The 107,951-nt window shown below is 39.3% G+C and overlaps 8 protein-coding genes, 1 long non-coding RNA gene and 3 pseudogenes across 17 annotated transcripts; 4 read left to right on the top strand and 8 right to left on the bottom strand.

The window, feature by feature from the left end:
- Window positions 1–22,191: 22,191 nt before the first annotated feature.
- Window positions 22,192–28,148, bottom strand: LOC126584906 (putative pentatricopeptide repeat-containing protein At5g59200, chloroplastic; annotated as a pseudogene).
- Window positions 28,149–28,978: 830 nt separating this feature from the next.
- LOC126587123 (uncharacterized) lies at window positions 28,979–31,203 on the bottom strand. 2 transcript variants are annotated; one of them, XM_050252097.1, is made up of 6 exons: window positions 31,117–31,203; window positions 30,523–30,581; window positions 30,255–30,423; window positions 29,981–30,079; window positions 29,720–29,871; window positions 28,979–29,606 (listed from the first exon to the last, which is right to left on the bottom strand). In XM_050252097.1, the coding sequence occupies exons 2-6, from the start codon at window positions 30,537–30,539 to the stop codon at window positions 29,219–29,221; spliced, it is 825 nt and encodes a 274-aa protein (XP_050108054.1). In that variant the 5' UTR covers window positions 30,540–30,581; window positions 31,117–31,203; the 3' UTR covers window positions 28,979–29,218. The 2 variants fall into 2 exon arrangements, with proteins under 2 accessions (XP_050108054.1, XP_050108055.1); XM_050252098.1 differs by lacking the exon at window positions 31,117–31,203 and adding an exon at window positions 30,827–30,979.
- A 472-nt stretch (window positions 31,204–31,675) lies between these two features.
- LOC126584367 (uncharacterized) lies at window positions 31,676–55,071 on the top strand (annotated as a pseudogene).
- Window positions 50,768–51,305, top strand: LOC126585232 (uncharacterized; annotated as a pseudogene).
- Window positions 55,072–55,148: 77 nt separating the features above from the next.
- Window positions 55,149–62,015, bottom strand: LOC126585233 (uncharacterized). Of its 2 annotated transcripts, XR_007610379.1 has the most exons (3): window positions 61,864–61,979; window positions 57,777–59,324; window positions 55,149–56,491 (listed from the first exon to the last, which is right to left on the bottom strand). It is a non-coding gene; the product is annotated as an uncharacterized LOC126585233 (long non-coding RNA). The 2 variants fall into 2 exon arrangements; XR_007610378.1 differs by having other exon boundaries at window positions 57,777–62,015.
- A 3,183-nt stretch (window positions 62,016–65,198) lies between these two features.
- On the bottom strand, window positions 65,199–65,599 carry LOC126584366 (olee1-like protein). The gene has a single exon (XM_050248770.1). It carries the CDS (start codon window positions 65,529–65,531, stop codon window positions 65,199–65,201), a length of 333 nt encoding a protein of 110 aa, XP_050104727.1. The 5' UTR covers window positions 65,532–65,599.
- Window positions 65,600–79,320: 13,721 nt separating this feature from the next.
- LOC126586933 (uncharacterized) lies at window positions 79,321–82,625 on the top strand. 3 transcript variants are annotated; one of them, XM_050251890.1, is made up of 14 exons: window positions 79,321–79,514; window positions 79,718–79,834; window positions 80,096–80,170; window positions 80,265–80,366; window positions 80,501–80,581; window positions 80,678–80,796; window positions 80,894–80,995; window positions 81,100–81,216; window positions 81,408–81,476; window positions 81,583–81,649; window positions 81,814–81,867; window positions 81,950–82,039; window positions 82,151–82,234; window positions 82,348–82,625. In XM_050251890.1, exons 1-14 carry the CDS (start codon window positions 79,488–79,490, stop codon window positions 82,459–82,461), a joined length of 1,218 nt encoding a protein of 405 aa, XP_050107847.1. In that variant the 5' UTR covers window positions 79,321–79,487; the 3' UTR covers window positions 82,462–82,625. The 3 variants fall into 3 exon arrangements, with proteins under 3 accessions (XP_050107847.1, XP_050107849.1, XP_050107848.1); XM_050251892.1 differs by having other exon boundaries at window positions 79,323–79,514; window positions 80,114–80,170; XM_050251891.1 differs by having other exon boundaries at window positions 79,323–79,514; window positions 80,111–80,170.
- Window positions 82,475–85,824, bottom strand: LOC126586934 (uncharacterized hydrolase YNR064C). 3 transcript variants are annotated; one of them, XM_050251893.1, is made up of 13 exons: window positions 85,522–85,802; window positions 85,372–85,426; window positions 85,139–85,194; window positions 84,941–85,041; window positions 84,729–84,798; window positions 84,492–84,561; window positions 84,295–84,351; window positions 84,134–84,201; window positions 83,968–84,048; window positions 83,658–83,735; window positions 83,402–83,557; window positions 82,921–83,073; window positions 82,475–82,764 (listed from the first exon to the last, which is right to left on the bottom strand). In XM_050251893.1, exons 1-13 carry the CDS (start codon window positions 85,678–85,680, stop codon window positions 82,678–82,680), a joined length of 1,191 nt encoding a protein of 396 aa, XP_050107850.1. In that variant the 5' UTR covers window positions 85,681–85,802; the 3' UTR covers window positions 82,475–82,677. The 3 variants fall into 3 exon arrangements, with proteins under 3 accessions (XP_050107850.1, XP_050107853.1, XP_050107854.1); XM_050251896.1 differs by lacking the exon at window positions 82,475–82,764 and having other exon boundaries at window positions 82,927–83,095; window positions 85,522–85,824; XM_050251897.1 differs by lacking the exons at window positions 82,475–82,764; window positions 82,921–83,073 and adding an exon at window positions 83,114–83,214 and having other exon boundaries at window positions 85,522–85,823.
- A 1,718-nt stretch (window positions 85,825–87,542) lies between these two features.
- On the top strand, window positions 87,543–90,917 carry LOC126586935 (uncharacterized). Its single transcript, XM_050251898.1, has 9 exons — window positions 87,543–87,709; window positions 87,936–88,008; window positions 88,098–88,177; window positions 88,564–88,666; window positions 88,778–88,934; window positions 89,130–89,258; window positions 89,507–89,593; window positions 90,228–90,272; window positions 90,570–90,917. The coding sequence occupies exons 1-9, from the start codon at window positions 87,595–87,597 to the stop codon at window positions 90,768–90,770; spliced, it is 990 nt and encodes a 329-aa protein (XP_050107855.1). The 5' UTR covers window positions 87,543–87,594; the 3' UTR covers window positions 90,771–90,917.
- On the bottom strand, window positions 90,821–92,366 carry LOC126586936 (ubiquitin-like-conjugating enzyme ATG10). The gene is made up of 5 exons (XM_050251899.1): window positions 92,154–92,366; window positions 91,985–92,053; window positions 91,688–91,787; window positions 91,467–91,564; window positions 90,821–91,195 (listed from the first exon to the last, which is right to left on the bottom strand). The coding sequence occupies exons 1-5, from the start codon at window positions 92,349–92,351 to the stop codon at window positions 91,184–91,186; spliced, it is 477 nt and encodes a 158-aa protein (XP_050107856.1). The 5' UTR covers window positions 92,352–92,366; the 3' UTR covers window positions 90,821–91,183.
- A 1,506-nt stretch (window positions 92,367–93,872) lies between these two features.
- Window positions 93,873–96,529, bottom strand: LOC126585831 (rhodanese-like domain-containing protein 4A, chloroplastic). The gene is made up of 4 exons (XM_050250387.1): window positions 95,749–96,529; window positions 95,248–95,350; window positions 94,453–94,695; window positions 93,873–94,207 (listed from the first exon to the last, which is right to left on the bottom strand). Exons 1-4 carry the CDS (start codon window positions 96,447–96,449, stop codon window positions 94,160–94,162), a joined length of 1,095 nt encoding a protein of 364 aa, XP_050106344.1. The 5' UTR covers window positions 96,450–96,529; the 3' UTR covers window positions 93,873–94,159.
- Window positions 96,530–97,904: 1,375 nt separating this feature from the next.
- LOC126585830 (FRIGIDA-like protein 3) lies at window positions 97,905–102,118 on the bottom strand. Of its 3 annotated transcripts, none has more exons than XM_050250383.1 (5): window positions 101,933–102,117; window positions 101,587–101,672; window positions 99,468–100,525; window positions 98,758–98,927; window positions 97,905–98,539 (listed from the first exon to the last, which is right to left on the bottom strand). In XM_050250383.1, the coding sequence occupies exons 3-5, from the start codon at window positions 100,513–100,515 to the stop codon at window positions 98,117–98,119; spliced, it is 1,641 nt and encodes a 546-aa protein (XP_050106340.1). In that variant the 5' UTR covers window positions 100,516–100,525; window positions 101,587–101,672; window positions 101,933–102,117; the 3' UTR covers window positions 97,905–98,116. The 3 variants fall into 3 exon arrangements, with proteins under 3 accessions (XP_050106340.1, XP_050106341.1, XP_050106343.1); XM_050250384.1 differs by having other exon boundaries at window positions 101,587–101,665; XM_050250386.1 differs by lacking the exon at window positions 101,587–101,672 and having other exon boundaries at window positions 101,933–102,118.
- Window positions 102,119–107,951: the final 5,833 nt, after the last annotated feature.

Raw genomic sequence — 107,951 nt, 5'->3', positions numbered from 1 at the left:
CTGGAAGCAGATCAATAACAAAATCCACCTCTCTATCTGGCGGCAATCCAGGCAAATCCTCAGGAAATACATCCGGAAAATATCTGACCACACGAACATCCTCCACATTACTAGGGGCATCATCATTCAACACTACATGAGCCAAATATCCTTGACAACCTTTCGACAACAATCTCTTTGCTTTCATGGTTGAAATAATACCATGCCTCACCTCGCTAAGCTCTCCTACAAATGTAACTTCAGGTAATCCAGGACAATGAAATGTGACTGTCTTCCCATAACAATCTATCTTGGCACGATTATAGTGCAACCAATCAGTGCCCAAAATCACATCAAAATCCATAATATCCAACAGCATAAGATTAGCCAGCATAATAATACCCTCTATTATCACTGGACATCCTGGATATACCCGATCCACAAAACATCTATCCCCTCTAGGCATAGAAAATTCTAAATTATATCCTAGAGGTGTAGGATGAGGTTGTGTCACTTAAACAAATGTATGAGAAATAACAGAATGTGTAGCACCATAATCAATCAACATTCTAGCAAAATGACCAAGAATATTTAACGTACCCATGATTAAATCTGGATTATTCTGGGCATCTTGCAGTGACATGTTATGGATACGCCCCTGACTTTACTGTCGTCAACTGCGACCTCTGTTGGCATGAATACCAAGTCCTTGCCTCTGTTGACCTGACTGTCTCGAAGATCCTGCACTACTAGCAGCAATCTCTCCCTGCTGAGGCTGTCCCTCTTCGTACCACTGAGATCCACCTGCTGAATGTGGCTGATAAGACATAGATCCTCCCTGGTACTGAGGATACCCTCTATGATACTGAGGATCCTGAGGATCCTGAGAGTACTGTTACTGGCCTGATGTGTAGGGAGTGGCGTCGCCCTGATAGTGGTAAGCACCTCCTCTTCCAGTCTGAGTGTAACCACCAGATCCTAAAGCGTGCTGGGTAGGTGCAGGTGGTGGGAAGGAAGGCTACTGGTGTTTCTACTGACTCTGAGGGCATTAAGCAGCCCTATGACCCATTTGTCCATAAGTAAAACATCCATTGTTGCCCCTCCTACACTCCCCAAAATGCCGATAATTACACCTACGACATAAAGGAGCACCGGATCCACCTGAGCCACCAAAATCTCTCTGTCTCTGGAACCTCAAACCTCCAGTGAATCTACCACATCTCCTCTGCATATTAGTACTCAATCCCCTGCTAGAAAAGCTGGAACTGCCACCACTCCTCTTAAAGTTCTGAGTCTTGTTGGGTCCTTGAAATGCTTGCCCTTTTCCTTTATCATCTCGTCTCTGGCCCCCATTTTTTCATTCCTCGTCCTCACTTTCACTAGGTATGTTCTCTGAGGCCTCAATCGTAAGTAGAATCTCATAAAACTCCTGGTAAGAGGCATAGTGAGTTGATGTCGCTATGGAACACCATTTTTTCTTAGTACCCAAATTGAAACGGCGAAACATCTCTACCGAATTAGCATCAACTTTCGGATCATATCTCAACAGATCAGTAAACATTCGGTAATACTCATTAGTAGACATCTTCCCATGCCTTAGATGAGTAAACTCCTATTTCTTAAGATCAATATACGCAGGAGGAATGAACCTTTTCCGAAACCATTCCTTAAACACCCACTAGTCGACAATCTCTTCTAGGGTTATCTCGTAAGACTCCTATCTCCACCAGGATGCAGGCTGTTCTCCCAAAAACCAGGTAGTCATCTCGACCCACCTATCAGGAGAAAGATTCCTCTGACTCTGCATCACCTAGAATGTCTTCTCCACATGATTCAGCCATTTTTCTGCCCCCTCATAACCTTAATTACCCATGAAATGAGTCAAATTCAGATTATGAACTGTCTCAAGAGGTGTCATCTAGGGAGTACAGAATGTTGTCTAAATGGCAGAAACTATAGCTTCCCCTAATTGAGCAATATCAGGGAAACTAGATTCAGCTGGTTGATGGGGCTCTCTACGAGGCAGCATAGTTCTGACATAAGACATCACAAGGATTAGAACATTCAAGAATTATACAGGATCGCTAAACATGGCTCTGATACCAAACTGACACACCCCGACTGAGGTCAAGGCATAATGGCCGTCACGTGAGGGTGACGTAGCCATGTGCATAGTGTGGAAGCGATAAAGATAGCAACTATACGAATAATTAAAAACCAGATTACTAGAATGCACTACTAAATGAAAGTGATATGAGTTAGTTACAACAGTGAGCCCTTCTAATCAGAGCATAAAGTCTAGGTACAGTCCAGTAGGATAAGTACTAGTTATACAGTACCAGGAATGTCCTACTATTATTCAAATAGGTCAGAACTGCCGACAATTACGAGCCACCAACATCAAGCTTACTTAAAACCTGAAGGGGCGCAAAACAGAAAACGTGAGTGGGCAAAAACAAATATTTTACAAATTCAGTTCATTTATCAATATACTAACCCCTCGCTGTAAAACATGTATAATTTTCCCAGAATCAAGATATAAGCATATACATATACATATATATATATATATATATATCTGAAATCATATCAATTCAGTTCATGTTTCACATAATCATATTCATAGGTATATATGCCATGCCAAGATATAATAGAGTAAACAATTCAGGTAAGAACAATTTCATAGAAACGTGATATGTTAGCCGGAACTCCGGTGGTAGTCTGTACCACTGAATTCATAGCTCAAACTCAATCTAGCCGAAGTCCCTACTATGACCTATACGGCAATATACTATACATAAGTCGGAACCACTGAAAAGGGTATGTACGACAAGATTGGGTGAAATATAATTATGCTTAATTCTATTCTCTCATAATAGTCGGGCGATAAATCGCTAGTCACCTATGAGTTGGAACCATAATAAGGTCTGTACGACAAGATTGTGCACTTAAGTTGGATCCAATATGAGCATATAGTGCGGGAGGTAATGTAAATAAACATGCATGTACTTCATATCTTTGGCCTAATTCACAAGCACCCTAGGTGCAGCTTTATGAGCTCAACATTACTTAATCACATATCATATCACATCATCGATGATTCACACAACCAAACATAACTTACCTGAACTCACCTGTGCCTCCACAGCACCATATCTATATATATATATATATATATGCAACCATGCAATGCATATTCAAAATATAGAAGCATTTGGCATATTATTTCAAAGCATACTTTCCTTAAAAATGCATTTATGGGAAATATATCAAGTATATAAATATATACTGAAAACAAAAGCCCACTCATTGATATGTCGAAGGGTCGTAGCCCCTGAGTCGCCCATGGATACGCTCGTCCTCGGGATAAGCCTCACTTATATGCGGATTAACTATAAAAACGTTATTTTTAAAGCACATAGGCAATACTAGCTAATAACTTCTCATACATTGCTCAAAAATAGGTATATGAATATACCACAGTGATCTACACAACCTCAGGATCATCCCCATATTTTTAGAAATATTTTTGGACCTCTCACGCGCCGCCACGCGCCAGCAAGGGCACGGCAAAATGTGCCCCCATGCGCGGCCCAAACCAGACGGATTCTCTAACCACCGTTAGGGAATATTCCGTTAAACCTAACATATTCCGTTACATTTGACTGACGGCGTCGGCATATTCTGTCCAAACTGATGGAATATGCCGTCATCTTCTCCGGCGAGTCGTCGGTCGCCGGAAAACTGGGTAAAACTTTAAAACTCTTGTTCTCCCTCATTTGTTCACCAAAACTTATGAAATTTAAACCAAAATGAATCTAAGGACAAGTAGAAACATAATATAAGAATTTGGGTCCTTGAAATTCACTAGAACACATCGGAAATTACCTCGGCTTTCCGGCCAACTTTAAAACGTGTCGATCTCCACTTTTCAACGTCCAAAATCCTTAAACATTATCCCTAGCCTCCTAGGGACCTCACAAAGCTTCCTATAAGCTTCAAATTCCATAAAAATAAGCCATAAGTTTTTGCATGAACAATACCTCATTCGGGGTTAGGGTTTTCACGTGAAAACGAAGCTGTCCGTACCTGCAAAATGGTATGGATGTGTTCGTTTGAGCTTCAAGAACACAATGGTGCCATTTTCCACTTCGATCCGTCATGTTTGCAAAGGTTTTGGTGTTGTCCGTACACAAAGCCAAGAGAGAGAGAGAGAGTGAAACTGAGAGAGAAGAGAGAGCACGGGGGAGTGAGAGATAGAGAAAGGTATGGATGTGTGTGGTCCAAACATGCACACCGATCACAAACCAATAATTCCCTTACTTCCGATTGGGTCCAACAACTTAGGGAAAAATAATAAATGGGTCCAAATCCAACTTTAATCACACAATACACTTTAACATCCAAGGGTAAAATTGTCATCGAAAATAATCTTCCGTGAAGGGCTGTGACAGAACCCTAGGGCTTAACTTTATTTTTAAAACCGCTTTCTTTTCCTTTCCTTCGATATTTCCTAGTTTCTAATATTTTTAATTACATTCCTTTATAATATTTTAGGTCACAAAATCAACCGTCTCTAAACTTTATTTTTTAAGTAATTAATTAAGATTTGGTATTTACATAAATTATTCATTCAATCTCTGTGGAAAAGGACCTTGCTAGAGCCAACTATGCTACGATTATCTTGTACTCTTACAAGTATTTTGAAGTGTTTTTATCCCTACTTTTGCAAGTGGTAAAAATCCTATCAATTATAAATAAACAATATTAATATCAAACAAGTAAAACAGTAATCGAGGCTTGTGTACCCCAATGTTCATGAAATAGAATTTCGTCCCAACTTAGTGCTTGTAGTTCGATGGATGTCTACTTCACTAGGATTCAACAATAAAACCAGGATTCCAACACTGAAATACTTACATTATGTTTGGATGAAGAAATTTAAGATTACTAAGGAATTTTAAAATGACGGGATTTTATTTTCTAGAATTTGTGAATTTTCTTGTTTGGTTAACCTAAAAGAATAATGGAATTGAATATGGGATTTGTTATTTTTAAATTCTCTGTAAACACGAAAATTTTGTATCGAATGAAACGAAAGCATGTGTACAAAGTAGATTTGTATTGATTAATTTGTAGGGTTACGATCTTTATTTACAATTTTCCTCTGATTCAGTCTTCAAATTTGATGTACATGCGTAGGTTGTTGATCCAAGGGTCACGATGACTTGATCTCGGATGAACGATTGAACGGTTGCTTCAAGTTTTGAGCTTGAAACGATGTGTAGATAGTCTTCACCTCAGGTTTACAGCTGTGACAAAGGTAGTGTTGATGTAGAATTTTGTTGATTCAAGGGTCTTGGCGACTTGATCTTGAATCGAACGTTGTTACAAGTTTTGAGCTTGCAACAAAGTCTTGAAAGAATCAGCACAAGAGCTTGTTGATTCTTCAAAGGAATGCTTCCGCTTTGGTCGAAAGAAAGCTTTGGCTTTGGTTGTGCATTCTTTGAAGAGAGCTTTGATAGCGTATTAGTCTTCAAAGATTTGGAAAAGGTTCTCCTTTTGTGAGAATTTTGGCCCTTCAATGTAGAAATTGGCGACCTTTATGCTTGTCTGATGACCTTGTATTTATAGACTTCTTAAAGCTTTCCTTTGGATGGATTTGGCTTTGATTTGTGTCTTGATTCGTCCATGGGAGAATTAGGCATGTTTTGTGTCTTAATTTCAGCCACTTTCCCTTGCTTGGCCGAATTATAGGGCTTTCTTGCCTATTTTGTGAGCAATCTTTAATTCTTGCTTGTTTGGTGAAGATGTTTTAGCTTTCTTTTCGGTTTTGAGACCACTTTGGGCCCTTGCCGATTTTAAGGGACATCTTCTCCCTTATGCCAAATTTTGGGAAGTTTTTGTACTTCCTTTGCTTGATTTGTGCCACATGTCATTGATGAGTCGTCCACTTGTGATGAGTTATATGCCATGTGAAGCTTTATGATGCATCATTTGTACGCAACGAAATTTACATGTCTACACTCTAAATCATAGAAATTGGGAAATGACACCTATTTACATGGAATTTAAACTAGTGAATTGGAGGTCCCAAATTTTAAGTTTTTTTTTTTTTCACACAGAAATTCTAAATTTCTATGTTTATGAATCCAAACAAATGAATTGGTGCATGTCAATTTATAAATTTTGATTTTTATCCAACATCTAAATTTTTTTCCCTTGTCCAAACATAGTGTTAGTTTTTGGCGAATGTCTTTGTGGTTGTCTTAGAATGATAAGATTGTATGAATGAGATTTTTCTGTGTCTGGAATGAGATGCACATGCATGTATTTAAATTTTGCATATACCTATTCGCAACAAGCATAAGTTTGGGAAGTGACTGTTCGTTCAACATGGATGTACAACTTCATCTTTTTCTCAGCATTTCTCAATGTTCTCAGACTTCATCCGAAACGATGAGTCTTTTGAGGATAAAAAGATGAATTTGATAAATTAAAAAATTAATTATTGAATTTAATTATTAGAGCTCGAGCCCAAAGGCCTAAGACTTATCTTTTGATAATTAAATATATATATATATATATATATATATCTCTCTCTAAACTACTGTTGTATGCATAATTTACTGAATAATTATAGAGGACATAGAAGGGGGTGGTCGATGGCATAGAGAGAGAGAAGAGAGATGTGTAATTATGAGGTGTGTATTATTCCACCCCCATTGTGCCTTTATTTAGAGTAGTAGGGAAGTAAATTCCTTACCTTAATAGGATTCCAACTCTAATAGGATAATATATAGTTTAAGAGTTGTGGTGGAATCTTACAAAGATATCTTAGATATGTTTGGATTTACACAATCACATTCCTAATCCAATAAGACTGTAACACTCCCCCCTTAAATGTGTAAATAATCAACGAAAATGGCGAATAAGATCTTCAGCGATGAACTAAGTACAGTTGATGAAGTCGTCGACATAATGAGAAAATGCGAGTCTCAAATCAACGGAATAATGCATAAAAGGTTAAACTCACAAAACCTCGCTATGGTAAAACCCAAGGTGGGAGAAAAATCCATAGACTAAAGAGAAAAGTGAGAAGTTGCATTAAGTCAAAACTATACGTCTTCTGGATGCTAGTAGAAGAGATCACATGGTATCACCAGCCCATGATGGGTGCCTCGTCAACACCTAGTTAGGTAGCAAAAATCTAATGGGTAAAGTGCTCTTAATCGTAGGGAAAAGACTACATTAAGATCGAGTGGGTATACTTCTAGATACTTCCACTGAGTTTGACAAAACTTCTAAATGAGAACTATAAGCATTGCATATGAATAGTTAGGTATACCAATTTCTGAGACAAGCTCCTAGAAGGTTGACTTCGGCAATGACGTCGTTTAGATGTTGGCAAGGTTGTCTGGGATCGGCTTGTATGACTTCAATCTCCTGATGCATTGCTGATGAAATGTAGACACAATATGTCTTGGCATTGACTTCGTTGATGTATCATGTCTTGGTCGGGTGAATACATGTGGCATAGTCTTCATGGATCATCGTCGAGACTCAATGATGGATGAAAATAACAAGTACTTCGAATAATCAACAAGAGCTCCTAACCATGCCTCACATGTGGCATAGTGAAGTAAGGTGAGTCTTGGAACAATTTAAAATTTCACAACTAAGGTCCACGATATTGTGATATCCCTAACGGTAAAGACATAACATTTGGGGATGTGCCTTGTGTGAATTTGATAAGTAACCAGCATTAGCAAAACAAACAAGGCAATCATCATTTTGAGGATCAAGGGGGTGGGATCCGTTTGGGATGCATCGAGATTAGCCTAAATCTGTAGTACCCTTCAGGGTAGCGGAAAAACATTTTTAATACCAATTCGGTGGCTGTGTATAAGCGTGATGCTGCATCTTTACTAATAGATCAACAACAAATGAGATGTCCTTTCTAGTACAATGAGTGAAGTACAACAAGTACAAAGTTGAACTCAAATATGGAACTTTGAATTCCATAACCTTTTCAAGGGTCTTATTTGCATATGGTGTATGGAAGTTCATACGTCTACTAAAAGGTAACACTTTTGAGGTATAGTTCGACTGGTTGACCAAAGTACCATCAGAATAACACTTGAACTTCAGGTTAAGGCATAAATGAGTTTTTTCTAAAATCTTTCATCTCAAATTCCATCTACAGATGAGAGGCAATTTTCTCAAACTCTTCCAAAATCTTAGTGAGATTCATGTCAACGACACAAACTATAACTCTAGCAATTCAGAATAAGACTTCATAGTTTTACAAGCAAGGGTATAATTCCATATCCCTAATTGATCAAATAATCACTTAAATGGTATACCACATCCGCCGGATTGCTTGTAAGTGAACGCCTCAAATAAGTTGAGAGATTCTGTGGTTAGGAACTATTTGAATCAGTCCATGTAATTCTTCGGAAACTTACATGTAAATCTCCGTATCATTATCCCCACGAAGAAACACTAACAACATTCATAATGCTAAAATCAATCATAGGGCGTTTGAGAGAAACCTTGCACCGTAAGGCATGCATTATATTGCACTATTTCATTTATCTCATTACGCTTTCTTTCCCACTAGTAACACAACATGGTTACCTTGGGTAATGTAGCAACTACAGGTCCAAAACACACTTTGGTAAAGAATTAAACCTGGATTGTAATTTCGGTTGTCCAATCAGTTCTACGTTGTCACTAATCATCGGAACACGATTTGATGTTATCGTTTTTCATTTATATCGGTTACTACCATATAAGTGAAAACATCATGATGATAATCTCATTCCAATTCCATTATCTCATCCAAACTAGTATATAGGAACTTCAAGTCTCGGGAGTAAACCAGATTAATCTCATAAGATGGAAATGGATGGGACAGTGATCAAGTATGGATTCATGTTAGGTTATGATCTTCCTATTCTAGGGAAGTGAATCCTATGTACCGAGTGATCTGTCGTGCTTCAGGTCGAGATAGATTGATTGGCTAGTCACGGGGGTACCGTGTCGTCCAACATGAACGACTAAACCTTCATTCAGGGGCAGCACACCCATGGATGTTGACTCGACGTCGGTTAAGTACGTTTATCCCTGCAAGCATATTTCCAGCTGGTATATGATCTCGTCAATTTAGCTAGATCAGAGGAATACGTCTGGAGCACCATTCTGAAAGCTAGAATACATAATACTTGCTTATCACACTTGTGCAATATGGGGATCAAGATGAGACATAATGGGCAATGTCTATGGAAATTCGTGTTGTTTTACAGGAACATTGACGTTCTTATGTCCCCCTAACGGCGGGAAAACTTTCTCATTGAAGTGACAATCTGCAAATGAGCGGTAAAGAAATCGCTTGCAAGGGCTCTAAAGCGCTAGTGCGAAGGAGAATCGTAATCGACAAAGATTCACAACCTTCTGTGAGGACCCGTAATGGTACGTTGTGGTGGCGCAACTTGGCACAGAAATGCACACCTAAAAACTGAAAGCTTGGTGCGTTTACCAAGGTCTGAAAGTTCAATTAAATTGCGCTTTATGATCACTCTGCAAGGCTGTTTTAGGGTGAACATGGAAATTTGATGTCCACTTATAAATCCAAAAGGAATGTAATACTTTATCGAAAACCTTTGATATAAACTATTCGGCATTATCCAGTCTTCCAAACTTTATGAGATAACTAGGTAGTGATCCCTTAAAATTAGCCAAGAGGTTTAGCAGCAATGTGTGTGGACAAACATGTGATCATTTTGTTAAAACATTAACAAAAACCTTAAGTTTTTATATGGTTCGTATTTGGTTGGATTAGTCCACATATATTCCCTTGAATCCACTGTGAAAAAGAGGGTCGTTTAGGGTCTTTGCAAAGGATGATATAGAAAATCAAATTCTCTAATGAGTCGGCTTGGCAAAGTGTGCTTGTAAGCACGAGATTCTTACTTCAGGTAAAGAGATGCATTGTGGAATCATAGTCGACCTAAGTGTCCGAATGGTCAAGCCAAAGTAAGTAAACTGCTCGAATCACCTGGCTCTAGGCCGACTACATATGGCGCATCCAGGTGGGAAGCAGCCCATTGGCCCCAAAGTATAGCTTCATGCTTTGTATTTTGGAAGTACTGCAAAGATATTCCACTCTATTTTCCATCAGTGGTTTCATTCATAATCATTGTCTTCTCGAATATCTTTAAGACTTAACAACGTTCTTCCGAAATAGAGAGAATATAAGGTCTTTATAATGGTAATTTGGTATCTTTCATACAACGAGGGGCGTGCCAATGCTCTTAATCAGGTGAGAGATACCTAAAGTTATTGCTAGAGATGTGATTTAGGTATAAAGTGAATGTGTGTAGCATTGCATTCATCTAGATAACTAACTTTCCCATATTCGTACCTAATCACATGTTTGATTGAATTCAGTCATATGTATACAAGAAACATGATTCAATTAACTCATATTCAAGGACAATATCAATAATATTATCCATAACTAAAACAAACACCAAACTTGAATTCAAGAACATAGAAAAATGTTCACAAAGTAAACCAAAGTTACTAAGGGTATTCGGCCAACAAGGTCACTCATGTCAAAATGCTGCTCTTCCAACGATGTTTGGTGGAGCAAAATTAGTCTCACATATTGACTACGAGAATGGCACTCCTCAATGACATTGGTAAAGGCATGATCATGTGCATAACCAATCATCTCTTCCATTAAAATGGAAGTAGATTATCCAAGGTTGAGGTTCGGGAATATTATCTCTATTCTTGAAGTTTTAGGTCTTAGGTGCCAAGAATCATGCTCTGGGCATGATGACACACCTTGGTAGGCCTTAATTTTACCATATATTGTAAAAATAAACTCAAACTTGGATTATGAGAGAGATAGGCCCAGACTTGGGTTTGAAAAGTTTCCAGCCGAAGTTGGAAAGGTATGTTCGATATGCCTTTATTGAAGCAGATCATACATTGCAGATCATACATTTTGGTGGGCCCCAGCCAAAATTGGGTATCACTATTCCTTAAACTCCAACCAAAGCTGAGTCTATACCATTCTCTCACATTTGTGGTAGTAATCAGATCAAAAAATTGTGTAAATTTTTGCTCTCTCTATACTGTTGCTCCAGGAGCGAATTAGAAACATAAGAAGATGAGAAAAGTATTCTCCAGTCAAAATTTGATCAGATTTATAAACTTCAGAATAGTATTTATTCAGGGACGTATTCATGGTGTGCTTCAAGCAATATCTTTCATATTAGACGGTCCATAGAATCGAGCCAAAGAGCCATGGAATCCTCGTTAGGGAAGTACTTCCGTTTGTAATCCTTCAGGCGTAAGTTTTTTAGTGAAGATCACAGCGGAGGCTTATTCAACTCTTCCATGCCATTGTTGGCTTCAATAGTTTCTCGCTTCTCGATAGTCAAGTGAAGACTCACGTCTTGTACCCACATAAAGTGGTTTTTGTTAGAAACATCCAAATCAGTGAAATCAAACTTGTGACGATTCGACAATCCACTGAATAGAGGGAACAAGATTGTGATTGGTGCTATGGGAAATAAAATATCTATAAGCATCAAAGTTAAAACATTTCAAGTTCTAAGACATGGTGTACATGAAAAATGTCGGGTTTTCATGGGTGTATTGTTTTATGAAAACTTTGGGTTTCAAAGGCACTAAATTTGAAACTACAGGTTCAGTTTAGTTATAAACATTTAGTTCATAAAAATGAGGTTCCTGGAAGAACGCAGAATACAAGGTACTCATTTAAGTGCAGTGGATTTGTGTTATTTCAGGAACTTAAGTGTAAGGGCTTCGGGACTACGAATGGATGTCAACGGTTCAAAGAAGAAAAATAAATTATTGAACCATTAATGGCCAAAAGTGGGCTTTAGGTCGATAATTTTGGATTTCTTATTAGATTAATGGATTGTTGGTCACTTTTAATTAATTCAATATATCATAACCATTCGGGATCGATCGTGGAAGCAAAATATTACAAAATTTCAAGCCATATTTTGGGCTACAAAGTTACAGGCCATGCAAAAGAAAGCCCCTAAAAATTTGGTTAATGGTGTGAAATTGGGCACAAAAAATAATATGGGTGTTGGTTGAAAAAAAAAGAGCCAAAAATGGGTTTGGACCAAGAACAAAAGGCAGCCCAACAAAATATTGTTAGCTGCTATCCAGAATAGGGCCCTGTAGCAAAAGTTGTAGACTTAGGCTTGGGGCAGGCTGCACAGGGCAGCTCATGCAAGCAGGTAAGCTACTGTTGCAGCGGGGAAGTAGGCATAGGGGAAAAGATGGGCCCAGCAGCACAGAAGGCTCAGGAGGTAGGCCAAAATGCAGGAACAGAGCCAGTAGCACAAGGGCTATTGGTTAGCAGGCCGAGGCTCGGGACAAGCCCAGCATATGCTAGCTTTCGTTTGCGTGGTCTGGAGTGCAAGAAACCCAGCAAAAAATTGTTGGTATGCAAGCTTGGAGAGGGTTGTAGGCCTAGCAAGTCAAACCTAGGCTGAGGCCTGGTCCACGCATGCAATAAAGTCCAAACGGCAGCTACCTCACAGTGACGTCAGAATAACATTGTTCCAGCATCCAAGCCTTCGGGCTGTAAGCTTGGCTTGGCATTAGGTCGAGGTGGCTCCGAGCCGTAAATTTCCCAATTGATTTTTTTTTTTTCGAAATTCCTAGGGTTTGACATACCCTAATTGCTTCTAATTTCTTTCGATTTATTGACTCATAAATTTCACATAGCAAATTGCATAATGCATGAACGTGTGTGTGTGTATATATATATATATCAACAAGTATATAGAACATATACAATATATATCAGAAGGTAAATGTAAATGTAGAGGGTTCGTGCATAATAGAGAATGTTTTCATGTCTCATGGTCTTTTCAAATATCTTCCTTTATTTCAAAAAACAACTAAGCCTTTGAATTTGTAGAAGATTCTTCTTGGAAAGTCGAAATTGCATCTTCAATGTGCATTGTATCCAAGGTCCTAAAAGACGTTAGGCGCTAGTATGGCGACGGCTGGGGCCTAGCTCCTAGGCTGCTAAAAAAAGCCTAGGCGGGGGCCTAGGCGGATTTAAGTAAATTTATTATATATCTTTAGTATTTTAGTGAATTTGATGGTATAAGATGAAAGTTCATATGATAATTAGTATGTATTACTTTATAAATACTTTTTAAAGATTATTAATTATATAGTGAACTTAAAAGAAAAGTAAATGTGTAATATGTTGTGGCTTGTAGTTTGTAGAAAATGAGGTAGGGCGCACTACACTAAAAAGGGAGGTGGTGCACGCCACACCAATATTCAATGTATGTTAGGCCATCTCCAACCGAAGGCTAGGCCAAAGGGCTTATGGGCCCCACCGGTCCAAAACCACCAAATCAAGCCAACCAACTAGCCTCGGGCTGGCTTAAATTTTGAACTCTAACAGCTATTTTGCGTCAGTATAACGCCAGCTACCAACGACTAACTGATGCCATGTTACCGTTGGATTTGATTTTTTTTTTTTTTTTTTTGGGACAAAAGTTTTTTCCTATAACTACCTAAGCCATTAAACAACATTAAAAAAAAAATAAACAACATTAAACAACATAATCTCCACCCTAGTACTAGTTAGGAGAGTTATTCAAACTTAAACAACATGAAACTTAAACAACCATATGTATAATATGTATCATCCATCGAATCAGCTGGGGAGGCATAGGCCATCATTCATAGTGTAATAGTAACCTTTTAATGAGGTGAAAAACCAGGACGGCCTACTCTGTCCAGCTTTTGTCGAAAATATAGATTGACATGTTAGACATCATGAAGTAAACACTTGAAAACATGACGCCTCATCGGGAATCGACGTCAGAAATCCTCTTCGGTATACATCGAGTTGGGGTTAAAGTAGTTGTTCATCAGAGTCTCATGTACCATCTCTCTATTTCATAGTTTGTAAAAGCGACCAGCAATAGAGTCATCCCATTAAGGTTGTTCTTTAGTTGCCTCACACATTATGACCCCAACCATTGCTGTCATATATGTTGTGTTGCGCCATGCTTCATCTTCTGTATCGGACTCCTTATCTTCTCGTCTTATCTGTGCCTATTTATCTTCCAATTCGGAATTGGATGAGGACTCCCAGTTCGAATGCGAAGAGGATCCAAAGTTGGAATTCATTTCCAAACTTCAATTAAAAGATATTGGAAAGGGCAAAGATAAAGGTGTGTGAATTATACCCCAATATCCACCCTATTTATGGACATTTTAAGCTGAAGATAAGAAGGGCCACGTAGATAAGAATCCGATCTAAAATTTGCACAATCAATTACATCTCAACACGTGGCACTAAAAATTTTATCCGAAAAGTTATTGAGATTACATATCAACAAGAAATCTGGAGAGTTACTCATATATCGACACGAGGCACTCGAAATCCTATCAAAAAAATTATTGAGAATACATATCGACAAGAAATCTAGAGAGTTACTCACATATCGACATGTGGCACTAGAAATCCGATTCAAAAAATATTAAGATTACATATCGACAAGAAATCTGAAGAGTTACTCACTTTAGTGACACGTGTCACTCGAAATTCTATTCGAAAAATTATTGAGATTACATCTCAAAAAATTATTAAGGTAGTTTAATTTAAGTAACCATATTAATTCAATTAAAATAATACATTATGTTTGGCCTTGTAAACATAAAAAATTTGTATCGAATCAAACGGGAACACGTGTACAAAATGGATTTGTATTGATGAATTTATAGGGTTATAATCTCTATTTACAACTTTCCTTTGATTCAGTCTTCAAATTTGATGTAGATGCATAGGTTGTTGATCCAAGGGTCACGATGACTTATTCTCAGTCGAACAATTGGTTCAAGTTTTGAGCTTCAAACAATGCGTGGATAGTCTTCACCTCAAGTTTAGGGGTGCGGCAAATGGAGTGTTGATGTAGAATTTTGTTGATTGAAGGATCTTGGCGACTTAATCTTGAATCGAACGTCGTTACAAGTTTTGAGCTTTCAACAAAGTCTTGAAGGAATCGACATAGGTGCTTGTTGATTCTTCAAGGGAATCTTTAGGCTTCGGTCTAAAGAAAGCTTCGGCTTTGGTTGTACGTTCATCGAAGAAAGCTTTGGCAACAGATTAGTCTTTAAAGATATGGCAAAGGTTCTCCTTTTGTGAGAATTTCGGCCTTCAATGTAGAAATTGTTGACCTTTATGCTTGTCATGGGACCTTGTATTTATAAAATTCTCAAAGCCATGTCTTTGGATGGATTTGGCCTTGATTTGTGCGGATCTGTCGAAAAACATTGTCCATGTTGAGAAGATGTTGATGTAAAACACCTCATCATTAGGCAGGTCATCTGATATTTTCCAATCAGCTAGGATTGGATGATCGACAAGAAAGTCTGATAGTGTTTATCCCTTGACGGCTTTATCTGGGACGAAGATGATCTCATACTGATTGAGAAGCAACACCCATTTAGCTAGTCACCCTGTCAAAATTGGTTTAGATATGATGTATTTGATCGAGTCAACTTTATCAACTAAGTGGATGGTGTAAGCATGCATGTAGTGTTTTAGCTTTTGGATGGTAAAGACTAAGGCAAGGCATATTTTCTCGATTGATGAGTAGTTAAGCTCGGCACTAGTGAGAGTTCTACTTAGGTAATAGAGTGTTCTTTCCTTTTGGTCTTCATTTTCTTACGCCAAGAGTGCTCCAATAGAACCCTCATGTGCGGCAGTGTATAGGATGAGTAGTTTTCCATGCACATGTGCTTCTAAGACATGTGGGTTTGCCAAGTATCGTTTTATGCTCTCGAATGCATTGCGGCAATTGTCATCCCATATGAATGGATCATCATTCTTCATGAGTCGACTGAAGGGTTGACAGCGTCCAGCAAGGTTAGAGATAAAACGCTTAATGAAGGCTAGTCGTCCTTGTAGACTTTTCAGGTCGTGTAGATTCCTTGGCTCGGGCATGCTTTGAATGGCCTTAATCTTCGATTGGTCTACTTCAAAACCACGGTGCTTGACAATGAAGCTGAGAAACTTCCCAGAGGTGACGCCAAATGCACACTTCAATGGGTTCATCTTGAGGTTGTAGTGTCATAGTTTGTCAAACATCATTTGTAAATCCTTTAAGTGATTAGATCTTTTCTTGGTCTTGACAACTACTTCGTCTACGTAACATTCTACGTTTTTGTGTAGCATGTCATTGAAGATCTTCTGCATTGCACGTTGATATGTAGCTGTAGCGTTCTTTAAGCCAAAGCGCATTATCTTGTAGCAATAGATACCTTTTAGAGTGCAGAAGGCTGTTAGTTCCTTATCTTCGGGAGGCATGCGGATTTGATTGTATCCAGATAAGCCGTCCATGAATGATAGTGTCTCGTGGCCAGTGGTTGTGACCACCATGATTTCAATGATTGGCAAGGGAAAGTCATCATTCGAGCAAACATCGTTGAAGCCGCAGAAATCTACCCAAACACGTATTTGTCCAGATTTCTTAAGGATAATGACGATGTTGGAGATCCATTTAGGGTATTGCACCTCTCAAATGAAACCTGCTTCGATTAGCTTGTCGATCTCTGCCTCAATTTGTGGGAAGAACTCAGATCGATATCGTTTTTAAGTTTGCTTTATCAATTGTGTTCCAGGCTTGACTGCAAGACAATGCATGACGATGGTAGGGTCAAGGCCGGGCATTTATTTGTAATTCCAAGAAAAGATGTCTTTGTACTCTAATAGCAGTTGCTAGTACTCATCGATCTCGTCCGCACTTAGTAGTGCACTTACGAAGACTTTTCACTTGTGTCTAAGTTGAGCTTTTTGAGTTCATTGACCATGGCTTGCCCCTCATCCTCGAGTTCTGCTGGCGTAGCAGTGACATCCTCTTCGGGGATTTCGTCTTCTTTGTCTTCTTGGATCATGATATGCAAGATGTCTTGGACCTCTTATTTAGTGTTGTCATTTTAAGCTTGTTGTCGTGAAGATTGGCCAGTGTAGACGATGGTGCGCTTCTTTACCTTAAGTTGTCCTATTGTGTCAACTTCCAAGGTTGCTTGCTCTTCATCCTTGAAGAAATTGAGCTTCGAACGTCATCTTTTTTTTACTAAACTGTCGAGCTTTTTTTCCTTTGGCATTGTTTTCCTCTTCTTAGAAGGTTTATTGGTTTCTTCAAGTTCTTCCAAGGCCGACCGTTGTAGAGGAGAACTAGCCATGTTGCTTTGTTTCTTGGGTTTTGACAACCTTTCAAAAATAGAGCTTTAGGGTGTTGGTGTGTTAAGCCTTTTGAAGAGGGAAGTTCGGTCTTGGCCACCAATGCAATCAAGTGCCGAAATTCTAAGTTTGGAACGATTTAGCCTGTCAAAAACTGACTTTTAAGGGGTGTGTTTAGGCTCATTTTGATTTTGTTTAACGCTCACACTGATGTGTTGAGCGCTAACGGTTTTTGTTTTGCTTGAAATCTTCACGGGTGTATTTGGCGTGAAGTCAAGTTCAGCTTTGTTGTTGTCAACTTTGTAACCATGCTCCTTCAACTTCTTTTAAGTCTTAGTGAGGTTACGTTTTTTGTCGTTGATGGTGTTTGCATTCTTCTTTCCAAGGCTTGAAGAGGAAGCGAAATAGTACCCAGCCTTTTACATGAGTTTGTAGGCGTTTGGGTTGGAACCTTCTTCAGTCCTCTTAGTTGGAAAAGAGCTTGGTTCCTCCCCATTTGGTAGGGGTTTTATAAAGGCTTGTGGTGGTTTTGAAACCTTAGTGTCGCCTAGCTGTGTCAGAGGTAAAACTGCATTTGTCTTGGGCAGCTTTACATCGTCCTTGTGCAGCTGTGTGTCAGCTTTGCTTGTTCCAGTTTCGAATGCCCATTCTTTCTTCTCGACATTAGGATGTATCGGAAGACGGGTGTGTTTGGTCCTTTTGAGGGGCATCACACTCCATTTGATTGTTATAGGCTTAAGAGGCTTATCATCATCTTTACTTGAAGATGGCACGACTTCCCATTCTTGCTTCTTGGGCACGGCTTGCCACTCCTGCTTTTTAGGTGCAGTTTTGCATGTAGATTTGATCTTTTTTTTGGAAGAGCTTCAAGCACTATGTCGTCATCCATGTAGAACTTAGTGTCCGCAAAGTGTGATTCAGCTTCGGTGAAGGGCTTGGTGTCGCCTTGTATCACATTTACTCTTTCTCGGTAGAACTTTAAACATTAATGAAGGGTGGATGACACTACTCCATTCTTGTGGATCCAAGGCCTTCCTAAGAGTAAGATGTAGGAAGTTCTTGCATCAATCACGTGGAATAATGTGCTTGATTAGAGTTCACCAATAGTCATCTTTGTCGAATCATGCCCATCGCTTTTTGTCCTCATTGGTTAAAATCTTGGTTTAGGAGGCGACTTCGGGATAGTTCATCCACCTTGATGCCGATTGTGGTCATTGTTGACTTTGGCATGATGTTTATGGCTGACCCACCATCCACAAGCATGAGGTTGACTTCATGCTCCCTTAAGTACCCAGAGACGAAGATATGACAGTTATGAGGCTTTGATCCCAGTAGTAAGTCTTCATCAGTAAAGTTGATTACGTCATAGACGGCACAACATGTGGCATACTCATGTGGCCGAAGTTTCAAGCCTTCATCATTGCTTTCTTGAACTTCGTGGTCGTCGGAACTCGCCAAGATTGCTACTAGTGTTTTTCGCATCTCCTTGGGCAATAGTAATGTTTCCTCGATGCTAAAGTGTGCCGGTAGGCTTTCTTTGGGCGTGAAGGTCTTATCTTCCTCGATGTGGATTGCTTTACCTTTTAAAGGCTCTTCTATCTCCACTTCAACCATGTGACAGGCAGCAATAGTGTACTGTTGGAAGAATTCCTTTAGGAGGTACTCGTGCAAGAAGACGGGAATGCACGGCTCTTGCTCCATAGGTTCCCTTACTTACGTTGGCTTAGCAACTTTTACGCTCCTTTTGGGCTTCCTATTGTTACGACGGTGCTTTCTCCCTTGTTCCACCTTTGGCTTTATGGCTTGTGGTTTTGGCTTCCTTGTCTTTTTATAGGTCACCAATGTCCATCATTCTTCATCATCAATAGGTGCATTTTGGTTGTTTGCCCTAGTGATGGTTGTGCAGAAGGTGTTGTGTAGCTTAAACATGGACGGGAATGATCAAGCGTCACTTGAAGAGGCATGAGATCAAATGATCCAAACACAATCGTGGTAGTGTGTGTTGCGGCCATGTCTTCCAGGTCAAGTTCAATTTGTCCTTGTTGTGCTAGCTTCATGATGAGCTTCTTGAGGATGAAGCACTTGCCAATAGGATGACTCACGATACGATGGTACTTACAGTACCTAGGATCATTAACGCGATTCATTTCTTTGGGGTGCTTGCATTCAGGTAACTCAATTACCTTATTCTCCAATAAATCATCTAGCATTGTAGCCACGCTAGAGTCAGGAAAAGGGTACGTCTTCTGCTCAATTTCCCTCAAGGTGTTTTTGTACCTGTCTTGGGTGCTAGAAGGCTCATTTCTCTTCATCTCCTTCGTTTTATTCTTGGAGGAAATCTTGACGGGCGCGTTGAAGGTCTTGATGGGGGTAGTATAGACGACAAAAGCTTCATTGGCGTGCTTCTTCCCAGTTTTGTATACCTTTGGGGTGAACACCTTATCTTTTTTTAAGTCGGTGATCAGATATTTCTTCCCATAATTTGCAATACTTGGCAACACCTTATCTTTTTTGAAGTCAGTGATCAGATCTTTCTTCCAAGGTGATCATAGGCTTATGCCTCAGGTGCTGCTCATTCGGCAAGTGTGATGTAGGAATGGAAGGCACGACAGAGAGAGCTCTTGCATTGCTTCGAGTTATGAAGCCTAAAGTGCCACCATTTGCAGCAATGAAGGTCCTTATTCTTCGCGTTGGTAACGGGAACAGCTTGATCATTCCTTGATGCCATTTGTGCTTCTTATGGATTTGAAGACAGAGATGAAAAGTAGAGATGTCCCACCGGGCGTGCCAAATTTGTAAACACAAAAATTCTATATCGAATGAAACGTGAACACGTGTACAAAGTAGATTTGTATTAATGAATTTGTAGGGTTACAATCTCTGTTTACAATTTTCCTCTAATTCAGTCTTCAAATTTGATGTACATACGTAGGTTGTTGATCCAAGGGTTGCGATGACTTGATCTCGGACGAACGATTAAACGATTACTTCAAGTTTTGAGCTTGAAACAATGTGTGGATAGTCTTCACCTTAAGTTTAAGGTTGCGGCAAAGGGAGTGTTGATGTAAAGTTTCGTTAATTCAAGGGTCTTGGAAACTTGATCTTGAATAGAACGTCGTTATAAGTTTTGAGTTTGCAACAAAGTCTTGAAGGAATCGGCACAAGTGCTTGTTGATTTTTCAATGGAATGCTTCGGCTTTGGTCTAAAGAAAGCTTCGGCTTTGGTTGTACATTCTTCGAATAGAGCTTTGGCAACATATTAGTCTTCAAAGATTTGGTAGAGGTTTTCCTTTTGTGAACATTTCGACCCTTCAATGTAGAAATTGTCGAACTTTATGCTTGTCTTGGGACCTTGTATTTATAGACTTCACAAAGCCATGCCTTTGGATGGATTTGACCTTGATTTGTGTCTTGATTCGTCCATGGGAAAATTTAGGCATGTTTTATATTTTAATTTCAGCCATTTTCCCTTGCTTGGCCGAAATCTATAGGGTTTGTTGCCTATTTTGTGAACAATCTTCAATTCTTGCTTCTTTTTTGTGAAGATGCTTTAGCTTTCTTTCCAGTTTTAGGAGCAATTTGGACCCCTTGCCGATTTTAAGGAGATTTCTTCCCCTTTGCTGCATTTTAGGAATGATTTTATGCTTCATTTGCTTAATTTGTGTCACATATCATTAATGACTTGTCCATTTGTGATGAGTCATATGTCATGTGGAGCTTTGTGATGCATCATTTGTATGCAACGAAATTTACATGTCTACGGGCCTATGGTCCTTTGGCCCCCTTGGTTGGACGATTTTTTTTGTCACATGGCTATATTTGGCCTATGGCCCTTTGGCCCCCTCAGTTGGAAATGGTAAGAAATATGGCCTGACACTATTCATTAAAGTATTAATTTCTTAGAGGGCTATAGAGCTAAAGAGAGCCCTCTAGCCCTCTTTTGGTTGAAGATGACCTTACCTGTCCCAGTTGCAATTGATTAGAAGTAATTTGAAAAAAAAATAAAACAAAAAGGTAGAGTGGTCATGTCTATCACGGGAATGGGAAGAGAGAGAAACTCATTTCTCTTTTCTTCTTCCTTTCGTCTTCTCAAATGGAATTTGAAACTTTGAAACACAGAACCAGAACAAGAATGCAGCTCTCCGCAACAAAGAAAAATTCTGAAACGCCCAGACCGCCTAGGTCATCGAGTCACTCGCCTAGGCCGCCTCTACGCCCGTCTAATCTCTTTGCCAATTTTCTCCCAATTATGGGCTAATCGCAACGGCTGGCCACTGTGTAGCGCCTAGGCCGATTTTTAGAACATTGGTTGTGTCACGTTCAACAAAGAGAAATTAAATTGAATCAACAACATGTAGATTATTTCAATAAATTAATCATAAAATGAATGATTAAAACGTAATATTCCCCTGATTGAAGATCAAACTCTTTTTAGCGCAGCGTCAAGAGCATGCTGATAACGTGTTATGGGCATAGTTTATTGAATAATTATAGAGAACATAGAGGGGGTGGTTGGCGGCATAGAGAGAGAAGAGAAAGATGTGTAATTGTGAGGTGTGTTATTCCACCCATTGTGTCTTTATTTATAGTAGTAAGGAATTTAAATTCTTTACTCTAATAGGATTACGACTCTAATATGATCATATATAGTCTAAGAGATATGGTAGAATCATGTAAGGATATCCTAGATATGTTAGGATTTACACAATCACATCATTATGACTGCAACAACTACATATTAATAGAACTTTTGTTGTCAACCAAAACACCATAATTTTACCATTTTAACCTTCTAATTAAAACTAAACATAAATAAAAGTTATGGGCAATTTAGTAATTATAAGAACACAAATTTTACTATTTTTTTTTAGCATCACTTACATGAGATTTTAACATCTTTAATATTTATAAAAATAAAATAAAATAAAATCTCCCCACGCACACCAATTGTGTGGGTCATATGCTAGTATTAATTATCACACCCCAAAACTCATACTCAAGGTTTGGGCTTCCAATCACTTAGTAATAAGGACAAAGTATTATAACGTGTGAGAAAGGTTTCAACTTGACCAATGTAGGACAAATGAGTTACAAGGAGATTTCCACTAAAAAATTCCAACACTACTAGCTGTCGGTGCCACGTGGTGGTTGTCGATGCAAATTTCCGCCGTTTTCAGTCTTGACGAAAATGCACCTGCAAAACAATCAACACCTTTGATCAAATACCCAAACCTCATACGCCTACAAGATGTTTTTTTTGGGCGCCGGGGGGGGGGGGTTAGGCCAATGGATCTCCAATGCCTAAGTCAGTTTCTCTTAGAGAGTAAAGTGTTTAGAGCTTTTTTAGGGTAGCAAAAGCCTCTGAAATTTGGTAGAATATGAGCCATTTATAGGTAAGATGACCGACCATAATGTTAGGATTTTACCCTACACATGGTGGCATCCTATTGGCCAATGTTTATGGAGAAATATTCTCAAGATATTAAATAGGAAATAATATCTTGAGATAATGGAGTAATTATCCCTAATTGATTTAAATATGGATTACTTACTTGATTTTAGTCATTCTTCAATTGGGAATGTATTAAAAATAGAATTTGAGTAATTAATCATTATTTTTAATGCTTTGACTTTTCCTTGTCAAGGGCAAGTGAGCTGTGGGCAGTCGTATTCAGCTGTTGAGATCTTTAGGGGTGTGAGCTGCGCGTGGGAATATTTTAGGAGCCTGCCCATTTAATGAGGGCAATCTTGTCTTTCTTGAGTAAAAGTTCACATGTCATTGATAGGAGCATATTTATGCAACTTAGTTAGCTTGTTTCTTGGCATTTACTTAGTTTAATTCTAGTTATTTTAGTACTTTAAGCTATTTTCGTGTGTTTGTAGGTTCAAATAACAAAGTTAGCAACAAAGTGCTATTTGGAGCATTTTTGGGCCAAGATTGGATAGTGCAAGCATGGAGACATGAGGATGGATGTTTTTGAAGATTTGAAGGCTAGAAATCAGCATGTGTGTGTGCAAATGTGTTGACCTACAACTACAAACATCCATACATGACACCCATTATATCCACTCATTACCAAACATCCATCTACTGCACCCATTACATCCATTCATTACCAAACATCCATCCACTACATCCACTCATTACCAAACATTCATCCACTACACCCATTACATCCACTCATTACCAAACACTCACCCACTACACCCATTACATCCACTCATTACCAAACATTCATCCACTACACCTATTACATCCACTCATTACCAAACACTCACCCACTACACCCATTACATCCACTCATTACCAAACATTCACCCACTACACCCATTACATCCACTCATTACCACAACATACACCACTACCACCTTAATTAGATGGTGGTCCTCTCCCTAGCCTATAAATACATTCACCCTTCACCATAACGAAGGAGGAGATCCATCCAAAGACACATTCACACGGACAATTTTGGGAGAAGGAAGGAAGACACATTCTGCCGCAAGGCAGAGTCTTTTCTTCTTAACCATTCTACACATTCCCACAACAAAAACACAATTCCATGCACCTTCATTTCCCTTTCCTTGCCGTGACCTCCATCCAACCTAAACACATTCAGCCATTCCCTTCCATATATTCATACGCATCCATCAAACCACACCTTGTGCCGCAACAAAGAGAAGAAGAATGACCATTGGACGTGCTTGCCATTCAAGTTGGATTGTTGGAGCGTTTTTAGGTGTTTTCATTCTTTTGTTTTCAATGTCTAAATTTGTTTATCTTTGCTTTTTGAGTATGAGGAACTAAACCCCCCCTTAGCTAGGGGGAATTCGAAACCATGTTCATGCTTGCAATATGATTTGATTACTTTCAGTTGTGATTCATAAGTTAGAATTCAATTTACTTATCCATTTGAATTAAAACTGATTTGTGTATGTTGGTTGAGAGTGCACGCTTAATTTTCATGCATAAATCTGATGCTAGGATATAAGGGAGTTTCACCTAATCGTTATGAACTTATATTCACAAGTAGTGAAGGTTGCTCGTCACAACCGTGTTAAGTAAATTCTTGGCATAAGTTTCATGCAATTCATAGTTACAAGTGTCTCGTCAATGCTTATAATTTTCATAGAACTTAATGATTCTTGCTTGTATCTCTATTATGCATTTCATGTAGGGAACCTGTGAGGAATGCTTTGAGTTGTTGTATGCAATCATCCAATTCAATGAAATTAGGAAAATCTTAGGGTTAATTAGTACAATTCACAGTTAATCTGAGGCGTTGAGAATTCGTAGTTTATTGAAAAGCAACTGGAAATCGTTTTGTTTGCAAGTGTGTCATGTGTGGAGAAGAGCCTCCTAGCTAGCCTTCCATTCATTCAATTTACTCAAATTCGTGCAGATTTGATTAGTTCTTTAATTTACTTGTTTTGTTTTCAAATTCATCAAAACCAATACCCCCTTTACCTTGTTGGGTCATATTAGTTAGAAACTGATTTAGTTTGTGCTTTTAAGTATTTTGAACCAAGTTGAAACCAAAATTCGTCCAAAAGTGTGTTTAGAGTCCAAATCTGCCCAGTTTGTGTTTTTAGGCAGATTTGAGTGTTTTTAGCTTGTTTTGAGTTCTTTGAGTTTGTTTTGAATTCTTTGAGTTTGTTTTGAATTCTTTGAGTCTAGTTTAATGTTTTTAACTTTGTTTATATGTTTTTAAGTCAGTCTAGAGGTTATTAGCAAGCCCTCTTAATCCCCGGTCCAGAACGATCCCTACTTACATTCTTTACTACAATTGATACAAGAGAGTTTAATTTGTGTGTTAAATTAAATTTTCGCATCAGTCATCCCTAGAATTTTTTGAATTATTTAAGGCTCCATAATGGTACTACCATCTAATGATTTAAAAACATGTCATAATAGGATCTACCTATATCTAGTAATTATCGATACTTGTCATTTTTTTATAAATAAAACGGAATAAGGTAAAGTAAGATAATGATTACCAGTAGAAGTAACGTGGCAATTAGTTGATCCAGAATAGAGGCGGCGTGGGGTATGCAAATTTATATAGCGTTGTACGACACATATTTTATATTCAATTAGTTGATGAAGCCATTGTTGGTGGGGAGTTTTTTTTTTGGTGGGGGGGGGGGGGGGGGCGCAAACTAAAGAGAGGAATTTGGCTCTTTAAGACAGTTTAGGAATTCCTTCTTTATTTATTTCGTGTTTATGTTCAAAACTGTTTATATTATTATTTATTTTGTAAAGATCATCTTTATAAAAAATTAATTAAAATTAAAATCATTTAGTCAATTAACTGTATCAAATTGATTTACGGTTCATAATGTATTTTCCGAATATGTCCATCTTCTTATGTATAGGTTTGATGACTAAATGATATCATATTTCAAGGATTTCTTTAGAGATGATTTTTGTGGAGTAATTTCCAATATTAAGGGTCCAATCATAAGTGCGAAATTCCAGGAATCGGTTACAAAGTGAATTGAAGAGGAACTCTATTTCCAGCTCTGTTTCTGGCTTTTCATTAGGGCTGCTGTGGGTTATGTAGGTTTGATTAGGTCTGCTGGGAATGTGGATGGAAAGAAAAGTAGGTTTTGTGCTGAGAAGGCCATGGTGTGTAAAAAAACCAAAGCCTGATGTGTGTAATGGCCTAGCTTTGAATGAAATTTTACGTGGTAAAATAATAAGTAGATTAACAAAACTGTAAGATTTAGTGATTTACACAATTCAACTAAACTGCAAGAAAGGGAGATTCGGACCTGGGTGCAAACTGCAAACGAGGGAGATTCATAATTGACCTTTCATACGTTATTGTTGTATTTTCTTGTTATCGGAGATTCGGAGAGTTCATATAGTAAAATAAAATAATTGTAAATCAGGGTAAAGAAACAATATATATACTTGCTGTTAGCATTAAGTTTTCTTTTTCACCAATAAACAGCACAAGAACAAACCCCACGCTCAAAATGGTGGAACCTATTGCGATCCCTAACGACAATCTCTCTGTTGGTGATCTTAGCTATCAATTTGATCATTGAGTGGCAGTCACTGCAAACCCCTAAGTTATTTACAATCCTCAAAGTCGTACCTTGTTTTGTAGCAATTAGCCCGAAGCATATGGCAAGCCTCTCACTATGTATCGACAGAGCCAATTCCTTTTGCGTATCTTCATATCATGCAAAACCGCCTCTGTTGCGGGCAAGTATCCTTCCGATTTCAGTTCATGGATTAGCTCCATTAACTTTTTGTAGATTTCCTCTTTCTTCGGGTGTCTGAGGTCTCCCAAGAGTAACTCATGGATCTCATTGTTTACTTCAATCAAGCTACAACCAGGCTCCTTTGGGGTTCCACTTTCCTTCATCTCTGCTCTCACTTGTGCAGTCTCTTTCCACCTCCCTGATGAAGCATATGCATTTGATAGCAGTACGTAAGTTCCCGAATCTACGTTACCACAATTCACCAAGATTTCGCCTACCCTTTCTCCTAATTCGAGGTTCCCATGGATTTTACAAGCACTTTTCATTCTTGCAATGAAATTGTAAGCTTCTTCAAGCTGACCTGAGCGACCTAGAAGATCAATCATGCATCCGTAGTGTTCTATCTGTGGTTGAATTCCGTGAATACTAGTCATGGAATGAAATATCTCAAAACCCAAATCCGACAAACCTCCATGGCTACGTGCATTCAATACTTTTAACAAAAGTAATGCTATTTGGCCTTGGTCCTTGTTTTATCATTGTCTGGAACATTTGGATAGCCTCAATGCTCTTCCCATGCATAGCAAGCCCCTCAATCATGGAATTATAACTACTCACATCTCTCTCTTTCATCTTACCAAACACTGCCAGTGCCTCATCAATATCACCACACCTCGAACACATATTAATCAGAGCACCGCCTACAATGTAATTGAATTCGATGTCATACTTATCTATGTAAGAGTGAACCCATCTTCCGAGCTCCAATGCTCCCAAATACGAACAAGCAGATAAAACACAAACAACAGTAACTTCATTAGGCCTCACATTATTCCTCTGCATCTCCCTAAACACCTCCAAAGCCCTATTCATCTCCCCATTCCTAACCAACCCATCAATCATCGCAGTTCAACAAACCGTATCCTTACTCCTAGCCCGGTTAAAAACCCCAATCGCCTCCTCAATCAACCCATAATCAGCAAAAGAAGTGATCATCACTGTTGACGCAACGACATCCCTGTCAGGCATTTCATCGAACACCCTCCGTGCATGCTCAAATTCACCACACTTTCCATAAAGATCCAGAAGCTTCATCCTCACTGAGCGATTCGATGACAACCCAAGCTTCAAAACCTGCGCATGGATTCCTCTCCCCTCCTCCAACGCCAACCCAAAGCCACAAGCTTTCAACACAGAAGTTACCGCGTAGTTATCCGGTGAAACAGACTCGTTATCCATTCGACAGTAAACCCGAATCGCATCGAGGTAAAACCCAGTCGACACGAACCCGTCAATGAGAGCAGTGTAGAGGTAGACATTTGGGGTTTGAATTTGTTGGAAAATCTTGGTGGCGTAGTCGATTGAGTTGAGGTTGGAGCAGAGGCGAAGAAGCTCGAAGACGACGAATGGGTCTTGGACTTGGAAATATCTTATGATTTTTGCGTGGATTGGCGGAACCTGATGAAATTGTTTGCATTTTTGTATTAGAGAGATTGTTTCTCTCCGGTTGTGGGAATCCCTGGGTTTTGGATTTGAATTTCGCGGGAATGCTGAGTTCAATGTAACCGTTGTCGTTGAGCAACTCATATTTTTGGCGGTTCATTCACCAAGTAACCAAACGCGCCGAGGTCCAACGCACTACTCTTTCATGTTGTCGAGGGACTTTTCAGTTCCTTACTTACCTATAGTCAATACACCAAATATTATAATATAAGTGATTAAAGAAAAAAAATTTAAGTATACAACTACTTGTATTATGATATTTAGTGTAATGGACGTCTTTTCGGCATACTACAAAAATTTCTCCATGTTGTTAATATGTTAAACATTGTAGGGTAGTATCTGATATTTTTCTTATTTGTAAGTTATTATGTCAGGTTCGAGTGTGCTTCACGTGACCTTAGATTCGAATTTGATGGATGACGAATTTAATACTAAATTATTATGTCAGGTTATGGTGTGCTTTTTTTTTAAATACTTTCATTAAAAACATGTTTCAAATTCATATTAGAACTCCAACGCTTTTTATTTCTTTAGAAAACGCTTCTATAGCCCCCAACACATTCTTAACTATTTAACCAGACGCTTTCATGAATGCCTTTAGTTGTAACATTTCCAAATCCATCCAAAACACAATTAGACCAAAGTTAAATTATAACATATGAATTGGTTGTACATGCAGTAGAATTTCGTAGTCGACAACAATTTCTCAATGAGAGTTGACAATAAACACACCCCTATCCCCAACCTAATTTTTTAACCAATAAATTCTCATCACCTCTGAAAGAATTAGAAGTACCCAGCCTATATCAAAACCACATAAGAAGGTGAAACCTATTTGTCTATATTTGCTTTGAGTAAAGCTATATGTTTAACATTTGGTAACCGCTTCTGAGCATGTGATTAGTAAATATGATCAAGTAATTTTAGTTCTTAATCTTTGTGATACGTGTAGATAATAATGCAATTTGTCACGTATAGCCTACTTAAGATTTTGGTAAGCAAATGCTAAGCAAAGAACACAAAAATGCAATCCACTTCCATTAGAAGTTATCAATCCTGATAACTAAATCACCAATCTAATTCTGCAACAATACTACAAATGAGATTAGTACGAGAAAGAATTCCTGGAATACATGAACTCCTGCAACCGCGGTTTAAAAACGAATTCAAGTCCTAGCTATGCACACGACAAGATGTTCATATGCTACCGCAGAAAATCTGAGCAACGAGCATATATGCGTTGAAATTGCAGGTTCAGGAAAACCAATTCCCGGTAGGGTTGCTCAGCCAGATGATCAACGGGAACTGAGAAAACGCGATACCTAGCAACAGATAATGATGCATGTTTGCATCATAACTGTTGATCTCAGCATACAAAGTTATCTTAATTGTCTTTGCCAAGAAGATGCCTGAGCACATGGATGTCCATATGATAATCAAGTAGTAAGCATAGCTTAGCGTGATTCGCCCTAGAACCGCCACACACAACCCTGTGAAAGTGTACCCAGTATATGCTATCATGTCTAACAAAGGTGCCTCTCCACCCCCAAGCGAAGACAACGATGCCTTGAGCAACATCACTTGGAGTAGCCAACCCACCATTCCCTTCACAAACTGCCAATTTATAGCCTCTGGGCTGAATCTGGCATGGGATAAGAACAGGAAATGTCGAAGCATATATCATGACATTTATTGGGAAAATTAAAACTACTTACGCTGCTTAAATATCAGGTTTTGAGGATGCTATAGACTTACTTCCCAGAAAGGCCTAGTGAGATCCCAGCGAGAACCAAGTACGTTGCAAATGTCATGAATGGAATGTACAGGTCTGGGGCATGTATGTCAGTAATTGGAGGGTTATACGAAAGCCTGCCTCCAACTGGCTCTGTCATCCTCGTCCAGTGCCCCTAAACAAAATGAGATACAGAAAATTAAGAAAATTAGAAGTTTTAACAGATTTGTTTATGAGTAGCTAATAGGGGTCATTGGCAGCCTTAAGTTCAAATTTCTACATACCCTGTGCAGAAATGGAAACAGAATTATCTTCAGTTTGTTTCGGACGTAGTGGGAGTTCACTTGGAAGTAGTATTGAGGATCTGAGAAGTACTTGCTTATCTGCACATTTTGGACAAAACAGTAAAGAAGCAAAATAACATTCACAGAAAAAAATCATTGTCATTTTCCACAGAACATTCATTTTGTATGTGTATCGCAGGCACGACTTCAACACCACCAGCTGTCGTAATGTGCATTACCCAAAATTTAGCAGAGACTAAACTGAGATTCTTACATTGCTTTGAACGTACTGAGAACTTGAACCACAAATTTTCTTTCCATACGCGCCCAATCCCCCTCGAATGAGTCCTGACCCTGCTCCATAAAATCCATTCCCAAATTGAATTGGTGGATTAAGCCCTGGCCTGGAAACTCCGTACTGGAACCCCATATTCTCATCCATGCTGCACAAGAAAATCTCAATGAAGCAATAGAAAACTCCAATTGAGATAACAAAAGATTTATAGTTTATGAGAGAATTTATGAAAATTATAGATCAAAACCTTATGGAAGCCGGCATTTCGGTTTCTTGTAACTTGAGCAACAATCAAAACCCTTTCAACTAGCAGAAGAGAAAATTCTCATTAAATCTCTCAGTAATGCTCTTGAACCAAACTAGAAAGTTTATAGAGAAGACAATGTGATAGTTACATATGTTCTTTTTGACAAAATCGCTATTCTAAACTACTTTGATAGGAGATTCCAACGTGATGCAAGAGCGTGAGCAAACTGCCATGGCCGACTGGCCTCTTCAAGCTACATATGTAATTATTAGAAAACAATGACTTAGGTTTTCTTTCTGGTTACCTGACAACTGGCCTCATGTAGTCATGTATGATGCAAGAGGGTGACAATTGCTTCAGCGGAAAAAAGTCTTTTAAAATTGAAACTAATAAAATCTTATTTACGATCAACAATGTCACAAAAAATATTTAATTCTCAATATTCATTCTAAGTTCCTGACAATGGTTTTGGTATCTGACAAACATTGTTTTAATGGAGAAATCCCAGCAGAGCAGACAACAATTCATGGAACGGATTCAAGTTATTTCCCTAATGGATCACAAATTAGAGAGAGAGAGAGAGAGAGAGAGTACCTGTCACCTGAGCCTAATGAAATAGACAGAGAAACATGGTGGAACAATTTTGTGATGGCGTTGCATTGAAAACAGGAGAGATCAATGGCTCTATGAGACAGTTAGCGCAGTGTCAGACCACACTTGGCCAAAATTTTACTAATTCATTCCGACGTGTCGTTTTTAGAAAATCGTTGTTTTTTTCGTGGTTTTTTTTATATCGTTTTATCAATGCTTCACAGTTTATTGAATTTTAAGATTTGTGATATGAAGATCCTCAAAAAAAGACTTGTAACATGAAGAGCGTATTCAATTAGAATTTTAAAATATTTTAATTCTTTTAATAAATTTCATCAAATTTTACAAATTTATAAATCTATTAAAATTCCTGAATGAAAATTCTCAGGTATGAATTTTTATTTGACAAAAAAATATAAATATTTGTTTTTCTAATATAAAAATAGAACAATTAATATTTAAATATAATTTTGTACTACAAAAAAATTTAAATATAATTTTTCTTGATGGAAAATATAAATTTTTAAAATTTAATTGTCAGAAGCTTTTAGCAGGAAAAATAAAAGAAGAAAGCGGGAAATTTGTTCACAGCAAGAAAAGGTCCGTTTGTGATGTAGTCAAAACAAACAGATTAACGGCAGAAGTCGCTGCAATTAAGAGAAAAAGAAAGGAGGTCCGATCTCATTGCATTTGGCATTTGGAGTTTGAATTCCACTGACCATCTCTCTTCGTCTTCTTCTGCTGCTTCTCTCAAATTCTAGGGCGTAAGAAAATTTGCTGTTGGATCTCAAACTTGAGCAAGTAAGCTGCTTTTCGATCGATTTCGCATTTCAATCGAATCAGATAAATGTTGCGGTTACGAGCATTCCGGCCGACGAATGAGAAGATCGTCAAGATTCAGTTGCATCCCACGCATCCATGGCTGGTCACCGCCGACGCCTCCTATCACGTCTCCGTTTGGAATTGGGAACACCGTCAGGTACCCCTCTCTCTTTCTTGTCTCTTCAATTTATACACTTCGTGTTCGTGATTCGACTGTGATGGATTCGAATTAGGTGATTTACGAGCTCAAAGCTGGCGGCGTCGATCAGAGGCGTTTGGTTGGCGCCAAGTTGGAGAAGCTCGCGGAGGGGGAATCAGGTATTTAATCCTGAAATTTGGATTTAGTTGCTGCGAGGCTCGTGAAAGTCGATTGGAATTGTGTTCAATTTTGTGCTGCTTCTGAAATTCTGAGACCTAATTGGAAAAATCTAGCTTAGAGAAGCTAAATGCTTTTGCAGAAGTACATTGAATAACTGAAGACTGCCAATTTCGCTAACATTTCATTTGTAAAACTAGATATGCGATTTCGGACAGAGTTAACTCTATTAGTTCTTGCATTTACTCAGCAGAACCATATCCATCATTGATTGCCTTATGGTGTAAGATAAGGTAATGTACTGTTCAACTTAAGCATCAACGTCGAACTCAGTTTATCCAGTTGGGATTCTATAATTTCTGGTCGGGAAATCTCAGAGGTGTTATAATTAGCTGCTCTTAAATCAATGACTGGCACAATTAAACTTAAGATCAATGCACAGATTTTTATGTGAGTTTGAAAGTTGTCGTCTTTCAATTGTTTTGTTTCATATCTTTAGCTCGAACCCTGGCAAAATATGATATTTGGACAACAAGAGAGCTAGTTTGTCTCAGTAGTTGTTTAAGATTTCTAAACTTCCACTGTTAAACCAGAGAATCTCACACACACACACACACACACACACATACATACATACATACATACATACATATATATATATATATATATATATATATCTTTAATTGTTGTGTTTGCTTTTGGTTGATAGAGTCTAAAGGGAAGCCCACAGAAGCCATTCGTGGAGGGAGGTAATAGACCACTGCAATTGTATTATTGTCCATTTCTCTTTATTGAAACCTAGACACACACTGAGGGCATATGCTTCCTTTAAAGTGTTAAGCAGGTAAACTTCTTTGATGATGACGTGCGCTATTGGCAAGTTTGGTGTAACCGCTCTACAGCTGCTGAGGCTCCAACAGCTGTCAGTAATGTTGCATCAGCTTTTAGTTCTCCTGCCCATCAACTAAAGGAAGACATTTTCTTGTCATTTGTTGTGAAAACAAAGCCATATTTTTGGACTTGGTAACAATGCGAGGCCGTGATGTACCGAAATCGGAGCTTGACAATAAATCACTGCTCTGGTAAGTCATTACTATTTTTCTGTATGTTTATGTATATTTTTCATACATTTGAAGAAGTGGCATTCATAATACCTTAACACTGATTCTCTTATTTTTTTTCGTAATAAGATTAACAAACTTCGAGTTTTGTTTTTGTTTTTGACATATTTTGTGCTCTGTTTCTTGTTTCCCTCTATGGATCTTGCAGTATGGAATTCCTTTCTAGATCCGCTGTTGCGGATGTTCCTCTTGTTGCTTTTGGTGGATCAGATGGTGTTATTAGAGTACTTTCAATGATGACATGGAAGGTTTGCGTTTTTCCAAATTTTCTAACATGCTGGCTATAACTATCCCTCGCTTTGAGTGATATACTTGCTTCCTGCAGCTTGTAAGAAGATACACAGGAGGTCATAAAGGATCCATAGCTTGTTTGATGACATTTGTGGCTTCTTCTGGCGAGGTAGATTTTTACTTCTAAAAGATGAAATCAAATTGCTTTATTGCATGTGTTTATGCTATCTTTCTTTGTGAACTTTTTTTATTATTATTTATTTACTATTTTAGTTTGTGTCTGAGTGTTCAAATACCATAGGTGGCTTGATGTATTACATTGATTGTGCCTCTGGAGCTTCATAAAATGTTATTATCTCCTTATTCTTCAAGTTCATTCATTTAACACTTTGGTGAAAGTAATTTTTCCATTCACTCTGCAGCATGATGCAGGTTGTAAAAAAATCTAGGAATTACAATATTGAGATGCTGGGTTGTTATGAGTGCTCATCAGTATCAACGTACTGGATGCATGTGTTTAAATGCTTCTTGTTTCTATATCTAAACTTTATTGCAGGCACTTCTGGTTTCTGGGGGTAGTGATGGTTTGCTCGTAGTTTGGAGTGCAGATCATGGTCAAGATTCACAAGAACTCATACCGAAACTAAGTTTAAAGGCAATTATCTCTTTTTTCTTGTCATATTTCTCTTATTTTTCTTTGACAACTATTAGGTTAGATTACTGATGCATTATTTTTTCCATATTATGGTTGTGGTATGAAAATTATATGCAGATTTGAAACCTAGGCTGATCGATGTTGTCATATATTTTTAAAATTTATAAGGAAATGTGACACCCTGTTTGCTGAAACGGGTTTAAGATGTCCAATATTTTGAGGTAATGTAAACTTCACCAGTGGTTGGTGTTGGCCTGGTCAAATTGGATTGTGAGATTTCTTTGTTTTATTGAATCAAACTGTAGATTTCAATTGGGCATCTTTGTTGAGGAATTTTAAAGATATTCCTTTTGGTGCAATTCTTCTTGGTGGTATATCATTGTATTTCGTCCATTTTTATGAATAGAATGTGTTTCCTATACAACAACAACAACAACAACAAAGCCTTTTCCCACTAAGTGGGGTCGGCTATATGAATCCTAGAACGCCATTGCGCTCGGTTTTGTGTCATGTCCTCCGTTAGATCCAAGTACTCTAAGCCTTTTCTTAGAGTCTCTTCCAAAGTTTTCCTAGGTCTTCCTCTACCCCTTCGGCCCTGAACCTCTGTCCGTAGTCACATCTTCGAACCGGAGCGTCAGTCGGCCTTCTTTGCACATGTCCAAATCACCGAAACCGATTTCTCTCATCTTTCCTTCAATTTCGGCTACTCCTACTTTACCTCGGATATCCTCATTCTCAATCTTATCCTTTCTCGTGTGCCCACACATCCCACGAAGCATCCTCATCTCTGCTACACCCATTTTGTGTACGTGTTGATGTTTCACCGCCCAACATTCTGTGCCATACAACATCGCTGGCCTTATTGCCGTCTTATAAAATTTTCCCTTGAGCTTCAGTGGCCTACGACGGTCACACAACATGCTGGATGCACTCTTACACTTCATCCATCCAGCTCGTATTCTATGGTTGAGATCTCCATCTAATTCTCCGTTCTCTTGTAAGATAGATCCTAGGTAGCGAAAACGGTCGCTTTTTGTGATCTTCGCTAAATTGCTCCGGTCATTAGTGTGGATAAGTATATAAATGGATAGAGATAGGAAAGCAAACACAAGATGTACGTGGTTCACCCAGATTGGCTACGTCCACGGAATAGAAGAGTTCTCATTAATTGTGAAGGGTTTACACAAGTACATAGGTTCAAGCTCTCCTTTAGTGAGTACAAGTGAATGATTTAGTACAAATGACATTAGAGTACAAATGACATTAGGAAATATTGTGGGAGAATGATCTCGTAATCACGAAACTTCTAAGTATCGGAGTGTGGTATCATCTTGACTTGCCTTATCTGTCTCATAGGTAGATGTGGCAGCTTCTCTGGAAGTACTCTTCCTCCATCCAGGGGTGGTATCTTTAACTGGTGGAGATGCACAAGGTAATGTATCAATTTCACTTGAAGCTTACTTGTAGTTTCAGGCTTGGTCAAGCGCGATACAAACCATGTAGTAGGAGTCCCCCAAGTCGCCGAGCTAGGGGATTTGCTGAAAGAGGTGACAGACAAGGTAAGCAATCAGAGCTCCGGCTGATTGTTCACCTTCTCCCCATCTTGCAGCAGCATGAAGGATAAAGAGAAGAAAAATGAGAAGAGATGATATGGGATACTTTTGCTTTTGAAGAAGTAACTTTCCACAGGCTTATTCTTGAACTGAGCTGGAGGGTTTTCTGGTTTCCTCCAGAGTATAAGGCCGACTGAAGAATTTGAGGGTCAAAACAAGTCCATCAAATCTAGAGTACGTTCGGCCCTGCTGATATGGGATACTTTTGCTTTTGACAGAGTAATGGATGGATCGGCATGTGTGCTGTTACGCTTGTCTCCACATGCTTCCTTGTATCCTTCGCACTTGCCCTATCTGTTCCTCAAGCAGATGCGGTATCTTCCCTGGCAACATAAGATGTTGAAGATGAGTACTCGAGAGCAATACCAGGTAAGTAATCAGGTAAGGGGTTCCAGGCTGTCAGTTCCTGGCTGGAAGCTTGATTTCAAGTGCTGACTGATTGCTCTCTTTCTCCTTGTCTTGCAGGTAAAAACAAGGCCAAAGGAAAAGACAGGGAAAAAGCATGATATGGGATACTTAACCCTGATGATATGAGATATTCTTGCTCTAGTATAGCTTGTTTGCAAAGGTATTATCGGGGGGAAAGAAAGCTGAATATTTCGAAAGGCTTCGTTGGGAGTGCCCTCTCAGATATGAGGAAGGGTTGAGCATTTTTGCAGGTCTGCCTGTCCGTTGGGGATGGAGGTCGACATATATAGGAGTCTCCCTAACAACAAGTAGTAATGCTATTCCTTTACCCTGCTTGGTCATAGCACGGTAGTGGGAGCTGCCAGCTTCACATGTTTTAACTCTGTCAGAGCACTTTGAAAAAGTGGTATGTGGTATCTGGCTCTCGAGATTCGGAGAACGATGCTTCTTCGATTTTTTAGAAAGCAATCATGGTGGGGGTCTGGCTCTCGAGATTCGGGGAGCAGTGTCTCTTCGATTTTTGAGAAAGTAATCATGTTGGGAGTCTGGCTCTCGAGATTCGGAAGGCGGTGCCTCTTCGATTTTGGAGTAAGCAATCTTGTTGGGAGTGTTTTCTCGGATGTGAGTAAAGGTTGGGCATGTTTGCTAGTCTACCTTGCCACGAAGCACGGAGGTTGACACACAGGGACTTTCCAATTATCCAGCAGTGGTACTGTTCCTTTACCCTTGTGGGTAATAATATGGTAGCTAGACCTTCAAAATTTATGTGTCTAAACTTTGTTAGTGCTGTTTCTTTGCTATTCTTTTACCTTTCTTGGTCAGAGCGATGTAGTGGGAGCTGCAAGCTTCACGTGCTCAACTTTGGCAGAGACTTTGACAAAGTTATCTGTGGTACCCATGAGCTATTGTTGCGTGTGGGAAGTGGGTGATTGAACAGTAAGATTCATGTGCTTTCTACTTCACCAGAAGTCTTCGATAGAATGCCCATAATTTCCGCAAAGCTAAGTGTGCGTGTGACAGGTGCTGACAAGGCTAGAAAAGAAGGTGCCTCTTCGATTTCTGAGATCGGCCCTCGTGGTCTCTGAGCAGCCCAGCTTTTGAGAAAGCGAGCGCCTCTTCGATTGATTCGGAGAACGATGCCTCTTCGATTTTTGAGAAAGCAATCATGCTGGGGGTCTGGCTCTCGAGATTCGGGGAGCAGTGTCTCTTCGATTTTTGAGAAAGTAATCATGTTGGGAGTCTGGCTCTCGAGATTCGGAGGGCGGTGCCTCTTCGATTTTGGAGCAAGCAATCTTGTTGGGAGTGTTTTCTCGAATGTGAGTAAAGGTTGGGCATGTTTGCTAGTCTACCTTGCCACGAAGCACAGAGGTTGACACACAGGGACTTTCCAATTATCCAGCAATGGTACTGTTCCTTTACCCTCTCTTCGATTTTTGAGAAAGTAGTCATGTTGGGAGTCTGGCTCTCGAGATTCGGAGGACGGTGCCTCTTCGATTTTGGAGCAAGCAATCTTATTGGGAGTGTTTTCTCGAATGTGAGTAAAGGTTGGGCATGTTTGCTAGTCTACCTTGCCACGAGGCACAGAGGTTGACACACAGGGACTTTCCAATTATCCAACAGTGGTACTGTTCCTTTACCCTTGTGGGTAATAATATGGTAGCTAGACCTTCAAAATTTATGTCCTCAACTTTGTTAGTGCTGTTTCTTTGCTATTCTTTTACCCTTCTTGGTCAGAGCGATGTAGTGGGAGCTGCAAGCTTCACGTGCTCAACTTTGGCAGAGAACTTTGGCAAAGTTATCTGTGGTACCCATGAGCTATTGCTGCGTGTGGGAAGTGGGTGATTGGACAGTAAGATTCATGTGTTTTCTACTTCCCCAGAAGTCTTCGACAGAATACCCATAATTTCCGCAAAGTTGAGTGTGCGTGTGACAGGTGCTGACAAGGCTGGAAAAGTAGGTGCCTCTTCGATTTCTGAGATCGGCCTTCGTGGTCTCTGAGGAGCCCAGCTTTTGAGGAAGCGAGCGCCTCTTCGATTTCTGAGATCGGCTTTCGTGGTCTTTAAGCAGCCCAACTTTTGAGAAAGCAAACACCTCTTCGATTTATGAGATCAACCCTCGTGGTCTCTAAGCAGCCCAGCTTTTGAGAAAGCAAACGCCTCTTCGATTTCTGAGCAGGCGCCTCTTCGATGTCTGAAGCTCCGTCGAGTGCAGCTTTTTATAGGGGCTGGCATTAAGTTCCAAAGCACACTTGAATCTCCACCAGTAGAAGCTCCATTCTTGCACTTCTAAGATCTTGATTTGTCCGACCTCTTCTCTCTTCAATACCTTTGAAAATGTCTGGCCCCTCCGACCGTCGTTTTGACTTGAACCTTGTTGAAGAGGCAGCCCCGCCTTCTCCAGACAACATATGGCGCCCATCCTTCGTCTCCCCTACTGGTCCTCTTACCGTTGGGGATTCCGTGATGAAGAATGATATGACCGCTGCGGTGGTGGCCAGGAACCTTCTCACTCCCAAAGATAACAGACTACTTTCCAAACGGTCTGATGAGTTAACTGTTAAGGATTCACTGGCTCTCAGTGTTCAGTGTGCAGGTTCTGTGTCTAATATGGCCCAACGCCTATTTGCTCGAACCCGCCAAGTTGAATCATTGGCGGCCGAAGTGATGAGTCTCAAACAGGAGATTAGAGGGCTCAAGCATGAGAATAAACAGTTGCACCGGCTCGCACATGACTATGCTACAAACATGAAGAGGAAGCTTGACCAGATGAAGGAAACTGATGGTCAGGTTTTACTTGATCATCAGAGATTTGTGGGTTTGTTCCAAAGGCATTTATTGCCTTCGTCTTCTGGGGCTGTACCGCGTAATGAAGCTCCAAATGATCAACCTCTGATGCCTCCTCCTTCTAGGGTTCTGTCCAGTACTGAGGCTCCGAATGATCCCCCTCCGATGCCTTCTCTTTCTGGGGCTCTACCGACTGCTGAGACTTCTCCTAAGCAACCTTTGTGAAGGCTCCAACTTGTTTGTTTATTTTGACTCATGTATATGTACATATTTGTAGCTTATCGGGGATATCAATAAATAAGTTTTCCTTCATTTCAACGTATTGTGTTAAATACACCAAAGCCTTCTTCGCTAAGTTCTTTGAATTTTCTTTTGTTGAAGCTTGTATGTTGAAGCTTTTTGAGTGGAGCATGTAGGTTGGGGTAGTGTTCCCTTAATTTTTCGAGTGAGGAAAACTTCTCGGTTGGAGACTTGGAAAATCCAAGTCACTGAGTGGGATCGGCTATATGAATCTTAGAACGCCATTGTGCTCGGTCCTGTGTCATGTCCTTCGTTAGATCCAAGTACTCTAAGTCTTTTCTTAGAGTCTCTTCCAAAGTTTTCCTAGGTCTTCCTCTACCCCTTCGGCCCTGAACCTCTGTCCCATAGTCGCATCTTCTAATCGGAGCGTCAGTAGGCCTTCTTTGCACATGTCCAAACCACCGTAACCGATTTTCTCTCATCTTTCCTTCAATTTCGGCTACTCCTACTTTACCCCGGATATCCTCATTCCTAATCTTATCCTTTCTCGTGTGCCCACACATCCAACGAAGCATCCTCATCTCCGCTACACCCATTTTGTGTACGTGTTGATGCTTCACCGCCCAACATTCTGTGCCATACAGCATCGCCGGCCTTATTGCCGTCCTATAAAATTTTCCCTTGAGCTTCAGTGGCATACGGCGATCACACAACACGCCAGATGCACTCTTCCACTTCATCCATCCAGCTTGTATTCTATGGTTGAGATCTCCATCTAATTCTCCGTTCTTTTGCAAGATAGATCCTAGGTAACGAAAACGGTCGCTCTTTGGTATTTCTTGATCTCCGATCCTCACCCCTAACTCGTTTTGGCCTCCATCTGCACTGAACTTGCACTCCATATATTCTGTCTTTGATCGGCTTAGGCGAAGACCTTTAGATTCCAACACTTCTCTCCAAAGGTTAAGCTTTGCATTTACCCCTTCCTGAGTTTCATCTATCAACACTATATCGTCTGCGAAAAGCATACACCAAGGAATATCATCTTGAATATGTCCTGTTAACTCATCCATTACCAACGCAAAAAGGTAAGGACTTAAGGATGAGCCTTGATGTAATCCTACAGTTATGGGAAAGCTTTCGGTTTGTCCTTCATGAGTTCTTACGGCAGTCTTTGCTCCTTCATACATATCCTTTATAGTTTGGATATATGCTACTCGTACTCCTTTCTTCTCTAAGATCCTCCAAAGAATGTCTCTTGGGACCCTATCATACGCTTTTTCCAAATCTATAAAGACCATGTGTAAATCCTTTTTCCCATCTTTATATCTTTCCATCAATCTTCGTAAGAGATAGATTGCCTCCATGGTTGAGCGCCCTGGCATGAACCCGAATTGGTTGTCCGAAACCCGTGTCTCTTGCCTCAATCTATGCTCAATGACTCTCTCCCAGAGCTTCATTGTATGACTCATTAACTTAATACCCCTATAGTTCATGCAATTTTGTACGTCGCCCTTATTCTTGTAGATAGGCACCAAAGTGCTCGTTCGCCACTCATTTGGCATCTTCTTCGTTTTCAAAATCCTATTGAAAAGGTCAGTGAGCCATGTTATACCTGTCTCTCCCAAAACTTTCCACACTTCGATTGGTATATCGTCTGGGCCTATTGCTTTTCTATGCTTCATCTTCTTCAAAGCTACAACCACTTCTTCCTTCCGGATTCGACGATAAAAAGAGTAGTTTCTACACTCTTCTGAGTTACTCAACTCCCCTAAAGAAGCACTCCTTTCATGTCCTTCATTGAAAAGATTATGAAAATAACCTCTCCATCTGTCTTTAACCGCGTTCTCTGTAGCAAGAACCTTTCCATCCTCATCCTTGATGCACCTCACTTGGTTTAGGTCCCTTGTCTTCTTTTCCCTTGCTCTAGCTAGTTTATAGATATCCAACTCTCCTTCTTTGGTATCTAGTCGTTTATACATATCGTCGTAAGCCGCTAACTTAGCTTCTCTGACCGCTTTCTTCGCCTCTTGCTTCGCTTTTCTATACCTTTCACCATTTTCATCGGTCCTCTCCTTGTATAAGGCTTTACAACATTCCTTCTTAACCTTCACCTTTGTTTGTACCTCCTCATTCCACCACCAAGATTCCTTTTGGTGTGGGGCAAAGCCCTTGGACTCTCCTAATACCTCTTTTGCTACTTTTCGGATACAACTAGCCATGGAATCCCACATTTGGCTAGCTTCCCCCTCTCTATCCCACACACATTGGGTGATTACCTTCTCTTTGAAAATGGCTTGTTTTTCTTCTTTTAGATTCCACCATCTAGTCCTTGGGCACTTCCAAGTCTTGTTCTTTTGTCTCCCTCTTTTGATATGTACATCCATCACCAACAAGCGATGTTGATTAGCCACGCTCTCTCCTGGTATAACTTTGCAATCCTTACAAGTTATACGATCCCCTTTCCTCATTAGAAGAAAATCTATTTGTGTTTTTGACGACCCACTCTTGTAGGTGATCACATGTTCTTCTCTCTTCTTAAAGAAGGTGTTGGCTAAGAAGAGATCATATGCCATTGCAAAATCCAAGATAGCTTCCCCATCCTCGTTTCTCTCTCCAAAACCATGGCCACCATGAAAACCTCCATAGTTGCCTGTCTCCCTGCCCACGTGTCCATTTAGATCTCCTCCTATAAATAACTTCTCCGTCTGAGCAATTCCTTGCACCAAGTCTCCAAGGTCTTCCCAAAATTTCTCCTTCGAACTCGTATCCAACCCTACTTGAGGTGCGTACGCACTAATCACATTGATAAGTTCTTGTCCTATTACAATCTTGATTGCCATGATTCTATCTCCTACCCTCTTGACATCTACAACATCTTGTGTCAAGGTCTTGTCCACGATGATGCCAACACCGTTTCTCGTTCTATTTGTGCCCGAATACCAAAGTTTAAACCCTGAGTTTTCTAGATCCTTTGCCTTACTACCAACCCACTTAGTTTCTTGTAGGCACATAATATTTATCCTTCTCCTCACCATAACTTCCACTACTTCCATAGATTTTCCCGTTAAGGTTCCTATATTCCACGTTCCTAAACGCATTTTGCTCTCTTGAACTCTACCCTTCTGTCCTAGCTTCTTCACCCTCCCCCGTCTAATAGGATCAAAGTACTTCTTTTGTGTGTCCCGTGTAAAGTTGATAGGAGCATATGCTCCCAAACAACTTTGAGTGGAGTCGTTCGAAAAGAAGTTTCTACGGCCCCCTTGCTCATTTAACACTGCATCCGGGTGCCGATGGAGATACAGCGACCCTTGCTCACTTATCACTGTGCTCGGGCCACACAGCGCGCCACTTACGGGTGACGCCCTAGCTTTAGCGCGATTTTGTTCTGGATTCATTTTCATAAGGATTCGACGTGATCATGGAGTGCCGGCTGTCGACTACCTGACGCCCTCCCCCTCCTCCTTTATCCGGGCTTGGGACCGGCAATGTAAAATTACATAGGCGGAGTTAATGTGTTTCCTATAAATAATTAAAAATCTCTGTTATATTGAACTCCATGAATTGACCTTCTTTCAGTTCATTCTTTCTGCGTGCTTGAATGTAGGATCTTTATGCATGTACATTTTTTTTTTCTGGATGACATACTTGAACTAATGGAGATTTGATTATAGGCCATTTCTTTTATGACAGGCTCATGATGGTGGTGTTGTGGCTGTTGAGCTTTCTAGAGTGATTGGAGGTGCTCCCCAGCTTATCTCTATTGGTGCAGATAAGACGTTAGCTATATGGGACACAGTTTCCTTTAAGGTATTCCAATGTTTAAGAAAAGGCTTTGTGAAGTGCAACTGGTTTTCTGTTGAATGTTGGTGTTTATTTTAATTTGATTATATATTTCGTCTGCTTTTCTCTTTCAGGAATTGTGGCGTATTAAGCCTGTTCCAAAACTTGCTTGCCATAGTGTGGCATCCTGGTGCCACCCTTGTGCACCAAACCTTGATATATTGACTTGTGTTAAAGATTCCAGTATATGGTATGCACAAAATTTTCTATCTAGTGGGTTCCCATTACAACTTTCCATCAGTTAATATTTTTGGCTATAAAACAGTCGATTTATGATCAGAATCTTTTTTTTTTACTGAAAAAGTTGGGCATAACGTACTTACGAGATCTGTGTTTGGCATCTATTTTTTTTTTTTTTTTTTGTTCTTCTTCCATTCCTAGTGAAATTCACCAAAAATTGTTTAAATTTTTTCTCAGGGCTATTGAACATCCAACTTATTCTGCACTCACAAGGCCATTGTGTGAGCTTTCTTCACTAATCCCTCCACAAGTAATTGCACCAAACAAGAAAATTAGGGTAAGTCACTCTTATGCTTATTTAGGTTTTTCATCGTATAACTTCTTATCAGACACTTACACTTCACTGTATCACAGGTATACTGTATGGTCGCGCATCCTTTACAGTCCCACCTTGTTGCTACTGGAACCAATGTTGGGGTCATTATCAGCGAGTTTGACCCAAGATCGCTTCCAGCTGTAGCTGCCTTACCAACACCATCAGGGAGTCGAGAGCATAATGCTGTATATGTTATTGAAAGGGAACTTAAGCTACTGAACTTTCAGTTATCCCAGACTGCAAATCCATCTCTTGGAAATAATGCTTCTTTGTCGGAAGCAGGAAGGCTTAGGGGGGAGTCACCAGAAACGTTACAAGTCAAACAGATAAAGAAGCACATTAGTACAACTGTTCCACATGATTCCTACTCAGTTCTCTCAGTAAGCGGTTCGGGAAAGTAAGTTGCATCTGGCACTAGAAATGCCGGATATTTTGGTGTAGAATGTGTAGCAAGTTTGACAGTTAAGGTTCCTTTCTAATTCAAAATTCTATTCTAGGTCATTGGCTTGCATGGAGGAGCACTTCTTGGTGTTGCATATCGAATATCTCGGAGAATTAGCCCTATCGCCGCAACAGCTATTTCAACAATTCAATCCATGCCCTTGTCTGGATTTGGAAGTGCTGGGCATTCTTCTTTTTCCACTTTCGATGATGGATTTTCTTCCCATATATCATCTTCTGCCGAGGCTGCACCATAAAACTTTCAGCTATACAGGCAATGGGTTTCTTCATTCCTTCATAGCTTATGAAAAAAAGGATTTTTATTTGATATAGCTCATCACTTTTGTGTTTTAGAAATGTGAATTAAGTGTTCCTCACAACTCCTTCATTGAGGATGCTTGAACTTTTCTTTTTAACTAGTGCTTGCAGATATTGCCTATTTTAATTTAGATTACTTGAACACAAACTTGTCTCACTTTCACCTTCCTGGCCCATCCTGGAATAAATTTTAAATGTTGATTGCTAAAGGGGGCTCAGTGCTTTGTGTAAAAGCTTTTTAATGGGTGTATGTGGATATAAGATCAAGATAAGTTTTCCTTTTAATCTGAAGTGATTCCTGACTATGCAGTTGGGAAACTTTTCAACCTGTTGGTGGTCTACTTCCTCAACCAGAATGGACAGCATGGGATCAAACGGTTGAGTATTGTGCTTTTGCATATCAGAAATACATTGTCATATCTTCTTTGCGCCCGCAATATAGATATCTGGGAGATGTCGCAATTCCTTACGCTACTGGTGCAGTTTGGCATAGGCGACAGTTATTTGTCATTACACCAACCACAATTGAGTAAGATATAGTGATTGTCCCAAAAATTCTGTATTTACATTTATAACAGGTTCTTGGAATAGATTAGAATGGTTTTATCAGGAAAAAACTTTTGTTAATTTATGACACAACACAATAGAATATCTCAACTTCTAGTAACTTGATCTTGGAAAGCCTCTAAAACTTGTCTGACTGTGATATTACATGTGGGCCCACACAAAAACTCAAATTTATCAAAGCTAAAGCTATGCACAAAAAAATAAAATAATTGATTCAGTTAATGTACCATAGCCTTAGGCTGAAGAAAACTAAAACTCAGGTTTTTGAGTGCTGAGGTATAACTGTATATGAACTAAGGACATTAGGACCTGAGTTTTCGTTGCTTTTGTAATACTGGTGTCAAGAAAGTTATTGCTGTCTTTCAACTCCATTGTGCTTTGTCGTGATTCTTTGGACCAATTTACCTCAACAATAAGAATGCAGAGTAGATTGAATTGATACTAAGGCAATAAAAAATGGCACAACATATGAACTGTGCTTTTTCATGTGCATTTTGCAGATGTGTTTTTGTGGATGCTGGAGTTGCACCTGTTGATATTGAAACCAGAAAGAGGAAAGAGGAAATGAAGCAAAAGGAGGCACAATCAAGAGCCCTTGCTGAGCATGGTGAACTAGCACTAATCGCAGTTGAAGGTCCGCAATCTGTTACACAAGAAAGGATAGCACCGAGGCCGCCGATGCTACAGGTAAAAGGAGTTCCCAAAAGTAGAACTCTGTGCTGATGGTTTGTTGCCTTAGATAGAAAGATACAAATTTCTCTTTTCTCACATTTTATTTGGCAGCGGTGCCTTGTTTTCAGTGAGAAAGCATATAAGATCTGTAAAGAGTTTTTCTGGAAACTTCTATGTCAATGTGCTTGGAATTTTTTTAATCAAATTGGACATATATTGATATATTCATATACACTAAAAATTGGTTAATATGGGAAAATTCTGATTCTTGGTTCTAAGATATTACTTGAATTTTAAGTTTAATTAATAAGAAAATTTCGCAAACAATTCTTTATTGGTAACAAAATAATCCCTTTTTATTTGACTCTGTAAGATTGTTGGTTTAGTTAATCCAAGTTGAATTCTTCATCTTTTATTTTGAGCGGGTTGGCATAATATTGTAATAGCTGGACAGTTTAGAGAAGTTGGGGCCAAAATGCAATTGCTATGAATCAAATCATTTACTATTTTGATTAAATGTTGAGAGTCATTGAGCATAGATTGAGGCAAGAGACACGGGTTTCGGACAACCAATTCGGGTTCATGCCAGGGCGCTCAACCAGGGAGGCAATCTATCTCTTACGAAGATTGATGGAAAGATATATATATGGGAAAAAGGATTTACACATGGTCTTTATAGATTTGGAAAAAGCGTATGATAGGGTCCCAAGAGACATTCTTTGGAGGATTTTAGAGAAGAAAGGAGTACGAGTAGCATATATCCAAGCTATAAAGGATATGTATGAAGGAGCAAAGACTGCCGTAAGAACTCATGAAGGACAAACCAAAAGCTTTCCCATAACTGTAGGATTACATCAAGGCTCATCCTTAAGTCCTTACCTTTTTGCGTTGGTAATGGATGAGTTAACAGGACATATTCAAGATGATATTCCTTGGTGTATGCTTTTCGCAGACGATATAGTGTTGATAGATGAAACTCAGGAAGGGGTAAATGCAAAGCTTAACCTTTGGAGAGAAGTGTTGGAATCTAAAGGTCTTCGCCTAAGCCGATCAAAGACAGAATATATGGAGTGCAAGTTCAGTGCAAATGGAGGCCAAAACGAGTTAGGGGTGAGGATCGGAGATCAAGAAATACCAAAGAGCGATCGTTTTCGTTACCTAGGATCTATCTTGCAAAAGAACGGAGAATTAGATGGAGATCTCAACCATAGAATACAAGCTGGATGGATGAAGTGGAAGAGTGCATTCGGCGTGTTGTGTGACTGCCGTATGCCACTGAAGCTCAAGGGAAAATTTTATAGGACGGCAATAAGGCCGGCGATGCTGTATGGCACAGAATGTTGGGCGGTGAAGCATCAACACGTACACAAAATGGGTGTAGCGGAGATGAGGATGCTTTGTTGGATGTGTGGGCACACAAGAAAGGATAAGATTAGGAATGAGGATATCCGGGGTAAAGTAGGAGTAGCCGAAATTGAAGGAAAGATGAGAGAAAATCGGTTACGGTGGTTTGGACATGTGCAAAGAAGGCCTACTGACGCTCCGATTAGAAGATGCGACTATGGGACAGAGGTTCAGGGCCGAAGGGGTAGAGGAAGACCTAGGAAAACTTTGGAAGAGACTCTAAGAAAAGACTTAGAGTACTTGGATCTAACGGAGGACATGACACAGGACCGAGCACAATGGCGTTCAAAGATTCATATAGCCGATCCCACTCAGTGACTTGGATTTTCCAAGTCTCCAACCGAGAAGTTTTCCTCACTCGGGAAATTAAGGGAATACTACCTCAACCTACATGCTCCACTCACAAAGGTTGCTTAGGAGAAGTCTCAGCAGTCGGTAGAGCCCCAGAAAGAGCAGGCACTGGAGGGGGATCATTTGGAGCCTCAGTACTGGACAGAACCCTAGAAGGAGGAGGCAGCAGAGGTTGATCATTTGGAGCTTCATTACGCGGTACAGCCCCAGAAGACGAAGGCAATAAATGCCTTTGGAACAAACCCACAAATCTCTGATGATCAAGTAAAACCTGACCATCAGATTCCTTCATCTGGTCAAGCTTCGTCTTCATGTTTGTAGCATAGTCATGTGCGAGCCGGTGCAACTGTTTATTCTCATGCTTGAGCCCTCTAATCTCCTGTTTGAGACTCATCACTTCAGCCGCCAATGATTCAACTTGGCGGGTTCGAGCAAATAGGCGTTGGGCCATGTTAGACACTGAACCTGCACACTGAACACTGAGAGCCAGAGAATCCTTAACAGCCAACTCATCAGACCGTTTGGAAAGTAGTCTGTTATCTTTGGGAGTGAGAAGGTTCCTGGCCACTACCGCAGCGGTCATATCATTCTTCATCACGGAATCCCCAACGGTAAGAGGACCAGTAGGGGAGACGAAGGATGGGCGCCATATGTTGTCTGGATAAGGCGTGGCTGCCTCTTCAACAAGGTTCAAGTCAAAACGACGGTCGAAGGGGTCAGACATTTTCAAAGGTGTTGAAGAGAGAAGAGGTCGGACAAATCAAGATCTTAGAAGTGCAAGAATGGAGCTTCTACTGGTGGAGATTCAAGTGTGCTTTGGAACTTAATGCCAGCCTCTATAAAAATCTGCACTCGACGGAGCTTCAGAAATCGAAGAGGCGTTTGCTTTCTCAAAAGCTGGGCTGCTCAGAGACCACGAGACGTTTGCTTTCTCAAAAGTTGGGCTGCTCAAAGACCACGAAGGCCGATCTCAGAAATCGAAGAGGCGCTTGCTTTCTCAAAAGCTGGGCTGCTCAGAGACCACGAGGGCCGATCTCAGAAATCGAAGAGGCACCTACTTTTCCAGCCTTGTCAGCACCTGTCAGCTTTGCGGAAATTATGATCATTATGTCGAAGATTTCTGGTGAAGTAGAAAGCACATGAATCTTACTGTTCAATCACCCACTTCCCACACGCAACATTAGCTCATGGGTACCACAGATAACTTTGCCAAAGTTCTCTGACAAAGTTAAGACACGTGAAGCTTGCAGCTCCCACTACACCGCTCTGACCAAGAAGGGTAAAAGAATAGCAAAAAAACAACGCTAACAAAGTTTAGACACATAAATTTTGAAGGTCTAGCTACCATATTATTACCCACAAGGGTAAAGGAACAGTACCACTGCTGGATAATTGGAAAGTCCCTGTGTGTCAACCTCTGTGCTTCGTGGCAAGATAGACTAGCAAACATGCCCAACCTTTTCTCACATTCGAGAAAACACTCCCAACAAGATTGCTTGCTCCAAAATCGAAGAGGCACCGCCCTCCGAATCTCGAGAGCCAGACTCCCAACATGATTACTTTCTCAAAAATCGAAGAGACACTGCTCTCCGAATCTCGAGAGCCAGGCCCCTAGCAGGATTGCTTTCTCAAAAATCAAAAAGGCATCGTTCTCCGAATCTCGAGAGCCAGATCTCCGACAGGATTGCTTGTTCGAAAACCGAAGAGGCACCACTTTCCCAACTTCAAGAGCCGGATCTCCTTGGATAAAGCTTGTCTGTAATCTTTACACGCAACATCAGCTTTCCAGATACCACAGACCACTTTTTCAAAGTGCTCTGACAGAGTTAAAACATGTGAAGCTGGCAGCTCCCACTACCGTGTTATGACCAAGCAGGGTAAAGGAATAGCATTACTACTTGTTGTTAGGGAGACTCCTATATATGTTGACCTCCATCCCCAACAAACAGGCAGACCTGCAAAAATGCTCAACCCTTCCTCATATCTGAGAGGGCACTCCCAAAGAAGCCTTTCGAAATATTCAGCTTTCTTTCCCCCCGATAATACCTCTGCAAACAAGCTATACTAGAGCAAGAATATCTCATATCATCAGGGTTAAAAGCAAGAGTATCCCATATCATGTTTTTTCCCTGTCTTTTCCTTTGGCCTTGTTCTTACCTGCAAGACAAGGAGAAAGAGAGCAATCAGTCAGCACTTGGAATCAAGCTTCCAGTCAGGAACTGACTGCCTGGAACCCCTTACTTGATTACTTACCTGGCATTGCTCTCGAGTACTCATCTTCAACATCTTATGCTTCCAGGGAAGATACCGCATCTGCCTGAGGAACATATAGGGCAAGTGAGAAGGATACAAGGAAGCATGTGGAGACAAGCGTAACAGCACACGTGCCGATACATCCACTACTCTGTCAAAAGCAAAAGTATCCCATATCAGCAGGGTCGAACGTACTATAGATTTGATGGACTTGTTTTGACCCTCAAATTCTTCAGTCGGCCTTATACTCTGGAGGAAACCAGAAAACCCTCCAGCCCAGTTCAAGAATAAGCCTGTGGAAAGTTACTTCTTCAAAAGCAAAAGTATCCCATATCATCTCTTCTCATTTTTCTTCTTTATCCTTCATGCTGCCTGCAAGATAGGGAGAATGTGAACAATCAGCCGGAACTCGAAATCAAAGTTCTGATCTGGGACTGATTGCTTCGAGCTCTGATTGCTTACCTTGTCTGTCACCTCTTTCAGCAGATCCCCTAGCTCGGCGACTTGGAGGACTCCTACTACATGGTTTGTATCACGCTTGACCAAGCCTGAAACTACAAGTAAGCTTCAAGTGAAATTGATACATTACCTTGTGCATCTCCACCAGTTAAAGATACCACCCCTGGATGGAGGAAGTGTACTTCCAGAGAAGATGCCACATCTACCTACGAGACAGATAAGGCAAGTCAAGACGATACCACACTCCGGAACTTAGAAGTTTCGTGATTACGAGATCATTCTCCCACAATATTTCCTAATGTCATTTGTACTAAATCATTCACTTGTACTCACTAAAAGAGAGCTTGAACCTATGTACTTGTGTAAACCCTTCACAATTAATGAGAACTCCTCTATTTCGTGGACGTAGCCAATATGGGTGAACCACGTACATCTGGTGTTTGCTTTCCTATCTCTATCCATTTATATACTTATCCACACTAATGACCGGAGCAATCTAGCGACGATCACAAAAAGCGACCGTTTTCGCTACCTAGGATCTATCTTGCAAGAGAACGGAGAATTAGATGGAGATCTCAACCATAGAATACAAGCTGGATGGATGAAGTGTAAGAGTGCATCCGGCGTGTTGTGTGACCGTCGTAGGTCACTGAAGCTCAAGGGAAAATTTTATAGGACGGCAATAAGGCCAGCGATGTTGTATGGCACAGAATGTTGGGCGGTGAAGCATCAACACGTACACAAAATGGGTGTAGCGGAGATAAGGATGCTTCGTGGGATGTGTGGGCACACGAGAAAGGAGAAGATTGTGAATGAGGATATCTGAGGTAAAGTAGGAGTAGCCGAAGTTGAAGGAAAGATGAGAGAAAATCGGTTACGATGGTTTGGACATGTGCAAAGAAGGCCTACTGACGCTCCGGTTCGAAGATGTGACTACGGAACAGAGGTTCGGGGCCGAAGGGGTAGAGGAAGACCTAGGAAAACTTTGGAAGAGACCCTAAGAAAAGACTTAGAGTACTTGGATCTAACGGAGGACATGACACAAAACCGAGCGCAATGGCGTTCTAGAATTCATATAGCCGACCCCACTTAGTGGGAAAAGGCTTTGTTGTTGTTGTTGTTGTTGTTGTTGTTGTATTTCTCTTTTCTTTTTTTTTCTTCTGTTTTAGGTGGTGCGATTAGCCTCATTTCAGCATGCTCCATCTGTGCCTCCTTTCTTAACATTATCGAAACAGTCTAGAAATGACGGGGACAGTTCAGGGATACTAAAAGAGTTTGAAGAAAGAAGGGCTAATGAGATAGCTGTTGGTGGTGGAGGGGTCTCAGTGGCAGTTACTCGTTTTCCAACAGAGCAGAAACGGCCTGTTGGGCCTCTAATTGTGGTGGGTGTCGGAGATGGCGTTCTTTGGCTAATTGATAGGTAATGGGCCCTCTTTTTCACAAATAAAGTTGTTAAGAATGTATGCTAAATTAGTTTGTCTATAAAACATATGTGCATAGTTCTAACTTCTATGTGATAAGTATATGATCGCAAACATAAACGATTTCTTTCTTTTCTATTTCCCTGCAGATACATGAGTGCTCATGCCTTAGTTTTTGCTAGGCATGGGTTATGCTACTGAGGCACTTCATTTGCCTGGAATATCTAAGAGGTATGCCACAAATAAACTCACCCTGTGTGTGTTCAATGTCATAGTGCTGACTTTTGCTTTTTCTTTTTTTTTCATGCTTATTATTTCTGTTTTTGTTTTTTTGTTTTTTTTTTTTTTGAGAAGAAACGATGGAACTTTATTATATCAATAGAAGGAATTACCCACAAGTGGATAAAAAATCCACCAAACTAGCTAAGACCTCTCAAGTAGGACTACTTTACAAGTAACTGAAGCTGAACCAAATTTATTTTACGGCTGCTAACACTTCCATTACTATATAAGATAGAGAATAGTCCCTTAACTCATTTGAAACTGAAGTCCAGAGGGCTGCCCAGTATCTTACTCTACCCCATAGTTCCTCTACTCCTGCTCCCTTATAATCCTCAAAAATTCTTTTACTGCGCTCCAACCAAATGTTACAAAAAACTGCCAACACCAAATAGCCCCACAAAGCTTTAGCTTCCCTCCCCTTTCCCAAAGCCTCAAACTTGGTGCTTAGAAGCTCGAAAAAACCCTTTGGAATAATCCAACTAGCTCTAACTTCCTTGAACAATTTCCACCATAGCTGTACCAAGTAAGAACAAAGGAGAAAAACATGATTAACGCTCTCCTCCTCAGTGTTACACAAACTGCACCAATGAGGAGAAATGCAAATAAAAGACCTTTGCCTTTGGTACATGATCACGTGTTGACCATTCCAATAGCCACTAACCACGCAAGAACTTTGACTTTTGGAGGAGCTTTTGATTTCCAAATCTGAGAATAGGGTGGAAAATGTTGCACGGTTCCATTGTTGCATAAGAAAGTGTTACAGGATTTGCAAGTGAAAAATCCTGACCCGTCTAGTTTCCACCACCTATTATCCGCTTGTGATTGAATCAAACGAACATCTTCCACCTTCTGTAATAACCCAGTCACCTCTGCTATCTCCAGCCCATTCAAATTTCTTCTGAAATCAACATTCCAACTCAATGACTGGAGAAAAATTCACAAAACTTGAAATGCTCTGGTTATGCTTTCTCGATAACAAAGAATAATCTAGGATACTGCTCTTTCAACAGTCCACCCTCCAACCAACCATCCTCCCAAAACCTCACCCTCTCCCCATTGCTTTCGAGGGTCTACTTTTATATTTTGTCAAGTATAAAACCATGTATCATCGTGGCCATAGGTTGATGTGGTTTACATGGTTCAGTTTTCAGTTGATTTGTCTGGCCTACAGGCACTTCGAGTCTGTTGTATCCTTTTGTTGTTGTAGTGATCGCAAATCGCCTTTCAACTATAAAGTTAATGTGTTGGGAATCATGGCATTTAAGCAGCAGCCGTTTCATCTCAGTTTGGACCGTATATATCATTATCCTTTTTTTGTAGGTTGGAGTTTGATTTAGCCATGCAGAGCAGTGATTTGAAAAGAGCTCTTCAGTGCCTGCTTACAATGAGCAACAGCAGGGACATAGGGCAAGAGAATACATCATTTGATTTGAAGGACATTCTAACTGTAACGACTAAGAAAGAAAACATGCTGGAAGCTGTCCAAGGAATAGTGAAGTTCGTAAAGGAGTTTATGGATCTTATTGATGCTGCAGATGCTACTGGACAGGCTGAAATTGCTCGGGAAGCCCTTAAGAGGTTGGGTGCTGCAGCTTCTGTAAAGGGAGCTTTGCAGGGTCATGAATTAAGAGGACAAGCTCTGCGCTTAGCCAATCATGGAGAGTTGACGCGGCTAAGTGTATGTTATTCATATCTGAATGTGCTTTTCTTGCATGCTAGTTCTCGTGATTTTGATAGTCCTTTCTGAAAATTTTTGATAGTCCATTCTAAATACAGTTGCTTTGCGCTGCAGAATTTGGTAAACAATTTAATATCAGTTGGCTCTGGACGTGAAGCAGCATTTGCAGCTGCAGTTTTGGGAGACAATGCCCTCATGGAGAAGGCGTGGCAGGAAACTGGAATGCTCGCTGAGGCTGTGCTTCATGCCCATGTATGACGTGATTTATGCTTGTTCATCTTCCTCTGAGTTTATTATTTTGACCTGACTGCCTCATGGATTGTCTGTGCAGGCTCATGGGCGACCAACATTGAAGAACTTGGTTCAGACTTGGAATAATAACATGCTACAGAAGGAGGTTGACCACACACCAACAACAAAAACGGATGCTGCTGCTGCATTTTTGGCTTCTCTGGAGGAACCCAAGCTTACAAGTTTAGCAGATGCTGCCAAGAAACCACCGATTGAAATTCTTCCTCCCGGGATGCCGTCTCTTTCAGCTACTCCTATTTCTATGCCAAAGAAAACAGCTCCAGGGGCTCAGAATTCACTGCAGCAACCAGCCAAGCCGTTGATTTTAGAAGCAGCAGCCCCTACACCCACACCAGCACCTTCAGGTGCTCCACAAGCACAACAATCAGAATCAGGATCAGATGATAAGCCTCCCGCTTCATCATCAGAGAGTGATCCAGCTAATCCAGTTTCGGCTGCTTCGGGAGAAAGTGTCCCCGTAACTTCTACGGATAATGGAGCACCATTAGATGCCCCACCTCATGCGCCCCAATCAGGGGTTCCATCCCAAGAGCCCCAATCAGAGGCCCCATCGCAAGCGCCCCAGTCAGAGGCTGCATCGCAAGCAACCCAGTCAGAGGCTTCTGCATCCCAAGCGCCCCAATCAGAGGCCAATCTGCCCCAAGCACCCCAATCTGAGGCACCGCCCCAGTCAGATGCCCCATTTCATGCTCCACAACCGGAAGCACCCCAACCTGCCGTCCCAACCCAGACGACCTCATTACAACCCCAGGTGCCACCCATTCAGCAAACCAATGCTCCAAAAAGATTGCCACTAGATGAGGATTTTTTCCGAATGTGATATCCCCAACAATCTTGCTCAGAAACCCATTTAGGTACACACGCACAGAAATTAAGTGATTTGTCCAGTGGAAGCTCAACATGTCATACAAGGGAACCGTGCTCATCGCAATATTTTGTTCATCTTCGGGGGAAGCGATGACGTTATGTAGTAGTTGTAGTCATGTTTATATTTCTTGTAACCTTTGGTTTTTTATATTACATTCTTCTGTGTATCCTTCGTATATTTTATGTTTCTGTTTTGTTGATTCAGCTGATTTGATATGTTTCGATGAGGGATCCTTGCTAATAGAATGCCATTGCATTTGGCGGCTCCTTTCTTTCTACAAATTCTGTACCCACTCGTGTTATTCATGTTTAGTTTATTTTTCTAAAGTTGAAATTTACTATTTATTTGCAATTTCTTTTTTCTTTCATGGCACGAAAAAGGTTTGGAAATTAACGGTTAGATCGAGCATATAAGGAACTGATTGATCTTTGCAAGAGTTAAATCTTTCATAAAACTCGTACCACTGAATGATACCATCGTGGCCGGAGCCATTTATTTATTTCGAACTGTTATTTTGCTGTGCTGCTATTTTCAAGCATCACATGTGCGAAAAAATTCCATACTTGAAAATATAGCCCAGTGGAACGGCGGGAGTTGTTGATTGTAGCCAACTCCAACACCCTATTGTTGACAAGGGACGGTGATTTCCCGCCATGCCATGCAAATGCATCGACTGCAATAAATCCGTACTAAACAATACCGTCATGCCATCCACGGCGGCCATCAACTTCCAAAGGGTGAAGAGCTCGATCCGGAATTCAGAAAGACTGCCGAGAGGGTGACGAGCATGAAGAATCGCTTTAGTCCAGAATCGACCAAAGCGCTGAAATAACGTCGGAACCATTTGATTCACTCAACTAAAATTCTTCTGCGGGGAAGGGACGTGTGCTGATAAGAATGCCAAATCCCACTTTTTTTTTAACGGGTGATGCTATCCACGCCCATATTTACCTCCCCACACCCTTGTTAGTTTCTGTTTTTTTATCTTCAAATTAGTCAATCTGACGGCCAAAAATTGAGAGTTAAAAAATAAAAAAAAGTGTAGATAACACCACCTAATTTTACAAGAATATCACAATCTTGAGAAATGAGATGCTACGGGAAAAATGAGACGCTGAATAAGTTTCTGATTAGGGAAAAAAACATCCACCGGCTGGCTTTCAGGTATTCTATTTAGATATTCTAGGTTCAATATACGTATCATTGAATGTTATGGATAAACGCAGTTAGATTTATTTCCATAGCCATTTAGATATTTCTATTTTCAACTCTATTTCAACCTCAGCAAAATTCATTCCCGTATCATTCAACGCTACGTAGTAGTATTGAAGAAAGTCTCGGTTTTTAGAATCTACATAAAATCCAAGTAAAATTAATGCATGCATATAGACTATGCTAGGTTTTGGTTAACTCAAAAGGGCGTTTGACATCCCAACTCCCAAACCACCTGGTTTCATACATAATCATCCAAGCTGGGACAGTGATCTGATTCAATAATAAAGGCCGCAGGCCTTAAATAGGGGCGGATCCCAGTTTTGATCTCACCTGAGCTTGAATGAGATGCTAAACTGCAAAGGCTGATCCAAAAGTGTAGAATATTCCAGGGACCCTTCGAGACAGTACGCGTGATGAAGCACAAATGTAAAATCAAATCCTCTTCAAGATTTACAAGCGGGTTGAACCAGACACATCTAGGACACATCTAGGACACATCTTCGGTGTTCAGATTCAACTTCTGGTGATTGTTCAAGCACTTCGAAATTTCTGTGAACAATATTTAATCGTTTAAGTGTGAATCAATTCCTGGTGTTTGATTATGACTCTTGTTAACAGTAAAAGCAAACACAAACAGTATAGGTAAAACAGTAACGACAACCTAGATGATATCAAATATTTTCTATAACGTATGCCATTCACACGGTAAGCAGACGCAGAACAAATTTTTCTACCACAGAACAAACATTATATATGCCATTCCTAATAAGTCTTACATCTTACGAAATAAAAGTTCTATAACTGAAATTGCATCAACAAGAAATGGAGGCATATATCCCCCACTGCAAACACAAAAGTACCAAAAGAAGTACTGAAGATATCATCAGAGTAACGGAATAAAAGGCATGGGCACGGGGGGAGGGAAAGCTTTCTAGATCCATATTCCATGAAAACAGGAACAGAAGTTTTAATAATCTAAAGGAACAAACATGTTGACATACAATAAGATAGCATATAATTAAGGTTGAGTCACCAGAGATGTTTGAGATTTATGCTTAAGACACATTTGTAAATGAGTTCCCTTCGACAACACAAACAATAAAACAGGAGTTCCCAAGTGAAGTTGATCCTCCATTACCCGATATGGAGGATTGAAAGCATTCACCAGTATTCCTATTTTGATTGTTTGGTTAGAGGGAAAAAACTTAATGATAGGAAAGTAGAGTTTTTACTTGGGGCATAAATAGATACCTAACCTCTTCCTTGCAAGTTGCAATTACTAGAGTTGCAGTAGAAATGTTAGTTATGCCAGTTAAAGGCACTTGGATGAGGGACTTTAAAGTTGCATTGAATTTAAGCTTATATTGGCTGAAATACAAGAACAACCACCACCAAGCCTTATCCCACTAAGTGGGGTCGGGCGTATGAATCCTAGAATTGCATTGGGCCCGGTTTTGTGCCAAGTCTTCCGTTAGCTCCAAGTACTCCATATCTTTTCTTATAGTCTCTTTATAAGCCTTCCTAGGTCTTGAAAATGACTAGATGCAATACATTTGGTAGGAATAGTGTTTATGTAGTGCATTTGTAATGTTTAAGACTTTAAGTAGTAGATTTGTAATGCTAAAGTATTTCAGAGTCGTAGTGTTCTTGTAATGCATTTTTAACAATGGAGTCCATAATTCCATGATACTTTAGGTTCCTTATCCAAATACACTAAAACAAGACACAAAAATTAACTATACCAAAAAGCAGCAGTCCATAAAATTACACTTAGCCAATGGAAAATATCAGGAAAATGTATATGGTGTTTATAACAAGCAATCCAAATATATACCTGTTCCTTTTTGGTGAGAAAACTTGTGGGATCAAACAATGGAAAAGACCTAACCACCTCATCTTGCATAGTCTGCTACGCATGGAGTTAGTGAAAATACAAGATTTTTTTCATCCTTCATAAGGAAAAGAGCACAAAAACATCGTCAAAAATAGGCAAAAAACCACAACCCACTTACAACCAAGGTAACACCAACAGCTGCAAAATCACATTTCCATCCTTCACTCTCACACTGCCATTAGCAATGTTGCTCTCCATTCTTAAGTCTTCCACTTGTTAGTAGGTAAAAGCAATGTGCACATCTTTTGCTTCTGTTTCCAGTAATGGATTTGTTCAATCATATTAACAACAAATTCATGTCCCATCAGTGAGCAACAATTTTTTTTGGTTGTTGATACTTGATAGCTTTAGAGTTTACCATTCAATGGTGGGAAGAGGGTAAAAATACTGGGAGGAACAAGGACAACGACGGGGAATGGAATACTCCTCAACCCAACGCTAGCCATGTTCATCCTTTCCTACATGAATAATATTTGGCTACTCAAGGGATGAGTATGAGTTCCTACTCAAAACTGTTCGTTTCCAATTCACAAAACTTCATGTTTATGATCATAACCGTTCATGTTATAAATCACTCTATAAACATCGATTATGCAAAAAATCAATTAACTCTAAGGCCGTTTAGTCATCGAACTGTATAAAAACAAATGAACGGAATTGGTAAAAGCATTATGAACCGTCTATGTATTTGCTCCAATAGAATGACCAAACAACTTTAGTTTTAATTCTTTTTTTTTTTGTAGAGATGATCTTTACAGAGAGATTTGCACTATGAACGGTTTTGATTATAAGCACAAAGCTCTGTGATTCGAACACAAAGATTTTTTAGTAGGAATTCCCAATCATCTTTGAGTAGCCAAGCATTGTTCTTCCTCCATTATGCAACAAATAAAAGTAAAAGGGTAAAAAAACACCACAAAACTCAAATTCGAATCCTAAATGGTAAAAAAAATGAAATTATTGCTCGATTAGAAATTTCATTAGTTTTCATCATCTACATCAGGAACATCTAAAAATGCTCAGTCTAATTCTAAAAAAGTACAACAATTTATTTTCGCATTAACCAATTACATTAGGACCACATACAACAATGACTGATGAAAATGATTTACGCAAAATTTATGCATTGCAACTACATTAGATTTTCCGAAGGTTGAATAAGCAAAATTTAAATCCCACACTAAAATTCAAGTTCATATAGTAATTCAGAAAGGAAACAACAGGTATACTTCAAGTTAAAACTCGTGATAAATATATAAAATCATTATGCAATAATTAGAGATCAGCACCACATTCACGTGCGTGCTAGCAGATAGTTCCATAGAACAAAATATAGAGGATCTATTTCATCCTTTGTAAGAAAGAGACTGCAAAAACAAGTTAGACTTAAGGTATAATCTCAATGAAATAAGAAACCTATGTCGATTCACTTACCACTAAAACACCATGTACCAGCTGCCAAACCACATCTCACCATCACCATCAACTCTACAAATACCAAGTTAGCATTGCCAAATTATGATGGAGTAATATAAAAATGCAAAAACTAAGAACAAAAGAGAGATTATCTACTCATGCAACCACAATCACAATGGCCTTCTGGTTCCTCCACAATCTCATGGCACAATGGCCATAGCTGCTCCTTCGTTATAGCATATATTTCTCTATTTTTTATGAATCCAAATACAAAAATTAAAATTGAACAAAACTAAACGTTGAGAATGTTTATATATTATAGACATTTGAAAAGCACAACAATGCGTGCAAAGAAAACAAAGTATCCAAATTTGCGCTATCCCATATGCAAAATAGACCCTTCTCTTTGCTTTTATGTTTAAGTTAGAAACATAGTAATGGACCCAAACAAAACAAATCTTCTACTACTACTTTCTCATATGCAAAAACTACCCTTCTTTTCAAATAAAACAAACCTTCACCTTATAGATTCTCATAAAAATCTAACTTGTTTTTCAAACTTTTTTTTTTTCTTCTAATATGTATAAAGAACATGTGATGATTTTTGGGCCAATTATCATTAAAACAAGGAAGGCAAATCAGCCAAGATCAATAATTACAGCTGAATCAGAGATTAATTAGCAACTTTCACTAAATTTGTCAACATCTGCAGTAGGCACAACACAACTAGCACTGATCATTATCAGCACAAAGCTTTTCAACCCCAGCCTAAGTCCCCACTCAACAAACTTAATTGGTTGAGGTACATGATTAATTTATGTTCTACAGATGCATATTGAAGTTCCATATATTATGTGATAACAATACATAGTATGCTACCTTTCTTAACCTTAACCCTAAACACAATAAAGTAGCCTCAATGCACCGCCTGTACATTTTCTAATGAATGAATCATATGGGTTTGATTGATACGTCTGCCTTACCAACGATTGAAATGCCAGCAACTTGGTACGAGTAGGTTTTGGGTTGCCCCTTTCTTATTATTAGTAAGAGTCAAGTAGACAGACTTCTAGGTGATGTGGCTCTTTCCCTGAACGTAAAGATCACTATTTGATGGCTCACATTACACATTCGGTGAGCTATAGCTTCTTCTTCTTCTTTTTTTCTTTTTTTTGGGTCAAAATGTTTTATCAATAGTTGAATGAGCACATTAATTTGGGATCTCAAAACATGAGACTCAATAAGCTCACAAAAATAATTCCACGAAAAATTTACAACAAATTGAAGTAAAAACAAGTAATATCCATATCATATAACAAGTTATATTCATATCATATGTGAATTCTGGGCAGGTATAGTTAGAGATCAAAATCACCTGCAAGTTAATATCATATGCCAAAGAAAGAGCAGGTGGACTTTATGACAACAAGAAAGAGCACGCCCGTAAACAACCATGATCCTTTCATGGGTGATGACAAGCGTGCTCTCTCTCGTCGTCACACAACATCAAACCCTAGCTCAACTCAGACATCAGTACTATGAAAAAAAGCAGTTTATAATGTTCTAACAATCACAACAATTATCAAGGAATTATCTTCCACATGCAATCAAATTCCCCCACTTAAATTGGGGGAAGATAAAAAATGAACTTTATACATACATACATACAATTACATATATATAAAATACCAACCTAAGATCTGATGATATCCCTAATAACACCAACTGACCTAGATTGTTAGCACAGAAAATATAGACCCAGAACAGTAGTATCATGATCATCTCCAGAGAAGCCTGACATATACCCGTTACTAATTAAGGTGCTTGGTTGAAAATTTATCAAGCATGACTAGAGAATACGTAAGACCTAAGTTGCAGACCAAGAATGATCTTTTAGTGACATATACAACATGAAACTAAGAACACAACAACATATGCAAAAGACTATCAGAAACCTCATCTAGAGATATCTAAGAAAACTATCTACAACCCCAAACCATCTAATTTTCAATAGAAATTAAACTGGTACTCTAGATGTAGAAATTCTTGATTATAAATTATACAAGACCCAATAAAATATACAAAAGATTTGAGGATGGATCTTCTCGGTCCACCTTGAAAGCAAAGTACCTCAAGCCTTAATTTTTTGCACAAAAAGGGTTAAGAAAATAGTCAAAACACAAACTTTTAACCTTAATTCTTACAGATTGAGACTGATGTACAGAAAAGGATAAACCTTTCTCGCACATACTCCAGGAACATGTAATTAAGCTTTGCTGAATCTAATATTTAAGAACAAATAACAAAAAGAAGAATAATTTAATTTTCTCTAGTTTTTCCAAATGTTTCTTAACTATGTATTGATGCATGAATAAGTTCTTAATTGCTGTAAAACTCAAAGTTCCCTTTCCGAAGTCAGAAAAACAACAAAAAAACCCCCCGAAGAAGACAATTAAGTGTAAAAAATCACACTTAAGCGCATGATAACACAAAGAATTCAAGCATGTAATTGAAAAACCCTAGGCATCAATTGCCAAATCCAAACCCTACAAACTAGACAAACACCAAGCCAATAAATAAAATAGTAACATGCAAAGGAAAGAAAACCCACTTTCAGATAAAGAAGCTGCAAAAGCCAGTGAGAGAGAGTTCATGAGAAAAGAGGAGAACTGGAGAAGCTGGAGAGCCACCTAAAAGCAAAAGACACCGCATCCACAAAAAGAAAGGGGAAGAAATAGTGTAAAAAATAAAGAAAAATTTGGATTTCTCGAGAAGACCAAGCGTTAATAACTTATTATCAATTTAAGTGATTTTTTACTACAATAGTAAAAAGATGTTAAAGTTTTATGTGAGTTTAAATTTTGTTATTGACTGATGTAACATTTGATTTAACAAAATTTTTTGTTTGACAAAAATAAAATCTTATTATCAATCACAAACAGCTTCCACCACACTGCTTATACAAAGAAAAATGTTCGGGACCATAGTTTTCAATCATACTTTATACATTAGGTGAGAATTGATGATTAAATTATTTTTCTAATATTTAAATTTTTTTAACCATAGTCTTCAAGTTTGTGAGTCTACTTGACTATGGTTAAGAAAGGTTGAAATATCTTTGTGAGTTTTTTCGACCTCCAAAAGAGATGGATAACTATGATTTACCATCAATTGTTCCTTAAAAAAAAAATTAACCATCAATCATTACATAATATACAAAATATAATTCTAGTAAATAGTTATCGAAAAGATAAATTTGGATAGAATGTTATTGGACACATGGAGCTCTTCAACCAACTATAAACAAATTAATTAATAATATATTAAAAAAATTACCAGTTGTTTTATAGTACTAAGTACTACATATCATAATTATGGATTTAGAGATGGTACCATTTTATTCTTAACACAAGTCAAAAATAAGAAAAAATGTACCATTTTTGTTTGGTTGCAAAGAAAAAGTACCATATTAGTTTGAAAAGTTCATCACTAGTCCTATGATGCATAGGTGCACGGTCAGAAACGGAACATGTGCACCACCTGTCCCTTGAATCTATGATCAGCATTAAACCCTTTAGACGAAAAAGGTTCAAGCTAGGGAACCTAAATTTAGGAAAAATCATTTCTTGCAACTCAGTTATAAGAATTAGGATAATTGATAAAGATTTAGGAGAATCACTCGTTTATTACGTAATTTGTTGATGCATAAAACCAGAAGGGTTTTAGAACAAAATAAATTTGCAAGAAAGTAAAGAACACAAGATATATCGTGGTTCACCCTAATATTCGGGCTACGTCCACACTGATATTCATTGTATATTTCTGTAACTGTATGTATGGATTACAAAGTGTTGTTGTGTTTGTGAGGGTATTGCCCTCTGTTGGGTTCACAGAGGAAGAGAGTTGAGAGAGGGATGCTCTGAATATAAGAGCCTCTGTTTGGGGATGTGAGGCTTTGTATGTGAGGATGAGAGCTTTTGGATTGTGAGGGTAAGGAGGCCCTTTTATAGACTAAGGGCTCCTCCCCTTTTACATGAATCATGGGCTTAATCTCTGGAAGCCCAAGTAACGAGGTCCAATATAATATGGTACTAACAGTAGTCCCCCAAGTCTTCAGTCAAGAGAGTCTTTTGGCTGGAGACTTGAAATTCAGTCCATGTGTGAGCCGAAGTAACTAGATGTCGTCTAGAACTGATACTCGATATGAGGCGGTGCTCAATCTGAAATGATGTTCAACTAGAAGTAGCACACGTTGCGAGGCTGCTCAGTTTGTGGCTTATCTTGCCTTGGTTGGCTCGACTTGTGGCGTTGAAGGTGAGGGAGTCCCTTTTATAGAGTAAGGGCTCACTCCTCAATACATAAGTGATGAACTAAGAGTGATGCTCGCGGCGAGGCGGGTGCTCAGCAGATGGCGATGCTCTCTAATGATGGTGAGGGAGTCCCTTTTATAGAATAAGGGCTCGCTCCTCAATACATAAGTGATGGGCTAAGAGTGATGCTCACGGCAAAGCGGTTGCTCAGCAGGTGACGATGCTCTCTAATGATGGTAAGGGAGTCCCTTTTATAGAATAAGGGTTCGCTCCTCAATACATAAGTGATGGGTGCTTTCTAATGAAAGTGAGAGAGTCATTTTTATAGAATAAGGGTTTGCTCCTCATAAGTGATGGGTGCTCTCTAATGAAAGTGAGGGAGTCATTTTTATAGAATAAGGGTTTGCTCCTTAATACATGAATAATGGGCTAAGTCCCCCAAGTATTTTTCATGAGGCCTAATATATGGTACATAGTGTAGTCCCCCAAGTCTTCAATTGATAGAGTATGTTGGCTGGAGACTTCAAATTCGATCCACGTATGGGCCGAAGTGGTGGTTGTTCGGAGGTGGTCTTTGTATACCATGCACTGAAGCTTTGTAGGTGAAGCTTTTAAAGTGAAACTTTGAAGCTGGAGCTCTGTAAATGAAGCTTTCGAAGTTGGAGCTCTCGAAGCTGGAGTTTTGTAAATGAAGCTTTCGAAGCTGATTGACATGAGTGATGCTCATGAATGTTGACATGAATGATGGTCATGAATGTTTATGTATGATTGACATGAGTGATGCTCATGAATGTTTATGTATGATTGACATGAGTGATGCTCATGTATAATTTTGGAGTACTAGACGTACTTTTGATCACCTAGTAGGTGATAATAGCAGCAGGCTGCCGAATAATTTTGAAGTACTGGGCGTACCTTTAATCACCTGGTTGGTGATAATAGCAGCAGGCTACTGAAGCCGAATAATTTTTGGAGTACTGGGCGTACTTTTGATCGCCTGGTTAGTGATAATAACGGCAGGCTGCCGAATAATTTTAGAGTACTAGGTGTACTTTTGATCACGTGGTTGGTGATAATAACGGCAGACTGCTGAATAATTTTTGAAGTACTGGGCATACTTTTGATCACCTGGTTGGTGATAATAACGGCAGGCTGCTGAATAATTTTGGAGTACTGGGCATACTTTTGATCACCTGTTTTTTTTTTTTTTTGGCATGCTGCCTTCTTTATTTATTTATGATTACACTCTGGTGGGTTTATACAGATGTCTACAAAAGATAAGAAAAGTAAATCACATTATTCAAAAAAGCTGATGCAGAAGGTGGGTATGGCAGATGGTTGGATAGTGAGATAGCATCTGCACAATTGAAGGGAATTTGAGCTTTTGATTTTGCTTTTACTTTCCCTTTTCCACCGCACCTCTCTCTCTCTGTCTCTGCACTGCTGTCATACATGTGCACCTAATTAATCATTAATACCTCTTTTGTAGTTTGTCCCCTACCCACTTGAGGTCCTACCCAGTCAAATCCCAATCTCTCAGATTTTATTCTTTTCTCTTCATTGTTGACCATCATCAAGTTCACGCTCTCCGACACCAACCTCACCAGCTCGATCCTGAAACAGATTTCCCCTTAGTTCATTCTCTTTGCAAAGAGAAACTAAAACAGTAGCAACTTGTATCTGCATCACAGAACTGGTCCAAATGGTCCTCTGCGACCAGGATCTTATAGCAACCTGCTGAGTCGGTTGTCCCTTCTTTGGTGTACACGAGTGCCATGCTGCTTTTGTCTCTACATTCCAGTCTAACCTTGGCACCGGCAATGTAGGTGATGGCTTTGGTCTCATACCCAGCGCAGCAAGTGTCGCAGTAGACCTTCCCCTCCACCGTGAACGGGGTCTTCATGGGACCCGTGGCTGCGGCCAGAGCCGACAACACACACAGAGCAATTAGCAGAACCAATTTCGCCATTGAAGCCCTTTTCAATCTTTTCACTTCGTTCTAGCAGAGAAATTTGAGAGAGAAGAAGATTGAAGAAACGAAATGCTGAGGAGCGGGATATATGAAGAGAGACAAAGAGTGTGATGAGAGAGATTTGAAGCTTTTCTGTTTCTGGGTTTTTGTTTTTTACAGATTAACGGCGGAGGTGAAAAAATGAGAGAGAACCGACACAACTTTTCATGTCGTTTCCCACAAATGACGCCAAATGTTGATGCACAAAATCGGAGGGGTTTTGGAACAACGTAAATCCAACCGTGAATCTGCAAGAAAGTAAAGAGAACAAGATGTATCATGGTTCACCCCAATGTTCAGGCTACGTCCACACTGATGTTGATTGTATATCTCTGTAACTGTATGTATGGATTACAAAGTGTTGTTGTGTTTGTGAGGGTATTGCCCTCTGTTGGGTTCATAGAGAAAGAGAGTTGAGAGAGGGATGCTCTGAATATGAGAGCCTCTATTTGGGGATGTGAGGCTTTGTATGTGAGGATGAGAGCTTTTGGATTGTGAGGGTGATGAGGCCCTTTTATAGACTAAGGGTTCCTCCTCTTTTACATGAATCATGGGCTCAATCTCTGGAAGCCCAAGTAATGAGGCCCAATATAATATGGTACTAACATAGTTAATTGATAATAAAAGAGTTATTTCTTCAATATAAAGTGTTCATTGTATAACGAGCAACTTACGTGATGCAAATATATGTTTCTAGTCAATGATAGAGTCTCATGTATAATTTTTTTGGATCACTAATACTAAATGCCTCATTGATTGTGTATGTCAATTACGATAACGAGAACAACTTACATGAAAAAATACCACTATGACATCACGATCTTATAATACATTATCACAAAACTTTCGCATAGCAATGCATTACCAAATCAAAGTATTAAATGATGAAATTCATTTTGTATATGATGTAAGATAGAATGTATATCGATGGAGTATGATTCTCTCATCTCAAATATTTCTCCCCTACTTTCTTCCTTTCTAGATATAAAAACAAAAACAAAAAAGCCGTGAGATGAAGGAAATTGGAGAGAATTAAGAGGAAGAGAATCATATTCCATCGTCATCGACTACTGAGACCAGGTTGCTTCATTGGGTTACTGAAGTCAGGCGCCACGGAAACGCATGGAACAAACGGCAAAAGAAGGAAGGGAAAATGGGTATGGTGGTGGGCCAGATGAGGGCACATTGTAACGTTATAATGGTGGTGATGCGATGAAGTTTAATGGTTGGATTTGGTTCGTCCTTGGTGTCGGATGTCGAGTCTCTTTCTCTAGGCTGCTCGAGAATCACTGCCAACGGGCTAAAATTGTCCTTGAGAAAGGGCTTGACTAGCAATAATACTAGTGTTGCATATTATATCATATTTCATGTGATGTATGTATAGAGGATAAGGTTGCAGGTGAGGATAATTCATGCCACCGCCACGCACCTTTTGATGTACGTGGTTTCCCAATGTAGCAACAATTTGGAGTCATTTGCCTTGACAATTGGGCCTACTGCAATGTCAAACATTTTTTTTATAAGTCATGTTTTAGAGTTTGCCAAAAGATTTTGGAGCGACGAAGTGACTAGGGATTTTTCTCTAGTGTCTGCTAAGATGCTCCGGTCTTTGGTTGACGCTATTATGTGGAAAAGACCCCTTATAAAAGATTAGGATGCAACAATTTGGAGTTATTTGCCTTGACAATTGGCCCTACTGGCTACTGCAATGTCAAATAAAGGTTTTTTCTGCAGTTTCCAAAAAAAAAAAAAAAAAAAAAAAAAAGTAAAAGTTTTTCTGCCACAGGACTTTGGATTGTTGAGACTCCAAGTTTTGAGTGTCGGTGGCAATCTTGACAACCGAAAATCTTTCAACGTACCAATTAAATCTCAATCCTATCTCTATCTTTACATTTAGAGAGAACTCTAAAATGGCTCATTTTTTTAAATCAAAACTCAAACACATAGTAACAATGTAAAAATTGTGTGTGAGAGAGCGAGGATGTTACAACTAGTACCTTAAAATATTGTATTTTATTCCTGAATCATGTGAAATGACCAAATACCCCTAGTTGAATTCAAATGGATGGTTTTTAATCCTTGTTATCCTCTATGCATGCTTTCCCAGCTCCAGTGACAAACTCCAGTGAAAACCAAGGTTCTAAAAGACGTTAGGTACTAATCAGACGGCAAGTTGAGGCCTAACGGCTAGACGGGGGCCTAGGTGGACTAGGCAGGCGCCCAAGCGGTCTAGGCGCACTTTCTTAATTTTGAAACACTTAGGGTGCGTTTGTTGTACTGGACTATCTTGGACTTGACTATCTTGGACTTGACTAGCTTCAGGGACTAAGCTAGACTAGCACCAAGAAACTATATATTTTGATTAATTTCTTTAGAAATCCCAAATTTTAATGACGCTAATCAGCAACAACATAGCACCAAGCAAACCCATGTGAAAAAAAAATAAAAAATTGAGGGAAAAAAAAAAAGCAATCGTCTTTACCTGATGGGAGAGGTTGCAGAAGAATAAGAAACTTGGAGACTTTGAGAGGATGGAGCAGTTTTCTTCAGAGCGGGAAAAAATTATCGGCATGTTAGAAATGGTGGGGGAGACCAAATCAGAAGTGGGTATTTGAGGCCTTGATGCGTTGTAGGCTGAAGCGTTGGGAATTGAAGCTTGCAAGGGCTTGGCATCCATGGCGATCATGACCACAATGCCCATTTCCTCCCATTGATCTACAAATCGAAGCAATTTCCTTCGAGATCCAAAAGAACGTAGCCCAGAAATCGTAAAGGGGCGAAACAGAGAGGAATAAGATGAAAATGGATGCAAGAGTGGAGAAGAAGAAACAGGGGCGAAGCGAAATGGGCTAAGCGGAGATGGTCTTAGCAAGTCTTGTGGTTTGTGGAGGGTCTCGCTAAGAACTCCTGGCGAGGCCTCTAATCCGCGCGAGTCCTCTTTAGTCCCATTTAACTTAGTCCCAATACAAACCAAACATGGGACTACATTAGTAAGTAGTCTAGTTCAGTCCAGTCCCAGTTAACGAGGCCAAACAAACGCCCCCTTAGAGATTAATCAGGACCATGGCCAGCCGCCTAGTGCCTAGACGGGGTCTAGGCAGGGATTTTTAGAACAATGGTGAAAACCATTGAGTTTGAAGCCATTTGGGGGAGTTTTCATTTGGGTTTGAACCTGTTTTAGTTTGGTAAGGAAATGGTGAGGTTTCGAGCTGGACTCTCGTGTTTTTAACCCATGCATGCACTTTGTTCGTTTTCTAGAATCCGGCAAGCTCCTTTGAAGAAAAACCATTGAATCCAAGGTCAATTCAACCTACATTCGACCCAAAATCGTTTTAGGTGAGTTTCTAAACTTTTTTAGAGTGTTTGCTGTAATTTAGGACTGATTTCTGTTGAAAACAAGCCTAATCCAAGCTCTGCATCAATCTGGGCTCTTTTTGCATAATCCAACAAGTTTCCAGGGTCGGTGGATGGCCACAGATGGTAGTCACCATTAGGTTTAACGGCGACAACAGATGTGTCGTTAGAATTAATTGGATCCTCTGACAACAAAGGTCTATTTTGTACCTCTTTCTTACATTTTCTGACAACAAGCATGTGACTCCAACAATGGCAAGTGTGACGTCTACTCGCTGAACCACGGTGGCGCGTTCGCCGGTGACGGTGTAAGAAACGACGATGCATCTTTCAACGCGTGATGCCACCGTGGCGGCGCATGGCAGTGTGTGCAAAACTCTTTCAATGTTCTAAATCACATGACGCGCTCAGTTTGTGCAACTCATGTCTAAAACGTGCATTCGTAGGATCGAGTGAGGTTAAGTTGGAATTTGGTAAGGAGCCTAGCGAGGTGTTACAATTTCCATATCTGTGAGTAAATCCCTTCAAAAACGATGTTTTCAAATAAACTGTTTTTGATGCATAAATAGTGGTCTTTGATGAGACTTAATAAGAATTATGAGAAGTGATGTTTAGATATGACTTGGATGATTTATTTTCACCACATCGTCATCATGCACATTTATTTTTTATAGCTAGTTACGTCCGTATGATATTTGCAGGTACTAATATTTCTAGTAAATGCTAGATGGGCTAGTTGATGCTAACTATTGATTGGTTGATACCTTTCCACCTGCTTGGTATATTGTACCATTTGATGCTAATATTATTGATTGAGTACATATATGAGTTAATTGTTTTTACATCATTTGGTTGATGATTGTGATTATATATTAGTAGATACTATATGTAAATTTCAATTATATATATATATATATATATATATATTTTTTTTTTTTTCAAAATAGAGGTTATTATATTTGAATGATTAAATTTTACGATCCACTCACGTTTTGTTTTTCAAACCCTTTAAGAAATAGTGAGAAAAATGAGGCTTTTAAAGCAAACAAGTGGGTGTGGCAGTAAGGCGGTTCACATGCATAGTTTGGTGTCCACCTTTCTACATTTTTATCTGGTTTGTAATAATGCATAATCACACTTTTGATTGTGCTAAGCACTACACTTAATTTGTGTTAACCGTTGAACTACTGGTAGCTTTGGATTGATGCGATAATAATAGGATTGTATCCCTTGACTTAGGTTGTTTAGGATTTGCATGATAGTTGAATTTCCAATTAATAAAAAACATTTTGTTCAAATTTATTCATATCATTTTCTCCTGATTAGAGTAAGTCCACCAGAGTGAACTTTGCCCAGCACCCAGTCCAAATATCAAGCTGAGGATCATAGAATTCACTCCAGCCCGTCAGGCTGCCTGGCACCCAGCCCAAGCCAGGCAACAGACCAACCCATTTTTGACAGACCCAAGAGCCGGCCTATTTGGCTGGTGCGTGGACTGGACTCGCGCTTGGCAGCGAGTAGGGGACAAGGGGGCAAGCGGTGTCAGCCCACTTATGTTGCAGTGACGTGGCTTGCTCAAAGCCGTTGGATTTCCAACGGCTAGTTTTTCTACACTGTTGGATTTCCAACGGTAACAAAAATTTAAATTTTACTTTTAAACTGGACTATCTGATCACAGATCAACGGTCCACGTTCCCCCCCCCAAAAGAAGGGCCCAACGGTCAGATTTATGACCGTTGACCACATGGCAGATCCTTAGCTCTTGGATTTGAATATTTTTTAAATCCAATGGTCCAGATTAATTAACTACATTAAAATTAATTAAAAATTATAAAAAATACATAAAATTTAAAAAAAATATAGTAAAATGTAAAAAAAAAAAAATTCTATAAATACCCAACCTTCATCTTCCACCTTACACCACATTTCAATATTTTCTACACTTTCTATACTATCTACATTTCAATATTTTCTACACTTTAAGAGAAAAAATGTCTTCGTGAAAGCTCATTGAAGATGTTACGTTGTGTGAATGTTAGGTTCACACTACTCATGACCCGATTACGGGTAATAAGATGGATAAGCGAGAAATGTGGAGTAAAATTACTAAGGCGTTTTGTGATGTACATGGAAAAGACGCCAGAACTAGTCAAGGTCTTCAAGGTCGTTGGAAAAAACTCAACGCATCCTTTACTTGTTGGAAAAACGCCATCTCTCATGCTTCTGGTAACCTGCGTAGTGGGACAAGTTTAGCGGATCAGGTGACAATATTTTTATTTATTTATATGCATTACACCCACATCAATATTTTAATTTATTTAATTTTGTATGTAATTTTTATGTTATTTCTTATGTAATTTTTATATGCATTCCACCCGCATCAAAATTTTAATTTATTTAATTTCTTATGTAATTTTTATTTAATTTCTTATATCATTTTTATGTAATTTATATGCATTCCACCCACATCAATATTTTAATTTATTTATTTGTGTTACACCCGCATTTTTTAACACTATCTTATCCCACATTTTTATAGACACTACAAGCTCAAGCATTCTACAATTCAAAGAACCAGAACAAATCATTCAACAAATAGGAATGTTGGAAAATTGTCAAAGATTGCCTTAAATACAAAATTGTGGCAACCGGTGCAGATGTTGTCATGCACGGTATGGGTCTACATAGTTCTCCAAAATAAGACACGGTCGAACAAGAAGCCAACACATTTCAAGACACGGAAGGGACGCCTGAACGAGTGCCCTAGACCCAACCGACTCGTCAGTCCCTCAGGCCTCAAGGTAAAAAGGCATCAAAGAAAAAAGGTGGTTATTCCAAAAATGACTACACTAAATATATGGAGGAACTTGCTCGCCAAGGTGAACTAAACATGGCACGGGAAAAGGCTAGAGATGAGGAAAAAGTTGCTGCTATGGCAGCAATAATAGTAGCTACTGAGGCCCGTGATGCGGCGGCTGAGAGACAATGAGAAATAGTTAATCGAGAGAGCGAGCTGGTTAGACAAGCACTTCATCAAGAAAATGAAATGCTTAAAGAAGAAAGGATGGCATAAGCAGATCGTGACACTATGAGTAAGTCTCTAGTAGGACTGTCTCCGAATTCAAAATATTTTTGGACATTGGAAAAAAGAGATGTCGTGCGAAGGAGGCGTGCAAGAGATGCGAAAACAAGTCAAGGGGGCTCTAGCTACACAAATCATAGCAATCAAGATCCTAGCACCACATATCCTAACTCCAGAGACTTTGTATAATTTTTATGTAATTTCTTATTTTTTTAGAATTTTATTTAATTTCTTATGTAATTTTTATGTTATTTCTTATTTATTTTTAAAACTTTATTTAGTTTTATTTAATTTATTATGCAATTTTAATGTAATTATTTATTTATTTTTGTACTTTATTTAAACACATGAAATAAGATTACATAAACTCACCAAATAAGATTACATAAACTCACCAAATAAACTTAAAAACAAAACACACTACATAGAATTACATAAACTTAAAAAAAAATACACTTTATTCTTCAACCACAAGCCTCATTTTAATTATCTTTGCCTTCATGCAATTCCCACTGGTGCTCAATCAAGTCATTTTGGCGGGTTACGTGCCAATATGGCTCTTGCACATCAGTGTACTGCTGAACGATCAATTCATTGTAATGTCCATCGTGTTCCAACAGCTCGTGTTGCACGAGATCTTCGGTCCGGTCATGAGCACAGTAGATACGTGTTCTTGAATTGTTCATCGGATCCGGCTCATATTCATCGATGGCATCAGAATCATACTCATCTTCAACAATCATGTTGTGGAGAATAATACACGTCATCATGATGGATCGAAGAGCCTCGACATCAAACATTCTAGCTGCAGCCTTGATAATCGCCCAACGAGCTTGCTGGATACCAAAACAACGCTCGACATCTTTCCTACACCCTTCTTGACATTTTGTGAAGTGTTTTTCCTTTTTAGTTTGTGGATGTGGCACTGTTTTGACAAACGTTGACCACCTTGGGTAAATGCCATCTGCAAGGTACTATGATCCCTTGTATTGGGTACCATTAACCCAATATGTGCATCTTGGCGATTTTCCTTGTAGCAGTTTGTCGAACACTAGGGATTGGGCAAGGACATTTAGGTCATTATAAGCTCCTGGAACACCAAAAAAAGAAGGCCAAATCCATGTATCAAATGAAGCAACCGCTTCCAAAATGATGCTTTTGGCTCATTTTCTGTCGTCATAAGCTCCTTGCCACGCACTTGGACAATTTTTCCAAGTCTAGTGCATGCAGTCAATGCTTCCAATCATGCCAGGGAAACCTCGCATCTCCCCCTTCCTCAGAAGCCTTCGCATGTCCCTTGGCGTGGGTGTCCAGATGTACTCATTGGTGTAGAGGGCTTCAATTGCAGAGCAAAACCACATCAGGGACTCCAAAACAGTTGTTCTTCCCAACCTCGCGATCTCATCCACTTGATCTGCAGATGCTCCATATGCAAGTATTCGCAAGGCAGCCGTAATTTTTTGCTATGTAATAAGACCTAGAAAATGAAAAGTGTTTATACCATATTTAGGGCCTCGTATTTAGACCTCGTATAAATACTCGGGGGACTTAAATGTAATTATGTAATAAAGGAAGGGGCAAATATGTAATTAGGGGATGAGCCCTTATTCTATAAAAGGGCCTCCTCACCCTCACAAACCCTAAGTCTTTCCTATCTAGAGCATAGCTCTCACATTCTCTCTCTCACAAGTACTCTCAGATAAATACAATCAGTGTGGACGTAGCCCAAACCTTGGGGTGAACCATGATACATCTTGTGTTATTTACATTACTTGCAGATTCACGGTCGGATTTACGTTGTACCAAGACCTCCGGTTTTGTGCATCAACATTTGGTGCCGTCTGTGGGAATCGACACGAAAAGTTATGTCGGTTCTCTCTCAATTTTTCACCTCCGCCGTGAATATGCAAAAACCCACATAAAGATACAGACACAGAGCTCTCTTTCTCTCTCTCAAACTTCGAATTTACAAAGTTGTTGCCATATTTTCAGTCTGTGATCTGAACCACTGTTATGCCCATAACGGAGGATACTACCATGACAGCCCACGAAGTTGAGGCCCATATCCATCTAGTCAGTCGCAGGCTCTCCCTCTGATGTCGACGGGGTCAAAGTCGAAGGAAGGATAATCAAATCTATCATTCAATCAATCACCAGATGAGGAGAAACCACTACCACCTTTGCATTAAGAAAAGTTGCGACGACTGTTTGCCCTAAAGATCTCCCAACTGCGAGTGCCTCAGTATTTCGTTGAAGATGTTACAGCTTATTTTCTTTGTTTTCCCCTTCCATGGCTGCTGCTCCTCATATACCTCTACTCAGTCATCATTCTCTTCAGTGCAGTCTTCACCATCGCTTGCTTCCACAGCTACGTCCGCTGCTTCTTCCACCGCAGTCACCATCAACGACATCGTCGCAACTATCGCTCTCTCACCTCCATCCTCGATGCCATCCGCCCAGGTCCCGAGATCCTCAAACTCAGTCCTATCTCGAAACTAAAACCCTGGCGCTGGTTTATGCTCCATCTGTGTCTCCAATGGGGAGTCGGGTTCGGCCTGGTTCAAGAAACCCCGGAGCTTCGCCGTGAATCTGAAAGGAAACCCCAGATCGAGCCTCTTAATCATCGCCTTAGTCGCCATCGCACTCGTCCTCATAGTATCGATGTATTTGGGTACAGAGTCGACGGTGGTAATGGTGCCGTGTTTGATTTTGAAAAGGATGGGTTGGTGTCGATGTAAGTCAATCCTGGGCTCCTGGCGTATGCAGAGGATCCGGAATCGGCAGGTGTGTTGCTGCGGGAGCCTGTGGAGAGTGGGAAGGGGAAGATTCCGAATGAGCATTGGGCGGAGACAGAGATTAGGCTTATGGCTACGGAGGGGCTTCGATTGCTTGACTTGGGTGGCCAGAATGAGATTTTGAAAGGCCCATAAACTCGATTTTTTTCTTTTTTCTTCGTCTTCTGCTTCAAAAGCCGTTTGTTGGTGACTTTTTCTGGTGGGCACTGTCCAGTTGGATTTTTTATGCTCAAGAAGCGGCAGACCTCCCTCAGGTCCCTCAGTTTCACCTACACCATTCGATTTGCCGTCGTCCGTACATCAGCAAACACCATGAAGCAGCTCACCCGTCGTCTGTCCCTCACTGGAGCACTGAATTTTACAGCCACCAAGATGTACGCATGGCAGCCAACACACTAGATCCCAGGAACTGGAAGACATGTGGATCAAATGGTTACAGAAGCAGAGGATTACTTTTCCAAGTGGGGAGACAGGGGTGGGGTGGATTTAAAATATGAGTTGGAGCATCTCATTATATTGACCGCCAGCAGATGCCTCTTGGGTTGTGAGCTACTTTTGTTTTTGTCGACCACATGGAAAAAGGCATACTTATGCTACCAAGGTGCAGGCTTGTGGTGCTGCAATCAAGATGGGTTATCTTCAACAACCCACTTGGACAAAGGGAATAACTCTTCACATGTGTTACCATGCTTTGTCGCACTTATACAACAAAAAGAAAAGAAAGGCCCTCAGACAGCTCAATCACTCCCACAAAAACGAAGCAGAAAACAAAAGCAAAAGCAAAAGCAACGCAGACTGCTTTATTGATTTTTTGAATGATGTAATTTATTTTTCCTATCTTTCGGAGACATCTGTATAAACCCCATCAGAGGGTAATAGTAAAAAAAAAAAGCTCCAACCAGGCGATCAAAAGTACGCCCAGTACTCCACAATTATTCGGTAACCTACCGCTATTAGCACCAACCAGGTGATCAAAAGTACGCCAGTACTCCAAAATTATTCGGCAACCCACCGCTATTACCACCAACTAAGTGATGAAATGTACAACACGTACTCTCTTTCATGCCACCAACTAGGTGAACAAAAGTACGTTCAGTACTTCAAAATTATACATGAGCATCACTCATGCCAATCATACATAAACATTCATAAGCATTACTCATATTAATCATACATAAACATTCATAAGCATCACTCATATCAACATTCATGAGCATCACTCATATCAACATTCATGAGCATCACTCATGTCAATCAGCTTCAAAAGCTTCATTTACAGAGTCCTAGCTTCAAAAGCTTCATTTATAGAGCCCTAGCTTCAAAAGCTTCATTTACAGAGCTCTAGCTTCAAAGCTTCATTTGCAAAGCTTCACCTACAAAGCTTCACCTACAAAGCTTCAGTGCAGGGTATACAAATACCGCCTCCGAACAACCGCCGCTTCGGCCCATACATGGATTCAATTTGAAGTCTCCAGCCAACAGACTCTATTGACCGAAGACTTGAGGGACTACACTATACACCATATATTGGGCCTCAACTGGGCCTCATGAAAAATACTTGGGGGACTTAGCCCATTACTTATGTAGTGAGGAGCGAGCCCTTATCTATAAAAGGGACTCCCTCACTTTCACTAGAGAGCACCCATTGTTCATGTACTGAGGAGCGAGCCCTTATTTTATAAAAGGGACTCCCTCACCACCATTAGAGAGCATCGCCGCCTACTGAGCAACCGCCTCACCGCAAGCATCAACTCTAGCCCATAATTTATGTATTGAGGAACGAGCCTTTATTATATAAAAGTGACTCTCTCACCATTATTAGAGAGCATCAACTCTAGCCCATCATTCATGTATTGAGGAGCGAGCCTTTATTCTATAAAAGGGACTCCCTCACCTTCAAACGCCGCAAGCCGAACCAACCAAGGCAACATAAGCCACGAGCCGAGCAGCCTCGTAACGTGTGCTACTTCTAGTTGAGCGTCATTTCAGATTGAGCACTGCCTCATATCCAGCATCAGTTCAAGATAGCATCTAGTTACTTTGGCCCACACATGGACTGAATTTCAAGTCTCCAACCAAAAGACTCTCTTGACTGAAAACTTGGGGGACTATTGTTTATACCATATTTAGGGCCTCGTATTTAAACCTCGTATAAATACTCGGGGAACTTAAATGTAATTATGTAATAAAGGAATGGGCAAATATGTAATTAGGGGAGGAGCCCTTATTCTATAAAAGGGCCTCCTCACCCTCACAAACCCTAAGTCTCTCCTATCTAGAGCATAGCTCTCACATTCTCTCCCTCACAAGTACTCTCAGAGAAATACAATCAGTGTGGACGTAGCCCAAACCTTGGGGTGAACCACAATACATCTTGTGTTATTTACATTACTTGCAGATTCACGGTCGGATTTACGTTGTACCAAGACCTCCGGTTTTGTGCATCAACAAAAAGCATCCTTTTTTTGCACAAAGTATGGATCATGGTTGCAAATAGCACTCATGATTTTGTCAAACAAATTTCGTTGCATTCTAAAACGACGTCTAAAAACATGATCAGGGAATATGCTATTGGGAATAAAATAATCTTCCAAGAGATCTTTACCTTGTCTTTCCCTTTTTCTATCGAGGTTTGCAGCACGTTTAGGTTTGGCTATCTAACCCATGACTTCCATGACACGGCGGGAATGTGAGGCCCTCTACCTTCTATGGTGATCATCCTCATCATCCTCCATGAAGAAAGCCTCATCTCCACCTCCACCTTCCTTGAGATTGGCCAATTCTGCTTGTTGTCCAACAACCTTTTCTGTTGCTCCTGCAACTGTTTATACACTCTTCTTGAAGAAGACATTGTAATAAGAACTCAAGATTTGAAAATGATGAACAAGGATTCTGAGCTAAAAAGAAGGATTGAGCTTGGTGTGAGGATGGATGTAGTGATGTAAGGTTTATATGGACATAAAAAGAAAGGATGAGGTTCTGGGCAATGCCACGTGGCACTACGTGATTGGTTGAAAATCTTATCGAAATCTTGGCTAAATTATTGTAAACCGGAAATGACACATGACGCGTCGGGATTGGTCAAAAATCTTATCGGAAATCAATCCACAAAATAGTATTTTCGGATAATGACACGTGGCATGACGTGATTGGTTGAAAATCTTATCGAAATCTTGGCTAAATTATTGTAAAACGGAAGTGACACGTGGCGCGTCGGGATTGGTTGAAAATCTTAGCGGAAATCTATTCACAAAATAGTACGTTCGGATAATGACACGTGGCGTGACGAGATTGGTTAAAAATCCTATCCGAAAATAAAACTATTTTATTTTTTTATTCTTTTAGAAAAAATTTAAAAATATTTTAAATGGGCTGGGTGCCAGCGCATTTTTTTAGGGATGGAGATGTATTGGCCTACTATTGTTCATTAGAGTCTACTACTGTTCACTGGAGTGGATAAATAGGCTGGGTACCGGCACAAAGTCCTTAGGGATGAACTTGCTCTTATGGCTTTCTTCATTAAATTAATGGTGTGTCATCATCCTATGATGAGATTGCATCGTTAACTTAGTGTTGGCCATCACATCATGACCTCTTAGCTTCTTGTTATTGGGTCGGGGTGTATTAGAGAACATGCAAGCCAGCATAAAGTTCTTAATCTGTAGGTAAAGAAATTCTAGCCCCGCTCACTTTAAAATTATGGGTCTGTCTTAACTAATTTTAAAACTAAACGACCCACATATATATTTCATTGCTTATGTGTTGGTAGAAGTCTTACGTAAGATAATTCTAGACCATCCAAATTACCCATATTGATGTGAAAACAAGCAGACCCATGCAACATGTTTGACAGTTCGTGACTTGTTAGCTTGGCAAGCGAAATGCCTTATATTTGCTTCTGCACAAAGAAACATATTCATCTTTTGAGAGATTTAAGGAGCAGTAACGTGGAGATCCAATAATTAAGGTCCAAGATCGAGCCTAGTTTAAATTACAAAGTCCACTCCAAATTAAGGGTTCAATAGTCTTCGACACTGCTCTGTTACAAAGTATTAGATCTTTTCATATGATTAATCGTTACTTTATTAAATTTGTTTACTACATTACATAGGCCCATAATTCAACTTTGGATGAAATATGATTATCACATGTCACATATCATCTACGAAAATGCTAATACATACAATCATATTAAAAAGAAAAAGTGGTGCTAGTATTCATACACCTATTTTTACTTTCACATATCCCTTTCAATTTTGGATTGTCAAATTAAATCAATTGAAAAAATAAATTAATAAAAATGTACGTAAAAAATAAAAAACAGTGTACGAATAGTACTTCCAAAAAAAATAAATAAAAAAATTTGTACTGACATCGAAGTGGGTTTGTAACCAACGAATTAGGCAGTCTTCCCGAGTCTTGGCGGCTTTTGAAGGAGACGTGGCATAAGTAGCTTTTTTTTTAATTTGAAAATTGGCTTTTGCAGTTTCAAGAAACGTGCCGCGTCACTTGCTGGACTGCTTTTGAAGCCCCGCTGACGAAACTTTTTAATTAAATTTATTCTCTCCCCAATATATACCACATTATAATCCATAGTTTTTGCTTCCTTCCTTCCAATCACCCTAATCTCATTTCTCAATCTCTCAACATTCATAAATTGTTCTAGTTTTATACAACTTGGAGATGATGATGCTGAAGACCCCAACTTCTGTAAGTCCCTCTTTGCAATAGCTCTCTTAAAATTTCTCGAGTTTTGGTTTCGAAGTATGATACTTTCTTTCTCCCTCTGCGTTCATCATTTTCTTTGTTTTTTTTTTTTTGTAAATTGGTTTATGTGGCTTTTTAATGTCCAATCTTGTACCCTTTTAATTAATTTGGTTTATATTGTTTTTGTTCTTTGCTCCTGCAATCAGATTTCTCACGAGGACCCAAAGAGGAGGTTCTTTAGTTGCAGTTTCCTTTCTACCATTGCTATGCTTTCTGCAGTTCTCTTCTTTGGGGGCCAATTTGTTGTCACTGATTATAAAGAGGTACTCTCCTCGCCATGATTGAATATATATAATTATACTATATATTAACCTTGCTCTTTTTAAATGTGATACATTGTTCATAGTATTGATATTGTTGATACTTCGACCTTACGGTTGTTGATATGGTTGTCAATATATCATCACTAAACCTGACCACATTTAAAAAAAAAGTGCGGTTAACCGCATTGAATAAGTAGTATATATGTATATGCATACAGATTCAGCTGTTCTGCTTAACATGACATATTTAGTTCTAATTAGGCATTTTATTGGCAGAAGTTTTTAGCATGGGGATCGGTTAATGGTATGCAACATACAATTTCGAAAAGTTGCGAGGTTTGTTCTTATATAGCACTTGACTTTTCTTTATAATTTGTATGTACAGTGGTTGATATTTGTAGTTGTGATTGATGATGTCCTACATGTTCAGACTCAATGCAGGCCTGAAGGAACTGAGGCACTACCTAAAGGAATTGTTTCCAAGACCTCCGACTTGCTAATGCAACCGTTATGGGGTCCCCGAAACAAAAAGGTACGCCCGTGTTTCTGTGTTGATTGTAGCAATAATCTTAGGTTTTGATTAAGCAGCTTGAAGAATTTGGTAATTAGGGTTGTAGGCAATATGATTTGAATGTTGATATATGTTCTGCACTCCTTCTGTTTTAGAAATCAAAGTCATCAACAAACTTATTGGCCATGGCAGTTGGATTAAAGCAAAAGGAAAGTGTGAACAAGATTGTAAAGAAGGTAATGGAGAGCACAATTGTTTCTCATCCCGTTGTTTAGTTTCTTCGATCTTTGAATTCAATGGATTTGATATCTCATTGTTATTTGATTTCGCAGTTCATATCAAGTGATTTCGTTTTTATGCTTTTCCATTACGACGGTCATGTAAACGAGTGGAGAGATTTGGAATGGAGTGGTAAGGCCATTCATGTGTCTGCTATGAATCAAACTAAGTGGTAATTGCCCCTATCTATAATTCGAAACTGAAATTTGCACTTGCTCGATTTTTCCTAGTCAGTTCTAGTAACTTGGTCCGCTTCCTTTTTCACATAGGTGGTATGCCAAGCGTTTCTTGCATCCAGATATTGTTTCTGATTACGAATTCATCTTCCTCTGGGACGAGGACCTTGGAATCGAAAATTTCAATGCTGGAAGGTGCTTGCCCAATTCGTACATGATTCATGCATTAATTGATGTGAACAATTGCATCCAAATATTGTTTCTGAGTATGAATCCATATTGGTTTCTTTCATATGCAGATACTTATCCATTATTAGAAAAGAGGGGCTTGAGATATCACAACCAGCACTAGATCCTGACAACTCTGAGGTGCATCATCTTCTTACGGCGAGAGACAACAGAACAGAAGTACACAGGTGTGCTGTCTTTCCGAAGAAAATAAAGAGACTTGCATCAAACCTAATTTGAAATTTGGCCGCAGGATCTAATAATACTCATGTATTCTCAGTATATTCTTCACTATTTGCTTTAACTTAGGTCGAAGTAAACGGTTCACTTTCACATTTCCTAAATTGCTCCAATCTTTTGGTTGGTGATGCATTAACAGGAAGATAAACAAGACGCTTCGTGGTGGAAGGAAGTGTAATGAAAACAGCACAGATCCTCCATGCACAGGGTACGAATTTTGCATACACACATAGATGGGTATAGTTTACTCACACGTGCATCAATCCATGTATGCTGCATGCGTTCCTACACGTCTTAATTATATGTATGGGCAGGTTTGTAGAAATGATGGCTCCTGTTTTTTCACAAGCATCGTGGCGCTGCATATGGCATATGATTCAGGTACGACAAGGTTTAAGTCTTCTGCATTGCTTAATGATAAGATTAGATTCGGTTTTAACATGTATTATCAAAAAGGATGAGATCAGCAGGAAGCTAAACCTCATGTATAATCTGGTTTTTAACAGTTCTCTCGTTTCTTTACCTTTTTTCCCCCTCACAAACAGAATGACTTAGTTCATGCTTGGGGCTTGGATTTCCAGCTTGGTTATTGTGCACAGGCAATTTTTCTATCTTGTAAATTACATTTTCTTCACCCGTTCTATTCTGTGCATTTCTCATGTCCGAATCAATCCTTTACAGGGTGATCGAACTAAAAATATCGGAATTGTTGATTCTGAGTACATTATTCATTATGGTATTCCTTCATTGGGGGGTTCGGCAGCAAACAAGGTCAGAAATTTCGTACAACTCTCTGTCTCTCCTCAACTCGTCTGTTTTGCGAAGGTATAATTTTCGTATGATTTGTTTAAATCACGCTAATGGAGAAAATCACCAATGCAGACAAATGCTGAAGCAAATGATCAACCTGCTCAAAATATAAACTTGCCTAGTTCAGAACAGCCGGTATCTGACCCTAGAACCGAGGTAAGAATTCTAATGAAGTTCTTTGTACGCATAAATATTTCTCCTAGCCCGAAGCTTGTACCGCGAACTTAGGGATTCTTCGAACTCATCGTTCTTACATCTATTATTTTCAGGTGAGGAAGCTATCCTTGGCTGAATTGGAAACTTTCAAGAACAGATGGAAAAAGGCAATCAGAGAAGATAATTGCTGGATTGATGCATTCCAAAAGAACATCACAGCTAAGTAAAAACACGAAGAGATTGATTTTCTAACCAATCAAAGCATCCAAGGGCCCTTTTATTCGTAGCATACATGTGGAATTTGTGAATAATATTCTAATATCACAATTTGTAGCATTCAATTGGTAAAATTTATATATCATCTCAATAATCTATATACTAACACAAGAAACATGGAAGTGGATTTACCCTTTAATTCTCTCAAATAAGCAATTATAAAAGTATCAAAGACCGAAACGGCTTCTTCTGATAATCCCCTTAAGGACTTCCCCAAGTTCTTCGCCGCGATCCTCCTGCACGTGATGGCCTGCCTGAAAATCCCGATAAACAGGTTGCGTAAGTTCTCAAAACTAAAAACCCCAGACAATGGAAGAGGATGGTACCATAGGAATTTCATCAAGCTTATGTGTGCATGTGTGTGTAAAGCTAAAACTTGTGCTGCATATGTGCATAGAAGAGGATGGTACCATAGGAATTTCAATAAGCTTATGCTTAGAATCCTTGCAGAATTCTTCAACGCCGTCATAACTCAACCACCTGTCTCTTTTGCCCCAACAGACTGTGGTCGGAACTTTCCAGTCTTCATCTGTTAGTATAGTCTTCATTTCACCCACATACTTCTGCCAAAAGCAGCATAAGAAACTGCATTAGCAGCGTAATAACCCGGTTTAGTGAAAAATTGATTATGCTTTGAGCCAAACTCTAATACAAATCCAGGGCCCTATACGGTGGCCATCACCTGTTTCCCCTCAGGGCTGGCCCTGCATAATTTAATGACTGGCATTGGACTTCTATGAACACAAAATTATGTGAGATGTAACTAAAACATGACGGTAGGGAGGAAATTGGCCACTCATAGAACGTTAAGAGGAAAATCGGCAGTAAGGTGCACAAGCAGGAGGGAAATCGACGAAATACTAAAGTACAATATATGATAAGAAGGTTCACCTTCAGCTCTTTCTTCATGGCCCTGCTAATTGCATTTAGTGCAAAACCGGAGGCTCCAGATGTGAGGTAAGGATTTCTGTAGACCATAGCATCGTCCTCTTTCATTTTGTAAGGTCCGGAGCTTTCCAAGGCTTTATCACTAGCCCTCAGAGGATCCTGGTCGATCATCACACAGAGTACGTTAATGAACAAGTTTACATTGGAATGATATTCTCTTTTTTCTCGGCAACCAAACAGAAAATGCATATTTTCTTACCTGAGAAAATATTTCACCCAACAAAAAGTTGCTGAAAATTGACAAGGTTGATGGAAGGTTGGCATGCTTCTCTGTTAGCTTTAATAAAAAGAAAAGATAACATTATCTGCCTGAATAAGTTTACAATGCAGCAAGACAACACTATAACATCCATCATAATTCTGTTTCTAATCTTCAGATTTCTTCTTGAGAAATAAGACACCGATTTCTAAATAAGAAAACCTTGCGAAAACTCCGCAATTTGTTCAAAATGACAAAGTATGAGTAAAAAAACGAAGAAAGAAATGGTGGATTTTGCGAGAGTACATACCGGAGGATTTAAGAGTATTAAGTTGTCAATCGTTTCCTGATGACTGCTAGCGTATTTAACTACAACCGGCGCAAAGTATCCCTGAGAGGCACATTAAAGATCAGACTTCTTTTCAATTGCAGGCTTTGAATTACATGTTTATATATTCACTGGAGAAACAAAATACCTGGACAACGAGCGTGACCTTGTTAACAGTAACTTCGTTTATGAACGACTCCAAGGATGCTACAAACTCTGCATAACCATGAAAAAAACTCGACGACATAAACAAGAGTAATTTTTGCATTTCTGCCTGACTTCGTAAGAGATAAGACCGAAAACAATTACCATTCATAGTGTAGTCAAATCCATATTTGGGTTGAGGCTTATCTGAAAATCCAAAGCCTGCAATTGAAGGCAGATGCAACAAGCAACTGATCGAACTGCTTTTCAAGCGAACCAAAAATAGAATTGCACGAGTAGTTCACGTTGAGAATTTCAACTGCATTCAGGATATAAGCTAAACTTGTGATCTTGATTCTTACCGAGCCAATCAAAAGCAATCGCGTGATAGTCCTTCGAAAGTATGGGAAGAACTTTGCGGTAAGAGTATGCCTGATGATTTGAACACATTCATGAATAAACAGAAGATCAAGACATAGATGGGAGCTTGAAATTGGATTTCACAAGTTAAAACATGCGTTTAAATCATACAGATATACAACAACACAAAAATTGTAGAAGGCTTCCTGTCCTACTATGACAAATTACGACTGACTCACCTGAGAAGGGAAACCATGAATTAATATAACTGAAGGATTATCAGCACTTCCGGATTCAACGCAAAACCATCTATGGAACAAAATCATATATACAGAGCATGTTTCAATTGGTAAGCCCTGCAAATAATCCAATCTCAATGTCTGTATTCCACAGAAACATATAAACAAAAACACTATACTATCAAATGTCCAAAGATAATTTATAAGTTCACCTGAAAACATCAGTGGAGGCCTGAGAATCAGCACCCATTGCGAGTCCAAAAATCGGGTCTTTTGCCTTCTCGCCGGAACCAAAAGCAGCGTAAGCTTTCACCTAGAGGAAAATCAAAGTTATATATAGTTTAAGCATGAGATAAACTGCAAGTTGCTTTCAAATGGTTAAATTAAAGAAAAATAGGAAAAGGACTCACGATCTTCCCTTGCTTAAACCATTCATCAGAAGGACTTGGTCCATCAGAATACTTTCCTGCCAAAACACCCATATTTCCACTTTAACTTTATAAACACACACAATAGAGACTAGTGAGAAAAGAGAGTTGCTATGAGCACTCCGAAAACAGTCATCCTGCACGTCAAGAGCAGGATGACATAATTGTAGCGCAACTAACAGCTCCCTCGAAAAATGCCAGAATTAAGTAAGCACCTCCACTAAAGGAAAACCCATCACCCACTTCAACAGGAGCATCAATGTAATAATCCTGGCAAAGAAAATATAGTCAGAAATCAATAAATAAAAAATACAGCAATTAACATTACAAAAGTTAGAAACAAAGATCAAAGAAAGAATCGTTACATCCTGGCCGCTGGATCTGCAGGTGAATTTGAGGGGCTTCTTGTGGTGGTTGGATTTAAGATTATTACCAACAAGTGATAGGGATGATGCAGGAATATGGTTGTGAAGTTGACGAGCATAATAACATAGAGAAGGCGTTTTGGCTTGCGTTGCTGCCATTGCTGCTGCTCAGTAGTTGGTGGTTAATTTGTGTAAACTGTAATAACGGTAGCAAATTAGCAATGGCTGGAGAGGGTAGTTGGTTTAACCGCTGATATGGTTGCAAGTCATAAACTGAAAAATTAGTGGACAGGGTAGTTGGTTTAGGATAGACATTTTCTGGTCCTCATCTGCTGTGTAACACCATACACATATTCCCAAAGTTCCAAGTTTTATATTATGAATTTGGTTGGGATTCTTTAGGGAAAGAAAAATTCTACCAACTGTTAATGCATGCAGTCGACTATTACCATTATTAGTAGTTGATTATTTTTGAACAAATGATATTATCTACACTAAGGAAATGGAGGGCTAAGTCTTATAATGGGCTAGTAATAATGTAATTATGTGAGCTTTGATTATATCCCTAAACCCTAAACCTTATTGCTTTTAGTATTAACAATTGATTCAAACACGCCACATAGTACTACGATCTAATGATATTCTTTTTCACTTTTAAGTGAGAGGTCTTAGGTTCGATTCTCGCCAAAGACGAAGTTGAACCATATTATTATGGCAAGTTCATTATTATGTACTGACAAAGAAAACAATAAACATATTACTAGCTGAAGAAATTCACTTTAAAACCATATTTTAGTGCCTCTACTATGACTCCTTCCCTCTCTCTCCCCCAAAAATCACTAAACTTCTGAAACCCTCCTTGACGTCGGCCTTTGGCTCCGGCTTGGGGTTGGGGCAGCCTAGTGCCCTCCCTTCCTCGCCCTTCTCCCTTCCTCCCTTTCTCACCATCTCTCCTTGTTTTTTCAACCTCCTCCATCTTCCCCTTTCTTCCACCCTATTCTATTGGTTTCCACCCTTTCCTCCGATTTCCCCCACTTCTTCCCTTCCCAGCACCTTTTTTCCCCCTCCCCCTCAATCTCTCACCCCAACCACCCCTTTTGCTTCCCCATTTCAAGCTTTCCTCTAGTTTCCTTTTTTTCCTCCTCTGTTTATGGTTTTTTTTTCTACACTACTCTACTTTTGCTTTACTTTGGCTTTCTTTGAGCTATGTCTCAATTCCTTGGGTTTTGTCTCAATTCCCCTGAGTTTGTCTCAGATCAAAGCCTTTATGCACCTCTCTTTCTCCGATGCTTATTTTCGTCGCATGTCCTCAATTACCAACCACTGCTACTCAGTCCAAGTGCTTCTCCTTGGCATCGTGCTTGGATTTAATGGATGTTAAAGTGCATTTAGCACTATTTTGTAGGATTATGGGAGCACTCATTGCGTGGGTGGCTCGCTCACCCCCATTTTTTGTTGATCCAATTGTTTCGTTTGGTTCGTTCTCTTGGTGGTGGTGGCCTTGCATTGGAGGCGTGTCGACTAACTTGGTGGTGGATGCTGGTTTCCTCTCCATTGTTAGGATTTTTTGTTGTTTCTTAGTTGGGTCCTTTTGGGCTTTCTGTTGTATTTGCTTTTTCCTGTTGGGCTTGTATTTAGATTATGTGCTGCATTTTGGGCTCTCTTTTTCTTGTACTAGTCTTTTTATTTAATGAAAGTAACTTAGTTTGACAAAAATAAAAAAACCCATATTTTTTATACAATTGACATATAACTCAAAACAAATCCAAACTGTAGTGAAATTCAATCTCGAAAGCATAAGCAGACCCACATCTACTATAGCCAATGTAATTAGGGCTACGTTTGCAACTTAAACCATTTAGATGTAAAATATGTGTATAGATTGTAATCTTTTTCAAGGTTTTAAGTTTTAAAGCTAAAAAGCATGAAAAACCAAAGCCCAATCCAAACCTTGAACTAAAATTTGTTATGTTGTTGACCCAATTACAGACCCGACCCAATTGAAACCGCCAAGAGCAAACTACTCAAAACGGGTTTAGCCTCCACTAGCGATGTGCAGACAGAGAATCAGATATGGGGCTTCAGCTTCTCAAGCTCCCAAATCACACCGTAATCTCCTGCCGTTTTGCAAGAACTAGTTCAAGCTTCTCTTTTCTCTTCTCGCAACCCAACTTACAGGAGCTCGCTGGTCCTTCTCTCTTCCTCTCCATCTGATTTTATTTTTGTTGCTATTATTTGATTCTCCAAGTCGAAAGTAGCTTAATTTTCATTGGGGAATTTTCACAAGCACCTGGGGTGCTATCATTTGGCTCTGCATTATTTTCCTTTGCATGGCAATTGTATTATAAAGTTTTTCATTTTTTGTGGTCTAACACTTGAAATCTCCAATTCTTTAAACTGGGTTTTATGTTCAGCGAGATGGGTCGGAGTGCCAATGCATAGAACCTTTGCTTCTGTGAAGTTTGCAAAGGCTCAACCACCAAAGAAGTAAGCTTTTTAACCTCCAGACTAATTTATGAAGTTTTCTTTCCCATAATTATATATTTACTATTGTGTTTGAGAAATGACAATTTTAGGAGGAAGAGGCTAGATGAGGTATGCCTCGAGAGGTTTCAACAGTATAGTCGAACCTTCATCCAGTCATGGATCTTACAAGGTGAGCATTACAGTTGAATTACAAAGGTCATTAATAGAAAGAAGGGAATATGCACAAATAGAGCGGTTATATCTTTGAATCGAAAAGAGTAAATACAGCTTATTGTTGGTTTAGTATCCCCCTATTCTATTTTGATTTTAAGTTTATGACTGGTTTCATTTTTGCATATTTCTCTAGAAAGAAATTTGGGTAAAGATCTAAATTGGTTTGTAGTCAACTTCAGCATATAAAATTCAGGATTTTTGTCACACTCTGACTGTAGTATATGCTCGTGAAAATCTGTTTTGCACAATACTTCATCTTGTATATATGCTGAAACTGCTGTTAAATATATATAACATGGTAGGGACTATGGAGGTAATTTTGGTTCATGTTTACTGGTGTAGGGAAAGTATTTGTGGATGGAAAGGTAGTCAACAAAGCCGGGACTCCAGTCTCGGACAAAGCTGTTGTACATATAATGGCTGAAGTCCCAAAATATGTATGTAGGTGATTACTTCACTTTGACAAACCAACTTTCGCTTTGTTTATGCTGAAAATTTGGTTGTGCTGTAACTTCAGCGAGACCTGTTCTAATTTGTACTTATATTGTCCATCCAGAGCAGGACACAAGTTAGAAGCTGCCATTGAACAGCTAGGCATTGATGTTTCAGGCAAAGTAGCTCTTGATTCTGGGTTGTCAACTGGTGGATTTACTGACTGCTTACTTCGGTACGGTGCATCATTTGTTTATGGAGTTGATGTAGGTTATGGACAGGTAATACAATTATTAGGTAGTAATTCAAGTTTTGTTCCATTAATTGAAAATGTAGGTTTATCAGTAGGGTTGGAGGTTCTATTTTTCCCTCTAATTTTCATGACTATAGAAATGAATATCGAATGGAATTACCATGGGCTGTGCCTTACTTCTCTCTGATATTCCTATACTCAACAATTGATTGCTTATCATTAGGTGGCAGAAAAAATTCGGACGCATGAACTTGTTAGCGTGATAGAAAGAACAAATTTAAGATACCTTCCTGGACTCCCTCAAAAAGTTGACTTGGTGACTTTGGACCTCTCTTTCATCTCCATTCAATTGGTATGCTTTCAAAGACTTGTAAATGTATGTTGTTATCTGGTTCTTTGGCTGTTCCAATCTCACTTTTATTTTCTGTTACGGGAAATTCCGAGGGTTTGTTGCTTGTATAATTCTGTATGTTCTCTATGTGCAATTCCCCATGGAAAAAGAATATACTTTCTAAGAAATTTGGAGGCTAGGTAGCTTTTTTTCACTATTATGCCAATGGATTTTACACTTGGTCACGGGTTCTTTTAATTTGGAAGCAGGTCATGCCTGCTATAGTCAATGTGATGAAGGAAGAGGCGACACTGGTCACCCTGGTTAAACCTCAATTTGAAGCTCGCAGATCACAAGTAAGAGTCTTACATCAACCCATTCTTACCTTTGGAAGCTATTTCGATTTATTTTACTTGAAATTAGAAAGATAGCAGAGATGACAATATAGAGGAGTTACCTTCCTTATCCGGGCTACAACAGTATGCCAATGCAACTACTATTTGATTTAAAAAAAAAAAAAAAACCTTTCGAACAAGGAAATCATGAAAAACATTGTGCATTTATATCTGGATGTTTCCAGAATAACGAATATTTCCTTTGCATTTATATGCACCACTCTGTATAAGAAAGTTGTGTTGCTTTTATCGAACTAACTTTTCTCTTCATACTAATCCTTGCATAAAACTTAAGGCAGACTCTGATAGGTCTACATTTATAAGTTTTCTCTACTCTTTATGTTGCTCAATGCACGGAGCAATTTCTACGTAATTTACAGATAGTTTGGATTGTTTTCTGTGTAAGTCGCGTGTTGGCTTTCGGTACTTTCAAGGGTGGAAAATCTAGAATATTCTAATTTCAAATGCACAATGATGAGATAAGGATCGATGTTGTCCAGAAAACAACAACAACAACATCATCCCCCAACAAAGCCTTGTCCAGAAAACATTGTAAGCAAAAGTTTAACAATTCAGAAGTTCATTTTCTTTGCAGGTAGGAAGTGGTGGGATTGTGAGGGATCCATTAGTCCATCAAGAAGTAAGCATTTCTTCCTTGTTTTTATCTGGTTTCTTTCAGCCTAATATCTAAAAGAGAACAAGAATCCCTTTTATTTTTCACCATCTTGTTAAGTCATAATTGTTTTTTAGCCCTAACCGAGGCCTAGTGTATGCTTCCTCGTATCTGGCTGTTTCACTAATTGTGAGTTCATCGGCTTCGTGATAATGCAACATAGTTAGCAAATTGCTAAATAATGGTACTTAATCAATTAATCACTGAATTCGATTAATGTTTTGATTGTTCACAGCCTGATATTGATTAAGTTTTGTTGTATAGGTTCTTGATAGGATTATCAAGGGTGTAGAGAATTTTGGATTTAGCAGCAAAGGATGGATCGAGTCTCCACTTAAGGGCGCTGAGGGCAATACAGAATTCCTCGTTCACTTTACTCGGACAGCTAAGAGAAGTGAGGATGAACGTAAAACGTTAAATATGACAGAACCTGTTCATTCTCCCGAATCTGCCATTAAGGAGTAGCACAAAACGGAAGATAGGGTTAGCAATCCCAATTGTCCTGGGTCCAAACGTTGTTACTTGAAATCATCAATTAGCTTATTTGAAAAGGTTTTTCTACAATTGTAAGGATGAGCAAACTGCATAATGCGATCTGATATTTCGGGTTTACTTCCGGTTTACTCCAGTATTGTGAGGAAGACAGAGTTCTGCATGATTCATTGAACATATTTTCTTCTTCAATTACAACTTTTATGATTGTTCAGCATCTCAAAAGGGATTCTAATGCCAACCACTTGACCTACAACCGAGAGCCAAGATACCAAATATTGTTCAGCCGCAACTCCATTTTTAGGCAGAGAATTATCACCAAGGAAAAGCAGCTTCATCCACCCACTGGTTCCACATGGATGCAGCTTGTACCATGGTCTCTTCAACTATGGATGCTCCTACAAATACCATATATGTTCAGATGTTTGATTCAATATTGGCAACTAGAAAGAATGTGTTTCCTTTATATGTTCTAAATTATTCTAATCTACAGGATGTGGATTTGAAGAACGGACACACTGCCTTGGCCAATTGACCTAACTTGGATATGCATCGTTTATACAAATCTTTGCAAAGTAACTCTAACGGAACAAAGAAGTTTGGCAAGAACAGAAAGCAAGCATCGAAAGATAAGTGAAATGATTGCGACGGAGATTGAGGAATACGTACCTCCTGAGTTATAAATGTCCATTTTGATTCCAGTAAAACCTTCGATGAGCAGGCAGGTAGGTCCTTTTCGATTTCTTCCAATGCCAAAGGCTGTCCATCTATATATATCATTCAATGTTACGAAGATTAACACTTGCATTTTACTAGCAAGAATCAACCATGGATTCCAAAGCGATTCACTGAATTTTGCTGCTTAAGTTGCTGATAACAGGTTAACATACCGATGTAGTAACTGCGAAAATACAGCACGGGAACCCGATATGAATCACTGTAGACTATATGGAAGTCGTGGTAATATACTTGAGGACGACTGGTCTCAACCTTGCAAATAGGAAATACAAAAAATGGTAAGATGATTGAGTTGCGGCAGGGTACAAATGCAATCAGAGAATTTACGCATAAATGGCAATGCTCGAGAGTCGTCCACGGCAACAATGCATCAATGGTTGGAATCGTCGCTTAGGCGTGAAGGACTGTCGCTAGCAAAATCCTTACAATATGGTCAGCTATATGCTCACCAGAGTGGCATTATCTACGGGCTCAGACCCCTCTTCTTCCTCAGTGTGATTCTCTTCATTAACATCTTCCTAAGACAGATAATTAATTAACAAAGTATGATTAGCAGAGTTGACAAATGTTAATCCGAGAAGCCGCCTGTCTTAATACCCATTGACCCACGTGTCCTACCTTGCTTGACCCGAGAAGGCAAATCCTCTCCAATGACAAGTAGCCCCGCTGCTGCTGCAACTGAGAGAGATGAGGAGAAGGAACCCAATTCCATGGAGGAAAGGGGGAGTTGAATTCTTTCCAGTTGTCCGCAAAAGCACGTGCTGCGACATAGAAGTCACGTGACGAGAGGGCTCCATCCCATCCCAAAACCTCCATAAAATTCGTTTGATTTCCTTTCCTTGTAATTGAGAATTCAAATCGGGTTTGAAATTCTTTACTTCACATGTCCTTCAAATTTCAAAACGATTTTTATTACAAATGGTCCTATAAAATTGACCTATCAAATCAATATGATTTCTGAGGTGAAAGTTGATCAATGTAGTTCTTGAATATAAATGCTTGAAATTAATGTCATCCTTCTGTTATAATTCCGTCAAAACTTCTGCTACCGGCCTTGAGCATTTTTATCTTAGAATAATTTGTTGGGTTCAGTCCATTGGGGAAAGGTTTTGTGAAAGGATTTGCAATGTTTTGGCTGGTCAGGGCGGACTGTGGCAGAGAAACTTAAATGATTTTTTTGGATCCAAGTAGGACTCATATTTATGTCACATCAGCACACTAATAGAAATTTTGATAAAATTCTAATGAAATAATGAGGTTGATGTGTAGCACTAATATTCAGAGACAACATCGGTCAATTTTAGATTCTTAATAAAGTGGATCAATTTTAGAGAACATTTTGAATGTTGTTTAATTACACGGGATTTGACACCCATTTTTTCTAAGGAAAACTAATGAAAATGGCTTGAAAACTTTGAGTTTTAACAATAAGGACAAAATAAAGGGTAAAATGAATAGTACTAGGATTGACTTTTTAGTGTAAAAATGTGGTTTTTCGTTAAAGTGAACAGTACCATGAGTTTTTCGTTAAAACTCCCTTTTTTCTATTCCTTTTTCCTTTCCCTCTTTCATCTCAATATTACCTATTGTAAACTCATTAGTCATTACTAATCTTTAGTTTGTATCAAGATTTAAAAGACGCTAGGCGCTAGTCTGACGGCAGGCTGGGGCCTAACACTTCGGCGAACTAGACGGATTTAAGTAAATATTTTATATTTCCTGTAAATAAGTGTGTTTATACTTAAAATATATATAATTTCATCATAAACTACAAAATAGAATGACATATATATATATATATATATATATATATTATAAAGTATTTGACTAAAATGAAAACATGGGGAACAAACATATAATGTACGTTCATTTAAGTATTCAACAAGTCTCTTACAATTTATTGAAAAAAAATAAAATGCAAAATGAAAGTTATCTATTTTCTGTTTAAGTGAGTCGCAACTTAGACGGGTCTAGGCGGGCGAGGCTGGTGCCTAGACGGTCTAGGCAGGCACCTCAGCAGGTCTAGGCACCCTTTTTTAATTTTCAAACGTTTAAGCATTAATTGGAACGGTGGTCAACGGCCTAGCGCCGCCTAGGCGCTAGGGGGAGATTTTTAAAACAGTGGTCTGTATTGATATTTTCATCCACATTCTGCGCACAATGCCATATGGTTGCACAATTACAAATTCATAAGGAATTTAGACGGAAATTTTCATTTGAACTGAGACTGATAACGCGATTGATCGCAGGAGCATTGTTCAAAGGGGTTTTTTTTTTTTTTTTTACTTCCACCAGAAAGGTAACATTTATACATAATGCAATGCAACACCACATGGATGATTTGTGCAATTTCGAATGGTTTCATAACTCGATTCCGCTGCAACGATAACCATGGGACAAATGTTAGCTCAAATACACAATACACTTATTACAAAATATACAGCTGATACGAAAATTCGGAACTAGAAATTTACTGCTACTAAGACATACAACGCCGGTCATTTATCAATAACCTCTCCTCGATATGATGAATATAGAACTAATGATCGGCAAAACTTGTGAAAATTTATGCTTCGCCCAACCGGAGGCACCACTTCTGAGCAAGACAAGTCACAGCGTCGATCTCAGGGCTTCGATGGAGTTGGGGAAGATGGCGGTTTCAAATCTGGATACTGCATCGGAAACAACCAAAATGAAAAAAGTACATGAACAAACAGACATGACCCTATTGGAAAAGAAGTTTGAAACTGCCAATGGATTGTGCAAAATCCACCCACCAACATTGGTCAATGGAAGCCATAACGCTAGAACAAATGAGATTAAACCATCTTTTAAGGTAAAGCATACGGTGTCGATAATTAAGGATATGTAATCTTTTGTAACTAGTAATTGTTAATGAGAAAGAAACTGAACATACGCTTGGGTAGGGAGAGGATGATCTAGAGCCATTTTTCATTTGTGATGCGGAGTCTGTAGACTTGGTTGTGCGTCCATTGTCTGTCGTTTGACTTTCTCCTGTGGACAAATTTCTGGAAGTGACAGCACCATTGCTGTCTTCCTTTCCCCGAACAACTCCGTTTGTCACAGTTTCTTGTGAAGTTTTAACCTTCTTCTTGGGGTATATATGCATAGAAGGTGGCAAAAGAGTTTCTTGTGATTCCTGAGGAGGAAAAAGGTAAACACATTATCTAAGAAAACATAACCGGCCAAAACACTTTAGCAACTCCTCGTGTTAAAAGTTGAACTGCAGCTTCAGAATTCTTATACGCACTCGTCAAACAGTCTTTAAAACACCCTAGAAGCAATTTCATACCTATGCAGTAAATCATTTCACTAGTCAACTTGGAAATTTTGCTTTAATTAGGTCGTTATCGGTACAACAGAAAAACTTAAGCAGTCAGAGAATTCAAATTTTCCCATATGCATAATGTATGCCTTTATAACTTTTTATGGTGCTGGTACACATATCCAGAAAAGGAAAAATGTTCCTCACTCTAGGGTTATAGGGTTCTCTACTACATTTGGAATTCGGATGGCTCCATCAGAATCTTACACATCCAAAATTTTTTACGAAGATTCAATCAATCAAAAAACATTTCAACCACATTCTCCTGAACAGCATCAACACAAAGGCTGTCTCAATGGAGCTAGAGTTCAAATTAATCGCAGATAACGTGAAACGGAAACTAGAAGAAAAGAAAAAGACGCTTACCAGCCACCCTTTTGTACCTCCAACCCCACCCTTGATTGCATAAGCCTCTTTGAAACCATTCTTGAACAGTAACTCAGCCACTTTGATGGAAATTCCATCAAAACTACCTTCCAACAAGAGAAACCGATACTGAGATTACACATACCTTTAAATCCAAAAAAATGAAATAAACTTATCTTCCTTCCACGAGATGTCATTATGGCGGTATTTAAGCTGGCTTGGGATACTGTCACACTAGCATCGGAGGTAAGTTTTTCTCCTAGAACTAGACACTCATCGTAGACATAAACTATCAATCCATATCTAAGGCATGCTTGGGATTGCTTCTGAGTGCACTTTTAGTGCTTACTACGTTTTAAAAAAACCCCTCCTTGGTTGTAGAAGTGCTTTTCCAAGGAAGCACTGGGATTTTTAACATAAATTTCTTTATGTTTATAATAAAACCACTTCTAGCATAAATTCAAGTAAAAGATGAAGCTAAAGCAAAATCTTTATACTTACTTGCCCAGAACACAAAGCACAGTCTCTGCTGGGTTCGCAAACCTCTCCAAAACCCTTTTCACAAACCCAGCTTCGTCATCCTCCGAAAACGGAACCTGCACAGTACCCTTGTTCAAAATCTTCAAATTCGGAGACTTCAAGTATCCCAAGCTCTTCTGGTCTCGAATATCCAACAGCTGAGCATTCGGGTCGTCCCGGAGCTTCCGAAACGCGTCAATGACGAGGACAAACTTGTACTTTCTCAAATACGCCTGAACCAGAGGAATCACAACCAGCCATACGAACGTGCACCCAGCAACGAAAAACGGGTTCCGATTGAAAAAGTCATCGATCGAGACCAAGACTGATTCCAGGTTTATTTTGTCGGAAACTTGCTCCGGTGCGGAGGCTGCGGATTCGGAAGCGAAAGAAGGAAGGGCAAATGGGGTGGTTGCAATGAGCTCGGTGAGGAGTGTTGTGAGTTGGGTTTTTGGTAATCTGTGGGGAAAATGAGTGGGTTCGAGAAGGAAAATTGGGGTCTGAGGAGTGTTTTTGGTGGAGGGAAATTGGGCGTGGGAAGAATTGGGTGGCAGGGAAGTGGAAATGGCGGGAATGGTGGTGGTTTGGGGAAGAGAGGTTGGTGGAGAGGTGGATGGTTTCTGGGCTTTGAGGTGGTTTTGGGGTGGTGGAGAAAAGGAGAGGATCATGGAGAGGGACTCCATTGGAGAGGAGTGAGGGAGATGGAGAGAGAGAAGATAAGGCCAAGAAGGTAAAGGATGATCAATGGAATTGGATGGTGGATTTTGGGTAGTAACAAAAGCAACCCATGACCCAAGAGTTCAGCCCAATTTATGTCTATAATTTTGATTTTTGGGTGGCAACGCAATTCACTCCTTTTTTTCTCATGACATTTCTACTTGTTAGACTTTTTTATTTTTTTACAGACGATGGCGTTAGTATGTCAAATTTTTAGTTGTTAAAAGAAGAAGGCTCGATGGGGATTGAACACATCACTGCGGTAAAATGTCAATCGAACAAATCAAAATGTAGAACACAAAAATAAAGAGTGCATAAGGAGGTAATTAGAGTGTATCTCTTGTTTCATGGCAAAAAGTGACAATTTTAGATGCACACACAATTCGAAACCTGCACGAATATACCAAATTTATCCTATTTAATTAGAAGATAAATAAATGTAGTTTACATTATTTCTTCAGAGTTGGTACCAAAATTTTGAAGATAAATAAATATGACCAAAAAGAATTATGTGAAAAATAAAGGTGTAGTGCTATTTTAGCATGGTGAATTTTGATGACTGACATAACTTAGCACGGGATGATTAATTTTTCTACTTCAACTCATGATATGAAAATTGAGCATTTTCTGAAACTAAATGAAGACGGGGTGTCATTAAACCAAATAAAGAGTGTCATTAAACTAAATAATTGTTCGTGACGTAAGAAATTCCTCTGCATTTTGAAGAGCTATTTCTCCATCTAGCATCCCTCTTTGTAAAAATGATCTCATTCTTCATTCGGACATGGCATTGGTATTAACAGACTTGGAAAAATCCGGTCAATGCACTTGTCTGTACGGAGAGATTCATGCTTCGATAAAATATTCCTTTCATTCTTCCTCTATGTTGTTTACGAAATTAGGTTCTTTTAGGGTTTGTTTACGAAATTAGGTTCTTTTAGGGTTATAGTTGATGGTTCTTTAGCAATTTCATTAATTTCTATCATTCATGGTGCTAGCGTAAAAATACTTTATTTAAAGATGATGATGGTAATACATTCCGTACTTTTAACCCAACTCAAGCTGGAGAAACTTATTTCTCTCACCTCATAACCTCCATACTTGCTAATTACTTGATCAATTATTGTGAAAGAAAAATGTTTGCAAATATACCTCCATAATTGGATGACTGGACCCTCACGATTTACCGATGAAAATTTTCCATAGAAACGTTCAATATACGATCACCGGAGGTACGAGGCATAAATACCATTTCCGGTACGTTACGTTATAAAATACTTGGTTTTCTTATCTAAAACTGGCATAATCCCTTCAAAGTTTTCAGCATGTCAAAAAAAACCTCCATGAATGATCAACCTGCTGGCTATGTGCATTTTGCATGCAGTCAAACTAAAACATAAGGTAGATCAAAGAAAAACATATACAAAAGTAAAAACAAAGTACATATATTAGAGGATCAAATATCTTCTTGTAAATCCAACTAACAAATTAACAAGACAACTTTTTTTTTTTCTTTTTCTGGGGTCTTTTTCGGATACTAATATCATTCTTACATTGAACATCGACGAACTCAGAGGGTTAAAGACTAACCGTTAAACTGAGGAGGATCAGTGTCACTTTTTTGGCCGTCAAATTAGTGAAGGTACGCTGCAGGCTGGTACTGGTAGCCGGTTGCATAGTAGTTTCCATGAGCAGGAGACATGTTGTACGTAGCAGAACCCAGCAGGGAAGGGCAATGGTTGTCAGCAGGTCCCGGGTAAACAAACTGTCTGTCATACATGTACTGCGGGTACCTGTTATCAGCAACTCTAGGATAGAAAGTCTTGTCAGTAACAACATTAGTGATGCGGGGAGCATATCCAACACCGTTAGCACGAGGTCTCTTGGGCTGAGGCTTTGCTGCTTCAGCCACCCTCTTCTTGTCTGCCTTGGCCTTTTCCAGCTGAAGAACCCGTTTCTGAAGAGGATCCACTGGATACTGCTCCTCAAGCTTATGCTCTTCAATGGACTTGAGCACAGCCTTAAGGGCAGCCAGCTCTCGGTCGTTCACTTCATTCTGAAACAACAAATATTTGTTACATATATCTATTTTGCACTTATACACCATACTTTCTCTGGAAAACCCCATCAAATATCAGTACCATCTTGGGTTATTTTTCCATTGGCAAATTAAAGTCAACTTCATATTAAACAGATAATCAAATAATGCAAAATAGAATATAATTAAATTGAGAGCAAAAAACACCATGCATTAAGGATAAGAGTGATGAGCACCTGTGCTGTGGGAGATGCATTTCCAGATTTGACCGGCGAAGTTTTTCTTGCCTCTTTCAAGTAGGACTTCAGCAAAGGCACAGGAGAGAACGTCCCCGTCAATTCGAAGGCAAAAGCCAAGTTAACTGCATCAATTTGCCGTCCACTATTCACTAACACTTCAATAACACCTGCAATGTCAACATTAACATAATCAGCTTCCAGAATATACAAAAGTTGAAGTTCATGCAAGGAAGAAATCATTTTTTTCAACTTCTAGGTTCTCAACGTTGATCCTTTAATCAAGCCTGCATTGTTTTCAGGTTAATGTTATATGGGTATCGCTAGAATTATCCTGCCAATGCCAGGAGATTGGTCTCTGATGTTGCTGCACTTTTACACAATGACAGTAATGAAATGCAAGACCAGCTTATATAAGCTTATGAGTAACTCATCCAGGATGAATAGAAAGGAAGTTTGACCAAAGTTGCAGTTCTAAAGATCTAGTGGGAGACAAAACATTACCAACTTATAGAATTGTAAACAAAAACATGCCAAAGACACATGCCAACAAGTAAAAGACAAGGGCAAAACAAAAGTAAAGAAGAAAAACATTTCTTTAGCTTGGAATAGTTCACATGGCCAAATTTAAGGACCGCATATTTATTTATCACACTAAAAAAGTTTTGAATTTCACCTAATTGTATGTTTTCATAAAGAAAAACACGAACCTGGCATTCTCTCAGTCAATCCAAGAGAACGGCAAAGGTCAGCTGCTTGGCGACGACGCGAAACCATCGGTATTATCCTGAATAGTTCTTCCTCATCAAAACCAGAGGAAATGCCAAAAGTTCCAAGAAGTTGCAAAAAGGCATGAGCCTCTAGTGAGTTCCCATTGCTAGCATCCATGTCAAGAGCATCCAACTTCGGCTTCCATTCTTCAGCAATTGCCTCTGCCATATCCTTAACCTCCTCTGTAATTATATCAGACGCAGAGACTAATTCTGGGTTTGTTAGTAGTGTGCTCAGACACTCCATCAACATGATACAAGTTCGACGGACACCCAACAGGTTTGCATCCTTCTTCCGGTCCGTATTGGGCCCTTCTAGGCGGTAAAAGTCTTCCAAAGATTCCAAGACAAATAAGGCAGGGTTGGCTGCAGCTCTTAGTGCAAATGGAATTTCCTCCCTTATGGAAGCGAGGTTCTTTCGGTTATCTGATATAAATTTGTGGAGACCTTCTGTGTCCATCTGTTCACACAGCTTCGCTAACTGGGGATAGGACATCACCTTTATACTCCCCATTTCAGGACTTTTCATTTCTTCGCAGTTACTATCAGAAACTATCATATCTGGTGGTTTCTCTTCCACACTTGGTGGCTCACCTTGGCCATCATCAGTGACAACAGAAGGCTCCTCAGTTGATACCTTCCTTTGCTTCTCTCGAGCATTAGTAATAGCATATGCAGCAGCATCTCTCTTCTTTTGAAGAATCTCCAGTGAAGCTTGTTCCTTGGCCACAACAGCAGCTTGCCGCTTTTCTAACAGTTTTTGGGCTTCAACTGTTCGGGTTTCGAACTCCTTTTCTTGGCTTTCCAGCTCATCAAAACGCCTCTTTAAGGACTTTTCAAGACCGTGGAAATGTGCTTCAAGTTCTTTCCACTTCAAGTTCAGGGTTACAGCTCTGTGGCTCTCAAGTTCAGAAAATGCTTTCTGAAGTTGTTGTATCTTAGATGTTGTACAATCTATCAGCGTGGAAACGGAATGGGTATTATCCATGGCAAAGGATCTGGAGATAACAAAAGAGAGAAATGTCAACACATATTGACCTATCGACGGTCAAAGAAGCAGAAACAGCAGAAAAACTACATGCTAATTTTGATCTGATACAGCATCTTGTTTAAACTCATCATACCCCTAAAGTACACAGGTCAATACATGCATAATGAGATGTATACGAAGATTACAGTCTGCCAATATGTATCAGGTATTCACTTGTATAATATAAAGAAAACTAAATTATTAGGAAAACAAATCCGTTCAGGTCTTGATACAAGTCCAACCGCAAAGGTATTTAAAAATAGGGTAGTGCTATCCGCATATAATTTTTACTTCTCACACCCATCTCAATTTTTGGCCGTCGGATTGAATGAATTGAAAATCAATGGCCAAAAATTAACAAGGGTGCGTGGGAGGTAAAAATGGGTGTGTGAATAGCACCACTATCATAAAAATATTGTTGGCTTCGCTGAAGGATAAGCTGGATGTCATCGCCTTCTCAAGCCGCCTCAAACATATATTGGTTGGGTAATCATCCATACAAAAACAGCTTAATAAAGATACTAAAAAAATTTGACAGATTACTTTCCCAATGTAACTAAATTTGACAAATAGAAGAGGGAGCTTCAAGGATGAAGTTAAACCAGATCAGAGATCCCATAACCGCCCAATGAAAAGGAAACCATCAAATTGGGATGGATGTGCTCCGCTCAAAGCATCAAAATGATCTCAACTTCATAGTTTCGACTTAGAATAATACTCGCACTTTCAAAACAAACAATTCAGCATGCAAATAAAGTAAAAACAGTAGGGGGTCCTATATATCATCAAAAGGGAATGTTAGCTCATTAAATCCACTACAAACTTACCTCCCTAATTATTCTAATTAATAAAATTATCCTCAAATCACCAAAATTACACATTTACAGCAAAAGTAGCAACCTTGAGGAGCATTAACCTCAGTCAATCAAACTGACAGAAAAAAATGACAACTAAATTCAAACAAACTGCAGCCAAGTTTGGAAAGATAAACGACAAAAACCCTAATTTCTACAGCAAATTAAGACTCACCAGTAATTACAGCAAGGTTGAACTACCGCAATGAGTAAAGATCTCCAAATGCTCGATTCACAAACGACACTTGAAAACCCTAAAACCTAAAAAAAGTCAAAACCAAACGTTAAAAAATCGAAATTGAACGAAAAAGCCTCAGAATTAGCAACCGAAACTCTTCAATTTCAGACAGAACATCCCAACGTTTCCCGCGGGAAACATTTCCCCGACTTCCCCGGAAAATCGAACAAATTTCGCGGGAAAACAAGGAAATTTCCGCGGAAAAGAAACGGCCCCGATCTGAAGATTACAGTAGGAAATTAAGCCGAATGTGTTAATCAGCAAGTAAAGAAGGGAACTTTACCGAAAAGCCCTGATGCAATTGTGGAAATTGCGACGAGGGCCGATCAATCCATGGCTGCTGAGAGTGGCGGTCGGTGTGCGGGTGTGTGGCTGCTGCTCTCAGCAATCCCTACATACAGAGTCGATGAGAGAGAGAAAGAGGAGAGAGAGAGGATAGTTCAGACAAGCAAGCGAGAGTGTTATATGTCGCAGCCTTCTTTCTTTTGCTTTTTAAGGGGCACTCTCGTTTTTTATACTTCCGCGTTCGGGAATGTGCAGAGGGCGTGGAGATATTAATGGGCCTGGGCCGCGGGAGTGTTGGTAGTGAAATGGGGAGTGGTGTTAAGGTTGTGCCACCTGCCGTCTATGCGCTGGACAGGACTATGAAAATTATCTTTGTCGGACAAGGTTTTGTTGTACTTTCCTTTAGTAATGCTTTTGTCAGAAAAACTAATCTAAAATTTTGGTTATTAATGTGGACAAAGTATTCGGGCCAAGTTCAATTTTGGTCGTGTAATTTCAAAGGTCGTGATTTGTAGCTTTATCATATGTTTCAATCTAATGGTAATAATAAAATTTACCTCATTACCGTTTAGGCTGTCTCAAGGAGGATGGAAATAAAAAAGAGAAATGCTAATGAGATTTTTTTTTAAATGAGGCTTTTTATAGATTCTTCGTTATTTTATGTTTTTAGCACAATATTTTTTAATATTGGCACGAGAATTGTGCTAAAAACATAAGGCAGTGGAGAATCTCATTTTTGAGATAATCTCTTTAACATTTCTCATAAAAAATAAAAATAACAACTTAATATTTAGACCAATAACTCTTCATGGGATGTATTTGGGAGAGGGAAACAACCCCCCCTCCCCCACGATTGATAAGAAAATAAGTGGGCCAACGAGGGCCCTAGCTTGCAACAGTTGCATATGAAGAAAGGAGAACGCTTAGCCCCGTGTGTCAACTGCATTAAAGCAAAGAGATCATCTGCGGATGAGCGCATGGACAACAGCCCTTCTACGACTATGACTATAGCGTCGTTGGCATCCAATGACTGTTGTACCTCTTGGATATTGATTCAATGCCATTTGGCCAGCTACATCATTTTTTAAAATCCAATGACTCAAATCCAACTTAATCAATTTTAATGATAATAAAAAGATTCAATGACTTAAATTTAAATCCAATGGTCAAAACAATATTATAAATTAACCCAAATTAGATCCAACACCAAAACTTCTAATATTCTAGAAATACACATCCAAATGTTCACTCATCCATAAAAATTCAATTTTCTCATATTTCACTACCAATTTTTTTTCTTCGGAATTTGAACTTTTTTACAGTGAAATGTTCGTAAAAGTAAAACAAGATAGATTATACAAAAACTAATTCCAAAATTCTTAGCCAAAAAAAATTCAAAGAAATACAAAAGTTTAACAAATTATAAAATTGGGGTGGTAATTGTAGCTTTTTTACAATTGGAGGAAAAAACTGACTAACTTCATTGTTATATTCCTAATCTACTTTTCCATAGCTTCAAATCCATATATAGTATGTAGAAAATGGTTAAGATTTGAACCCAAATCGGAGCTCGGAAAGTTTCCAAGCCAAAATCCCCATAAACCTTCGACTGCAACCAAGTCGACCCGACCAAATAACCAAAATCCAGATCCAAACATAGATCTGCAAACTGACTCAGACCGGGATCCAACCGAAGTCCACCAAATTCGACCTGGGTCCATTTCAGAAATTGTAGGGAATATTCCCCAGGTATATTCGGTTAACCTATCTTTAGTTTTAACGAGATATTCCATCCAACGATGGAATATTTCATTAACTTTAACTTTTGATCGTTAGTTGACTTTTGTTGACTTTTTGAAATTTTCTTGGAAGCCCTCCTACGTTATTTCGATGCCCCGAGTCCATTTTTGGCATCCATTTAGTGAAATTCCAAAGTTTTAATGTAGTTGACCGCCTCGGCGGCTTGGTTGACTTTTTGGTTGACCGTTGACTTTTTACAAAATTTGCCCGGGACCTTTCTTAGCGTGGTTCAACAAGCTGTTCCGAATCCACCATCAGTTTTTCCAAATTCAAACATTTTAATTGAGTTTTACTAATAGGCCTCAATATTATGCTTAGGTGTGATTAAGATCGGATGCTTCGGCTTTCCTAGCTTGAATGGATGTGATCTCGCAAGTAATTGTGAGTGGGTCTTTTGCTTTTAATTACTATATATTTATTTAGCTTCCATATATATAGTTAGTAAAGAATTCTCTACATTACACCTAGATTAGACTAACGCTTATAAGAATGAGTGGAACGGCGGAATTTATGAAATTGTCCTATATCCTATGAGATGCACGGGTATACGTACTATTATGAGATGCTTTAATTATAGTTGCAACCATGAATAATATTTTATTGACTAGGAGTATTGAATTACCATTGCATGATCATATTTGTGTTAACTGCTCATCGTGCATGCTACACTGGTGTTATTACTCGTTCGGGCCAGGACCAGTCTTCACGTGTATGTTCACATTGAACCGTACACTCACTTTGAATCCATTGTAGGTGCCAATCTTGTCCTAGATTGCTATAGGCAATTAGGACTCGTATGTGATGCACATAGCGCCAGTCTTCATGTGATTGTAGTACTAGAGTGTAAATCATTATTACACCCAGTCCTGTTTATATCAAAATATCTCTGCATGAGCTCGTGTATCAGCATATGTCTATGAGCACTAGATATTATATGTTCATTATGCGGGATACTAGATACTATATGTTTTATGTGCGAAATATGGTGAATTATTGCATTTTGGAGATATTATTGTTTATGGTATGTATTTCTATACTATATGAAGTATGTTATTTTTGGAATCTATGCTTGTTTTGATGCGAAGGGTTATTACATTTTCGAAAAGGTTTTACAAAGCTTTATTTTTAGGCCCACTCACCTTGTTTTTCGCCTCTCCACGATTTAGTGGCAGAGTTTTTGTGCCAACAAGGATTCATGGCAAATGTTGCTTTAGGAGATTACCTTCAATTGTATAATTCTTATCCTACTTTTACTATACATATGCTCTGACATCATGTATGAATTGGGTTCAATTTTGCTCACATGCGTAATCTTTCATTTAGTTCGCTTTTAGGTTTAAATTTATTCCCATTTTCCACATCACCACACTTTATGGCTTCATCACCTTTCTGGTGTCGCCCAGCACAACTCAATTCGGAGTCCAAGTGGACATTCCGGGTCGAGGTGTGTCATTCATACGTAAAGATGAATAGTTAAAAATACAGGGAAAGGTTGGAGATAACCTTAAAATGCCAAAGGTGTATAATATTTGTTATGGAGGATAGATCTATGACATCACTTTTTTATACAACTTTTGATAAACATTTTGCGGGGTCCACTTCGTAATGTATTTCAATGACCCGAACTGTCCATCTTTCAGGTATTCATTCAAAGATCATGTCTACCAAAAATCACCAAAATCTAAAACCATATCCATTGGGTTAAGGGTTTAGGATTTCTTTGTAGAACTGTCTTCGTCTATTTTCTTCACTACAAATAAATGTCTTATTGATTTTGCTAAAACTATGTGAAGAACAATATTACTCTATTATTGAGCATTAAGTAATTATTATATTTCAAAAATACTATTTGAATTTTTTTAATTTCATAATTATGGGTTATTAAATTCATAAATGCGAGAGTTAAATCTCCTAAATAATGCAACATTTAAATGTTGGACTTCAACAAAAATGTTTGAATAAATAAAATTTCAATCGAACAATTGGGTTGAACAAAGATTGCAACCAAAATGACCATATTTTAAATTTCATACGTGTTGTATAATATTTTAGCCTCACTACTATTTAGCCAATGGACAATGTAAAAAGGTCCCTCACCCTCATTTAAGGGATCTTTCTCTCTCTCTCTCTCTCTCTCTCTCTCTCTCTCTCTCTCTCTCTCTCTCTCTCTCTCAGAGTGTGTTTACTAATTGGGATTGGAAGGGAGAGAAACAGAATTGCATTCCGCCGTTTACTTGCAATTGGGGAATTAGATTTTATGTGGGGTCCACCTAATTTCAGGAGTTCAATTTCGGATTTCCTTAGAATTAGATTACCTCTATAGAGGTGATAACTTTGGCAATGGAGATTCTTAGGCCAAAGCCCCCCCATTCATCATGGGTGCGTGAGGCTTTTGGCCTTAATCTTAGGTGTGATTATTTTGCAGGTGCATTTTCGTAAAGAAAGAGACATCAGAAATTTGCATCCACAAATTAGGGTTATCATGACAGGAAATTCAGAAATTACAACCAATGAGACCTCTTACATTGAAGGACATGGACCAATCGATAGAGATAGTGACGTGGCTCCGCGTTGTCGTTGCTTGAGGCTTACCACGACAAAGACCGCACCTTTGCCACCACGAGTTAACGTGGCCATGCCAACAACGGCTGCCGCCGCTTTAATGGCCCACGGGGCAGCTTCTATTCATCACAAGGAAGCTCTAGGGTAAGAGGCCCGAGACGCAAGCAGCCATCAGCCGTAGGCCTAGGAAGCTGCTCGCCCTCAGCAACAGCCTTGACGCCTACCTCTTTCACTTGGACGCGAACTGCCCAGATCGAGGTAACCCAAGTTGTGCCAACAGTGATGCAAGCTGCATCCTAGCGACAGTCTAGTGGACCTTCAGCTCGAGACCAAGCAGGACAAACTGAGGTAACCCAGCGCCTATGCGCCCAGCCTGCTATCGTAACCCTCTAGATAATGGTCTCAGACCAGTTCAACTTACCTAAATCTAGATTTCGAGACCAACGGTTGAACTAAGGGCATTTTTGCCCCACTTTACTGCAAATCTGACCCATCATGGCTCAAGCTTTGCACTCGGAGTCTATAACACTTCCACAACTCAAGCAGATGTCTACCGTCCCAACTCTTCCATTTCAAATAACGAACAACACCTATCTCGACAGGTCACCAAACTGACAAGCGCCCTAGCATAGCATATTACCTTGGTGAGTCAACTACTGTAGTGCACCGAGGTGTAACGTGCCCCAGACGAACAAGGGCAGTCGATGATGTTTTTCTCTAGTAGTGTCTTGGCAAGCAGCCAATCGACTAGGTACGAACCAAGCGGTCTCACAGTGTACATTCTCACTTGGGCTCCCAAGATAGTGTATACTCTCATCTTAGCGCGTAGTGAAGCATGCACTCTCGGTTAAGCCCCTAGACTAGCATACATTCACGATTAGGGCCACACTCCAATAATATATATGGACAACCTTTCAAGCGAAGATGCTGCTAGGCTCGCAAGGGGCATAATCAACTTCACATTGAAGTAGGCAGCACGACGGACGCGGAGAAACATTTGCAAAATCTGACTCAAGTTCAACCATCAACTTACAAGTAATCCGTTCGCTTGCCAGTAATGTACCACATGTACTGCAGCCGCGACATAAATGATTCGAGCATAGGGAAAAGTAGCTAAGACTAACAAGTCATGATTGGGGGCAGCCAGAAGCTCTATTGCCCCGACATAGGTAAATTGATGAAGAAATAGAGAGGCTCATGACTGAGCGATTGCGTGGATTCCAGCATATCGAGACCACAGACGAGATCGAGCAGAATGAGCCCCCGCGTAAGTTCAATACACTACATTTCACCTTATTTAAGAGAGTCGGAGACTTGAAAAAGTACTTGAAGCATTACCGCAGTGCGATGATCCTCTACAGAGCCAACGACGCTTTAATGTGCAAGATAGTCGCCACTACTTTGCAGGGCGAGGCGCAGGATTGGTTCCATACCTTGCATCCATACTCAATTCGGATTTTTGACGAGCTTTCTGTAGTTTTTACTAAGGAATACTCAACCATTGCTTGATTAAGAAGAAGTCCGACCATCTCTTCAACATCAAGAAGAACCGAATGAGTCGTTCCGCGACTATGTGAAAAGGTTTAAGACGGAGAAGACGAAGATAGTCGGTTGCAACAACTTGATCGCCAGCGCAACCTTTCAAAAGGGACTCC

The sequence above is a fragment of the Malus sylvestris genome, chromosome 10 (genome assembly GCF_916048215.2).
Source record: "Malus sylvestris chromosome 10, drMalSylv7.2, whole genome shotgun sequence".
Classification (NCBI taxonomy): domain Eukaryota; kingdom Viridiplantae; phylum Streptophyta; class Magnoliopsida; order Rosales; family Rosaceae; genus Malus; species Malus sylvestris.
Note: the sequence above shows the minus strand (reverse complement) of the source record. Positions and strands in the feature narration are given on the sequence as shown.

Coding starts and splice junctions, on each gene's coding strand:
- LOC126587123 (XM_050252097.1), bottom strand. Junction 30,080..30,254: donor CTCAGTACGTTCAAAGCAAT/GTAAGAATCTCA, acceptor CAAAATGTGCAG/ATAAGCAAGTACTTCTCAGA. Junction 29,872..29,980: donor TGTTTCCATTTCTGCACAGG/GTATGTAGAAAT, acceptor CATTTTGTTTAG/GGGCACTGGACGAGGATGAC.
- LOC126584366 (XM_050248770.1), bottom strand. CDS start 65,531: ATGGCGAAATTGGTTCTGCTAATTGCTCTGTGTGTGTTGTCGGCTCTG.
- LOC126586933 (XM_050251890.1), top strand. CDS start 79,488: ATGATGATGCTGAAGACCCCAACTTCT. Junction 80,171..80,264: donor CAATTTCGAAAAGTTGCGAG/GTTTGTTCTTAT, acceptor CTACATGTTCAG/ACTCAATGCAGGCCTGAAGG. Junction 80,367..80,500: donor GGGGTCCCCGAAACAAAAAG/GTACGCCCGTGT, acceptor CTTCTGTTTTAG/AAATCAAAGTCATCAACAAA.
- LOC126586934 (XM_050251893.1), bottom strand. CDS start 85,680: ATGGCAGCAACGCAAGCCAAAACGCCTTCTCTATGTTATTATGCTCGT. Junction 84,562..84,728: donor TTCATGGTTTCCCTTCTCAG/GTGAGTCAGTCG, acceptor TCAAATCATCAG/GCATACTCTTACCGCAAAGT. Junction 84,352..84,491: donor GATTGCTTTTGATTGGCTCG/GTAAGAATCAAG, acceptor CTTCAATTGCAG/GCTTTGGATTTTCAGATAAG.
- LOC126586935 (XM_050251898.1), top strand. CDS start 87,595: ATGGGGCTTCAGCTTCTCAAGCTCCCAAATCACACCGTAATCTCCTGC. Junction 87,710..87,935: donor CAACTTACAGGAGCTCGCTG/GTCCTTCTCTCT, acceptor TTTTATGTTCAG/CGAGATGGGTCGGAGTGCCA. Junction 88,667..88,777: donor GTCCCAAAATATGTATGTAG/GTGATTACTTCA, acceptor TTGTCCATCCAG/AGCAGGACACAAGTTAGAAG.
- LOC126586936 (XM_050251899.1), bottom strand. CDS start 92,351: ATGGAGGTTTTGGGATGGGATGGAGCCCTCTCGTCACGTGACTTCTAT. Junction 92,054..92,153: donor GCCTTCTCGGGTCAAGCAAG/GTAGGACACGTG, acceptor TATCTGTCTTAG/GAAGATGTTAATGAAGAGAA. Junction 91,788..91,984: donor CCGTAGATAATGCCACTCTG/GTGAGCATATAG, acceptor CCTATTTGCAAG/GTTGAGACCAGTCGTCCTCA.
- LOC126585831 (XM_050250387.1), bottom strand. CDS start 96,449: ATGGAGTCCCTCTCCATGATCCTCTCCTTTTCTCCACCACCCCAAAAC. Junction 94,696..95,247: donor GAGGTACAAAAGGGTGGCTG/GTAAGCGTCTTT, acceptor TTTCCTCCTCAG/GAATCACAAGAAACTCTTTT. Junction 94,208..94,452: donor CATCCTCTCCCTACCCAAGC/GTATGTTCAGTT, acceptor TTTCCGATGCAG/TATCCAGATTTGAAACCGCC.
- LOC126585830 (XM_050250386.1), bottom strand. CDS start 100,515: ATGGATAATACCCATTCCGTTTCCACGCTGATAGATTGTACAACATCT. Junction 98,928..99,467: donor ATTGACTGAGAGAATGCCAG/GTTCGTGTTTTT, acceptor TTGACATTGCAG/GTGTTATTGAAGTGTTAGTG. Junction 98,540..98,757: donor ATGCATCTCCCACAGCACAG/GTGCTCATCACT, acceptor TTGTTGTTTCAG/AATGAAGTGAACGACCGAGA.